The 110,189-nt window shown below is 42.7% G+C and overlaps 1 protein-coding gene and 1 non-coding gene across 2 annotated transcripts; both read left to right on the top strand.

The window, feature by feature from the left end:
• Window positions 1–31,382: 31,382 nt before the first annotated feature.
• LOC126412479 (uncharacterized) lies at window positions 31,383–94,125 on the top strand. Its single transcript, XM_050082096.1, has 2 exons — window positions 31,383–31,435; window positions 92,892–94,125. The coding sequence occupies exon 2, from the start codon at window positions 92,899–92,901 to the stop codon at window positions 94,117–94,119; it is 1,221 nt and encodes a 406-aa protein (XP_049938053.1). The 5' UTR covers window positions 31,383–31,435; window positions 92,892–92,898; the 3' UTR covers window positions 94,120–94,125.
• Window positions 94,126–97,710: 3,585 nt separating this feature from the next.
• Trnas-cga (transfer RNA serine (anticodon CGA)) lies at window positions 97,711–97,784 on the top strand. The gene has a single exon. It is a non-coding gene; the product is annotated as a tRNA-Ser (tRNA).
• Window positions 97,785–110,189: the final 12,405 nt, after the last annotated feature.

The raw sequence follows: 110,189 nt of genomic DNA, 5'->3' as shown, positions 1-110,189 counted from the left end.
ACCTCGGGGAAGATCAGTTTGGATTCCGTAGAAATGTTGGAACACGTGAGGCAATACTGACCCTACGACTTATCTTAGAAGCTAGATTAAGGAAAGGCAAACCTACGTTTCTAGCATTTGTAGACTTAGAGAAAGCTTTTGACAATGTTGATTGGAATACTCTCTTTCAAATTCTGAAGGTGACAGGGGTAAAATACAGGGAGCAAAAGGCTATTCATAATTTGTACAGAAAGCAGATGGCAGTTATAAGAGTCGAGATACATGAAAGGGAAGCAGTGGTTGGGAAGGGAGTGAGACAGGGTTGTAGCCTCTCCCCGATGTTATTCAATCTGTATATTGAGCAAGCAGTAAAGGAAACAAAAGAAAAGTTCGGAGTAGGTATTAAAATCCATGGAGAAGAAATAAAAACTTTGAGGTTCGCCGATGACATTGTAATTCTGTCAGAGATAGCAAAGGACTTGGAAGAGCAGCTGAACGAAATGGACAGTGTCTTGAAAGGAGGGTACAAGATGAACATCAACAAAAGCAAAACGAGAATAATGGAATGTAGTCGAATTAAGTCGGGTGATGCTGAGGGAACTAGGTTAGGAAATGAGACAAAGTAATAAAGGAGTTTTGCTATTTGGGGAGCAAAATAACTGACGATGGTCGAAGTAGAGAGGATATAAAATGTAGACTGGCAATGGCAAGGAAAACGTTTCTGAAGAAGAAAAATTTGCTAACATCGAGTATAGATATAAATGTCAGGAAGTCGTTTCTGAAAGTATTTGTATGGAGTGTAGCCATGTATGGAAGTGAAACATGACGATAAATAGTTTAGACAAGAAGAGAATAGAAGCTTTGGAAATGTGGTGCTACAGAAGCATGCTGAAGATTAGATGGGTAGATCACATAACTAATGAGGAGGTATTGAATAGGATTGGGGAGAAGAGAAGTTCGTGGCACAACTTGACTAGAAGAAGGGATCGGTTTGTAGGACATGTTCTGAGACATCGAGGGATCACCGATTTAGTATTGGAGGGCAGCGTGGAGGGTAAAAATCGTAGAGGGAGACCAAGAGATGAATACACTAAGCAGATTCAGAAGGATGTAGGCTGCAGTAGGTACTGGGAGATGAAGAAGCTTGCACAGGATAGAGTAGCATGGAAAGCTGCATCAAACCATTCTCAGGACTGAAGACCACAACAACAACAACAAAAACTATTAAAAATATTCTGACAGCTCTGAGTTACAAGTTATCCTTTTCTCCTCGAGTGAAATGTGAATGGTGTGTGCTAGCCATAAATATGTCTTACATACCCATTTAAATCGCTTAGGAGGCGAATTAGACATTACTACTTCGATGTTAATAATGTTCTTACAAAAAACAACTAATATCGAGTGTCTACCAGTAACAGTTGACATCGAACTGTCAGTGTGTAATTATGCCATTGGTTCAGAGTTGCAGTTAGTACTGTTTCGTTTACATGCAGTTACATGTTGTCACAACTATTTAAACTTCACAACAATTTTTAGAAACATGTCATCGCATGCATTATTTACATTACTTTGATAATTGGCTTACGGTACTATTTAAATAAGGTGAATTAATACTGTAATGCGTTTTCCAATAATAAAGGAGTAATTTGATGTAGAGGGGACTGTTGCACATTGAGACATTTTTCAGACTTTAGCTTCTAGTCAGCTCAGTTATACAAGTTCAGCATATTTTCTTACTCCATTTTTAAATGATGGCACTCATTTGTTATATGTTTCAGTCTTTTTCTGAAATTACAAAACTTACAGTGAAAGTTTAAGGTTTTTCCAAACGTAAGATCACATTCCAATGTACAACATGGTCATGTACCTGGGAACAAATACTTCTCTGAAATTTAAAGCAATTGCAATCGACAAAATTTTGCCAGTATTGTATTTAACCATGTGTCCGTTAAGTTAGTACTCTACTACACACCACCAACAGTAAGTGAAATCAAATTAAGCAGAAGTAGTACTAAAACCAGTTATAATTTAAATACATTTTGAAATTGAAGCTACTGGAAACTAAAACCGGTTACCACTTTCCAGACAGGTAAAATTATTGACATAGTAAAGAAATCCAGCGCATTTGCAAGTATCACATGTTAAACTGTAATAGACCTCCTTCTGTTTCGAGGCACAAGATGTTACGAGATCAACAAGGTATGGTTTAATAGTCTACATGTTCTATAGATAATTCTAAGAATTAATAGTACTTTATAGGCCTTAAAATTCAGTGCCTGAATAATTAACAATACACTTCACATAGCTTTATTAAATTATACTGCACTTATATGTGTATATTGTGAAATATTTACAAATGCTGCATAAAACACTACTTCATGTCTAACAACAACAAAAACCTGTAAAATGGCGGAAACCGATAATATGAAATGTAATATGGCAGTCAGAAAGACTGAAATGTTCATAGCAGCCAAATCTGATGTTTACATTGTCCACTGCAGAGCACGCTCTGTGCATTCATTCATTGACCTTGTCCTCCATATAAAAACAGATAAGATGTAACTGTGCCCGTTTATACTGGAAACACAGGAAATGTGAGGGGCCTATTTGTACTTTATCACGGTATCTTGTAAAGATCTCCCTGTGCATATAGCACTTGACTATGAATGAGTTGTTCTTGAGACGAGACTGTAAGACATTATCTAGCTAGTAGACTAGATCTCAATGCTACTAAAAGGAAGTCCAGAGCTAACTGGGATGCCAATAGCTTTTCGTTTATCCGTAACTCATGACGCAGGTAGAGATATAAACTGATAATATGATATAATCATCTTGTGGTGTTGCAGTTCTTCTTATGTCTGTGCTTGCTACGCAAATAGGACGAGGAATTCCGCCTTATACAAGACACTTTTTCAGTTTCGTTTTACCCAGACATGTTTCAGCAATTTTTGTGCTATCTTCAGTGGTTTTTATTATTTTATTACTGTAAAATTGTTGTTGCATATTAACATTTAGAGAAAATTTTGATACAAAATATTTACAATTGTTAATTAATAATTGGTGTAAATTTTATACATCATTTGCTCTGCAGTTCACAGTTGAGATATGTATTAACGACCTGATGCACTGTTTGTTGTCTATTACATTATGTCTAAAATTCTAGTTACAGTTTAATTGGCAAAAGAATGGATGTAAGCATTTGTATACATACCTTACATGAAGCTGCTTAGAATTTATGTTGGTAGCTAGTCTGCTACACAATCTACGACTTGTCATCCGCAAAAGGCAAAAAGTAATTTTTATTTTTCTGTTTATTATGCATTTACGAACGGAAACGAGTATATATATCACTTTTCTGTGTGTTACTTAGGGCTTTGATGTTGTAATGTTTTCTCATATGTTTTGGCGAGGTGAATACGCTGGATTCTGTGACTTATGGTTGTTTGACAACGCACTTCCTACGAATTTTCAAACATGAACAGAGTTTTCGCCGCCATTACGTGTTGTTGTAGTTGTGTACTATTCATTTGTTTCGTGGTTTGCTTGTCTGGGTGAGGTGCGCATGTTTGAAGTGTATTTGGCGCTTGTGGTGTTTGATTAGTGTGTTGTAGATTGTGCAGGAGACTAGCTACCAACATAAATACCCAATAGCTTCATGTAAGGTATACATACCTTTTCTGCAAATTAAGCTATAACTGGAACTTTAGATATAATCTAATAAACAACATAGAGTGCATCAGACCGTTAATACATATCTGAACTGTGAACTGTAAAACAGATGATGTATAATATTTTACGACAATTATTCATTCACAACTGCAAATATTTTGTACCAAAAGTTTCTCTAATTGTTAACATGTAAGAACAGTTTTACAGTAAGAACATTAAAAAACCCACTGTAGATAGGAAAAAAGTGCTGAAACATGTCTGGGTAAAACGAAACAGAAAAAGTGTCTTGCGTAAGGCGGAATTCCTCGTCCTACTGCTAATAACATATTTTATAGCAGTTTTATCACACTGGTATTCTGTCTCCACCTGACCCCTAAAATTAATTTGTACAATCCTTGAGTTCCACGAAGAATTTCAGAAGACATTAATGAGTAGTTAATTAACATGGAATGAAAAATCAGAACTCTATCATTTTTATTAGTTAATAAAGGATAAATGTATATTGCTTAAAAGTTCCTTAAACTAAGTTTTTAAGCGTTTTACCACTTCTGGATCAAGTCTTTTTGTGATATCACTATTTCTATAATTAAACACTAGTTTTAAATCAGTGAACTTTCAAGGCTGTATTACATCAACAACCACTTCACTTACAACAACTTCCTGGCGGATTAAAACTGTGTGCCAGACTGAGACTCGAACTCGGGACCTTTGCCTTCCGCGGGCAAGTGCTCTACCGACTGAGCTACCCAAACACGACTCACAGCATGTCCTCACAGCTTTAATTCCGCCAGTACCTCGTCTCCTACCTTCCAAACCTTTCATTCACTTACACTTCAATATCCTAAAACTAAGATTTTGTTTAATAATTTTCAACTGGACTAGTGCATGATCAGTCCTGAAACTACATTGAAAACTGGAACACTAACGCATGCAGTTATTATGACAAACTGAATGATCGACAAAGTAGTGTCCTATCACAATATCACAAATTAATTTCTCCGTTTGGCGTTCCCTTTTAATAAAATACTACACTTTAACAATTTTGTAAGGACTTTAGACATGTGCCTTTGATGTTCTTTGTTTAATAACTAGATCAATTTTCATAGGCTTAGACAAGATAGATTCTGTAAAGTCACAGAGCTACTGGGAATTGGTGTAGATGTTCTAGCGACATCTGGATGCGACTCAGTCATCGTAGCATTATGTAGGTTTATGTGACGTCAGACTGCTACATGCTGCAACCAGAGTGGTTATTTTCTCTCCCTCCTCTCGTCTCCAGCGTGAGGACACAGTGTCGTCATATCTACATACAATACACAAAAACAGCATCAATTACTAATTTAATTTACGTGATCGAAAAATGAAATAAATCCTAACAGCATCTCCATGAACATGTAAATGTCATATAAATCATTATAATGTCTTTCAGATTTTTATTTCAGAGGTACAATGTGCAATCGTTGTGTTTAACTGTTTATACTACTACAACTCTGAAGCATGTAGCTTCATCTGAGATTGTCAGTATGTCAGCAAAAAGCTGACACTAATGGCCTGCATCTTTTGAGTCATACAAGCAAACTGTTTTGCCTTCTCATCGTGTGTGCATTAAATTCACCTTACTTCCTGCCACCATATGTCTTGCTTTACATTACATGTCACTTGGCTGTTCAGTCATTTCATATGTCAAAATGCGATGTGAATATTTTTTCTGTTTATACAAACCTTATATACATACTTATAAAATGTTGCATTTAGGTGTGTCTTCCAGTTTTACAGAATTTTTACACATAGTCTGTACATAATTTGCTTCGACTATATCAGTTTATCTTACAAAATACATGGACATACATATATGATTCGTAACTATTCTATGTCAAATAATTTCTGACGGTATGCTTTTATAAAATGGTAAAATGAAAAGTCAGTTATCAGTACATGTTTTTGCACTCACACGACCGTTAGAGAAACATTCCTTTTTCTGTAGTGTTACTTTTGATCTCTGATCATTTTCGCAAACCTCTAAAGTATTTATTGCACTATCTTTATTACAAAAATTTTGAAGATGTTTGTCAATCCTGTGTATTCACAGGTGCATGTAGATCAATTCCTCGGTGTCTCCTCCTTTCTGTGTTATTGTCTCAGCTGCAATAAAATATTCTTATACTAAAAGTGTGATGATCTCTCATGAGGCTAAGTAAATATGTTTAATGTAAATCTTGTTAAATGCATGACGTTCCTGTTTGTTCCCTGCATACTGTGGCATTAATACCAATATACATTAACCATTGCTGGAAACCGCATTGCTTTTCATCTTTTAATACCTTCGTCTCTGTCAAATATTTGGCCGACTTACATGTCACCATAAACAAAATTCTCTTTGGTCGACTTACATCTCACCTAATGATAATCACTAATGCCCCATGAACCTCAGTGGCAGGAGCTTTTCCCGAAATCTTCAAACTTTCTTCAGGGTGCGTCTCACAGGCTGTCTGTTATGGTGATCAGTTATTCCCAGTTTTCTAATGTCCTTTTCAGCTTCTGTTACCCAAGTGGTGCAAACCTTGTTTTGCCAGAAGGTGGACAGACGGTTCGTCAATCTGTTTGGAGGCAGTCTTGCAAAATGGCTATAGAAAGCTATCCTTCTTTTTCTTGCGCAGTCAGGGAACCTCTCGATATGTTTGGAGAGTTTCGAGTTATATCACCTTCTGAATTCCCCATCTTCTAACGGGCCTAGGATCTTCCTGAGAAATCTCCTCTCTCCAACTTCCAATTTCTCCTTGAGGCCTCTCTGGTTCATGGAAAGACATTGCATGTCATACACAGCTTCTGGTCGTGTGAGTGATGTGTAGTGCTTAAGTTTCAGGTTGCGTGACAGGCATTTTTTGTAGTAGGTGTTCATAATCAGTCGATAGGCTAGTTCCAACTTGTTGACTCTCATGTATAATGACGTTTTTTTCTGATAAGTTGGGTTCAATCCATTTGCCAAAATACTTAAGCTTCTCTGTCCTTTTGATGTTTCCCTAGTCTACTAACATCTCTCAGTTAGCTTCTTTGATGTTGGTGAAGAACTCTGTTAACTCCAGCGACACTTGAAGATCCACTTTGGCTCCCCGTTTTCTAAGATAGTTTACCTGCATTGTTGCAATTTCAAGAGAATCAGCAATTAGTGCCATGTCATCTGCAACAGCTAGGCAATCTACTATCAGTCCTTCATACTTATGGCCCAGGAAGACACCACTCTCAACACCCAAATTGGTCAACTCCTTGCGACAAACGTTTCAAGGACACAGTTGAAGAGAAGTAGGGAGAGTCCATCCCCTTGTCTCACTCCAGTTTTTATCTCGAAGTTTTCTGAGATCTCACCTCCAAACTTGACCTTGGAATGGGTGTTGGTCAAGGTTTCTAGAATGAGTCTGCAGGTTTTGTTGTCTAGCCCTAGTTCTTGGAGTATTTTGTTAAGTATTTCTCTATCAACGGAGTCATAGCCCTTCCTGAAATCAACAAAGATGATGACCACCTTGTGGTTTCTCAGCTTGGAGTATACCAGTACAGTTTTAAGGTTGAGGATCTGTTCAGCACAGGATCAGGTCTTGCTGAAGCCTCCCTGATATTCTCCCAGGTGACCATGCAGTTGATCTTCTGCCCTTGTTAGTAACGCCTTGGAGAGAATCATGTATGTTACTGGGACAAGTGATATTACACAGTAGTTGTTTAGATCAGTAAAATCTCCCTTTTTGTGAAGTGGATGGATTGGAGCCATGTTCAAATCAGGTGGTAATTTCTCTGTTTCCCAGATGTCCTGGATGATCTTGGTGAGCTTCCCCATGGCATTGCTCCACCACATTTCCAGAGTTCAGCCAGCTGCCTTATTATTTTATAGAAGTTGAATGATTTGCCCAACTTCTTCCAATGACTGAAGCAGTGATTCCAGCTTTGGTGTGATTTGTTTGTACTCAAAATTTTCGCTGGGTGGATCACAGTTGAGTGGGTTTTTAAAGTACTGAGCTAATAGGTTGCAGTTGTCCTTGTCGTTAAAAAACAGTTTGCCCTGCAAGTCTCTGAAGTGGAGACTTGGCGGATTGTATTTTCTGCATGTCTGCTTGAAGGTTCTGTAGAAATCTCTGGAGTTATTCTTAGCGAAGCCCTCTTCGATTTGGGTTACTTTGTTTTGGGAGAAGGTCCATTTGGCTCCTCGAATTATCTTAGCTGTAAGTTTTCTTCGTTCCAAAAAGTTCCCCCAATCTTTCTTGGTTTTCTTACAATTCCACTTCCCCCATGGTGTCTATCTTTGGGTTGTTGCATTTTCATAGTCTACTTTGCACCATGGATGCTTCCTGCTTCTCGTGAGGGGCCAAGTTCATAGGTCATCTTCACAAGAGTCTCCTTCAGTTGGTCCCAGCTGTTGAAATCTGTACTTTTCAGTCTCTGGCTTACTTCTTCTCTGTTCTTAAGTTGCTCTACGTCAAATCTCACCACTTCGAGGTTCTGTATACTCTAGTGTTTCTAGGCTGGAGTCCCATTTTGATTTTTGAGAGGTAGTGGTCTGAGTCCAGATTGGCACTTCTTAATACCTTAACGTTTTGTATTTCTTTTTGAGATTTTCTTGAAATGGCCACATGATCTTCTGGAAATCACCCAAGTTGGTGTTAGGTAAAATCCAAGTCTTCTGCTTCCTTGACAGGTTTTTGAAGGCTGTAGACTTCATAACCAACCCAAAAGTCCTACACAGATCCACCAATCGGTCCCCACTGCAGTTGGTTCTCGTGTGTTCCAGATAGTTGCCCACTATATTTCTGTACTTTTTCTCTCTTTTCAGATGGACACTGAAGTCACAAGCAGTATGACGGTGTGTCTCTCTGGAACTTTAGAGAGAATGTCTTCTAAGTCGTTCCAGAATTTGTCAGTTCTGTCTGGATTGCGTCTGTTGTCCTGGTTGATTGGGGCATGTACATTGACTACATTGTAGCCCCTGTTAGCACATTTGAGGGAGAGGATGGATACACGACTGATTGGGGAGGTGAAGTCAATCACTGAATCCAGTAAGTTGTGACTGATTATAAATCCTATACCTTAGTGGGGTACGTTCTTTATCACCCACTGACCCACTTTTCCTTTGAGGATTCTGTATCCTTGTGACTCAAAGCTACGTTCATCCATGAATCTGGTTTTCTCTAACGCTATCAGTACTATGTTGTGTTGTGTCAGTGAATTGGTTAGATGTTTCAATTTACCCACTTGGAGCAGTGAATTAGCATTAAATGCTGCGAAGCAGCTTTGCCGTCTTGGTCTGAGTTTACGTTCAGTTATTTCAGGATGCTCCGACTCATCCTCAAAGCATGTTGGTGTGGACTTCCCAGAATCCGAAGGTCTGCTAATGTCACCTTGGGTGATGGTGGATTGGTCACAACCTGGGGTAGTCCATTCAGCGAAATTTCCCACCATGTTCAGTTGAAGATTATTCCACTGTCCAAGATATTGCCCAAGTTGTTAGCTTGAGAGGCTTATTATTCGGGGTTGCCAGCCCTAGATAGGTTGCCTTCACTATGGCTAAGGAGCCCTGTTCACCTCACTCTTTACGTATGACAAGTGATGGTAGGAAAAAGGACAAGGCAGGGGCAGGATGAGGATGGGAAAATGGAGATAGGTAGGCCGTTGTGGGACATACTTTGTCTGATTCCTCCACTTCGGTCTGTCCAGCTTGGGTGACCCTTCTGGTAGCAAAACTACAGCTGGCATAGCCCTCCAGATCCAGAGCACGCAAACCTCCTCGCCCACATGGACAGTGCTTCGTTAAGGCACTGTACCCTGAGGAGGAACTTCATTATTTCGTTATACTATATTGTACTGGTTAAGCCACTTCTTATGCTGCAGTGAACTTATTCAGTGTCATACAATACCATGAGTCTTCGGTGTAATTTGTTTCCTAAGAGCATTCGTGATTATGCATTATACCTGTCACTGTTTCATTTTTAAAAAAATGTTATACTCATATTTTACTTTAGCCAAATACAGAGCGCAGGGCTCTTTCTGTCCTGTGTCGTTAAATTCAACATTATTCATAACCACCAGCAGTTTGGATAGTGAGTCTGCTATTGCATTACTCTTTCTTTGAAAATAATCAGTTGTGAAGACACATTCCTGAAGAGCCCACGCTCATCACGTCAGTCTGCTGTAGGTTAATCTGCAATACATTAGAAACACCAGCACCTTACGATGTGTAAGTACTTTTCTTCCCATGAAATAGTACCTATACTTCTTAAGTGGCCATCCTATCGCCAGTGCCACCTTTCCCAACACTGAATATTTTCTTTCCCATTTATTCAGCACACGACGTGAAAAACTGATAGTGTTTCTTTCCACTGTTTCGCCATTTTCAACAAACTGATAGATATGTACTGCCAAGCCATATTATGAACTGCCAGAAAAGATATAAGAAGGAAAATTTACATCAGGATGTACCAAAACAATATTTCTTCATAGTTCTTTCATTTTCTGTAATTCCTGCTCACATAATATGGTCCACATCCAAGTGACATTTTTGTCAGTTAACTCTAGTGAAGACATTGCATTAAGTTTCTGATTATTCAAAAATTTAAGACAGAAACCACTTAAAACGAAAAAGGCTTTAACTTCCTTTTTATTATTGAAACGTGGAAAATATCAGATAGCTTCTAACAAACAGTAATAAATATTAGTCTGGGTGTGGTCTGACGCCATCAGCTGTTATAATGTGTCTAAGAAATTTGATTTCTCTCTTTACAAACTGTGATCTGTAGAGGTTTGCCCTAATGTTTTTCTCTTCAAAGGCAAGTAGTACCTGTTCCAATAATTTCAGTTTTTTGCAGCAGTTAATATGTCATCTATGTAAAACGAAAATCTGTTTAACAATTCCTCTCCCAGCACCTATTACAATAAATAAATAAGTGCCAATGTAGAAATTTTTAAGCCAAATTACAGGACTCTAAATTGATAACTTCTTTCTCCAAAAACGAATGCAGTGTAATTTCTGCAAATTTCGGCTAGAGGAACTTGCCAGAAACTCATGTTGAGGTTAATATTTATTAATATTTTAACGCCATTAATCTTCTACACAAGCTTCTGGCCAATCCATCTGCATCATTATTATTTTGTTGACGGTTCTTGTGTCTAATGTAATATGCACCAATTCATCTTTCTTAGGGACTGTGATGATGGGATTCTAGTGATCGCTTTGTGAATGCTCAATAGTGCTCCACTCCAACATTCTTTTTATTTCTTTACCCATTGCTTCGCTGTTTGCCAGTGGCATTGTATGAGGTTTAACTTTGAATATACCATGTGGTTTAACTTGAAAATAATGCTCATAGTCCATCATAAACCCTGGTTTCTTGAAAAATGCGTTTTGATGCTGAAGCAGTGTCTCCTCTCCATATTTGTGACGTCTTCTTTGATGTTTACATGTACTCCAGTTTCTTCAGATTGTGTCACTCCTGTACCTGTATGAATATTTTCTTCCAGACCAGTGATCTAGTACTTTAATTGTTCCCTGATTATCCTTATCCTAGCATTATCACTGCAGCATTGTGTAGCCTAATTTCCTCCAAATCTGATCACCTTTTCTTCACCACCTTCTATTATCCCCATTACATGCTTAGCAAATGTGGTATCACACTGTTTGCTATCTGCTAGTCCAATCCTAATATTAAACTGGCACAAAGCCCTGGCACTACCACAGCATTTACAGAAAGCACGTTATTTTGCAATTAGTTTTTTTTATGAGCTTACATTTGGTCTCATACATAATAACAACTTTAACCCCTTGTACTGATAAGTCTGGAGTCTTCAAATACTTCTTTGTTTCTTCATGTAAATTACTGGAGAGGAACTAATCTCACTGCCCAAATTATCAATTACAGACATTCTCATGTTTTGTAAGCTTACTTAAATTTTTTGGCTGGTATGTGTCTTTCACTAACATGTATCCTCTTCCACGAGTGGATCTTTAATACCATCACTTATGTCATAACTACACCTTGGATTTATGCGCACTTTAAAGCATCCATGCATATGTCCACTAAAAATCTGGTAAATATGCTACAAAAACCTTAAAATATGCAGAAAAATAAAAGAAATTATTTCAAATTTCTCACATTTATTAATCTCAATGAAGAAATCAAATGTAAATTAAAACTCAGTAATTAACTACTATTTATTACTGTTTCTCTCTCTCTCTCTCTCTTTCTCTCTCTTTGTCTCAATGTATTTTAGTATTAGCTGTTTTTACTGCAGTCAACGATGAAATACTTTTCACAGTTTTCTGGAAGAAACAATTTTCTTTTGTCACATAAAATGTTTTTTTAGGAAGAGAAAGATCTTTCTACTTCATGCAAAGTCATAGCACAGTACCGAAAACAGGCACTGTCGCTTAACATCGAACTGGCTGTATAGTTGGGTGGCGTTTGCAAGCTGGGACCTAGCCTGCATGGATCCCCTGCTCTACCTATCCTCTGACTTACAACCTCGACGTAAAATAGTTCACACATAGTTATAGAGAAATGAAACAGAAAAATTTGAAAAATAGTTGACTCTTGAGCTCAGAAAATAATAATGGTGCTTTTGAAAAACAATATTTACCAAGCAATTAACTGAATTGTGGCATTGAGTTCTTTTCTTGTAGTATAAGAAATAGTATCTCTTCAAAAATATTGCTCCATCAAGACATTTGAAAGTTATTTTGAAAAGGCACTTGTTTGAAAACTCCTTGTAGCAATATGTTCTAAACGAATTAACCGATTTTGACGGCATTCAACGAGGCGTTTTAAGTACTAAAAATTGTATTCTTACAAAAGAGTCAGTTGGTTAGGAAATCTCAAATTTATTTAGAAAAAATACTTTAGGAAATTTTTGAAAGGCGATAACTTTTGACCAAATCAGCCGATTTTGATCTAATACATGGTATTTGACGTTGTTTGTTGAGGAAAAGTTCTGACTAGATTCTAGAGTCCACCAGTTATACCGTTTTCAAAATTTTCTAGAAATCTAAGTTTACTGAATACACACACACACACACACACACACAGTAATTATTGTAAAAATGGTCAGAATAGTTTCTGTTGTCATGTTTATTAAAAAATAGCATAATAGGAAATTGGCAACCACATTTATAAATTAACAGATATGGAACATAACAAATTTATTGATTTTCATACTAATGGAGAAATAGAACACATCTCTGGCGTTATGTAGTTGGTTTTTATTCTCGTCATATATGTCAAGTAGATAGAAAACTTAAATAGACCATTAAAATGAAAAAGATAAATTACATTTTATTTTAATTGACTTCTGAAATGGAACTGAAGTCCCATGCTTCTTGACAGAGCATAGGGGAACGATGTGGGAGACCCACACCGCCGCCCTAGGCAAGATTCTAATGGAGGTGGTCTGCCGTTGCCTTCCTCCGACCGTAATGGGGGTAAATGATGATGATAAAGACAACCCAACAACACCCAGTCATCTCGGGGCAGGTGAAAATTCCTGACCCCACCGGGAATCGAACCCGGGGCGCCATGCTCGAGAATCGAGAACGCTACCGCAAGACACGAGCTGCGGACGACTTCTGAAGAACCATTGGTAAGTAATAATTACTCAAATTAATACGTTTTAGTCACATTTAGCTGCATACAAACAGAAATCTGGCTCCAAAACAACGGAAAAATAAAAGAAAGATCGAAGTACAAACAGCAGCTCCGTATCCAAAGCAATCCAGGCTGTCTATATCACAAGAGCATGAAGATCCTCAAAATCGGAACGAAGCGTAACCACGTTAATAAATTAGATTTCTAATACAGTTTTTTTAATCTAACACGTCCAATTTATAGGTTTCTAGGAAGAAGTTTTACCTGTAGTTTAACATTTTGACTATTTTTATTTCCAAAATTAAAGCAATTGAAATCTGTTAAAATTATCTATTTTAGACCAGGGTTACATGCATCGAAAAGTAAGCTATTAAAGAATGGGAATTTATGTTATATTATGTCCGACAAATGGTATGTGGCAGTCACAAGAGCCGAGGGGCATGAAAGGGAAGCAGTGGTTGAGAAGGGAGTGAGACAGCGTTGTAGCCTGTCTGCGATTTTATTCAATCTGTATACTGAGCAGGCAGTAAAAGAAACAAAAGAAAAATTTGGAGTAGGAATTAAAATCCACGGAGAAGAAATAAAAACTTCGAGATTTGCCGGCGACATTGTAATTCTGTTAGAGACAGCAAGGGACCTGGAAGAGCAGCTGAACGGAATGGGCAGTGTCTTGAAAGGAGACTATAAGATGAACGCCAACAAAAGCAAAACGAGGATAATGGAATTTAGTAGAATTAAATCACGTGATGCTGAGGGTATTAGATTAGGAAATGAGACACTTATAGTACTGTTATTTGGGGAGCAAAATAACTGACAATGGTTGGAGTAGAGAGGATATAAAATGTAGACTGGCTGTGGTAAGGAAAACGTTACTGACGAAGAGAAATTTGTTAACATCGAGTAGAGATTTAAGTGTCAGGAAGTCTTTTCTGAAAGTATTTCTATGGAGTGAAGCCATGTATGCAAGTGAAGCATGGACGATAACTAGTTTGGACAAGAAATGAGAGTCCGCAATTCGTGGTCTCGCGGTCGCGTTCTCGCTTACCGCGCACGGTGTCCCAGGTTCGAGTCCCGGCGGGGCCAGGGATTTTCACCTGCCTCCAGATGATTGGATGTTTGTGCTGATCATTCACGAAAGGGGCGAGATTGGACTGAGGAGAGGCTGGGAATTCGTATGGGCGCTGATAACCGCGCAGTTGAGCGCCCCACAAACCAGACATCATCATCATCAAGAAGAGAGTAGAAGGTTTCGAAATGTGATGCTACACTTCAATGCTGAAGATTAGATGGGTAGATCATGTAACTAATGAGGAGGTACTGAGGAATTTGTGGCACAACTTCACAAAAAAATAAGGAATCGGTTGGTAGGACACGTTCTGAGGCATCAAGGGATCATCAATTTAGTACTGGAGGGAAGTGTGGAGGGTAAAAATCGTAAAGCGAGACTAAGAGATGAATACGCTAATCAGATTCAAAAGGATGTAAGTTGCAGTAGTTATTCGGATATGAAGAGGCTTGCACAGGATAGAGCAGTGTGGAAAGCTGCGTCAAACCAGTCCCTGGACTGAAGACCACAACAACAAATTGTATATAAACAACAAATACTGAAAATGCCGATTTATATTGCTTTTCGTAAGCTGGTAAAATTAATATGAAAATAATATGTTTCATATTAATTCTAAAATTAATATGAAAATAATTTGTTTCATATTAATTCTACCAGCGCACTAAAACAATATACATCGGCATATTCAGTGTTTGTTCCTCCTCAAAGTAGCACTGTCCATGTGGGCGAGGAGGTTTGCAAGCTCTGGACCAGGAGGGCTATGCCGGAGGAGACAGATGGAGTGTGTCCCATAACGTCCTATCGACAGACTGTTTCCTGTCCTATCCTATCCTAAGCCCATCCTTTCTCCTTATCATTTTCGATTTCCTACAACATTGGGCAGGGAGGGCTCTAGAGGCATGGTGAAGCCAGTCTTCCTAAAGGAGTAAACCTGATACAAACCAGGACCTCCAGGTTGGAGGTTGATCATGGGGCTCACAACCCCACATTGGAAAAAACATATTGTTACTAAACTCAAAGATAGGAACAGCCGGACGAATGATCCTGATGAACAACTCATGCAAGGAGAAGGTCACCGTAAACGGAGAAATGATATATACTTTGCTACTTGGAATGTAAGAACATTGAACAAACCAGGAGCTCTACATGGACTCAAACAAGAGATGGAGAAATACCATATAGGAGTAGCACCAGTTCACGAGATCAGATGGAAAGCAGATGGTATCACGTTGTTGTTGTTGTGGTCTTCAGTCCTGAGACTGGTTTGATGCAGCTCTCCATGCTACTCTATCCTGTGCAAGCTTCTTCATCTCCCAGTACGTAGTGCAGCCTACATCCATCTGAATCTGCTTACTGAATTCATCTCTTGGTCTCCCTCTACGCCGGCCGGAGTGGCCGTGCGGTTCTAGGCGCTGCAGTCTGGAACCGAGCGACCGCTACGGTCGCAAGTTCGAATCCTGCCTCGGGCATGGATGTGTGTGATGTCCTTAGGTTAGTTAGGTTTAATTAGTTCTGTTCTAGGCGACTGATGACCTCAGAAGTTAAGTCGCATAGTGCTCAGAGCCATTTGAACCATTTGTCTCCCTCTACGATTAAACCCTCCACGTTGCCCTCCAATACTAAATTGGTGATCCCTTGATGCCTCAGAACATGTCCTACCAACCTATCCCTTCTTCTAGTCAAGTTCTGCCACAAACTTCTCTTCTTCCCAATCCTATTCAATACTTCCTCATAAGTTATGTGATCTACCCATCTAATCTTCAGCATTCTTCTGTAGCACCACATTTCGAAAGCTTCTATTCTCTTCTTGTCCGAACTATTTATTGTCCATGTTTCACTTCCCTACATGGCTACACTCCATACAAATACGCTCAGAAATGACTTCCTGACACTTGCATCTATACTCGATGTTAACTAATTTCTCTTCTTCAGAAAACCTTTCCTTGCCATTGCCAGTCTACATTTTAAATCGTCTCTACTTCGACGATCATCTGTTATTTTGCTCCCCAAATAGCAAAACTCCTTTACTACTTTAAGTGTCTCATTCCCTAATGTAATTCTCTCAGCATCACCCGAGGTAACTCGACTACATTCCATTATCCTCGTTTTGCTTTTGTTGAGGTTCATGTTATATCCTCCTTTCAAGACACTGTCCATTCCATTCAACTGCTCTTCCAAGTCCTTTGCTGTCTCTGACAGAATTACAATGGCATCGGCCAACCTTAAAGTTTTTATTTCTTCTCCATGGATTCTAATACCTACTCAGAATTTTTCTTTTGTTTCCTTTATTGCTTGCTCAATATACAGATTGAATAACATCGGGGATAGGCTACAACCTTGTCTCACTCCCTTCCCAACCACTGCTTCCCTTTCATACCCCTCGACTCTTATAACTGCCATCTGGTTTCTGTACAAATTGTAAATAGCCTTTCAATTCCTGTATTTTACCCCTGTCACCTTCAGAATTTGAAAGAGAGTACTCCAGTCAACATTGTCAAAAGCTTTCTCTAAATCTACAAATGCTAGAAACGTAGGTTTGCCTTTTCTTAATCTAGCTTCTAAGATAAGCCGTAGGGTCGGTATTGCCTCACGTGTTCCAGTATTTCTACAGAATCCAAACTGATCTTTCCCGAGGTCCGCTTCTACCAGTTTTTCCATTCGTCTGTAAAGAATTCGCGTTAGTATTTTGTAGCCGTGACTTATTAAACTGATAGTTCGGTAATTTTCACATTTGTCAACACCTGCTTTCTTTGGGATTGGAATTATTATATTCTTCTTGAAGTCTGAGCGTATTTCGCCTGTCTCATACATCTTGCTCACCAGATGGTAGAATTTCGTCAGGACTGGCTCTCCCAAGGCTGTCAGTAGTTCTAATGGAATGTTGTCTACTCCCGGGGCTTTGTTTTGACTCAGGTCTTTTAGTGCTCTGTCAAACTCGTCACGCAGTATTATATCTCCCATTTCATCTTCATCTACATCCTCTTCCATTTCCATAATATTGTCCTCAAGTACATCGCCCTTGTATAGACCCTCTATATACTCCTTCCACCTTTCTGCTTTCCCTTCTGTGCTTGGAACTGGGTTTCCATCTGAGCTTTTGAAGTTCACACAAGTGGTTCTCTTTTCTCCAAAGGTCTCTGTAATTTTCCTGTAGGCTGTATCTATCTTACCCCTAGTGAGATAAACCTCTACATCCTTAAATTTGTCCTCTAGCCATCCCAGCTTAGCCATTTTTCACTTCCTGTCGATCTCAATTTTGAGACGTTTGTATCCCTTTTTGCCTGCTTCATTTACTGCATGTTTATATTTTCTCCTTTCATCAATTAAATTCAGTATTTCTTCTGTCACCCGAGGATTTCTACTAGCCCTCGCCTTTTTACCTACTTGATCCTCTGCTGCCTTCACTCCTTCATCCCTCAAAGCTACCCATTCTTCTTCTACTGTATTTCTTTCCCCCATTCCTGTCAATTGTTCCCTCATACTCTCCCTGAAACTCTGTACAGTCTCTGGTTTAGTCAGTTTATCCAGGTCCCATCTCCTTAAATTCCCACCTTTTTGCAGTTTCTTCAGTTTTAATCTACAGGTCATAACCAACAGATTGTGGTCAGAATCCACATCTGCCCCTGGAAATGTCTTACAATTTAAAACCTGGTTCCTAAATCTCTGTCTTACCATTAGATAATCTATCTGAAACCTGTCAGTATCTCCAGGCTTCTTCCATGTATACAACCTTCTTTCATGATTCTTGAACCAAGTGTTAGCTATGATTAAGTTGTGCTCTGTGCAAAATTCTACCAGGCGGCTTCCTCTTTCATTTCTTACCCCCAATCCATATTCAGCTACTACGTTTCCTTCTCTCCTTTCTCCTACTGACGAATTGCAGTCACCCATGACTATTAAATTATCGTCTCCCTTCACAATCTGAATAATTTCTTTTATTTCATCATTCATTTCTTCAATTTCTTCGTCATCTGCAGAGCTAGTTGGCATATAAACTTGTACTACTGTAGTAGGTGTGGGCTTTGTATCTATCTTGGCCACAATAATGCATTCACTATGCTGTTTGTAGTAGCTTACCCACATTCCTATTTTCCTATTCATTATTAAACCTACTCCTGCATTATCCCTATTTGATTTTGTGTTTATAACCCTGTAGTCACCTGACCAGAAGTGTTGTTCCTCCTTCCACCGAACTTCACTAATTGCCTCTATATCTAACTTTAACCTATCCATTTCCCTTTTTAAATTTTCTAACCTACCTGCCCGATTAAGGGATTTGACATTCCACACTCCGATCCGTAGAACGCCAGTTTTCTTTCTCCTGATAACAACATCCTCTTGAGTAGTCCCCACCTGGAGATCCGAATGGGGGACTATTTTACCTCCGGAATAATTTACCCAAGAGGACGCCATCATCGTTTAACCATACAGTAAAGCTGCATGCCCTCGGGAAAAATTACTGCCGTAGTTTCCCCTTGCTTTCAGCTGTTCGCAGTACCAGCACAGCAAGGCCGTTTTGGTTAGTGTTACAAGGCCAGATCAGTCAATCATCCAGACTGTTGCCCTTGCAACTACTGAAAAGGCTGCTGCCCCTCTTCAGGAACCACACGTTCATCTGGCCTCTCAACAGATACCCCTCCGTTGTGGCTGCACCTACGGTACGGCTATCTGTATCGCTGAGGCACGCAAGCCTCCCCACCAACGGCAAGGTCCATGGGTCATGGGGGGTTGCATGCATTATGCTGTTGGAATTCAAACTTCCCGCCATTTTTTCTTCTGGAGGCTTAGGTTAATGGACATAGCCTAACTGGTCTATTTTCCCGCCAAAATTCAAAATTCCCGCCATTTTTTCTCGAGGGTTAGGTTAGTACACATAGCACAATTTGCCTATTTTCCAGCCAAAAGCCGCCATCTAGGATGACGTCATGTGCTGCTGCCAAGTCTACATGCCGCCATCTTGGATGACGTCATCACCGCCATCTTGAATAAATTTGGCAACAATGCAGCATGATGTAGCACATAGGTTGCCCCGCTACTAACAAGTTTCTTGATCAAGCTAAGTAAAAACAACAATCACTAATTCGAAAATCGAATTGATTTTTAAAATATTCTGAAGATACAAAAATAAAACTTAAATGGTTTTCAAGCACTTGGCAGAGTACTATATTTCCCTCTCTTGTTAGAACAGGACTTTCATCAATCCACTGTAAAAGTAAATAAGCTTTACTGCTTTTCTCCTCCTGCCCTAAATATTCTGTCTCCTCCTGCTGACACTCCAGAAACTGAAAGTAATAGTACTCTAGTCACAAATTTAAAAAGCAACTGAAAATGGCAGTTTCTAATTCTTGGGAATGTTATTGTTACAGCTGGTGACTCAGTCCACAACATAATACAGACCATATCGAGTTCTACAATGCACTGGCAGCGTTGAACTTTAATTATTTGCCATACGACTGTTGAATACTATTCAGTTGATGCTAATCTAATGAGCAGCGTATTTTTTATAGTACAGTTGTTGTTGGTGGCTATGTTGTCATTTTTTGTTGCCCTGCCATGGATTTAGAAACATGATAGGTAAGTCCTTCTACACAAACAGGGCAGTAAGAGAGAAATTTACTCTGGTGTTTCTCTTCTTGCTGAGGTATCCTAGTGAAATATTTGTATTGGTTGGTTGGTTGATTCGTCGGAGGGCATCGAACAGCGAGGTCCTGGGTCCCATCGGGTCAGGGGAGGGTGGGGAAGGAAATCGGCCGTGCCCTTTCACAGGAACGGTCCCGGCACTTACCTCAAACGATTTAGCGAAACCACAGGAAACTAAATCAGGTTGGCCGGATGCGGGTTTGAACCGTCGTTCTCCCGAACGCGAACCACTGTGCCACCTCGCGAGATGCAGTGTTTGTATTTCAAGAACTATTGTTGAAAAAGCAAAATATATGCATAAATATGCACAAATTAGTTAAATGTGCCCTCACCTCTTATATGTCCTTTTATATGTTCTAAGGTGCTAATATGCTCCAGTCATAACCCAGAATTTTTTCGCTTCCGATTGGCCCAAGTCCAAGCTGCCCCCTAATTTTCCTGTTCCTCATTTTCAATCTCTCTCATGTACGCGCTCACTAATTTGACCGTTCTGGCATTCTCTGTTGCTTCCTGATAATCTGCTGTATTCAAACCTCGCTGAAGAGCGTCTAGTCCAGTCAAACTGTCAGAAAAAAAGCCTTACCTTGCAAAAGGTGGGGTGGAAAATTTTATTTTTTTAACTCGTTCATATTGTTGGAAAGGTTAGAAAACCAAGTGTTGCCAACAAAATTTCTCTTGGGAAAACTTTCTGCAGTCAAAAAACTTCGAAAATTTCGGACTTTTTCAGTTTTTTCAAAATATCTCAGTTTCATTTGCTCCTATCGCTTTGACGTCTATTTTCTTTTTTTAAAGAGCACAAAATTCTCTACAAATTTGATTCTTACCATTTTTTTCTACTCCCAGTACCTAAGGCGCTACAGCGCGTCAAAAAATACCAATTTTTCAAATTTCGAGCAAAGTGACAAATTACCTAATTTTTGAACACTTATTTCAGTTTCTATTTGTGTAGTATATACATATTACACATCATGTTATTCGTTGGAGTTTACCATCTCACTCTGCTGCAGGGCCAGGACAAACAGCATCATATTCAGTTACTACGAACACATTCACGTCGGACTGCGTGAAGTTTATTTGTGTTACAATATGTAATACGATTGCATGCAGGTGCCGTACATTTTCTACAGTTGATTGAAACAAGATGCGTTTGATCACACTTCTTAAAAAGGAATTTCTGGAGTGTAGCATTGAAGTGCACCAGACACAAGAAGATGCTGACGTTATGATTGTAACATCTGCCATTTCAAGAACCAAAGATTTTGGAAGTGTTGTCATTGTAGGAGAAGATGTTGAGCTGCTTGTGCTCATGACCGGCTTGGGGCAAGGCATTGAAAACTTATTTTTCTTAAAGCCAGGAAGAGGAAATGCAGAAGACAGGTGGTTTTCCACTCCATCTTACAAGTTTGACAGTGAACATATTCTGTTCACTCACGCCTTTAGCGGATGTGATACAACATCCGCTTTTTTTGGTCAAGGAAAAATTAAGTGCTGCAATATTGTTGCGAAAAATGAACACCTAACCTCAGCGCTTTGCACGTTCAATAAACCACATGCTACCCGTGTAGAAATAATAACAGCAGGAGAACAGGTTACTATCGCATTGTATAGTGGAGGTGTCAGCAGTTCCCACACACTAGACCATTTGCGGTACCAGCTATTCGCCAAGTCTGCCACAAAAAGCAAACTGAATCTTGCACGGTTGCCACCTACACTAGATGCTGCACAACATCATTCGTTGCGGACTTACCAACAAGTCCAAAGTTGGATGGGAAACGAAACCTCCTGAGAAATGGGGCTGGAATCACAGTGACCACGGTCCAATACCCGTTATAATGAGCCAAGATCCAGCACCTGAAGCACTTCTTCACATTGTTTCATGCCCATGCAAGCTGAACTGTGGCGGAGCGTGCTCCTGCAGAAAAGCGGGTTTGAAATGTTCTTCAATTTGCAAGAAATGTATTGGGGTCAACTGTGAAAACGTGCCAAAATTTTTATATGAAGACAGTAAAGAAGATGTTACGGAGGATGTTGAGAAAACCGCTGGCGAAATTAACGAACTTGCTGAGGCTGACTCGCTGGTTAAAGAAGAGGTCAATCAGGGATCAACTCTAGGTACAGGCCCTGAATCCGTAACTCAAGGTATTTCTGGTGACGCTGAGGAACCTGTCCCATCAAAACGTTGGAAGTGATGCTCATATCTGTCTCAAGTGCGCTAATGTGCGATATTACAAGTATTACACACCCAGAACTGTCAACATTTTTTAGCAACTGACAATGCATTTTAATTGTAATAAAGCTACTTATTTTTAATGTCAACTGTGTGGCTTTTATACACAAGAATAATTACCTACCTAATTAGGTTGCCTATTGCAGCTAATAATAGTGCAGTTTCCTGAGACAATTTATTTTGTGCTCGCGTGTATGTGTGTGTGTGTGTGTGTGTGTGTGTGTGTGTGTGTGTGTGTGTGTGTGTCTTAATGATGTATTTTTATATTTATAGTTTTACAAATACCAGGGCTGAGGTGGCCCATAGTGAACTTTAGGTAGTGATGTAAGATGTAAGAATCACAATAGTTGGATGCCCAGCAATCCTCATGTTGCATACAGAGAAATTGAATACCTGAAAGTGAGGTGGTAAATTCCAACATATAACATGATGTATAATGTACACTCCTGGAAATGGAAAAAAGAACACATTGACACCGGTGTGTCAGACCCACCATACTTGCTCCGGACACTGCGAGAGGGCTGTACAAGCAATGATCACACGCGCGGCACAGCGGACACACCAGGAACCGCGGTGTTGGCCGTCGAATGGCGCTAGCTGCGCAGCATTTGTGCACCGCCGCCGTCAGTGTCAGCCAGTTTGCCGTGGCATACGGAGCTCCATCGCAGTCTTTAACACTGGTAGCATGCCGCGACAGCGTGGACGTGAACCGTATGTGCAGTTGACGGACTTTGAGCGAGGGCGTATAGTGGGCATGCGGGAGGCCGGGTGGACGTACCGCCGAATTGCTCAACACGTGGGGCGTGAGGTCTCCACAGTACATCGATGTTGTCGCCAGTGGTCGGCGGAAGGTGCACGTGCCCGTCGACCTGGGACCGGACCGCAGCGACGCACGGATGCACGCCAAGACCGTAGGATCCTACGCAGTGCCGTGGGGGACCGCACCGTCACTTCCCAGCAAATTAGGGACACTGTTGCTCCTGGGGTATCGGCGAGGACCATTCGCAACCGTCTCCATGAAGCTGGGCTACGGTCCCGCACACCGTTAGGCCGTCTTCCGCTCACGCCCCAACATCGTGCAGCCCGCCTCCAGTGGTGTCGCGACAGGCGTGAATGGAGGGACGAATGGAGACGTGTCGTCTTCAGCGATGAGAGTCGCTTCTGCCTTGGTGCCAATGATGGTCGTATGCGTGTTTGGCGCTGTGCAGGTGAGCGCCACAATCAGGACTGCATACGACCGAGGCACACAGAGCCAACACCCGGCATCATGGTGTGGGGAGCGATCTCCTACACTGGCCGTACACCACTGGTGATCGTCGAGGGGACACTGAATGGTGCACGGTACATCCAAACCGTCATCGAACCCATCGTTCTACCATTCCTAGACCGGCAAGGGAACTTGCTGTTCCAACAGGACAATGCACGTCCGCATGTATCCCGTGCCACCTAACGTGCTCTAGAAGGTGTAAGTTAACTACCCTGGCCAGCAAGATCTCCGGATCTGTCCCCCATTGAGCATGTTTGGGACTGGATGAAGCGTTGTCTCACGCGGTCTGCACGTGCAGCACGAACGCTGATCCAACTGAGGCGCCAGGTGGAAATGGCATGGCAAGCCGTTCCACAGGACTACATCCAGCATCTCTACGATCGTCTCCATGGGAGAATAGCAGCCTGCATTGCTGCGAAAGGTGGATATACACTGTACTAGTGCCGACATTGTGCATGCTCTGTTGCCTGTGTCTATGTGCCTGTGGTTCTGTCAGTGTGATCATGTGATGTATCTGACCCAAGGAATGTGTCAATAAAGTTTCCCCTTCCTGGGACAATGAATTCACGGTGTTCTTATTTCAATTTCCAGGAGTGTATTTATACTACACAAACATAAACTGAAAAAATAGTGTTCAAAAGTAAGGTATCTTGCCACTATGCTCAAAATTTGAAAAATTGGTATTTTTTGAGGCGCTGTAGCGCCTAAGATATTGGGAGTAGAAAAAATTGGCAAGAATCAAATTTGTAGAGAATTTTGCGCTCTTTAAAAAAGAAAATAGACGTCAAAGCGATAGGAGCAAATGAAACTGAGATATTTTGAAAAAAAAACTGAAAAAGGCCGAAATTTTCCAAGTTTTTTGACTGCAGAAAGCTTTCCCAGGCGAAATTTTGTTGGCAAAACTCAGTTTTCTAATCTTTCCAACCATATGAACGAGTTGAAAAAATAAACTCTTCTACCCCACCTTTTGCAAGGTATATTTGCTATTTGACTGGACTAGTCCTTTCCCCTTCCAGATCAGCCGCCGATTCATCGCGGTCGTCAATTTTCTTCCCAGCTACGATGCGTACCATTCTCCCTCCAGGCCGGTGACTCTACTGTGCTGATTGTCATTACGCTTCTCAGTCCGCTTTTCCTCCAGGCTTCCTGCCCTTGTCTGTTGTAGACACCGAATGCTCGAGGCCATGCACTAAATTGCTGACGTCACATTTATTAATGCTAACAAGCTTCTCTTGCACCGATACTGGTAATTTCGGTATAAAAATTGCAACAAGGTCACATTCTTTTAAGAAGGTGGGAAAAATACATATTTTTCTCCCAGTAGCGCTGGAAAATTTCCTTGTAACTGCCACACCAGCTACTGGCATAGCTTCTGTCTTCAAATATTTCGATGGTGGCACAGTTCTGTGATTCAGAAACACTTATACAAAATCATCATATGTTTTCTCCGTGTCGGCCTATGTGGCCGAGCGGTTATAGGCGCTACAGTCTGGAACCGCGCGACCGCTACAGTCGCAGGTTCGAATCCTGCCTCGGGCATGGGTGTGTGTGATGTCCTTAGGTTAGTAAGGTTTAAGTAGTTCTACGTTCTAGGGGACTGATGACCTCAGAAGTTAAGTCCCATAGTGCTCAGAGCCATTTTGTTTCCCCCGTTTTATTACTCATGTTCCCCATCATGTGACGTCCACTTCAAAACTACCGGTAACCCTGTTGTTCTGACCAGTGTTCAGGACAAATACTGTCAAACTGTCCAATGAACGCTATGGGACGTATGTTACCTTTCATTGAGAAATGGTGGAACTTGTATGCACTAAGAAAATCAGCGAATCACCTACACCAGGGGGCAACAAACTGGCAATTTTAAATTATTGTATCTAGGTTTTCTCGTTTATTGTACTATTTGCTTATTTCGCGCTATCCTCAGATTTTAATTATGTTTATAATTAAAAGCCGCTAAAAGTGGATGCCGAGGTCGTGTTTTCATTAGAGGATGGGGATTAAAGTACTTCTTTGTGGAAACAAAGGGCCAGAAAAGTATTTGCGAAATACGCAGCGAAAATGTTGCCGTTTTGGTGACACTATGAAACAAAACATATTGGGTGTCTCACACCTTTTGGGTCAAATTGAAGCAGGTGATCGTAAATCCACAATGGATTATTTTGAGACAGGGAACCAATGATTGGAAATCCATATTTGTTATGTTATGGACACATAGCGTGCACCACATAACAGCAACGTATCTCACAGTAATTGTTAAAAGTGGCGACCGTCAGCCTCAGTGGATGTACTGCAATGGCTCATGTAGTTCTGCCACACTCCCGCCCCGGAGGCTGTTGTACACTGGAAAAGGAGTGGGTGATAAACAGAATTGGGAGAACTTTATCTCTATGTCTACCAACGTATGAGAGCCAGGGTCGTTCACGTCACAGAGAAGCGGCCAAGGTTCCCGCCAGAGACATGTCCGAACACCAGAATTGAAGAGATGTTGTTGGATCATGCGGCTGACCACCCAGCAACAAGCAGCTTGCGCGCGAAATGCACACTTCAAAGCATACAGTGGGCAGAGTACTGGTCGAACAAGTATTACGCCCCTATCACAAACAATGTGTCCAAACACAGGGACCAACGGATTTTGAGCCACGCATTCACTTTGAGAGAGGTCAAATTTCTCTCTCATTTTTTTTCCATAAATATTTTGTTTGAAATGAATATTGTTCCAACTTTTCGCAACCGGAGCGAGACTCCAGAGGTTAACAGCATGAGCGGATGTTGATGGAGGTAGAAGCATGAGGAATGTTCCAGAAAGAAGGTAGGAGACGAGATACTGGCAGAAGTAAAGCTGTGAGTACCGGGCATGAGCCGTGCTTCGGTAGCTCAGATGGTAGAGCACTTGCCCACGAAAGGCAAAGGTCCCGAGTTCGAGTCTCGGTTGGGCACACAGTTTTAATCTGCCAGGAAGTTTCATGAGGAATTTTTATGGTTATTGGTTCTTAGCAACGGCATGTTTGAAGCTGAACGCAAGTGGCGGCGAGCCATCTCTTAGTTGACCTTGCCGGACTGTCCCACAGTCGCAAAGGTGCCGACAAAGCATCCCCTAGTTGAGATGGGTTTCCAGCAGGACAATGTCCACTTACCTGCATTGGCGCCAGCCGAATGCTGGTCTGGGGGAGATGGACTGAAGGAACGCGTCTACACACTGGGGCTGTAAACAGGGAATTGTGGACTGCACTACGCCTAATACAAATTTACAAGTTTTCGTGTTCGCCGAAAACTGCAAATGGGTCGGTTACCCACTTCCATCGGCCGCCTTGGTCGCAAAGGAAACGCCGGCGTCTGGGAAACGTTTAGAGATAGAATCTTTATTGTACCTCATAGCGAGGACTAACTTGCTCCAAGGCACAGGCAGTTATGATAAAGGTCTGTGAGATTGTACCTGTTCGCTTGCTGCAGTGGGAAGCGACGCAACTTCGGGGAAAAACATCTGCTCCCACCGCAAATCTTAAAAATGGCTGTAATTGGCGGTTTCTTTTTTTTCCAGAGACGCAGGTCTCTTAACTCTTGCGCCGGTTCGTCGTGAGTTTGTGTTGGCGTTTAGGAGGGGAAATTTAGCGCCTCTAAAGCTCTGTGATTGGCTCAAGTCGAAATGGAAGGCGTTGTTGTTCGTATACTGTGCCGATAAACGGGAATTGTTTCTTGTGCGAGGCTCTCTGGCTGGGGACCTCGGTCTGCGAGGCACTCTGGCTCTGGCTTTCGATCTGGAAGCAGTTTCTGGTCGAAGCTCTGGCATGTGTGGTTGGTACTCGGGAGAAGTTAGACTGGAGAGCCTGTGGTGAAGTTTTCACTTTACCGACAGTCTGACTTCAAACGTCTCTGACTAATCGTTTGCCGAGGGCACACTTATTCGATTTTGTTTACCGTTTACCGATCGACTCACAGGTGCCGCGTTACGTCTCGCCACTGCCGCACACGAGTCGCCATCTGCAAGTTACATCGCTGCACGAAGCAGACAGGGTGAAGTACTGTTGCTGCGGCCTTGTCTAGGCGTACAAACCCCAATCGCCAATTGCTCTCAGCTGCACCCACATAGCCTAAGGTAGACTGAACAAGTCAAAGTCTGCTCAGCCTCATATTAACACCGAGAGCGTTATCCACATTTTTAGGGCCAGTGTATTTGACTCACCGTTGCCACCCAGGACCCTTGTCCATTGTGGTCTTAAACCACCTGTAAGTTGTTTACGATATTCGAAAATAATCTGTTTAGGTTTAATTGGACCTGACTTTGTTTCATTTGTTTCTAGTGTGTTTGGAAATTTAAATGTTGTCAGTAAACTAAATATTGTTTGCCTTCTCAATTAAATCATCACTTTAATATAGTAACCCCAAGTGTTAATTTTCATTGCATACAACGTTAACAGGTAGCCTTTCATTGTGTACGACATTACCAAGATCTCCTACTTTTTATCGTCAAGTTTCAACTTCTGTCACTGGATTATCCACCACACTGCTGTAATGTCAAACTTCGTACAGTTCACGGGTGGCCGGCCGGTGTGGCCGAGAGGTTCTAGGCGCTTGAGTCTGGAACCGCACGACCGCTACCGTCGCAGGTTCGAATCCTGCCTCGGGCATGGATGTGTGTGATGTCCTTACGTTAGTTAGGTTTAAGTAGTTCTAAGTTCTAGGGGACTGATGACCTCAGATGTTAAGTCCCATAGCGCTCAGAACCATTTGAACCAGTTCACGGATGAGGCCGCATTCACTCGTGATGGTGTTTTTAACAGTTGCAACAGCCACATCTGGAACGAGGACAATCCCCACACCACCCACATCAGTGGACATCAGCAACGATTCTCTGTCCTTGCTTTGTACGAGATATCCTAATGGGATCTTATCTGCTGCTTCCCCATTTGACTGATCCAAGTTATCTGGTGTTCCTGCGAGAGATACCGCCGTAGTTCTTGGAGACTGTACTCCTCGTTGTCCGTGAAACGATGTGGTTTCAACACGGCAGTCCACCAGCCCACTTTGATGATAATGTCCACGACCATCTGAACAACACTTGGCCTCATCGTTGTATTGGAAGGGGCGGACCTGTCCCATGGCCAGCGCGATCGCGCGATGTAACAAATGGTTCAAATGGCTCTGAGCACTATGGGACTTAACATCTGAGGTCATCAGTCCCCTAGAACTTAGAACTACTTAAACCTAACTAACCTAATGACATCACAAAGATCCATGTCCAAGGCATGCGACTAGAACCGCTCGGCCACACCGGCCGGTCCCGATGTAACACCTCTGGACTTTCTATACCAGAACTACGTCAAGGTGAATACCAGCTTCCTAGGGTCCAAGCTGCCTGTGTCCTGGTACGACAGCCACCAGGGTTCCTTTCTCAATACCATCGGTTGTGAACCCATTATTACCTGTTGCAGTATGACCAAAATGTCACTGTGCGAAATATAAGTCTGTCAAAGGTCATTTAGAAATCCAAAGAAATCTGTTCCAGAGAAAGTTTGCTGTAAATAAATCTGTCACTCGTACCAGTTATAAAGCAGTGCATGTGACTGGAGAACTAAGATGGCAACTTCATCGAAGAGTGTATGATGAAAGCAGAAAGTGACTTGCGTCCTAAGAAAGCAGATTTGTTTGGAAGTACGTGCCTATCAGCAAGTTCAGTTGCGCAGAGAACAGAAGAAATTGGAGAGAATATAAGGCTAAGCTGGGAATTTCTCGCTGTTTCTCTGGCGCTGGATGGCCGTCGGATCTCTCGAGTACGTCACAACTTCTCCTGTTCATTCGTGGCGTCAGTTTCGACGGAAGATTTGGTATCCGTTTAAGCACGCATGGAACAACAAGTGGAAAGACATTTTCATTAAAGTGGGACAAAAGGAAGAAAATAAAAAGGTAGCGTATGTCACAGGAACGATATCGGTATTTGCCTTGAGAGATTTAGGGAAAAAACGGAAAACCTAAATGTGGATGGCTGGACGTGGATTTGAACCTTGGTTCTCCCAAACGCGAATCGAGAATGTTACCACTGCGCCACCTCGCTCGGTTTTATATGAAAGAGAGCCACGTGCGAGACGGGCAAGTGACACCAGTTTCAAAACCTTCCCCATGGCCCTGACCCACAATGCAATACAGCTGCCAAGAAAAAGAAAGTACATTGCTCCACTGCATTCTTCACAGAACCGTCCTGTGGTCTACATCCATATCTACATCTACATTTATACTCCACAAGGCACCCAACGGTGTGTGGCAGAGGGCACTTTACGTGCCACTGTCATTATCTCCCTTTCCTGTTCCAGTCCTGTATGGTTCGCGGGAAGAACGACTGCCGGAATGCCTCCGTGCGCGCTCGAATCTCTCTAATCTTACATTCATGATCTCCCCAGGAGGTATAAGTAGGGAGAAGCAATATATCGACACCTCATCCAGGAACGCACCCCCTCGAAACCTGCAAGCTACACCGCGATGCAGAGCGCCTCTCTTGCAGAGTCTGCCACTTGAGTTTGCTAAACATCTCCGTAACGCTATTACGGTTACCAAATAACCCTGTGACGAAACGCGCCGCTCTTCTTTGGATCTTCTCTATCTCCTCCGTCAACCCGACCTGGTACGGATCCCACACTGATGAGCAATACTCAAGTATAGGTCGAACGAGTGTTTTGTAAGCCACCTCCTATGTTGATGGACTACATTTTCTAAGGACTCTCCCAATGAATCTCAACCTGGTACCCGCCTTACCAACAATTAATTTTATATGACCATTCCACTTCAAATCGTTCCGCACGCATACTCCCAGATATTTTACAGAAGTAACTGCTACCAATGTTTGTTCCGCTATCATATAATCATACAATAAAGGATCCTTCTTTCTATGTATTCGCAATACATTACATTTGTCTGTGTTAAGAGTCAGTTTCCACTCCCTCCACCAAGTGCCTATCCGCTGCAGATCTTCCCGCATTTCGCTGCAATTTTCTATTGCTGCAACTTTTCTGTATACTACAGAATCATTCGCGAAAAGCCGCATGGAACTTCCGACACTATCTACTAGGTCATTTATATATAATGTGAAAAGCAATGGTCCCATAACACTCCCCTGTGGCACGCCAGAGGTTACTTTAACGTCTTTAGAAGTCTCTCCATTGAGAACAACATGCTGTGTTCCGTTTGCTAAAAACTCTTCAATCCAGCCACATAGCTGGTCTGATATTCCGTAGGCTCCTACTTTGTTTATCAGGCGACAGTGCGGAACTGTATCGAACGCCTTCCGGAAGTCAAGGAAAATAGCATCTACCTGGGAGCCTGTATCTAATATTTTCTGGGTCTCATGAACAAATAAAGCGAGTTGGGTCTCACACGATCGCTGTTTCCGGAATCCATGTTGATCCCTACAGAGTAGATTCTGGGTTTCCAGAAACGACATGATACGCGAGCAAAAAACATGTTCTAAACTTCTACAACAGATCGACGTCAGAGATATAGGTCTACAGTTTTGCGCATCTGCTCGACGGCCCTTTTAGAAGAGTGGGACTACCTGTGCTCTTTTCCAATCATTTGGAACCTTCTGTTCCTCTAGAGACTTGCGGTACACGGCTGTTAGAAGGGGCGCAAGCTCTTTCGCGTACTCTGTGTAGAGTCGAATGGGTATCCCGTAAGGTCCAGTGGACTTGCCTCTGTTGAGTGATGTGTCTCAGTGCCAAGACGACTGTATCATCCTCTTTATTTAGTGCTGCCGTGCAAACTGTGTGATTCTCCTGCCGAGGCTTGTGACGTAAGCTGCCACTGTTTCAGGAGAGGTTTATGTCAGGTTACGCCACAATAGGCTCCGGATGTCAGCGCGTATCTTCGTCAGAGGGAGATAGCGGCCCGGCCCGGCGTGACTGAGGTTGCCCGGTGAAAGACTTCAGTCACACGCAGCAACTGGCGCCGACTGCATCGCTCGCCCAACGCATTTCAAAAGGATAAAGGTACGTCTGTAGCTGAACGGAAAGAGATGCTGTTGGCGTTACTGTTAACTAGAGAGCTTACTTCTGAGTGTACGTCTAAGTTTATCCTCCATAAGCGACCTGTCGGTGTCTGCGGGGGGGGGGGGGGGGGGGGGGTGTACTTCCGGTATCGCTTACATTTGCCGGCTTTCGTGCTCCTTGCACGAATGTCAAATGGGGCCCAGGTGTTGCGGGTAAATTACGTGGAAGTACTGGACCGGGTTTTGGGCAAACATCATTTACCATAATGAGATTTTCACTCTGTAGCGGAGTGTGCGCTAATATGAAACTTACTGGCAGATTAAAACTGTGTACCGGACCGAGACTCGAACTCGGGACCTTAACCTTTCGCGGGGAAGTGCACTTGCCCGCGAAAGGCAAAGGTCCCGAGTTCGAGTCTCGGTCCGGCACACAGTTTTAATCTGCCAGCAACTTTTATCATTTACCATTTGTAACACATTTATTACAAAATATTGTAGGGTGCCAATTTCCTGTTTCTCGTTAAGCAGACTTTCAGCATATACCCAAGGGCTACTGTCGCTCAATAAATTTAAGATGAGTGATTCCAAAAAAATTCTTTAACAATTCGAAAGCAAGTCCACAGGGCCTTTAAATAAGCCGGCCGGAGTGGCCGAGCGGTTCTAGGCGCTACAGTCTGGAACCGCGCGACCGCTACGGTCGCAGGTTCGAATCCGGCGTCGGTCATGGGTGTGCGTGACGTCCTTAGGTTAGTTAGGTTTAAGTAGTTCTAAGTTCCAGGGGACTGATGACCTCAGAAGTTAAGTCCCATAGTGCTCAGAGCCATTTGAACATTAACAAAACGTCAACAATAAATAAGAGAATATAGTCTAATTTTGAATTTTACACTTTTATAAAAAGGAAAACCGAGTATCAATGCCAAAATGCGTCATAATCATCCTGATAAAGGCAACTAGTTGGTGTTCTAGAATCTTATACCACAGTTCCAATTTACAAACGGGAGCCCGACTAATACTAAGCCAAGAACATGATGGGTAATCAAGACGATTAGTTATAAATGCATCCGCATTAACATACTGCCTCTACACCTAAAAGACTCGTTCACTGCCCTGCAAAATATTAAGCGAGCTGAGTGAAACTTTTAAGCTCACATTAATTACACTACTGACCATTAAAATTGCTACACCACGTAGATGACGTGCTACAGACGCGAAATTTAACCAACAGCAAGAAGATGCTGTGATATACAAATGATCAGCTTTTCAGAGCATTCACACAAGGTTGGCGCCGGTGGCGACACCTACAACGTGCTGACATGAGGAAAGTTTCCAACCGATTTCTCATATACAAACAGCAGTTGACCGGCGTTGCCCGGTGAAATGTTGTTGTGATGCCTCGTGTAAGGAGGAGAAATGCGTACCATCACGTTTCCAACTTTGATAAACGTCGGATTGTAGCCTATCGCGATTGCAGTTTATCGTATCGCGACATTGCTGATCGCGTTGGTCGAGATCCAATGACTGTTAGCAGAATATGGAATCGGTGGGTTCAGGACCGTAATACGGAACGCCGTGCTGGATTCCAACGGCCTCGTATCACTAGCAGTCGAAATGACAGGCATCTTATCCGCATGGCTGTAACGGATCGTGCAGCCACGTCTCGACCCCCGAGTCAACAGATGGGGACGTTTGCAAGACAACAACCATCTGCACGAACAGTTCAACGACGTTTGCAGCAGCATGGGCTATCAGCTCGAAGACCATGGCTGCGGTTACCGTTGACGCTGCATCACAGACAGGAGCGCCTGCGATGGTGTACTCAACGACGAACCTGGGTGCACGAATGGCAAAACGTCATTTTTTCGGATGAATCCAGGTTATGTTTACAGCATCATGATGATTGCATCCGTGTTTGACGACATCACAGTGAACGCACATTGGAAGCGTGTATTCGTCGTCGCCGTACTGGCGTATCACCCGGCGTGATGGTATGGGGTGCCATTGGTTACACGTCTCGATCACCTCTTGTTCGCATTGACGGCACTTTGAACCGTGGACGTTACATTCCAGATGTGTTACGACCCGTGGCTCTAACCTTCGTTCGATCCCTGCGAAACCCTATATTTCAGCAGGATAATGCACGATCGCATGTTGCAGGTCCTGTATGGGCCTTTCTGGATACAAAAAATGTTCGACTGCTGCCCTGGCCAGCACATTCTCCAGATCTCTCACCAGCTGAAAACGTCTGGTCAATGGTGGCCGAGCAACTGGCTCGTCACAAAACGCCAGTCACTACTCTTGATGAACTGTGGTATCGTGTTGAAGCTGCATGGGCAGCTGTACCTGTACACGGCATCCAAGTTATGTTTCACTCAATGCCCAGGCGTATCAAGGCCGTTATTACGGCCAGAGTTGGTTATTCTGGGTACTGATTTCTCAGGATCTATGCACCAAAACTGCGTGAAAATGTTATCACATGTCACTTCTAGTATAATATATTTGTCCAATGAATACCCGTTTATCATCTGCATTTCTTCTTGGTGTAGCAATTTTAATGGCCAGTAGCGTAAAATGTGAGATAGAATGAGATATCTTAAAAAAAAAGAGAATAGGACAAATATTACGATCATTGCGGCAGAAGCCCGTAACAAAGTTACGTAAGTTAATTCCTTGCGGCGTGAGGCGATGCAGGATGCGGCAGGCTGGCGAAGGTGATGTCGGCAGTCGGTGCACACAGGCAGCAGCCCACAAGAGAACTGTGGGGTCAGCAGGCTGCATGTCCGCTGCGTGTGTCACAACAGTCATAAGACTGGAATACACTAAGGGAGGGTCTAACAGGGGAAACTCCCCATCTACCTCCCCCCCCCCCCCCCTCCCAGGTTCAGGTGTAGTGGTAAAACGGCCCAGTGGATAAGCCCGTCAAAAACTGTACATAGATCAAGAATGAAAACAGGAAGAAGATGTACTGAACTGTGAAAAAAGAAGCGGAACGGAAACAATGAATGCTCCTAGCTCAGGATGTGTAACATTGAGAGGGTTAGAACAGTCACGGCGTCGTGGTCCAGGGGTTACGGCGTTGACCTAGAAAGCAGGATACCCGTGTTCAAATATCCTTTGTGCTCTTTTTCTTCACAATATCATGAGCTGTCCGTCCACTCATTGACGAGTTTGTTATGTTTCTATAGTTTTCGCCGTTTTCATACTATACATTGGTTACAGAATATGAATCATGTGATAAAATATATTGCCGCTGCAAGTTAATGTAATGAACAGCGAGAGCAAATCAGATGCCACTTAGACCTTTCACAGAAATGAAAACAAGAAATTAACGGGTGTGAACTATGTTACAATGAAGAAATTCAAAAATAAAAACATCAAAAACGTATGTTTTGATAGAGCACAAGGAAAACTGTGTCATTTTGAAACTGTTGAGTTTATTTATTGCAGCTTATGTGACGAACTATTACATTTTCATCATTACTTTGGGAGTGATCACAGTCACAATCATAGGATCACCTAAATAAAGCTAGGAGGCACCCCTCACTCGCACACCAGCCGTGCAACTTGGATGGGCCCGTAACAGATTCCTATTAAATGGCACACATACTGCCACCAGTGACATTTATGACACCCCAGATGTGTTTCCTGGTGGAGGATTCGGTTGAGTTCTCGTCTTGTCGTCAAATGTTTACGGTTCTTATTGCAGACCCACTTCCTCTCGGCTGCTAACAGAGTAGTTATGAGACTTAACTTCTGAGGTCATCAGTCCCCTGAAACTTAGAACTACTTAAACCTAACTAACCTAAGGACATCACACACACCCATGCCCGAGACAGGATTCGAACCTGCGAATTGGTGTGGGTGGAGGTTATACTTAACAGCCGAACTAAATTAATAGTTGGCTCCTTCTACCGACCTCCAGACTCCGATGATATAGTTCCTGAACAGTTCAGAGAAAATTTGAGTCTCGTAACAAATAAATACCCTACCCATGCGGTTATAGTTGGTGGGGACTTCAACCTTCCCTCGATATGTTGTAAAAATACTTGTTCAAAACCGGTGGTAGGCAGAAAACATCTTCCGAGATTGTCCTAAATGCTTTCTCCGAAAATTATTTCGAGCAGTTAGTCCACGAACCCACGCGAATTGTAAATGGTTGCGAAAACACACTTGACCTCTTAGCCACAAACAATCCAGAGCTAATAGAGAGCATCATGACTGATACAGGGATTAGTGATCACAAGGTCGTTGTAGCTAGGCTCAATACCGTTTCTCCCAAATCCACCAGAAACAAACGCAAAATAATTTTATTTAAAAAAGCGGATAAAGTGTCACTAGAAGCCTTCCTAAGAAACAATCTCCATTCCTTCCGAACTGACTATGCAAATGTAGACGAGATGTGGCTCAAATTCAAAGATATAGTGGCAACAGCAATTGAGAGATTCATACCTCATTAATTGGTAAGAGATGGAACTTGATCCCCCATGGTACACAAAACAGGTCCGAACGCTGTTGCAGAGGCAACGGAAAAAGTTCAGAAGAACGCGAAACCCGAAGATTGGCTAAAATTTACAGACGCGCGAAATTTGGCACGGACTTCAATGCGAGATGCCTTTAATAGGTTCCACAACGAAACATTGTCTCGAAATTTGGTAGAAAATCCGAAGAAATTCTGGTCGTATGTAAAGTACATAAGCGGCAAGACGCAGTCAATACCTTCGCTGCGCAGTGCCGGTGGTACTGTTACCGACGACTGTGCCGCTAAAGCGGAGTTATTTAACGCTGTTTTCCGAAATTCCTTCACCAGGGAAGACGAATGGAATATTCCAGAATTTGAAACACGAACAGCTGCTAGCATGAGTTTCTTAGAAGCAGATACCTTAGGGGTTGCGAAGCAACTCAAAACGCTTGATACGGGCAAGTCTTCAGGTCCAGATTGTATACCGATTAGGTTCCTTTCAGATTACGCTGATACAATAGCTCCCTACTTAGCAATCGCATACAACCGCTCGCTCACCGATAGATCTGTACCTACAGATTGGAAAATTGCGCACGTCGCACCAGTGTTTAAGAAGGGTAGTAGGAGTAATCCATCGAACTACAGACCTATATCATTGACGTCGGCTTGCTGTAGGGTTTTGGAGCATATACTGTATTCAAATATTATGAATCACCTCGAAGGGAACGATCTATTGATACGCAATCAGCATGGTTTCAGAAAACATCGTTCTTGCGCAACGCAGCTAGTTCATTATTCGCAAGAAGTAATGTCCGCTATCGACAGGGGATCTCAAGTTGATTCCTTATCTCTAGATTTCCGGAAAGCTTTTGACACCGTTCCTCACAAGCGACTTCTAATCAAGCTGCGGGCCTATGGGGTATCGTATCAGTTGTGCGACTGGATTCGTGATTTCCTGTCAGGAAGGTCGCAGTTCGTAGTAATAGATGGCAAATCATCGAGTAAAACTGAAGTGATATCAGGTGTTCCCCAGGGAAGCGTCCTGGGACCTCTGCTGTTCCTGATCTATATAAATGACCTGGGTGACAATCTGAGCAGTTCTCTTAGGTTGTTCGCAGATGACGCTGTAATTTACCGTCTAGTAAGGTCATCCGAAGACCAGTATCAGTTGCAAAGCGATTTAGAAAAGATTGCTGTATTGTGTGGCAGGTGGCAGTTGACGCTAAATAACGAAAAGTGTGAGGTGATCCACATGAGTTTCAAAAGAAATCCGTTGGAATTCGATTACTCGATAAATTGTACAATTCTCAAGGCTGTCAATTCAACTAAGTACTTGGGTGTTAAAATTACGAACAACTCCAGTTGGAAAGACCACATAGACAATATTGAGGGGAAGGCGAGCTAAAGGTTGCGTTTCATTGGCAGGACACTTAGAAGATGCACCAAGTCCACTAAAGAGACAGCTTACACTACACTCGTTCGTCCTCTGTTAGAATACTGCTGCGCGGTGTGGATCCTTACCAGGTGGGATTGACGGAGGACATCGAAAGGGTGCAAAACAGGGCAGCTCGTTTTGTATTATCACGTAACAGGGGAGAGAGTGTGGCAGATATGATACGCCAGTTGGGATGGAAGTCATTAAAGCAAAGACGTTTTTCGTCGCGGCGAGATCTATTTACGAAATAGCAATGATCATCAAAATAAAATAAGAGAAATCAGAGCTCGAACAGAAAGGTTTATGTGTTCGTTTTTCCCGCGCGCTGTCCGGGAGTGGAATGGTAGAGAGATAGTATGATTGTGGTTCGATGAACCCTCTGCCAAGCACTTAAATGTGAATTGCAGAGTAATCATGTAGATGTAGATGTAGATGTAGATATAAGTCCCTTCCTTAAACCTCGCTGTTGCAAACGGACGTTACACCACTACACAGACACAAATTTGAATATAGCGAGCATGGACATTAATGACTGAACGGACAGTTCATAATTTTCTGAAAAAAATTGAAAAATAAAATAGGGCATAAGGGAGATCTTCCGACACTTGGACTGCATAACCACATCGCCGAGTCTCTGGACTCTGTCACTGTTGCTCATGTTGAGCTTGGATCGTTTATTGTTTCTGTTTTGCTTCTTTCTCTTTTCACGCTTGATCTGTCTTAGTTTTTGACGGGCTATCCGCTGGTCATATTGCCATTAAATATGAGGGGGGGGGGGGGGAGCGCGATGGGGATTTCTACATGTAAGTTGGGGCACCACTACCCCATTTAACCATCTCCCGTAATCTGATGTTCAGTCAGGAGAGGGTTCACCTAGGAGGCGCGAACTCCACCAGGATCAACAGTTCTCCACACTCGAGACCAATAATCATTCGCACAATTTTAAATATTTTTACCCTGTCAAATTTACCGCCCAGCATACACTTACTAGAACCACATCTCAGGCATTGCAGCCCCTTGATTGTGCTCAGCACAGGGAGGCAAGATACCGGGACAGGAAACAAACCTAGACACCACCAGTATCGCCTTATCTCGACTTAGCCCGTCTAACGTGCTTAACCAGCTGCTAGTTCACTCGGCCGACAGACAACACAGTGATCCCATAATCCAAAGAGCAAAGCACGTAATGAAAGAGACTCTCCAAAACACCACACTCTCCAAAACATCAGATTACTTCATACAAACTGAATCCCCAAATGAGAGGAAAACGACTTAAACATACAAAGGAAATAAATTTTGTCGCCGAAGCAAAACATGGGGCCAAGATCGCTACCCGAGCTGTTCTAGGCGCTTCAGTCTAGAACCGCGCGACCGCTACGGTCGCAGGTTCGAATCCTGCTTCAGGCATGTATACGTGTGATGACCTTAAGTTAGTTAGGTTTAAGCAGTTCTAAGTTCTAAGAAACTGATGACCTCAGGTGTTAAGTCCCATAGTGCTCAGAGCCATTTGAACCAAGATCGCTACAGTAATGCGCAGTTGGCAATAACGTCGGAGAACCGACGTTGCAGAGACGTGATCCACTGGATGCCACAAACCACACTGCTGTTGAGAGCAACGGCCCGGCTGCTCCCTGGTTGGAAGGCGCTCTCCGTGGCGAGGAACGGCTGTTGCTCTAGTTCGCACGACGGGAGGTTTGAAAGGAGCAAGACGCAGCGGATCAGAATGCTGCGTGACGAGAACTATTGTCGCTGTATCTACAAATGACCTCTCATTCCCTGATTTTCCTATCCCGGTCGTTTCGCGAGTTATTTGTGAGGAAGCAATGTGTTGCCTAGCCCTTCTAGGAACGTACGCTCTCGGAATTTTAACAGTGAAGCCTTCTGTGACGCACAACGACCCCTCTATAAACTCTGCTGTTGGAGTTTGATAACCTGTCGCTCCTGTAGAATGGATCACTAAGGAAATGTGCAGCTATTCGTTACTTCTTCTCCATTTTTTCTCTATTAGTCCTACGTAGTTAGGGTCTCACACTGATGATCGATACTCAAAAATCGATCGAGTGAATTGTAAGCCGTGTCTTTCATAGGTAATTATTTTTTCATAGGGTTCTTTCAACGATTTTCATCATGGCACTGACTGTTTCTAGAAGTAGATTGCTGGGACCGTTGCTGTTCGCAATATACATAAATGACGTTGTGGATGACATCGGAAGTTCACTGAGGCTTTTTGCGGATGATGCTGTGGTATATCGAGAGGTTGTAACAATGGAAAATTGTACTGAAAAGCAGGAGGATCTGCAGCGAATTGACGCATGGTGCAGGGAATGGCAATTGAATTTCAATGTAGACAAGTGTAATGTGCTGCGAATACATAGAAAGAAAGATCCCTTATCATTTTGCTACAATATAGCAGGTCAGCAACTGGAAGCAGTTAATTCCATAAATTATCTGGGAGTAGGCATTAAGGAGTGATTGAAGATGGAATGATCATATGAAGTTGATCGTCGGTAAATCAGATGTCAGACTGAGATTCATTGGAAGAATCCTAAGGAAATGCAATCCGAAAACAAAGGAAGTAGGTTACAGCACGCTTGTTCGCCCACTGCTTGAATACTGCTCAGCAGTGTGGGATCCGTACCAGATAGGGTTGATAGGAGAGATAGAGAAGATCAAACGGAGAGCAGCGCGCTTCGTTACAGGATCATTTGGTAATCGCGATAGCGTTACGGAGATGATAGATAAACTCCAGTGAAAGACTCTGCAGGAGAGACGCTCAGTAGCTCGGTACGGGCTTTTGTTGAAGTTTCGAGAACATACCTTCACCGAGGAGTCAAGCAGTATATTGCTCTCTCCTACGTATATCTCGCGACAGACCATGAGGATAAAATCAGAGAGATTTGAGCCCACACACAGGCATACCGACAATCCTTCTTTCCACGAACAATACAAGACTGGAATAGAAGGGAGAACCGATAGAGGTACTCAAGGTACCCTCCGCCACACACCGTCAGGTGGCTTGCGGAGTATGGATGTAGATGTAGAATTGTAAGCCGTGTCTTTCATAGATAATTATTTCTTCATAGGCTTCATCCAACGATTTTCAGCCTGGCACTGACTGTTTCTAGAAGTAGACTGCTGAAGAATGCAGCACCTCCAAGCACGGTGTTCAGTGGCATCAGCGTACAGTAACGCACATACTGAGAAGTTATTGGGTTAGTGATTCATTTGTCTCGATCATCGGCAGTCAGATGGCGCTCAAAAGGCCCATCTGGGCGCCCTCTCTTTTTTTGCCTCTGCAGGCGGCAACTGTACTGAGTTTAGAGCTGAACAGTGTTTGCAACATTCGTTCTAGGATGCAACTGTTCCCCGCCGAGAACACCATCAGCCGTCTGAACGGCGTAGCAGTGTGGGCCTACGGGCAGCTGGATGGATGTATCGACGAACTGCTGCGCATGCTGGGCACAGTGAATCGGTGCGGTGATGTGCCGCTCCTTTCAGTAGTGGCCTGACCAGCTTCTGGACGTCCGCGTAGCTCAGACGCAGGTGAAGACTGACGCACTTTGCGAGCAGCGGCGGTCGACCGTACGTTATCCAGGGACGAAATCGGGGCACGTGTTCCATCTGCTGTGTCGTCAGGGACCATTGAAATCCATCTGCTTTCGCCAGAGCTAAGATCACTTGCGTTTCTGGCCACGCTACCAGTGACACCACGACACCACTGAACATGGCCACCGTGGTGTCGTGGAAGAGTTGGTTAGAGAGAGAAACGACGCTTCTCGTCTTCAGTGATGGGAGCTGATTCTGTCTGTATGTTAGTGGTCGGCACAAATGATGTGTACGGCGTAGCCCTCGTCAGCTGCCGATTCCAGAGTCCGTTCACCTACGCCCTGCCCCCGCCCAGGTTCCATACCAGCCTTCATGGTGTGTGGGGGAGAGGGGGGCGCTGCATCATTTGCAGTCGCGGCCACATTTGGTGTTTTTGCAGGGTACAGCAACCAGTGCTCGCTACATTGCACAGGCGCCACTGCTATTTCTTCGACAGGAACGTGATGTCTCTGTATGTCCATGTTTTTAGAGATGGTTGCAGGACTCGGCTTTTCGGTGCAGGATTTCAAATTAAACACCTTTCAGCCGTCTAGTTTCCAACCTTCCTTTATTTGGCAACCAGTTTCAGCGCTTTACTACGCCATATTTAGGCCCGTAACCGACGTGTCGGGAGATCCTACCTCGGTTGTGATTAAATACTGATATTCGTAGATTTCTGTTTGCTATAGCGATCACTTCAACCATCATCTGCCGACAGTTGGCAGATAATGTGATCGCTATAGCAAGTATAAATCTACGAATACCAGTAGTTAATCACAACTGAGGAAGAATCTCCCCACACGTCGGTCACGGGCCTAAATATGGCGTAGTAAAGCTCTGAAACTGGTTGCCAAACAAAATAAGGATGGTACGTAGACGGCTGAAAGGCCTGGAAGGTGATGGGCTTTTTCAGCAGCACAATGCACGCCCGTACGTCTGCTGCGGCACAATGTGCACAACTGTCCTGGCGAGCAAGAGCACCAGACCTCTCGCCAATTGAACACGTATGGGAAAAGTTGGAAAGGGGACTTATTCATTGTCCAGAGCCCGCAAGAAAAATTGCCGAACTGCCACAAAAGGTGCAATACGCTCGGGTCTGTCTATCGCAGAATGGCATTCGACGCTTTTGTGATTGTTTGCAATCGAGAATACACTACTGCGTTGCTGCCAGAAGGGGTACAGTGTGTGTTGATGCGACTGTCTCGACACCCATCACTGTGACGTGTGTACTACATTTTGTCTGAATCCGTCGTGTACTTGTACAATGATGAACTACCTACCATCTCACTTGTCAATCAAATGACTTTGACCTTGAGGGTGTTCCATTCTTTTTTTCGGCAGTGTAGTTTCATAAGGTTGCTCCGAACGGTTACTCCAAGGTGTTTTACGGTTACTACAGTTTCCAGTGAATTTTTGCCATTATTGTAAACGAACAGCAAGCTATTTCTCGACTAATTTAAACGCAGTACGTTACATTTATTTACGTAGAGAGACAACCGTCAGTCTCTCTACCAACCGTCGTTCCTCAGCGAGCTTTCGGTGCGGTCTTCCGACTTTGCAGTGTTTCTGAGGACAACGCCGTCCTCTGCCAAGAGCCTAACGGAATATCCGTCATTACCCGCTAGATCATGAGTCCCAAATGTTTCTACAGGGCGCTGTGAAAATGTCCAGGTATTAGATACGATCTGCAGAACTAACTGAAACGGATAGGTCGAATAAAAAGAATCTGCTGACTTATCTTCATGGCACGTAGTAAAGTACGTGTCATGCTGCTCCGATCGTTATAATGACGAATATATGAAAAGAGATTTATTGAATAAACTACGATAATAATGTGATGTCTTTGAAATTTTAAATGTGCTGGATCTCTCCCTGAAAGAAAGCAACATCAAAGATTTAAAATTAACAGAGAATATTTCTGATTTCGGAAAAAGTTACAACTTTGATACAGATAAATTAATGTAGACGAAACGGTATAACTGTCCGTCTTCGCATCTTGATCCAGTTTCTAATCCCCAACGGCAACGGGTCGAGGCGCCACCATTGAGCATTTATTGGCACAGCTCGATCTTTCGCTTTTAAATGATGGTGCCTTCACACACTTCAGTGTGGCGCATGGTACGTACTCCGCCATCGACCTTTCGATCTGCAGCCCTAGCCACTGGAGTGTGCATGATGACCAGTGTGGTAGTGACCACTTTCCGATCTTTCTGTCGCTGCCACAGCGTCACTCTTCTGGGCGCCCTAGCAGATGGGCTATGAATAAGGCTGACTGCGACTTGTTCTCCTCCACTGCCGCTATTGGCCCTGTTTCTCATGAAGCCATTGATACGGTGGTTCATTCAGTCACCACCAGCATCGTTAATGCCGCAGAATCTGCCATTCCCCGTTCTTCTGGGTCCTCTCGGCGGAGGACTGTGCCTTGGTGGTCGCATAAGATCGCTGAAGCGATTAAAGATCGCTGGCGGGCGCTCCATCGTCACAAGCGACATCCCTCCATAGAACATCTCATCGCCTTCAAACGGCTGCGTGCGCGGGCCCGCCTCCTTACCCGCCAAGGCAAGCAGGAGTGCTGGGAGCGGTATGTGTCCACCATTGGCCTCCATGTCACTCCATCGCAGGTCTGGGCCAAGATTCGACGCCTCTATGCCCATCGGACCCCTGTCAGCGTCCCTGCGCTCTCACTGAATGGAGCAGTTTGTACTGACTCCGACGTAATTGCCGACCGCTTGGCAGAGCATTTTGCTCTGAGTTCCGCTTCTTCGAATTACCCACTGGCCTTCCGCTCCGTTAAAGAGCGGATGGAACGTCGGAGCCTTTCATTTCGCACCCACCATCCTGAATCCTACAATGTTCCATTCAGTGAGTGGGAATTTCACAGTGCCGTCGCCGCTTGCCCTGATACCGCTCCTGGGCCAGATTGCATCCACTGTCAGATGCTGAAACACCTTTCAGTGGACTGCCGGCGACGCCTCCTCGACCTTTACAACCGTATTTGGGTCGAGGGTGAGTTTCCGTCGCAATGGCGGGAAAGTATTGTTATCCCCATTTTGAAACCTGGCAAGAAGCCTTTGGAAGTGGACAGCTACCGTCCAATTAGCCTCACCAACATTCTTTGCAAGTTGCTTGAACGGATGGTGAGCCGGCGCTTGCATTGGGTACTGGAGTCTCGGGGCCTTCTGGCTCCGTCTCAGGGTGGGTTCCGTAAAGGCCGCTCCGCCGCTGACAATCTGGTGAGCCTGAAGTCGGCCATCCGTACTGCCTTTGCGTGCCGTCAGCACCTGGTCGCTGTCTTTTTCGACATGCGGAAGGCGTACGATACGACATGGCGTCATCACATCCTCTCTACGCTTCATGGTGGGGTCTTCGCGGTTCACTGCCAATTTTCATCCGAAATTTTCTGTCGCATCGAACCTTCCGCGTGCAAGTCGCAGCCTCACATAGCTCCTCCCGAGTTCAGGAGAACGGGGTGCCACAGGGATCTGTTTTAAGTGTCTGCACGTTTTTAATAGCAATTAACGGGCTCGCTGCGGCGGTGGGAACGTCTGTCTCAGTGTCCTTGTATGCTCTATTGGCATTGCAGCTGCTGAACGTCAGCTGCAGGGCGTTATCCGCAAGGCGCAGTCTTGGACTGTAGCGCATGGTTTTCAGTTTTCGGCTGCCAAGACCTGCGTTATGCATTTCTGCCGGCGACGCACTGTTCACCCGGAGCCGCGGCTTTATCTTGATGGCGAACTTCTTGCTGCGGTGGAGACACACAGGTGTAATTTTTGATGCCCGGTTGACTTGGCTGCCCCATATTCGGCAGCTTAAACAGATGTGTTGGCGGCATCTAAATGCTCTGCGATGCCTGAGCCACACCAGCTGGGGCGCCGACCGATCTACCCTCTTACGGCTCTACCAGGCGTTAATCCAGTCCCGTCTGGATTATGGGAGCCTGGCTTATGGTTCGGCATCCCCTTCTGCGTTGCGGGTGCTGGACCCAATCCTACACAGCGGGATATGACTTGCCACTGGTGCCTTCCGGACCAGCCCTGTGGACAGCATACTCGTGGCGGCAGGTGTCCCTCCACTGCGGTTACGGCGCCAACGTTTGCTGGCCGCTTATGCTGCCCATGTTTTTAGCTTGCCCGAGCATCCAAATTATCGTCTTCTGTTCCCGCAATCGGGCGTCCATTTTCCAGAACGTCGGCCCCGGTCAGGTTCTCTTTGGGCTAGGGGTTTTCCTTGTTCCACCTCCTTTCCGGGCCCCTTTGCGTACACCCCCATGGTGTGTTCCTCGCCCTTGCCATCGGCTCGACTTGGCACAGGGCCCGAAGGACTCAGTCCCTCCGGAGGCCTTCCGCCGCCGCTTTTATTCCATCCTGGCCATGTGTCAGGGCTTTGGCGTTGTTTACACTGATGGCTCGATGGTTGCTGGTCGTGTCGGTTATGCTCTGACTGTAGGGGACAACTACGAACAACATTCATTGCCAGCTGGCTGCAGCGGTTTTACTGCTGAGCTGGTCGCCATCTTTCGTGCCCTAGAGTATATCCGCTCCTGCTCAGGTGAGTCCTTCGTTATCTGTAGCGACTCCCTGAGCAGTTTACGAGCTCTCGACCAGTGTTTCCCTCGCTCTCGTCTGGTGATGGCTATCCAGGAGTCCCTGCATACTCTTGCCCGTTGCGGCCGTTCTGTGGTCTTTGTGTGGACCACAGGCCATGTTGGGATACCCGGCAATGAATATGTAGACCGCCTGGCGAAAGAGGCCACCAGTAAACCATCTCTGGACATTGGCCTCCCGGAGACTGATTTGCGAGGGATCGTACGCCGCAAAATTTTGGAACTTTGGGACACTGAAAGGCGCGCCCTGCCTTCACGAAACAAACTTCGGGCCATGAAGGAGGCTACCGGTGTGTGGCGCTCCTCCTTGCGGGTCTCTCGCAAGGAGTCTGTTGTCCTCTGCCAGCTGCGCATTGGGCACACATGGATGACGCACGGCCACCTATTGCGGCGTGAGGACCCACCTTTATGTCGCTGCGGCTCCGTTTTCACGGTAGTCCTCATTTTATTGGAGTGTCGCCTTTTCGCTGTACCCAGGCAGACGTTCGCACTGCCTGACACGCTCCCTGCACTTTTAACAGATGACTGTGCCATGGTGGACTTAGTTTTGCGTTTTATTCGGGCAGGGGGTTTTTATCACTTAATCTGGGTCTTTTTATGTCCTTTTTGTTTTGATTCTGGCCTTTGGCCTGCGATTTTAGACTGAGTTTTTAATGTGTTCTCGGTGGTTGGCTTTTCCTTTTTTATCTCTATGGTCGACCAACCACCGTCACACTCTGTGTGTTTTTAATTTGTTTTGTCTGATCTCTGTCTGAGTCTTTCTTGTCCTGTGTCGTCTGCCGTCTTTTCTGTTGTTCGTTTTTTATTCTCTGTGGGTGATTTTAGTTTTTTTTGTTTTTGTTTTTGTTCTTTTTTTTGTGGAAAAAGGGACCGATGACCTTAGCAGTCTGGTCCCATTAACCCTCACAAACCAACCAACCATCTAATCCCCAACGAAGTTGGCTCAAATGGCTCTGAGCACTATGGGACTTAACAGCTGATGTCATCAGTCCCCTAGACTTAGAACTACTTAAACCCAGCTAACCTAAGGACATCACACACATCCATGCCCGAGGCAAGATTCGAACCTGCGGCCGAAGCGGTCGCGCGGTTCCAGACTGAAGCTCCTAGAACCGCTCGGCCACTCCGGCCGGCCCCAACAAAGTTGCTTGGCGTTACAATGTACAACCTGTTTTTGAAGATCAGCTATCACAGCTTATCAGTTGCTTTTCTAGCGTATAATACTGGAAAATTTGCTTAGATTCGAGACCCGTTTAGAGCGAATTTTCTGTCTGAATTTAGTTGTTTAGAAAAAGGAAGTCTTATTGAGCTTGAAAACGTAGTATGACAGCATAAAACTTAATGAACTTTCGACAACGGTAAGAGATGAATGTTCGCTGATGGCAAAGAACAACGAACATTCATTCCATTTGCAACATCCTTTTTCGCGGCACTGGGTTTTCGGTGGTGCGTTAATTAACGCGGAACAGTTTGATTATGAGATCTCAGAAATTGTGTAGCGAGCAATAACCTTAACAATTCCATTCGTTATATTAATGAAAAATATATTCACAATATATTCAGTTGACAGTTTGTCAATTTAACATGCGATCATCTACTGGGCCCTTGAATTTTGTTAGGTGGACGATTGTTTCGGCTTAGGGCGTTGCGGAAAAATTCGGATATAACAAGGACGTTCGGAAGGGAGAAATTTTGGAAACCACAGTACTTTGTGAGATATGTATACCGTAAAACGTGACAGACCTGTAACACTCTCACTGTTGCATTTATATCTGAAGATTTCGTCTGTTTTAGAAACCAGTGTTCTACATCTACAGACACACTCCCACATCACCACTATGGTGTATGATGCAGGATATGTTATACCACTACTAGTCACTGCCTTTCCTGTTCCAGTCGCGAACGGAGCGAGGAAAAAAAAAAGCCATCTATATATCTCTGTACGAGTCCTAATTTCTCTTGTCTTCCCTGTCCTTAAGCGGAATGTACGTCGGCGACAGTAGAACCGTTCTGTAGTCAGTTGCAAATGCCGGTTCTCTAAATTTTATGAAGAGTGTTTCGCGAGAACAGAGTCGTTTTCTCTACAGGGCTTCCCATCTGAGTTCACGAAGCATCTCCCTAACACTCGTATGTTGATTGAACCTACTATTAAACAAAATTAGCAGCACGCCTCTGAACTGCTTCGACATGGTATGGACCCCAAATACTCGAGCAGTTCTCGAGGAAGAGCCACATTTTACGCTGTCTCTTTTACGGATGAGCTACACCTTACCAAAATTCTCCCAATAAAACGAAATCGACCGCTCACATTCCCTATTATCGACATTACGTGCTCGTTCCATTTCATATCGCCTTGCAACAATACTCTTACATATTTATCCCACGTGACTGTGTCAAGCACCGCACGTCTATGTAATGCTGTATTCGAACATTGCAGAATTGTTTTCCCTACTCGTCTGCATTGATTTCCATTTTTGCAAATTTAGAGCAAGGTGTCATTCGTCACACTAAGTAGAAATTCTGTCGAAGTCATTCTACATCTTCCTACAGGCAATGAACGACGATACTTTCCCATATATTACAGTGTCATCTGCAAACAGTCGCAGGCTACTCCACCCTGTCCACTACGCCACTTCTATGTATTGAAAATAACAGCAGAATAACAACAGATGTCCTGTCACACTTTCCTGGGGCACTGCTGACGACAACCTTGTCTCTGATAAACGCGCGCCGTCCACAACAACGTACTGGCTTCATTTATTTAAGAAGTCTTCGTCCCACTTGATACGTGGTATTTACTGGTATTAAGGAAAACGCGGAACGGAGGACTCACCAATGTAACTTTCTTTTCGCACGACCTGTTTAATTAACACTATATAACCACAGATTTATTTTCTTTACAAATTAACAAATTAGTGAAATGAATACGCTTTTGCAAGAGAAATCAAAACGGGGACAACATGACAATAATTACGAGGGCACGGACCTGCAGCCCGCCCGCTATCTGGAGAAACAGCGGTGTTTACTACCGAGCTGGACAGTTTCTCTTATTAAATGCCCTTCTGCAACACATGAAAACATAAGTAATATTGATGACAAGAGTGTTTCAATTACTCAAACAAATGACGTAAAAATTTTGTTTTATTTGGAAACTGTACGTCGAAAGGTTAAGATGCGCACCTATGCTTAAAGGTTAAGAAAATTAGGAAACAATTATGACAATGATAAGGCTTTCTTAAAAGAGAGAAACCTTGTCATTTCAATCATAGCAACAAGGTGCGACTGGATCCCAACCCGTCCCTTTTGACAATCTTATTCTGACTAAAGCCCTGGTGACAGTTTGATGTAAAATTGCTTCTCAGTTATGAAGGCCGCCTTGAAGGAACGTATGAGCACTTCTTACAAGAGAACTCACTCGCCGGAACCACAAGAGCCAGATAAAAATACACCAATAATGACTCGTCTTTCAAGGACAGGAACGCACAGCTTAGAACAACAGGCAGTTCAGATTATCTCAAATACAATAACTATCAAGGAATTGAACCGATTCCTCGTGATGACTGGGTGTTGTGTGATGTCCTTAGGTTAGTTAGGTTTAAGTAGTTCTAAGTTCTAGGGGACTGATGATCATAGATGTTAAGTCCCATAGTACTCAGACCCATTCGAACCATTTGAATAGAACCGATTAATATCTAAATCTAACCAAAAGACTCCTGTTTGTTAAATGGCAACATGTGCCTTGGTACAATTGTTCCGACTGTATTTCCGATGATCGGGTATGAACTAGAAAGAACGGGCAATATAATACCAGAAGAAATTTTCGAACGACAATTAATGTCTAGTATAATACTACGGTCTATATTTACGGCCAAAGAGCCGACCGAGTAAAACTCTGAGCGGGGTTCAAACCAGAAATTAATTAGGAGGTCGGGTAGACAATGACACCAATCAAAACGAGGATTGCAGAACGTTGCTCCCCTTTATCGGCAAGCAGCTCTACGGATCGACGGTGCGTCGCGGCGGTTACTGAGCGGTGCCGATGACAACCAGGAAGAAGGGGACAGCCGGGCCACGAGCGGTCGAGCGACACAAATGTTGTCAGGCAACTGACGGGATATCGGCCTGCTGCTTCTAGTCGACGCTGACCGCGGTGAAGTAAGGCCGTCATTGCGCAGCTCGTGGCTTCGGCCGCTCGGACATCGTGACCGCCTCTTGTCGCGACGCTACCGCCAATCCCCAAACTTGGTGCCTCTTTTCTCGGGCGAGCGAACCCGTATGTACATCGGCAAGCAAAGAGTTTCTGAAGACACAGCCCACAGATACCAACTCTTCCTCATAGATATTGGCAACGGGGCCGCACGGGGGATAGTCGATACTACCCCTGAGCTAGTGGCGCCAGACAGAACAGTCTACTAGCTTAAAGGCGCCACAGCTCACCACTCACATATCTGGGAACCTGTTCCATGTGCTCGTATCTTCGTTGTCTGCAATGAAGTGCTGTCTCAAATGCTTTTCGGAAATTTGAAAATATGGAGTCTGCCTGATGGCCTTCATCCGTGGTTCGCAGGGTACAGTTGCATGGGGGCTTAATTAAATATGATTGAAAATAATTTTTTTTGTAGCTGTATGTCCGATTACGCAAGTCTCGTAAACGGTTGGCCCTGACTAGTATTATTACGCTATCTGACTGCAAAGAACAACAACAAAGAATGAAATGAAATTTTTCGTAAACACAGTTAATTAATTAAGTCCCCAGCAACTATAAGACCTACGAAACCAAAGCACAAGTATAACTGTTCTGTATGTGGAAGTATGACTCAACGCACATCTGGCACGGTTCTTCTTCAACAAGATAAGAATTTTTAAATACCAATTTTACTGACGTGATAAAAGAAAATTACAAATACTATAATTGCGTAAGGAAAGCAGAATTAAACTCTAATACAAGAACACACGCCAGATGCTTAGTTGACTGAACCTGTAATGACGCATTATTTAGGATACTGAAATAAAAGGAAACGGAGTTAGTTACCTCATTTATATTGATGAAAATCACTCTAATCCTTACAATATATCTCACACCGTCTCTCTACTATCACATCTCAACCAGAACTCTCCAATATCACATCTCAGCAAGCACTGCCTACAAACACTCTCGGCTACGAGTTCTTAACAAGTACTGACTGCTACGAGTTCTCGACAGGCACTGACTACTACGAGCTCTCTCCAAGCACTGTGGAGGCGGCAGAATAATACTCTTTGGCGCAATCTCTGGCGCAGTGGCTCAGTGTAGCCACCTTTCACAGTATGAGAAAAGGGAATCTCAGTTTCGCACAGGCTGTGGTCTCTGAATAGCTGCTCATCTACTCATTTGTGAACAGAAGTTTTTCTGTCTCGAGGAAATTTATTATATTCGAACGCAGGATATTTTCAGGAATTTTGTATCAAACCGATGTTGAGAATACGGGACTGTAATTTTGCGGGTCCGTTCTTATATACAGGAGGCAACTGCACTTTTTTCCAGTCCATACCTGCTATAGGGAGCTACGGAGTCCTGAATCAAGAAGTAAATCTGGTCCGAATTTTAAGATCGTATTTTCTTCCCTTCAAGAGTGCAGATCTGCGCTGAAAGCCTTTCGGAAGTAAAGCCGAGGGAGGTGGCGCAATGGTTAGCACAGGACTCACATTCGGGAGGACGACGCTTCAAACACGCTTCCGGTCGCCTGATTTAGTTTTTCCGCGATGTCCCTAAATCGTTTAAGGCAAATGCCGGGATGATTCCTTTGAAAAGGGAACGGTCTTTTCCTTCTCCACCCTTCCCTAATCCGAACTGGGGCTCCGTCTCTTGTAATCTCGTTGTCAACAGGACGTCAAACACTAATCTCCTCCTCCGGAAGTGAAGGCACATCGCAAACACAGATTTTTGATCTGAAAAAAGGTTGTTTTGCAGGAGCATAAAATGCGTTCCATAATTCTGCAACATATTGATGTCACCGTTTTAGACAAATTAGTTGTTATATGTAGCCGGCCGAAGTGGCCGTGCGGTTAAAGGCGCTGCAGTCTGGAACCGCAAAACCGCTACGGTCGCAGGTTCGAATCCTGCCTCGGGCATGGATGTTTGTGATGTCCTTAGGTTAGTTAGGTTTAACTAGTTCTAAGTTCTAGGGTTATAATGACCTCAGCAGTTGAGTCCCATAGTGCTCAGAGCCTTTTGAACCATTTGTTGTATGTATTTCTCCGACGTTCCTTCTTGATAACGGGAATGGCAAGTGTGTGTCGTTGCAACCTCCCCCCCCCCCCCCCCGCCTCCTCTGAAATGGTATGAAAGACTGATCTCTAGTGTACATTAGGTTGAAAGGTGGCCATTTGACAAAGCCACCGAATGAGAATGCCGGTTACCACTTATTTTAACAGACTGATCTGTAGCGTAACCTAATGTTTACGTCCGTGCCATGTTTGACGAACATTTCGTCGTAATAGTTAAAACTGCAAGACAAATTCAGAAGACATATGTTACATAATTGACGAGTATCTCGATGATATTATTGTACATTGGTGGGGAATTCAATAAGTAATGCAACATTCTCGGGCAATTTCGATTGAAAAAAATGCGGAATCTTTTGTGAGATGTCGTGGAATATTCCCGCTTCAGTCCCCATAGTTTCATGAAGTTCCAACAGGTGGCAGAGCTATACGTAGCGTCAAAATGGCGTTTGTGACGAAGGTGCGTTCCAAGCAGACAGCTGTCATTGTGTTTTTTTTCCATTGCAGAAGATCAGGACACAGCAGACAATCGTAGGCGCTTGCAGAATGTCTATGGAGACTAGGCAGTGAACAAAAGCACAGTGAGTCGTTGGTAGAGGCGTCTGTCATCATCGCAACAAGGTCGCACGCACCTGTCCGATCTCCCGCGAGCTACCCTCAGGAAATCGAAGAAACTAGTTCAGCGTGCCCGTCGCCACAAATATGCAAACGAACTTCTCCTTCTCCCTGACAACGCAAGAACTCACACACGTCTGCTCACCCGAGAGGATCTCACGAGATTTCATTGGACTGCTTTTCCTCATCCACCCTGCAGTCCGGATCTCCCACCTCCATCAGTTTGGTCCTACGAAGGGAGCAGTACATTGACGATGGGGAAGTTATTGACGAAGTAAGACGTTGGCTCCGATGTTGACCAGTAGAGTGGCGCCCTGCGGGCGTGCAGGCTGTGACGTAAGGCCGACTCATTTAAATTGGGTTTTGTAGCCAAAGAGTGGGAAACAATAGGGTGTATTGGAATCCTGAATAAAACCAACCTGATTTCAGAAAAAAATGGTTTGCATTACTTATTGAACACCCCTTGTATATCGTGTGTAAACTACGAAACAAGCAAGGAATGTCCATGCGTAAATTTTACAACGGGAATTGCGTGTCCTTTCTTCTATTCCCTTTGTTGCTCCAGCGACTCACGATGAACTGCTAGAGTGTGATGTTTAGTTGCAGGCAAGGAATAAACGAAGACCACGGTTTACATCGCTCTGATAACGATGTCACTGGAGACCGTGCCAAGTTCCAGTATTTGTAGTCCTTATCAAGCAGACACGACAGCAGGCGTCCAACGAATTCAAAGGTCGCTCTAGGCTATACAAAAGTGTTACAGAAATTCTCGGGGAAATCAGAAACCTTGGAAGAAGCACGAAACAGCTGTCGTGAAACACTGCTGGGTGACTTTAGACAACCTGTGTTGGAACGAGACTGTGCGACTGCGCGTTTCGCGTAGGAATCGTGAGGATAACGTGAGTGAGATCAGCAGCGTACAGAGGCATATATGGGCAACCTACTTACCCCCGCTCTGTTCGTGAATGAAATAAGGACGATGTATCTTCCGCCATACACTCTGCAGCAACTTGCGGAGTCGTAGATCGTGTAGATGTAGATGTAAAAACAAAGTTGATTGAAATAACACAAACCAGACACAAAATGTTGAGTGATTTTCTTTTCGTTAAACTGCGAAGAGATTTTGGCATTTTATGTTCATTTTCTCGCTCTTTACATTCCATTTGATTTACGGCTGGTCATTTAAGTACGAGCTACGTACCATTGACGTCGAAGGATACTCTACTCACTATACTGCAGTAACAACAAACCGTGTCGCCTAGGTCTGTCGCTAGACTGTCACTGAAGAAGCAGCATTTCTAACTCTGCAAAGTTGCTAAATACGTGGAACAGTTATAGGGAAATAATTCGAGCTAGTTATCTATAAAATACTAACAATGCCTTAAAAGTAGCTCATACCCAGAAGGAGCTCTATCTGGCTGTCCCTGGATCCCCTACATCACAGGAGAGAAACAGAACATCTGATAATAGAAAATCGTAGATGTGATTCCCGTCGCTAGTACTTACAATTGTACGACTTTGAAATAAGCTGTTCTGGATAACATTGAAGATCGAATACTTTCTCTGTCATAATGGCTTTTATCCTGTATTCATCACGAAGCTCACTTTTTACATGAGCCACTTGAGACCTTTGCATTACATTATGAAAATTTGCTGAACGCCTTTTACACTTAATTTTTTCATAGTTAGATGTAACGCTGTAAGATAAACACTTCCTATTAAAACGCACTATCATGAAGGCCTCCGTCGCCTTCAACCTAGAAAGATACCACCACTTCATCTCATTCATAGCCCGACGAGGCATAATTTTCATCGCCTGACATACATCTTTACTGGGTGTTTAGCCCAGTCATTCCCTTAATTTTCTCTCATTTGCCATCTAATAGATTCTCGGAATAGATGCCGCGCAGAGCTTTCCTCGCAAAATGTTTGTTTATATAGTACTGCTTCCGACAAAAGGGCCTGGAAGAGCAGATACATTGAATGGACAGTGGCCTTAAGTGAGGTTACACAGTGAACACGAAAGGCAAAGGTCCCGAGTTCGAGTCTCGGTCCGGCACACAGTTTTGATCTGCCAGGAAGTTTCATATCAGCGCAGAGTGAAACTCTCATTCTGGAAACATTCCCTAGGCTGTGGCTAAGCCATGTCTCCGCAATATCCTTTCTTACAGGAGTGCTAGTTCTGTAAGGTTCGCAGGAGAGCTTCTGTAAAGTTTGGAAGGTAGGAGACGAGACACTGGCGGAATTAAAGCTGTGAGGACGGGGCGTGAGTCGTGCTTGGGTAGCTCAGACGGTAGAGCACTTGCCCGCGAAAGGCAAAGGTCCCGAGTTCGAGTCTCGGTCCGGCACACAGTTTTGATCTGCCAGGAAGTTTCATATCAGCGCGCACTCCGCGGCAGAGTGAAAATCTCATTCTTCAACACGAATAACAGCTAAACACGGGGACTGGAGTGGAGCCGAATTACGTCAGGTGATGCTGGGGGAATTACATTAGGAAACGAGACAGTAAAAGGAGTAGATTAGTTGTGGCATTTGGACAGAAAAATACCTAATGACCACAAAAGTAAAGAGGATATGAAATGTAGACTTCCAGCAGCAACAAAATAACTGCTGAAAAGGAATAATACTCTCGAAGACAAGAAAAGATGCACGACGAAGGAATAATCCGAATGGGACGGAAATCCGTAGATGTGATGGACATGTGTAGACAAACAAAGGATTACAATTTCAGAAAAATTGGTTCAAGAGGAACAGCTTCAGAGACAGAGCAAGCCAATAACCTGTTGGTCAACCTATGGCCCTTATGCAAGCATTTATTCGGCTTGATACTCATTAATAGAGTTGTTGGATGTCCTCCTGAGTGATGTTGTTGTTGTGGTCTTCAGTCCTGAGACTGGTTTGATGCAGCTCTCCATGCTACTCTATCCTGTGCAAGCTTCTTCATCTCCCAGTACCTACTGCAACCTAGATTCTTCGCCTCGTGATGACTGGGTGTTGTGTGATGTCCTTTGGTTACTTAGGTTTAAGTAGTTCTAAGTTCTAGGGGACTGATGACCATAGATGTTAAGTCCCATAGTACTCAGAGCCATTTGAACCATTTTTTTTGCAACCTACATCCCTCTGAATCTGCTTAGTGTATTCATCTCTTGCTCGTCCTCTACGATTTCTACCCTCCATGCTGCCCTCCAGTACTAAATTGGTGATCCCTTGATGCCTCAGAACATGTCCTACCAACCAATCCCTTCTTCTAGTCAAGTTGTGCCACAAACTCCTCCCCAGTTCTGTTCAATATCTCCTCATTAGTTATGTGATCTATCCATCTAATCTTCAGCATTCTTCTGTAGCACCACATTTCGAAAGCTTCTATTCCCTTTTTGTCCAAACTATTTATCGTCCATGTTTCACTTCCATACATGGCTACACTCCATACAAATACTTTCAGAAACAACTTCCTGACACTTAAATCTATACTCGATGTTAACAAATTTTTCTTCTTCAGAAACGCTTTCCTTGCCATTGCCAGTCTACATTTTATATCCTCTCTACTTCGACCATCATCAGTTATTTTGCTCCCCAAATAGCAAAACTCCTTTACTACTTTAAGTGTCTCATTTCCTAATCTAATTCCCTCAGCATCACCTGACCTAATTCGACTACATTCCATTATCCTCTTTTTGCTTTTGTTGATGTTCATCTTATACCCACCGTCTGTAAAGAATTCACGTTAGTATTTTATTAAACTGATAGTTCGGTAATTTTCACATCCGTCAACACCTGCTTTCTTTGGGATTGGAATTATTATATTCTTCTTGAAGTCTGAAGGTATTTCACCTGTCTCATACATCTTGCTCACCAGATGGTAGAGTTTCGTCGGGACTGGCTCTCCCAAGGCTGTCAGCAGTTCTAATGGAATGTTGTCTACTCCCGGGGCCTTGTTTCGACTCAGGTGATATCGTGCCACATTCTGTCGAGCTGGCACGTTATATTGTCAAAAGCCCGAGATGGTTAGAGGGCCCTGCCCATAATGTTCCAAACGTTCTGAGTTCCGGAGATATCCGGCGACCTTGCTCGCCAAGGCAGCCTTTGACAAAGACAAGCAGTTGAAACTCTCACCATGTGCGGGCGGGTATTATCTTGCTGAAATGTAAGCCCAGGAAGTCTTGCCATGAAGAACGAATAAACGGGGCGTACAGTATCGTCGACGTTCCGCTGTGCTGTAAAGGTGCCGCATGTCACAGCCAAAAGGGTCCTGCTGTGAAATGAAACGATACCCCAGACCATCAGTCCTGGTTGTCCGGCCGTACGGTAGGCGACAGACTGGCTGATAGCCCAACACTGTCCGGGGCGTCTTCAGAAGCAACTTCGCCGGTCACTGGGGCTCGGTTCGAAGGAGGAGCCAACGCTGAAGACAATTCTAATCCAGTCAACGAGATTCCAGGCCGAAGACGTGACTGGAGACTCGCTGGACAGCGGGGGTATACCAAGCTGACTGTTGCCGCCATACGGCTCAACAACTAGGAGTGTTAGTCTGAGGTGCCATTCTTTACATAACAGGACTCCTTTGGTTGTAATTCGAGGCTCGTCGACGATATTCTACGCCCTGTTTTGTCGCCCTTCATGACAAGCCATCCTGGGCTTATATTTCAGCAAGATAGTGCTCGCGCGCACACGCCGAGAGTTTCTACTGCTAAGTCCGCCCCATTAGCTGAAGGGTCAGCGCGTTGGAATGCCACGCACGGGCGCCCGGGTTCGATTCCCGGCTGGGGTGGGAGATTTTCCCCCCTCGGGGACTGGGTGTTGTGCTGTCCTCATTGTCAACGCGCAGGTCGTCCATTGTGGCGTCGCACTCAATGTGACTTGCAGTTGGTGGCCGAACTTCCCGCCTGGGAACTCCCGGCCACTGACACCATACGAACATTTCCATTTCTACTGCTTATTTTAGTGCTTGCCAAACTCTGCCTTGGCTAGCAAGGTCGCTGGACCTCACCCCAGTTGAGAATTTTTGGAGCATTATGGGCACGCCCTTCCAACCATCTCGGGATTTTGACGATTTGACGTGTCTCTTGGATTGAATGTGGTGCGATATAACTTAGGGGGAAATCCGACAACTTTGTCAATCAGTGTCAAGACGAATAACTGCTTGCATAAGAGGCAGGGGATGGCCAACCAGGGTTATTGACTTGCTCTATTTGGGAAGCTGTTTGTGTTGAATAAATCACTCAGTTTTTCCGAAATTGAAATCATTTGTCTGTCTGCACCTGCACATGCTGATCACATCTACCGATTTCCGCCTCGTTCAGGTAATTCCTTTCTGGCGTGTCTCTTTTTTTTTCTTCATCTTCTTAGAGTGTATCTAATCATCAAATGTAAATAGTCTTTCAGAAAATGTTGGTTTAGCTTAGATTGTAGAGTTAGATGTACGAGAAAGTTGGGAGATAAGCGGTATGGACAAGAAGAGAACAAAAGCTTTTGAAATGTGGTGTCACAGAAGAATAATGAAGATTGGATGGGTAGATTATAACCAAATTTCACTCAATACTATATGTCACCGCCCTTAACTGAGCTATCTGACTAGTAATTAAATTGAACCTCGGACCATTTTGCTCGACAAACTCTCCCATAATCGACAAGGAAACTATCTTAAACTCTCGAGACCGATCCGTGTCGTCCAATCATTTACTACGACCCCCTGGCAACTCTTCTACCGATTGACCAGTAATGCCAGCGGCGCTAAGCACAGCGCAAAACCCACTCGTTGGTGCGGACGGAGATGTAGGTTTACTTTGCATGGGGGCTTAATTATATAATGAATGCAAATACTTTTATAATTTTCGGTAGCTGTATGTACGATTACGAAGTCTCGTAACCGGTTGGCCCTGACCAGTATTTGTACGCATTCTGACTGCATAGAACAACAACAAAGAATGAAAGAAAACTTCCGTTAACACAATTAATTAATTAAGTCCACAGCAACTATAAAACCTACGAAACAACAAAAGACAAGTGTAGCTGTTCTGTGTGTGGAAGTGTGATTCAACGTACACATCTGGCATGGTTCTTCCTCAATAAGACCAGATATTTTAAACACCATTTATACTGAAGTAATTAAAAAAAAACAGAAATACTATAATTGCACATAGAAACCAGAAATACAGTCTAATACAAGAACACGAGCCAGATGCTTTGTTGACTGAACCTGTGACCAAGAGGCATTATTGTTTAAGACATTGAAATAATGAAAAAAAAGGAATTTTTTACTTCATGTATATTGCCGAAAAGCACACTCTGATCGTTACAGCATCCCCAATCCAACAACATCTGGTGTCTAGCCCATCAAAACAATACTACAAGTTCTGAACAAGCACTCTCCATGGGAACTTCTCAACAACGACTCACCACTGCTACATCTCAACAAGTACTCTCCACCACGACTTCTCGATAAGCACTCTCCACTACCACATCTCAACAAGCACTGCCTCCTGCTACTTCTCAATAAGCACTGCCAGTGGAGGCGGCTGAATAATACTCTTTGGCGCAATCTCTGGCGCTGTGGCTCAGTGTAGCCACCTTTCATATGCCCCTCCTCCACGGGCCAGAATTTGATGGTATTTTTGCCAGCATTGGTGGTGAAAATACCACCAAATTTGTCCAAAAAATACAGACAAAAATAAAAGATAATATTAATAAGTAAATATCACATAACTAAATAAATTTTGGCTTTGCACTGACCCTTCAATAACCTAATATATAAAATACAGTAAGGAATACAAATACTTGCATACATATGATTTTACATAATAGTTTACACAAGTATCATCCAATCGATGGCACCAGCAATGACGAATAAGTATAGGTAAGAGTTTCATAACATTTCATAAACAGTAAACACACAAAAAATCAGTTTATACAAATATTCACATAAAATCTTGTCAATATATCAATAAGCAAGTAGTTGACAGTTCCAGCAGTAGCACCCAGCAATGTTGAACAGGTGGAAATAGCAGTCTCATAATATTTCATCAGCATTAATTAAACAGCTCCAACAGTGGCACCCAGCAATGTTGAGCAGGTGCAGACACCAACAAGTGACATTATGCCAGTAGAAGCAGTTCCATCAGTGGCACCCAGCAATGTTGAACAGGTGCAGACAGCAAGAAGTGACATTATGTCAGTAGAAGCAGTTCCATCAGTGGCACCCAGCATTGTCGAACAGGTGCAGACACCAACAAGTGACATCATTTCAATAGAAGCAGTTCCATCAGTGGCACCCGGCATTGTTGAACAGGTGCTCGCACGTACAACAGTTTGAAGGCACACACAATTGCTTTTACAAAATTATTCTCAGTGCTCTTACACTAAACATACAAATTATAACAAACACACAAATGATATCAGATAATTGTCATATTAAATATTACAAACACACAAATATCAGTAAACCTATAATATTTATGGGTGTCAGTGAAAGCTACAACAAACAAGTAAAATAATATTTAGGAGATAGGTCGGTACCAATTATTTGGGATTAGGAAGGGGAAACACACAAAACACACTCACTCATCTTTCATCCACATTAAGTACTACTGTGTAATTGAATACTGTTAACTGTGTAAATGCAATTCTGTCCAAAACTTTATGTTCAACTTGTGTATCAAGTAGTAGTGGCAGCAATGTATAACAGTCAATAATAGTTAGTCAACGTCGTAGTCATCATGTCGAGACCAATGTTTGCCAAGCCAAATCAGAATGTACAGTTGCTGAACAACTGTCAGTGTGCCAAGATATGCAATTACTTCCTCTCTCCAAAAAAAATATATCCTGCTTATTGATTTAACAAAGTGTGTGTGTAGACAATCTTCTTTCCACTTGAGTGTTCTAGTCTGCTATCTTCATCCTCCTTGTTCCATATAAACCAACAAAAAAAATATGCTCCTCACTTACTTTACCTCTTATCCACCAAAACTCCAATAATCATCAGCATCACATAATCTTAATACTTCAATAATACCTCTTACATCGATACATATAAACCTTATCATCAATATCATTTACCTTACCTCTTGTCCACCAAAACTCCAATAATCATCAACTTCACACAATCTCAATACCTCAATAATACCTCTTTAATACATCGATACATATAAACCTTATTACCAATATCATTTCCCTTCCATAACAACTCTTTCCTCTAGTCAGTCTCCTCGAACAAGTACAGATAAAATCCTAGTGCAAACTTCAATTCATCATCCCACGCAATCCGAAGTCACAATGTCGACACACAACCTCTGTGTAATCCATCTGACCCAAATCTTCTACTCATTATGAATTATAAAATACATTTTGGTTACCTTGTCCACCATTAAATAAAAGAAATGCATACATGACCTCTAACAGCCTGCAGTTTGAATAACTTTCAGTAAGTAAGTGCGAGTACGTAGTATGAAAGATCACATAAGACTTTGAATGAATAAATCGTAATATTTCACAGTGTGTACACCACTTCAAGAATCATGGCAAAACAGAAGCAAACATGTGGGGTATTTCTTGTGTCAAGTGTCACTTACTATTTCAATTGCTCACGAAGAATGCAGTGTAATAACTGTCAATGGTCTAAACCTAGTGTTGGCATTTCATGTCGTTAGCTTCCTTTCTATTAGCAAAAATTTATACAGCTTCCATAAAACCTCCAGCTCATGTGACTTCAAAAAAGAGGCTCTGAGCACTATGGGACTCAACTGCTGAGGTCACTAGTCCCCTAGAACTTAGAACTAGTTAAACCTAACTAACCTAAGGACATCACAAACATCCATGCCCGAGGCAGGATTCGAACCTGCGACCGTAGCGGTCTTGCGGTTCCAGACTCGTGTGACTTCGATGAAGTTTCTTGTACCAATGTCGTTTGTAGAATTATAGCAGTTCATTTTCTTATCTTAAAATACAAAGCATTGAGCGTAAGCAAAACATGCAATAGCGAGTAAATATACCGGCGGAGAACAGAATGTCAACAAATGGATGTAGCACAATCCCTACAACGAGGCTCTGCCAAGCAAACAATCTATAATTAATACCATACTGTGACCTAAACTCCATGTTCGTACACCGTATATCAGCATTTCTATATACCAAATTAAAGTGTAGTTATGACAACAAACAGAAATGTGTAAATGTGCAATCCATACGCAAAGCAGCAAATATGTTATCTTACATAATATACAGGTCATTAGCATCATATCAGCATAAGCAAATAAATGTTCATATGTAATCTTAATAAGTAAACATGAAGGCGCAAGCAGATAAATCACAAAGTGTAACCTACATACATAACCATATCAGCACAATTAATCATGTGACAATTATAATTTAAATAAATAAGCACAGCAGGCACATAAAAAAATATGACGTCAGTGAAAAAGCAGTGCAGCCAAGCGATGCATAATATACATAAGTAACAACCCTGTTCATTAATCAATCATTGTCAAAATCAGCAAATGCACACAAGCACGTCACTTCGCAAGTAAATTCATAGAACATGAAATTTAGCACAAAGTATAAATCACGTATTCGCGAGCAGAAAATTACGTCTAAAGTACGTACCTAAGTGGAAATATGTTACCTGAAAAATAAACTCAATTAATAGTTACCTTTTTAGTTTATTAGTTTCTTCTTCGAAATTACATTCTTCCTGAAAATTTCTCGATAGCAAGTCCTCTTAACGTCGGACACACACAGAATTTACCAGAAGGTCTTAAATATTTTATACAACCGTATCCTGAAAAATACTGAACGTTAATAACATAATTTATCAAGTCACTATAGCTTTATACTGAATTTAATCAGAGAAATTAGACTATGTATTTGTTTACGGCTGTCAGTGCATTCGCACTGAGCGCTCGATCAGCTGTAGGTACGCGTGACGTAGGAAGTAATTGTTTGCGGTCAACGACTGACTTGTGCGGCGCGCAGACTTGACTGTTGCTTTGAGTATGTGCCGCCGCCAGAAAACGGCGCGGTATCCTTGTATTCTCCGCATGTTTACGTATAACTGTTGGTTTCTCGAAAGTATGTCATTCTACAAAAATTTTAACGTTCGATATGTGATGTATTCCCTTAGAGCGCCGAGATTTAAGAGTTTCTACTTCGACAGTGTTATCATGAATAATTTTGCGAACTCTATATGGACCGTTATAAAGCAGAAAAAATTTGCGGCACAAGCCTTTTCCTTTGTGAGACAAACGGTGAGACTTAATTAACACCTTTTGACCAACTGACAAGATTTTTAAACGACCAGGACGTTTAGCTGATTTCTCTCTTCTAGCAGCCGCAGATGCAATATTTCGTAGGGCCAGGTTGACAACTTCAGAATGCCGCAGTTTCCGTGTATGTGGAAAAGGAACGATTTCAGAAATGCGATTTGTCGGTGCTTTGTTTTTTAATATCAGTATAAGCGGTAAAGAAGTTGAGTCATTAGGGAGTTCATTCAGAATGTTTTGAAAAATATGAAGATACTGATCCCAAGTTCTGTGATTCTGATGACAATAAAGTCGACACAATTTATTGATTTCCTTCATCCATCTCTCTGAAGCGTTAGATTGAGGGTGAAAAAGTGAAATGAAAATTGGTTTAATCTTACGACGCCGTAGAATATGAAGCCAAATTTTAGAGCAAAACTGTGATCCATTATCTGATATAACCTTATCAACATGACCCACTTCTTTAAGAAAATGTTTGATGAAAGCGTTAGATACTGAACGAGCTGTTGCTTTGCGTAAAGGTGTGAAGCACACATATTTTGATGTCAGTTCCACTGCTACCAAAATATATGCAAAACCATTAGTAGAACGAACCACTGGACCGAACAAATCGACTGCAGCCATCTCCTTTAATTTCGCTGGAATGATAGGAAACAACGGTGCTCTGTGAGAAATAGTTGGCGGCTTAGCTTTTGGGCATAATTTGCATTTGGCAAGAACAGATCGAATACGTTTTTCCATATTACTGAAGTAGCAATTTTCTCGTAATTTATGAAAGCATTTTCTGGGACCAAAGTGAGCATAACTGAAATGTGTATACCAAATCAATTTATTGACCCACTCATCAGGAATACAAACTAACCAAGCAGAGTTGTCGACCGATTTTCGTTTAAAAAGAATATCATTGCTAAGTAAATAATACTGTCTAATCGCTACACTTTCCTTTCTCCTCCACTTCTCCTTAATGTCCTTCCAGATTGGATCCTTATTTTGCTCCTTAGCGATGTCCTGGAGCGAAGACGAAATAAAATTCTCAAACGCAACACCTTGAATATACATCAAACAATAATTGTTTTCTTTGCAGTCCTCTTCAGCACTTTGTTTCAAACCCATAGGTGCACGTGATAAAGCATCAGCAATAATATTTGAAGAACTCTGTATGTAAACAATACTAAAGTCAAATTCCTGTAGATACAACGCCCATCGTGACAATCTTCCATGTGTTAATTTTGTTGACATAAGAAATTCCAGAGCTCGATGATCGGTGTAAACCTTAGTATGTCTGCCATACAAAAATATGCGAAATTTTGTGAAACCCCATACAACAGCCAAAGCTTCAAGTTCGAATAATTCTTTTCTGATTTAGAGAGAACACGACTTCCAAATGCAGTATTTTTCTGTACTACAACACCGTTTCCTTCTATCTCTTGAAATAAGTGTGAACCTAGCCTTTGTATGACGAGTCCGTCGCCAAACAAAAATCTTTAGATAAATCTGGATGTGAAAGAAGTGGAGCAGCAACTAAAGCATCACGAAGTTGTTCAAATTCTGATTGAGCTTCCTCATCCCAACACCAATTAGAATTCTTTCCAGATAGTTCACATAAACGAGGTGTGGTCAAATCGTCCAATTTAACAAAGCATCTAAGAAAATTACAGACACCAAGGAAACTACGAACATCACGTTTTGTGGTAGGAACAGCATAATTACGAATAGCGTCTAGTTTCTCTGGATCAGGAAGAATACCTTCTGTAGAAATAATATGACCAAGAAATTTCACCTGAGAACGACCAAATTCAGATTTTTCCAAGTTCACTGTAATGCCAACTCTTGCAAAAATACGTAATAATGAATCCAAAATTTTGTTATGCTCACTCCAAAACGTTTAGCAATAAGAATATCGTCAACATATGAAGTAATATTGTCACGAAGATAAACAGGTAAAATTTCGTTTAAACTACGAATGAATGCTGCTGAAGATACAGTAAGCCCAAATGGTAATTTCCGAAATTACTTTTGGGTAAAATAGTCATATCCGGTCATTCTTTACCGACTGTCTAGATAGATTGATAGTCAAAGAGTAATTTTGATAGATACAAAGAATAGTAAAAGAGTAGGCAGCGGTGCAGAAAACTAAAAGGGAAATAGCACCACTACAGCTCAGAGCCCTGTGCACGCTACGGCACATATTCACTTAGTGTAGCGAATCCCCCGAGGACTTTCACATCTTCCAGGTAAAGCAATGTGTCTTATCGATTGTGGCAGCTTAATTAAACAAATGCGAATTAATTCAGTCGGGCTATAAGGGCTGGAAAGGAACTGATTCCTTCGAATCATGTCTTCAAAGTATTCTGCCGGCGTGCGGAACTCAGACTGTTTAAAATTACACTGCATAATAAGACTATGTTTGACTCTGTCTTGCGTGTTTTCGGACCAATATGCCGATAGAAATGCATGATAAAAATCGTTTAGATTATTACAATCTCTAATAAGTGCACGCATGCGCGTCGCCGGTTCGTTTTCTAAATATCCACACATAAATTCCGGTTTGTGACTTAGTGGCCAATTTGGTGGAAGTGCGTACATAAATTGATCTAACCATGAACATGGATGTATGTCGTTCCTAGAATTGCGAAAGAACTTAAATTTCCGAACAGTTAAGAAGTGTTTATAGTCAAAGTTTTCTCCCCGTGGCGATAGAGACCTACCGCGTCTGTCCCAGTCCGAATGTCGATTATTGTCAAGTTCACGCGCCTGACGCTCTCTTGTTGCATCCCGTAAATGAAACAAATTATTTTCTTCAAAGCCCTCTGCTATCTGTGATTCTAAATTTCTTCTGCTGTCTTTTCCTACGATTTCGCCTTCAATTTGTTTGACTTGCTTTTGTAATGCCTCAAATTCCCTTTTAACGCGTTCATTAAATTTTCCCTGTTTTTCAACATGCTTATTTATGTTCTGGTACTCTTCGGTTTCTGCAAATGGTAATGGAGCTGTATCATCCGAATCTCTGTCCCCATTTAAACTAAGATTTGCCAATTTATCTGAAATCTCATCCACTCTTTCCGATAAGTCACCTATTTTTTCTTTCTGTTTATTTACGTCTTCCGTAAGTGTCGCGACTCGGGTTTCAGTATTGACACATTTAGTAGTTAATTGTTCATACTGTTGTGTTGGGTTATTTATTCTGCCATTTGGTACGGATTCCTCGATTCTTTCAAATATTTCTTCCTTATCGTGTGCACGTTGTAAATTTAACTCTGAAAATTTTTGTACTATCACGCGATCTCTTTCTTCCTGTTCTCTAACCTGTTCCTTTTGTCTGATTTCTATTGAAATTAATCTATTATTGTGAGCATTCAAAATCGGTTGTACTTCTTCTCTAATTTCTTTCTTTAATTCATCTTTCATGTTTTTGAAGCATGTCCCTATCCGTGAGTCTAACCGTGTTTCCATTGTTCCCATATCAGTTTCTAACCGTGTTGCCAAAGTTCCCATCTCTGTTTTAAATTCAGATCGTAACTGTGATCCCACTGTTTTTAATTCAGATACCAACTGTGATCCCAGTGAGTCTAACCGTGTTTCTATTGTTCCCATATCAGTTTTAATTGTTCCTATCTCTGTTTTAAATTCAGATCGTAACTGTGATCCCACTGTTTTTAATTCAGATCCCAACTGTGATCCCAGTGAGTCTAACCGTGTTTCCATTGTTCCCATATCAGTTTTAATTGTTCCTATCTCTGTTTTAAATTCAGATCGTAACTGTGATCCCACTGTTTTTAATTCAGATCCCAACTGTGATCCCAGATTTAATATTGCACCCATCACCTGCTCCACATTGACTGGTTCGAAATTCCTTTCGCCCCTAACATTTCCCGCAAAACCAGCTTCTTTCGTCATAGCTGTAAAGCTATCTTTGTTCGATACTATTCCAAAATCTTCTGTCGTTAATCTCGTATCCTGAAAATGTTTTGATTGTGAAAAATTTTGAACTGGTTCTAGACTATTTTCCCTGCTTATTAAATTGTTTTCTACTTCATTCTTCATGATACTGTTTTCCTCTGTTGGCGAGTTCGCCATGTTAACAGTTTTGTCATTCTCACTATTCATCAATTTTGCCTTTTTCATCGATCGTGTAATCATTTACAAAACATACAAAACTCGTCACTATATGAAAATTACACACAATGACACTTTATCACCAACAATATCATTTACACGAAATGCTTCCCTCAAACACGATTAACGAACAATTGAAATCTTCATAATTGCACAAAATTGTCAAACCCGTATACAAGACAACAAAAATTAAATTCTGCAAAAAATACCATTAGAAGAATGACAATTACCAAATCTACACATGCAATATAGACTACAATTACTAAACCACAAATTACTTCAACAATACTACTGTCTGCTATTTTTACTATCAGAAGAATTCCAAGGGACGATCCGAAGCAGCGGTCGCCACATGCATGGGGGCTTAATTAAATAGAATGCAAATATTTTTTAATTTTAGTCGCTGTATGTACGATTACGAAGTCTCGTAACCGGTTGGCCCTGACCAGTATTTGTACGCATTCTGACTGCATAGAACAACAACAAAGAATGAAAGAAAACTTCTGTTAACACAATTAATTAATTAAGTCCCCATCAACTATAAAACCTACGAAACAACAAAAGACAAGTGTAGCTGTTCTGTGTGTGGAAGTGTGATTCAACGTACACATCTGGCACGGTTCTTCCTCAATAAGACCAGATATTTTAAACACCATTTATACTGAAGTAATTAAAAAAAACCAGAAATACTATAATTGCACATAGAAACCAGAAATACAGTCTAATACAAGAACACGAGCCAGATGCTTTGTTGACTGAACCTGTGACCAAGAGGCATTATTGTTTAAGACATTGAAATAATGGAAAAAAAAGGAATTTTTTACCTTCATGTATATTGCCGAAAAGCACACTCTGATCGTTACAGCATCCCCAATCCAACAACATCTGGTGTCTAGCCCATCAAAACAATACTACAAGTTCTGAACAAGCACTCTCCATGGGAACTTCTCAACAACGACTCACCACTGCTACATCTCAACAAGCACTCTCCACCACGACTTCTCGATAAGCACTCTCCACTACCACATCTCAACAAGCACTGCCTCCTGCTACTTCTCAATAAGCACTGCCAGTGGAGGCGGCTGAATAATACTCTTTGGCGCAATCTCTGGCGCTGTGGCTCAGTGTAGCCACCTTTCAACTTATTCTCGCATATCACCGACGCTGTTCCTAGATGCGTACGCGCATATCGCTAATCGGACGAACTGTGAGAACAGTAACGTTACGATTTGCACATTACGTACATCGTGCAGTGTCTCACTAAAGTGTCTTTAACACCCTTACATCTACATCTACATCTACATCTACATGGATACTCTGCAAATCACATTTAAATGCCTGGCAGAGGGTTCATCGAACCACCTTCACAATCCTCTGTTATTCCAGCCTCGTATAGCGCGCGGAAGGAATGAACACCTATATCTTTCTGTACGAGCTCTGATTTCCCTTATTTTATGGTGGTGATTGTTCCGCCCTATGTAGGTCGGTGTCAACAAAATATTTTCGCATTCGGAGGAGATAGTTGGTGATTGGAATTTCGTGGGAAGATTCCGTCGCAACGAAAAACGCCTTTCTTTTAACGATTTCCAGCCCACATCCTGTATCATTTCTGTGACACTCTCTCCCATATCTCGCGACAATACAAAACGTGTTGCCTTTCTTTGAACTTTTTCGATGTTCTCCGTCAGTCCTACCTGGTCAGGATCCCACACCGAGCAGCAGTATTCTGAAAGAGGACGGACAAGCGTAGTGTAGGCAGTCTCCTTAGTAGGTCTGTTATATTTTCTAAGTGTTCTGGGAAAAAAACGCAGCCTTTGGTTAGCCTTCCCCACAACATTTTCTGTGTGTTCTTTCCAATTTAAGTTGTTCGTAATTGTAATACCTAGGTCTTTATTTGAATTTACGGCTTTTAGATTAGACTGATTTATCGTGAACCGAAGTTTAACGAGTTTCTTTTCGCACTCATGTGGATGACCTCACACTTTTCTTTATTTAGGGTCAACTGCCACTTTTCGCAGCATTCAGATAGCTTTTCCAAATCGTTTTGCAGTTTGTTTTGATCTCCGGATGACTTTATTAGTCGATGAACGACAGCGTCATCAACAAACAACCGAAGAATGCTGCTCAGATAGTCTCCCAAATCGTTTATATAGATAAGGAACAGCAAAGGGCCTATAACACTACCTGAACTCACTTCTGTTTTACTCGACGACTTTCCGTAAGTTACTACGAACTGTGACCTCTCTGACAGGAAATCACAAATCCAGTCACATAACTGAGACGATATTCCATAAGCACGCAATTTTACTACGAGCCGCTTGTGTGGTACAGTGTCAAAAGCCTTCCGGAAATCCAGGAATACGGAATCGATCTAAAATCTCTTGTCAATAGCACTCAGCACATCATGTGTATAAAGAGCTAGTTGTGTTTCACAGGAACGATGTTTTCTAAACCCATGTTGACTGTGTGTCAATAGACCGTTTCCTTCGAGGTAATTCATAATGTTCGAACACAGTATATGTTTTAAAATCCTGCAGCATATCGACGTTAACGATATGGGCCTGTAATTTAGTGGATTACTCCTACTACTCTTAGACGGAACAGTCACATTTCCTTTCTCATGTACACTAATTCTGAGCTTGTACCTCTCTGTAATTGCTTTGTCGTCAATGAGGCGTTGCACTCTAAGCTTCCTTCCTTCCTTCTTTGTTTGGCCGCTTGCCCAGATGGATATCCGGGACAGAGGTCCTGTATCCAGTGACGGGTGCTGCGCAAAGCGCCCTGTGGGACATACTAAATCTATCTAGAAACCTGCCATTGGTCTTAGTTTCTATAAGGTTTTCGTGGTTCTTTCACCTCGATTCGATCTCTACGGTTATTGCACAATGTGTGAATGATGCTCATGTTTTTGGTGAAGTGCCCAGTTCGACAGACGTCGTACAAACAATAACACCGTGCCGCCCGCGCAAGCTCGCCTGAGATTCAGTACAATTCGACACTTGACGAAGAATTCGACAGAGAGCGGTCAAAGAGCGCCTTATGCGTATGCTTCACCCCGTGAACTTAAAGGATAATAAAATAGCCTCGGGTACTGGTAATCAACAGCAAAAAATTCACTCGATGGCTGTTGGCGAAATATCGACTTGTTGGAAAGTATTCCACTGCTTTTCTGGTATCAGCCTGTCGTTACATTATCCTTTCTTCCAAAACAGCAAACAGCTACCAGACTACTTCTTTGCCTTATATCTTGAAGATTTGCTCGATTTACCAATGATCGAAACGTCATCTACTCCTTAGCGCCATACTGCTACTAACGTAAAAACACTACAGATCTGTTCTTACTTCCTGTCTGGAATATCTTCATTCCAGACCACAAACAGAATTAAAGTTGCCAATTACAGCGCCAGATATCAAAAGAGTAATATAAAAAAGACACACACACACACACACACACACACACACACACACACACACACATACGCACGCACAGAAACCTACCACTGAAACGTCCCCTTAGAAAAGTTTATGAATTACTGTGCTGATGAACCCCTTACGTTATTTGATTTTCAAACAGCTGAGCAAAACTGAACGTACTCAGACATTTCTCTCTCTACCTATTCTGATCATCACTAAACTGACATACAATATTTTTAGTGCAACGCAATCTGACTTTCAAAAATCCCTACAAAAGAATGGCCTTGACTAACAATAACCTATACCTTTCGTGAATCACTTATCTCACAAAAATCTTCGTTACTCGAACTATTGCAATACAGCGAGAGCCACTACTGTCAGCTAAATAAAAGATTCAAACTACTGAAGGCACTAACTACTGATAGACATAGTTAGCAAATGAAAGATTTTGGTAGAGAACAAACAATGTATTTACCTTAATAATGTTCCAGTGTCATCATATATATATCAGTTCATGATATCCAATATTACAAATTTACTCTTTCTGATGGACACACGTCCAGATCGTCCGCTCTCAAAATTCTGTCATTTCTGTCCTCACATCCACCACTGCTGGCGGCTCACCTCCAACTGCGCAACGCTACACGCTGTTCACATCCATCTGCCCAACACTACAATAGCAAATTCCAACCATGCAAACCAGCCACAGACTTCACACAGCACAGGCAGTGATTTTCATACAGAGCGCTACGAGACGTTACCAACATAAAAACCTAAACAGCCTACTTACACCACCACCACCACCACGAAGAAAGACTTAAGTTCTTCCTGCAAGCTCTTACCATACTCTACAACATCATCCTCTGCATATGTTTCCAACCAGTGCCGTGGAAGACTTCCAGAATTCCATAAACCCAAAAAAACTGGCTAAAAAAACTTCGTCTTATCGGCCCATGAGACTCAAATTCTTTTTCAGCAATATTTGCAGCAATTCTAACACAGCGCATCCATGAAAATATGGAACAACGATTTCGCTTTCCCACTTTTTCAAGCATTACATGGACGATTAGCTCCCATGCTTGGCCCACCTCTAGTCTTACAACTGAACAAAAGTCGATATGCGGTAATTTTCTCCATCAATCTCAATGAAGCCATTTATGATGTATTGCGTTCTGGCCTCCTGTCCAAACTACAAACTTCATCACTTCCAATTAATTACATTTGTCTTGTAGCTTCCTGGCACATCATCCTCTTTTGTCTTATTGACTGCACTCAATCCTTCAATCGTCATCAGTCTGCAGGCGTGCCCCAGTGATTGATTTTGTCACCATTCCTCTACACAGTTGATATGCCTACGACACTTGCTCGCAAAAGCCTGCTCCAATATGCCAGCGGTTCTACATTTCAACCGTCTGTACTCCTGAATGGTCTCTCCAGATACACCTCAACACCATCACCCTGGTTCAACCTGCGGAGTTTAAAATGAATCCCACGAAAAGCAAGGCAATAATATTAAGCATGCGTCACCTGCTGCTTCTGTCTTCTTGATTTCTACCTCATCATCCATAACTGTCCCGTCCGTGGGCAACTAATGCACAAAATCATTGTTGGACTGTGATATCTGGCGTTCTCTCACGTAGTGTTATAGGCCCTCTGCTGTTCCTTATCTATATAAACGATTTAGGAGACAATCTGAGCAGCCGTCTTAGATTGATTGTAGATGATGCTATCGTTCTTGTGTAGCAAAGTCATTAGAAGATCAAAACAATTGGAAAACGATTTAGTAAAGATATCTTTAGTGTGCGAAAATTGGCAGTTGGCGCTAAATAATGAAAAGGTCAAGTCATCCACATGAGTGCTAAAAGGAATCTGTTAAACATCGGTTACACGATAAACCAGTCAAAACTAAATGCCGTAAATTCGACTAAATACCTAGGAACTACAATTACGAACAACTTAAATTGGAAGGAACGCAGAGAAAATGTTGTGAGGAAAGCGAACCAAAGACTGCGTTTTATTGGTAGAACATTTAGAAGATGCAATAGTTCTACTAAAGGGATTGCCTACACTACGTTTGCCTGTCCTCTTTTGGTGTACTGCTACGAAGTCTGGGATCCTTACCAAGTAGGATCAGCGGAACATAGCGAGAAAGTTCAAAGAAGGGAAGCACGTTTTGTATTATCGCCAAACAGGAGAGAGAATGTCACTGAAAAGATACGGGATTTGGGGCTGACATCATTAAAACAAGTGCTTCTTCGTTGGGGAGGGTTCTTCTCACGAAATTTCAATAACCAACTTTCTCCTCCCAATGCGAAAATATTTTGTTGACGCCGACCTACGTAGGTAGAACCGATCAGCACAAAAAAAGGAAAATCGGAGCTCGCCCGGAAACATAGAGGTGTGCGGTTTTTCCGCGCGCTGTTCGAGATTAGAATAATAGAGAATTATTGTGAAGGTGGTTCTACGAACCCTCTGCCAGGCACGTAAGTGTAATTTGAAGAGTATCCATGTAGATTTGGATGGAGGTGTAGACCACAAGTGCTAAAATTACTTACAGGCTGCACATGAGAGTTACATATTACCACTCTCCTTCACGTACAAGTTCCTGACAGTTGCACGTTCTACCAGCTGACTGTATTACTGCACTCCTCAAATTCTTAAAACATTTCAGTGAATACCGCACCTCTTATAAGCTCGATAAAGAAAAAAACCCTGTCTCTTTAAACTTTTCGAGCCGGCCGGTGTGGTCGTGCTGTTCTAGGAGCTTCAGTCTGGAACCGCGTGACCGCTACGGTCGCAGGTTCGAATCCTGCCTTGGGCATGGATGTGTGTGCTGTCCTTAGGTTAGTTAGGTTTAAGTGGTTCTAAGTTCTAGAGGACTGACGACCAGAGATGTTAAGACCCATAGTGCTCAGAGAGCCTTAATCTTTTCCACCGGCGAGCCACAGGCACGTTAATACCAGGTCCCACCCCGCCATCTCCATCCTTCCACCTCCACCATTTTCGCAAGGAAACTTTAATAACCTCACCTTTGTGACCTAGAACTACGTCCTAACATCCATCACTTGCGTTGTGTACGACTTCGCACACAACATTAAGGAAAGGTGAGCTGCAGAGTGGTGCGACAACTGCCATGGCTCTGAGCACTATGGGACTTAACATCTATGCCCATCAGTCCCCTAGAACTTAGAACTACTTAAACCTACCTAACCTAAGGACATCACACAACACCCAGTCATCACGAGGCAGAGAAAATCGCTGACCCCGCCGGGAATCGGACCCGGGAACCCGGGCGCGGGGTGCGAGAACGCTAGGCAACTGCCATCATAGAAAAGATAGACAGGAGAAGAAATGATTACCGAACAAGCAAATACAGTAAAAAGAAGATTCACTTAACTTACACTTCCATAAGCGTACAGAGACTCATTACAAATAAATCAGCAAGAAATAGAGACCAGCTATTAACGTCCACGAGCAAGAAGTCCACTGAGCTAAAGCATGAATTATGGTGTCAGAGCTGCGATTAGTCAGGCCGGCACGGTAGCTCAGCGTGTTCGGTCAGTGGGTTAGCTACCCTCTGTAATAAAAAAAATGAGTGAACGGATCAACGAACAACCTGGACCGGTGTCGTGAGACATCCGCCCCGAACATATACAACAAACAAAATAGAACAAAATGAGATCAACAAAGAAATTAAAAAAATACCCTGTGGCAGCAGGGGGCGCTCGTGGTACGGAGCCACTGGGGGCGTGGCCATCGGGTGCGCAGAATTCAAAAAATGGCTCTGAGCACTATGGGACTTAACTACTGAGGTCATCAGTCCCCTAGAACTTAGAACTACTTAAACCTAACCAACCTAAGGACATCACACACATCCATGCCCGAGGCAGGATTCGAACCTGCGACCGTAGCGGTCGCGCGGTTCCAGACTGTAGTGCCTAGAACCGCTCGGCCACCCCGGCCGGCTATGCGCAGAATTGGTCCGCCAGATCCCGTGCGATTGCCGTCGGCGTCTGATGGAAACTTACAATTCCATTGCCAACTCAGAGACTCCCGTGGGGTGGTATGAGCACATCATATACAAACTGCACTCAGTTACACCAGTATTCCAGCCACCCTCTCACTACTGCAGTCCAACCCCTACACCTCCGCGTTCCGGCTCCCACCTCCTACCCACACAATTCCCAATACTGAATGACCATTTCCAATCCCCAGTCGCTGTGTTCCAACCACATCACTCCCCAGCCGTTCATCGTCCCCTCCCAGCCTCACTGGGAGTTCATCATACACAATAATATCCATCACCTGCTCGCTTGAGGCGAAAATCTCACTTATGCCTCAGCTCTAACCGAATACCATCATCTGCTGATCGCGGTGCTGCACTGTAAGATGCTGGATTGATATATGGAAAGACGACAGCTCAAATCCCTGTCCAGTCTTCCAGATTTTGGTTTTCCATGATTTCCCTAAATGTTCAAGACGAATTCGGGGATGGAGCCTTTGAAAGGAAACAGCCGACTTTTTCCTTATCCTTCACGATCTCCGGCAGGAGTGGCCGAGCGGTTCTAGGCGCTCTAGTCTGGAACCGATCGACCGCTACGGTCGCAGGTTCGAATTCTGCTTCGGGCATGGATGTGTGTGATGTCCTTAGGTTAGTTAGGTTTAAGTAGTTCTAAGTTCTAGGGGACTGATGACCTCAGAAGTTAAGTTCCATAGTGCTCAGAGGCGTTGAACCACTTTGAACCTTCACATTCTGATGTTGTGCTCCATGTCCAATGATCTCTTTGTTGTCAGGGTATTAAGCTGCAATGTTTGTTCCTTCCACCATCGTTGTGTTTCATATAGAAATTACATCTAAAGCCACTTTCTTTTATTGTTTTAATGCTAATTATCTTTTTCATTTACACTGTACTTTCATTTAAATTAGGTATAATAGTTTCAAAGATGGGACATGTTTTTGATAAGAATCTCCATCCTCGCTTTTAACCATGAGACAATGTTAGAGTAGCAGATCTCTGACACTACTGGTCAGTGCCCTGTAGCGATCAGACAGACTACAGAAAAATTCCGTCACGCCTCTGAACTGCAATTACAAAACGCTAGCAGTCTCCGTTGAGTCCGCAGCTGTCTCCTTGTGATGCCTTTGACAATCTCAGCAAACTAAAAGACACAAGATATCCGTTCCAAGATATGAACATCAGACTGCTACTTTAAGTATCAATCTGAAGATTGCTTTGATGCAATTCTTCACACAAGTCTATGTTACGCAACTCTTTCCGTACCTACATAGCTACTGCAACAACCTATACCAATTTGAACCAGATTATTGTATTTAGGCCTTTGTCTCTCTTTTTCTCACTCTTTCTCTCTCTCTACAATTTTTAACACCCTGTCTCCCTCCCTCCCCCCTACCACTTTCCTCTGTTACCAAATTATTTCTTGGGCCTCAACCTATCCCATCAATTACATCCATTATGCAGTAATAAAGGGTAGCATTTAACCGTATTTCTGTCGTACACTCAGACCAACAATGCGTTTAGGGAGCCAGTGCTCTCGTCATCAGACTGTAAAACATAGCTCATGAAGTGAAAACGCTAAAAAAATGTACCAACAGTAATAATTGAGGCGTTCAGAAGATAAAATAGAATAAAATAAATAGACTGTGGGTCTTTGTCTTGGAGCGAAGTCGTCGACATCTGCCGGCACTCACATCGCACACTACTCGACGCCGCGCCCGATTACTCTGCTGTGGACTCCAACACTGTCGAGTTGACGCCTCTGCAGAGGTCCAGGAGTCACTGTGAACCAACACATTCAAGGAACCATTGTGTAACTGCAGGTATTGGCTCAACCATAATGCGCCGGCCGGAGTGGCCTAGCGGTTCTAGGCGCTACAGTCTGGAGCCGCGGGATCGCTACGGTCGCAAGTTCGAATCCTACCTCGGGCATGGATGTGTGTGATGTCCTTAGGTTAGTTAGGTTTAAGTAGTTCTAAGCTCTAGGGAACTAATGACCTCAGAAGTTAAGTCCCATAGTGCTCAGAGCCATTTGAACCATTCAACCATAATGCCGTTTTGTTAGTCGCTTACTTTTCCTCATTTCCTAAGCCTACCATTGTTAGCCTCTATACAGGGTGAAGCGAAATTCGTGCACTCGGGCTTCGCAGTGCGATTCCTCACAGACCAACGATAAAAAAATGTCTCTCACAAAATTTCGTCTGGCGAGTACATCCGGCAGAAAAAGGACGTTAAAGAGTGGCAATCCGGCAACACTGTAACGACATGTATAGTAACTATCTGTGTCGGGAAATATTCGTCGTACTGTGCAGTTGGTACAGTGGACAGAGTTTTGCGTTAGCATGCAGGAGGTCGAGGGTTCGATCCTGCGTCGGGGCGCATATTTCCTTTTTTTCATTTGCAAATTTTATTCTGACATTTCCTGCTGTAATATACACCGCTTCTTATGTCACATGTATCCTAAATTTACGACATTTTGTACCGCTGAACATAACAAATACGTGGTTAGACACATAAGAAACAGACAATTGAAACAAATAACCTGTCATACGACAGAATAACTACAAAATCTGTATCAGTTTCGAGATGTTAAAGATGATAGCACAATACAGTAACACAACATCTACTTGTCATTTATACTACATGTAATATGAGCTGTCAGATGTCATACATTAGCAACCAGTGACAATAATAATGCCCACGTTAATGACCGCATGACCTTCACAACAGAATACTTTGTCCTCAGAACAACAGATGCTCAAGGCGACCCCCCAGCACGTCCAAACATTGAGCAACCTGCCGGATCACACAGCTCTGGACCCTTTGCAGCAAAGCTGCGTCCACAGTAACAAGAGCAGCATGAACACGCCCTACCAATTCTTCCACATTCGTAGGTGGAGTAGAGCACACGTGCTCGTTCAGGTGTCCCCAGAGGAAGAAACCCAGGAGGTTCAGGGCACGTGAACGTGATGCTCATACAACTGGACCTCCACGTCTGAGCCATTTCCCTGGAAATGTGCTGTCCAAATATTGTCGCATCTACATCTACATCTACATCTACCTATATACTCCGCAATTCACCATACGGTGCGTGGCGGAGGGTACCTCGTACCACAACTAGCATCTTCTCTCCCTGTTCCACTCCCAAACAGAACGAGGGAAAAATGACTGCCTATATGCCTCTGTACGAGCCCTAATCTCTCTTATCTTATCTTTGTGGTCTTTTCGCGAAATGTAAGTTGGCGGCAGTAAAACTGTACTGAGTCAGTTCTCTAAATTTCCTCAGTAGCGATTCACGAAAAGAACGCCTCCATTCCTCCAGAGACTCCCACCCGAGTTTCTGAAGTATTGCCGTAACACTCGCGTGATGATCAAACCTACCAGTAACAAATCTAACAGCCCGCCTCTGAATTGCTTGTATGTCCTCCCTCAATCCGACCTGATAGGGATCCCAAATGCTCGAGCAGTACTCAAGAATAGGTCGTATTAGTGTTTTTTAAGCGGACTCCTTTACAGATGAACAACATATTCCCAAAATTCTACCAATGAACCGAAGACGACTATCCGCCTTCCCCACAACTGCCATTACATGCTTGTCCAACTTCATATCGCTCTGCAATGTTACGCTAAAATATTTAATCGACGTGGCTGTGTCAAGTGCTACACTATTAATGGAGTATTCAGACATTACGGGATTCTTTGTCCTATTCATCTGCATTAATTTACATTTATCTATATTTATCATTCTTTACACCAATCACAAATCTTGTCCAAGTCATCTTGTATCATCCTACAGTCACTCAACGACGACACCTTCCCGTACACCACAGCATCATCAGCAAACAGCCGCACATTCTATCCACCCTATCCAAAAGATCATTTACGTAGTTAGAAAACGACAGCGGACCTACCACACTTTCCTAGGGCACTCCAGATGATACCCTCACCTCCGATGAACACTCACCGTCGAGGACAACGTACTGGGTTCTATTACTTAAGAAGTCTTCGAGCCACTCACATATTTGGGAACCAATCCCGTATGCTCGTACCTTAGTTAGGAGTCTGCAGTGTGGCACCGAGTCAAACGCTTTCCGGAAGTCAAGGAATATGGCATCCGTCTGATACCCTTCATCCATGGTTCGCAAGATATCATGTGAAAAAAGCGCGAATTGCGTTTCGCAGGAGCGTTGCTTTCTAAAGCCGTGCTGATGCATGGATAGCAACTTCTCTGTCTCAAGGAAATTCATTATATTCGAATATGTTCGAGAATCCTGCAACAAACCGATGTTAAGGGGCTCCGGAACGCCCTATACTTGCAATGTTAAAATAACGCTTATAAATTACATCTTTCCTCACAAAGTATTTGAGGTAGGAAGTTGAACTTTTTACAGATTATTTATTGGAATATGGGCTACATGAAAATTCACAACATTTTTTTGCAATTTTTTATTTATATATTCAAAAATATACAGTTTTTTGGAAAAAGGCTGTGTTAAATTATGCAGAAGGTACTGTGTAACATTTACTGAAAGTTTGAAACAAATATGTTTGGAAGATCCTTAAAAAACATGTAATTAGTATGAGAAAATAAAAGTTTTGGGAATCGAGCGACAAAGATTGGATTAACTTTTTAGTACATTTCAGGTCCATAGGATGGATTATCTTCATCCTCTGCAAACTCCTCCTCCAGCTTCCTCTTGTTCCTCCTCCTGTTTACTCTTGCTTGTATTTCTAGACTCTTTACAGCCCTGTCTGCAGCCCGAAGGCGTTCCTTGTCTAAAGCAAGCATCGCTCGTTGTTGTGTTCGTAGATTTTGCTACCATTTTCTTCAGTTGCAGTTACTGCAACACTGTTCCAAAAGGTGGTCATGTATAAACACTTATCACATTTCAGTTGTATTTCACTAGCAAGTCCTACGTGCTTTATTATGGAGAGTTCCAGACCAACTTCACTACAATGAATACATCTTACACAGTTTGAAAAAATTCCTTTGAGAACCGACATATCAAATATTTCATTCACATCCGATTCGCCCATAAAACATTCATAGTTTTCACTCATTGAACCAAGCTTCTTCTGTGAAGTATTTTCTTTCCCACTTTGACTGCTATGGGCAGGTGTACTTGAGAGGTTAGGTTCACTCACTTCGTTATCGTCTTTATTGTTTACAGTAATAACACATACCTTTGGCTTTCCAACATTTCTCCTTTTCTTAAAAGCCTTCAGAGGATTTCTAATAACTTTACTTTTACTCATTATTATACTTCAACAAAACAGAGACTCAAGAAACACAATTAATTACGAATATTTTCAATAAACATGAAACAATCGACAATCACGCCAGCGATATATATTGAACCATCACAGGTTAGCCGCAACACATACTTTATCTCACATCACTAAAATGTACCTGATGAACACGGACGTTAATAATAACACAATTTGACAGCAGTTTAACAACGCCACAGTGGGTCACGCCCATGTAGAACACATTTCAAAAAAAATTTAAAAATAGTTGTAGTTTTCGGAATTGAATAAATTATATATCTATTAAAAGGTAATAGTCTGCAGATTCAGAAAACGCAAAAAAGTAAAAATTGAACTTTTCATGATTTTGAGCCTTTCCGGACCCCCTTAAGGATATTGGTCAGTAATTTTAAGGATCCATCCTTCTACCCTTCTTATATGCAGGCGCCACCTGCACTTTTTTCCAGTCGCTCGGGACTTTATGTTGGACAAGAGATTCGCGATAAATGCAAGCTAAGTAAGGAGCCAATGCAGTAGAGTACTCTCTGTAAAACCGAATTGGAATCCCATCAGGACCTGGCGATGTATTTACTTTCAACCGATTCAGCTGCTTCACAACCGCAGATTAATTCCAAAGTGTGGACGTGCACCATTATGTTGGAACCATATCCTCTGGCGAACATGTAGTGTAACATCTTCCAGTGCATCAGACAGATAGTTTGAGACGAATGCATGATACCTTCGTGCAGTCAACCAGTCACGCAACGTGTAGGGGCCCAAACACCTATCGCCCAATATTTCGCCCAGATGTTTATACCAAATCGAACTTGATATCCACGGTCGCGGGTGACATGCAAGTTAACCTCACACCAATGGTGGGCATTGCGCGTATTGAAGACACCCTCACGAGTGAATGCTACTTCATCCGACCATATTACGGTGTTCACAAAGTCATCGTTGGCTTCCTGTTGTTGTTGGAACCATTCACAAAATTGCGTCCGCTGATGGCGATCTGCATAGTGCAGGTGTTGCGTTAAAGCATACTGATAGGGGTGCAGCCCATGCTCGAGCAGCACGTTAACGAGACAAGCAGCTGCCTTGCTATGCTAAGTGTACTTCGCTGAGGTTCTTGGTGTATGACCTCCAGAATAACTTCCTCAGTAGCTGGAGTATGCCGAGCCCGTGGATGACCTCTGTCGCACGCTGGTGGAAGGAGGGAACCTGACGCCCGAAGGCGCAGCTCCAAACGACGAAACACATATTTATCTGGATGGCGTCGACGAGGATATCTAGCAGCATATTCAAGAGTGGCAACAACAGCCCGGTTATCACATGCACCAACGATCAGAAGCATAGACACATCTTCATTTTTTGTGTATGCCATACGTCTGCCACACTAGTTTAGAGGTTTCCAATGAGAAAATTCGATAGTGTACACGTGTGCATTGGAGTCTAACACGGTCGCGTTACTCCGCTGGCAACCAGTCCCTGTCTGGAGGAAAGCGCAAGCAGTATAAACACGCTGTTAGTCCTGCAACACGCTGTCAGTTCCACCCAACGCGCCTTACCCCTCTGACAGATACGATTCTGCATGATTCATACCCATATCGCTAGTTGTGAAATGTTGGGTTTCGAACTACACTGTTTCCCTAATGGTAATAGACATGAGGTTTCCACAATCAAATGGTTCAAATGGCTCTGAGCACTATGCGACTTAACTTCTGAGGTCATCAGTCGCCTAGAACTTAGAACTAATTAAACCTAACTAACCTAAGGACATCACACACATCCATGCCCGAGGCAGGATTCGAACCTGCGACCGTAGCGGTCACGCGGTTCCAGACTGAAGCGCCTAGAACCGCACGGCCACAACGGCCGGCCGTTTCCACAATCCCATCGATAGAATAATAATAACTATAATAAGATTAATGCATTGAGATACGTACTAAACAGCATGCGGTTACCAAACTCGGTGTTGAAAGGCATAATTATTGGGACCATAGTGATAACACATACAAACAGTAATCGAGTTTGGACATTATTCGCAAAGCACGTTGCTAGTTCTACTGGTAACGTAAGGGCATAACGAAATGTAATGAATCTGAACGAGGCAAGAATAATAGTTGGTACTAATCCATGGGACCACTGGAGGAGGGTACAAAGAAAACAGGTTTCGGATCTAGTAGATGAAGTGGTGTGAATAAATTCACGCCCATGACGTGGAAAGAGGTTCTTTCAAAGCTGACCAGCCTTCCATTTCTACGGTTGTAGTATGTAAGAGTAAATGTTTTCTAGACGACCCGCTGCAATCGCTGTTGACGATTAAGATGACAGATACCATACCACCTGGACTAAATTTACCAAATAAAAAACGTATGCCTCGACCCAGGAACGAACTTTTCGACATCGTGCATGCTAATCCAAAACCCTATCCACTGCACCAACTGCAGTGCACAACTAAAGTGTGCTGTCAGAGATAGTTATCATACATGTGGTTACAGTGTTGCCAGATTACCACTCTTTAATGTCCTTTTTCTGCCGGATGTACTCGCCAGACGAAATTTTGTGAGAGATTTTTTCATCGCTGGCCTGTGAGGAGTCGCGCTGCGAAGCCCGAGTGGGCGAATTTCGCTTCACCCTGTATATTCTGTCAAAGTGTTGTTATAAATGTACGAACATGTACTGCCCTACAAAATAATTCTACAATTCCGCTAAGAAATCTCATTTCGTTATCTTTCACATGTGCATTCAGATTATTCCCATGTTTCTTTTCATGACTGACAATCTCCAGTTCTTCAAGCAAGTAGAGTTTCCTCCCTTTCATCTCTCTCTGCAAGATTTCCAAGTCTTCTATTTCCCTAAGCCCGAGGGGATAGCCTATTTCGTATATACGATTCCCAATAGTTGATTTATCGTACTTATTTAATCTGAATGCAACTTTGTCTTCCTTGTACCATAACGAAAATGTTCCAATATACACTCTAAGACAAAAAAAAAGACGCACCACGAAGGAATTATCACAGTGGGATAGAAATCGGTACATGTGATTTACGAGTACAGAACTGTTTACAATTTCAGAAAAATGGATGATTTATTTTTTAATAAATTGAACACGTAATTAATGCAAGCAGTTATTCGGCTTGACATTGATTGATAGAGTTGCTGGATGTTGTCTTGAGAGACATAGTGCCATCTTCTGTCCAACTGGCGCGTTAGATTGTCAAAGTCCCGAGCTGGTTGGAGGGCTCTGCCAATAATGGTCCAAAGCTCTCAACTGTGGAGAGCTGGTCAAGGTAGTTTTGGCAAGCACAAAGACAGGCACTACCTTGAGATGTAAGCCCAGGACGGCTTGACATGAAGGGAGTAGAATATCGTCGACGTACCGCTGTTCTGCGAAGGTGCCGCGGATAACAACCAAAGTAGTCCTGTGATGAAATGAAATGGCACCCGATACCAGCGCTCCTGGTGGTCGGGCCGTATTGTATCTCACCGATATACAGGGCGTCTTCAATGATGGGTCCCGCTTCAAAATGAGCCCCGATGACCAGGGAAGACCTGTCTACTTCGGCCAGTAAGGTCAGCGGCTCTGATCCCTTAGGGCAACATGCAGCAACTTTATCAATCAATGAAGAGCCGAATAGCTTCTTGCACAAGGGCCAGAGGTGAATCAATGTTTGAGTTTGGACGACCACTGACAGATGTAGGCGATTTTGACGCAAGACAGAGACCTACGGTCCAATGTGCTTTCATTTTGTTTTATCTCATGAATACCGTAATCATTATTCAAAAATGGTTCAAATGGCTCTAAGCACTATGGGACAACATCTGAGGTCATCAGTCCCCTGGACTTAGAACTACTTAAACCTAACTAACCTAAGGACATCACACACATCCACGCCCGAGGCAGGATTCGAACCTGGGACCGCAGCAGCAGCGGGGTTCCAGACTGAAGCGCCTAGAACCTCTCGGCCACAGCGGCCGGCTTGTATTCATTATTATTGTTAGATTTTTTGGCCTTTTAAGTTCTTCAGCTGTGTTTTACAACCTGACGATAACAGCGTTGACTCTTGAAACGCATTGTTGAGCTGTTTTTAGGACAGAAATATCGTTGAATGCTACCAATTATTACTGTGAAATCTTAACAATCATTACTTCACATCCGTAATGGATAATATTAAACATCCATTATGGATTATTCATACTTTAAGGGCTGTAACTGTGAATCAGAATGAAAAAACATATAATATTTTCAATACTGTGTAACAAAATTTTATTTTGGCCGCAACGCGTTTCGATGGTTAACCATCACGATCCGTGGGAGGCGTGTTTTGTGTGGTTGTTGTTACAGGAGAGTGTCGGTTATTTTGTTCAGCTTCATGTGTGACGGCCAAGGCGTTATGTTGTGTCATTGGTAGCCTCAGATGCTGCTGCACAAAATCACCAACGCTTTCCAGTAACAACGACCACGTGGAACCATCGAAAAACTTCGTGACTGCCGCAGAATTAAATATAAATTACAGTGCATTAATTTCTTTAACCCACAGTGCAACTCAGTACCTCTTCATTAGTTACTCTATCTACCCATCTACTCCATCGTCCTGTCGCACCACATTTCAGAAGTTACTACTCTTCTGTTGTCTGTTTCGTTTGGTAAATAACACCAAAGACTAACCCTTTAGTTTCAAAGGAAACACTGCAGTCAATTCCCACTTGAATAACTCTTGCCAAATCCACATCTTCGACCAGTACATTTTCAAGGTAAAGTTCAGATCTCTGGTTTAACACGTGCAAAGCTGTCAATGTGAAACTATGTGCGCCTCCACTAAATGTGTGGCTGGTGTCCTGCTGGCTGTCCTTTAAAAGAACTACTGCTTTCCCGCGTATCAACTCATGTGTAGAAACACCGGTTATATTTTCATCTTCATTAGTAACATCATTATCTATTAACAGTACTGGATATGCAGCCATTCTATGACTGAACGAAATGTTAAACCCATCGAAGACATCGTCTTCCTAAATCTCTTTTCCCTTGGAGATGTTTTATGGAGAATCCTATTCTCTGGAATTTTAGCAACATGCTCGTGTCATTCAGATTAGTACATTTGCAAATTGTAAAACATTTCTTCTACATATCATAGTTTTCTTATATTTTTACTTCTCAGTCTGTCCCTCAAAGTTACGCCAATTTCGAAATGTAACAATTTCAGTCCGCGCTTCCTTTATCTATTTGAGAAAGTGTCCAACTTTGATTACCATTTAGGGGAGCCACTTTCGATATTGCATTGTAAAATATGATCTGTATTTCTTATATCATTTATTTATCACGTTTTTTTTAATACCCAATTGATTTATTATACTTTTGTAAAGTCTTGGCTATGTCTGATTTGTTAACTGCAAAATATGGCTACCCAAACACATATCGTCTGTTATCTGATGTATTTTGTTACTGATTGAACTTCTTACACTTCGAAGATTTTTACAGACGTAGTCAATGCGTTTGTTTTAACTTCCAGGTGTTCATATTATATACTGCGTGAATAGTTTGAAAATTTTCATCCAGAAATTTAGCATTTGACATCTGTAAACCTTCAAACGCTAATGTTTGCAGAAACGCGTTTTTGTGTGTCTTCAAAACAGGAGAGAATGTTGTTTTAGATCTTTATAAGTATCTTCCTTGTGTAACCGATAGAGTCAAGCGCCATCTTTCACATGTGTTGAGATGTGACTTATTCTCCTTTGTCCATTCCAGTACTCATGTCACACCACCACACAAGAAAGACAGCACAATTTTGTGGCCTTCGCGTACTATATATTTTTTCTTTCTTTTATTTTAGGTTTCGCTCTATGGCTCCATAAACAATCTGATCTTTACTTAATTTGTTAGCTACGTCAGATTAGTCAGCTGTTTATTCCTCCACAGTTCGCTTTAAAACTGTATTAAAGGTTTCAGCTTATTGAAACGTAAAATATGATTAATACTGAGCTAATATACTTGCATATTATTGCTTACAGCTGTAGTTAATTTCAAAACTAATGTTAGACTTAATTCACTTCTCATCAAGAATTGAGAGACACACATTGCACTCACTACGCACACATCGAGGGGCATGAAAGGGAAGCAGTGGTTGGGAAGGGAGTGAGACAGGGTTGTAGCCTCTCCCCAATGTTATTCAATCTGTATATTGAGCAAGCAGTAAAGGAAACAAAAGAAAAAATCGGAGTAGGTATTAAAATCCATGGAGAAGAAATAAAAACTTTAAGGTTGGCCGATGCCATTGTAATTCTGTCAGAGACAGCAAAGGACTTGGTAGGGCAGTTGAATGAAATGGACAGTGTCTTGAAAGGAGGATATAAGATGAAAATCAACAAAAGCAAAACGAGGATAATGGAATGTAGTCGAATTAAGTCGGGTGATGCTGAGGGAATTAGATTAGGAAATGAGACACTTAAAGTAGTAAATGAGTTTTGCTATTTGGGGAGCAAAATAACTGATGATGGTCGAAATAGAGAAGATATAAAATGTAGACTGGTAATGGCGAGGAAAGCGTTTCTGAAGAAGAGAAATTTGTTAACATCGAGTATAGATTTAAGTGTCAGGAAGTCGTTTCTGAAAGTATTTGTATGGAGTGTAGCCATGTATGGAAGTGAAACATGGACGATAAATAGTTTGGACAAGAAGAGAATAGAAGCTTTTGAAATGTGGTGCTACAGAAGAATGCTGAAGATTAGATGGGTAGATCACATAACTAATGAGGAGGTATTGAATAGAATTGGGGAGAAGAGGAATTTGTGGCACAACTTGACGAGAAGAAGGGACTGGTTGGTAGGACATGTTCTGAGGCATCAAGGGATCACAAATTTAGCATTGGAGGGCAGCGTGGTGGGTAAAAATCGTAGAGGGAGACCAAGAGATGCATACACTAAGCAGATTCAGAAGGATGTAGGTTGCAGTAGGTACTGGGAGATGAAGAAACTTGCACAGGATAGGGTAGCATGGAGAGCTGCATCAAACCAGTCTCAGTACTGAAGACCACAACAACAACAACAACGCACACATCCTTCCACATAATATCAGGAGCATGATTACACCCCTGCCTCTTCCTTACATTATAATATGCGTTTCCATTTGTCCGTCTGAAGTGGTGCCGTTGCCTCTGAGAAATTGAGTTAATAACCCCCCTTCCCCCCCCCCCCCCCCTTCTCGCCCCCAGCGAAACAGGTATTGAGATCAGAAGGATGTAAGGAGTTAACTTTTTCCAGCAAAGATATCTGGCATAACATTTTTTCCAGTAACATGCATTACGCAGTGAAGGTAAATTGGCAAATGACATGTTCTATTTTTTAAAATGTAACTACGTCATTGTTCTTAAGATACGATAACTACACTTTATTGTCTGATGACACTGCTCAGAAAATTTTTGACCTCACTGAAAATTTTTCTTTTGCCGCCATAATTTTACTTCTTTTTAGGACTGCACGTAAATCGCATTGTCTACGCATTTTGTCGATATGAAGAGAATACTGGAGTTGACGAAACTGATTTCTCTAAATAGCTTCGTCTTAAGTAAACCCTTCTCCTTACTTTTACATCCGTGTTGTCATTAATTTATCGATGTCAAAGTTTAATTGCGACTTCTAGAGAAATGTCATGGTGTGATCCGATTTTAATCTTAGAGGCCCTGCACAGACTTGAGCTCCATGAATGAGGTGTCTGAATATCAATTTATTTCTATGATTTCTCTGTTACTGTTAACAACTTATTGCTCAGAATAAATACATATCGTATGCTGTAGCTGAGCAGCTTTCAACACACATTACAGCTACGTCCACAAAACACAGGAACCCGTTTCAAGATTGAAAGCTTTCACTCTCCTTCGGGTTGTCAGTATTTATATAATCTCATCGTAACCACTAAAAAACGCGAACGAGTCGTCATAATATCGAGATGCTGGTCACGGTGTCTTACATCCACATATGGATATTCTGCAACGCACTGTGCAAGTGTATGGCAGAGGGGTACCTGGCATCATAGCACGTGTTGGCTCTTGTTCTCCTTCCAATGACAGCGAGAATGACTGCTTGACTGCGTCCTGCACGCTACGGTTATTCCAGTGAAATGTGCCGCTCACAGGGCGGTTGCTGTGTGCTTGGCCTCTGCAGTGGAAAGTGCTGTCTGCCTGCCACACTTACGAGCTCATCACACGAACGATATGTAAACTGATGTAACCTTATATTGCCGTAACCCAGCACACTACTAACCACAGTAACTGAGAGTTCTCTGTGACTCCACAACTGTTAAATAGAAATGAGAGCATTTCTCATCTGTCGTTTGTCGTGTAAATGCTGCTCTACAACGGAAACCTGTCACGTTAAGAGCACAATTCAGTGATGCAGAATAAATCGGGCACGTTTCTTAATTTGCGTCGCCCGACCTAATTTGTTGTGCGTCGAAAGAAAAGGAGGAAAACAAATCATTTCTTTTAAATAGTGGATTTATTTTCTGTAAATTGGCATACAAGTAAAGTGAATATTTTCTCGAAATGGATCTTTGAACCGTTTCTTATTGAATGCTCAGATAAGAGAGAAACTGTCTCTCCGAAGAATCCAACGAATCAAATTCTGCAATGGAATGCACACTGATGTGTCCAAAAGTACTTGGGACACACTGTTCTGCTAACATGTGGTGGGTACCTCCAATTGAACAGAAGATTGCTATGGAACCGCGATGGGCTTTCCAAGCTCTGTGCAGCTCTGAAACGCAAGTTAAAACCGTATCCAAGATCTAAACAAGTAAAAACACTGAAAAAGCAACACAAGTTCGGGAATTTACCTCGCAAACTGTGAGCTTCCTGGGAGAAAAGCCGCGCTAGCGCTAAAAAGGCGACACTTACTCAACGATTCAGCGAAAACTGCACCAGACTGCGACAGTGACAATCAAGAGAGCTTCTCAACAGGCTGAAGCCTACTAAAACTTCTCCACTATCGCTTACTGAGTGCCGTTTAACTAATCAGAGATTGGCTCACTGTATACGCTGTGTCGCCACTCATTGGTTCAGACATTTACGCTACAATTCCTACGTCGATGACCCTTCTGATTGGCTGACGTCATCCGGACAGTTAGATTCTAGAACCACACCACACTGAACACGTCACAATGTCGGTGTCGCATATTTGCAGCTGCCGACAGGAAATGCAGATTTGTCACACCAGAAATGGTAAGGGCACCCATAGCCGCCCTGCTATCTTCCACTACCGTGGAGCCTCACGGACTCCGGAAATCGGCTAGCATGTGGTCACAACATTTCTGTGATCCAGCAGCCCAGCAGGAAAGAGATAAGCTATCGCCTATTCATAGGGCTGCGACCACCCAGGTCCATCACTATCCCCATCTGGGACTGCCTCACTGAAGGGAAATCTTACACCAGAAGCCACTAACGAAGTATTTTCCTCCAGCAACGTGAAGAACATTAAGCTGCCAATTTCTGCTATCGCAAAGCGCTATATATGATGGTACTGCCGCACCAGTCTTGTCTTCGCAGTCTCTCCGGGAAGGACACGAGGGATGGGAAATATCTGTAGACGTTTCGCTTAGTAGATTTTTCACTTAACTCTGCTTACTGAAATATTGTGAGTAGGCATACTGTGAAACGAAAGTATATGTCCTTATTATGGGCGTATGCAGAAATTTATCTAGGAGCGTAGACAGGAGTCTAAAACTGTCATTTGCGACATAACTGAACTGGTCGAGACTCTCATGCCACAAGATCTAAGTTTTGTAGACGAGACAAAAACCTTGTTATACACAAGCGATATGATATTTATGCACTCACTTGTAGAAGATTATGTAATGGACACCAACTCCGTTCTCCGGGTTGTGGGGAGGGGAGGTTGGGAGGTTGTAACGATCTTTTATAATATTTCTTCTTATGTTTTAATAGACTGGATGAATGCGTGTGCATACAAATATATATACTGTCTTACCTCTAAAGCAGCAACGGTGGAACGCGATATATTTTGGTCTCTCACAACAAAAATATAAATATCCTAGCTTCAGGCTCAGCGGTGTGCAATGCTGCCCGTAATACAATGAAATGCAAATGAAATACTTTTGGCTGATAGATGAAAACATTTAAGAAAAATCCAATATCTTTGAAAGACATATGACCTGGACAGGGAGACGGTATTGATTGTGGTGAATTACTAACACTGACTTTTTAGTATAATTATATTGCAATTTAAGTTTGGCTTTTCAAAACATCTGACATTTGAAATTATATTCCTCAGAAAAATTACATCCTTTTTCCTAACGTAACGTTAGCGACAGCCCCGGACGGTGCGCAAGTCCCACCCAATCACCCCCCTCCACACCAATCCATGTCCTAAGCTCCGCCCACGGTCTGCCGCATGTTCCAACATCAAAGTTGTTAGTATCACAGATATGCCAGTCATAACAAGGGAGAAAATCAGTAGTTGTGAAAAGAATTAGAAATATGTTCATTGAATATGCGAGACGAAAAATCATCAATAAGAATGAAAAATAAAAATGGTATCCACACTGTCTTTTTTATTTCATGAGCTTTCATTCACCTGCACTATATCAAAACATGTGATATTTGTTAACTGCAGTGAGCGCAAATTTCTGTCACCTCGCATAGTGTAAGATATTCTGTTGGGAAATATTAATTGGTAGTATCGCCAAGGATGCTGTCCATTATCTCGATTGTCTAAAGTCAATGTTGTGCATAAACAAGGCAAAGTCGCTGTCTTGGTTTGTTTCTGAATACCTCATTAAGACTAAAGAATATAAGAGTGGGATAATGTAGAAGTGCGTAATGCAAGCAGTCAGATATTTATACAGTGACATTCTTCATTAATATTTGCCTGTCTAATGGGTGAATTTTTACTTGTGAACTCTTATGACTGCTTGCTTATAGCAGACACGAGATTACTTTGAGTTCTTCTTCAGTGTTTGAGAGCTTTAGAGCTGACTATTGTTAAACATATGTACATAATTTCGTCAGTGTCATTCCAACACATCTTATCGTACTTTAATGTCTGTTAGATATCAGTTTTGACAGCAGTTGGCCACAACAGTCAAGGTTAGGTGCCTTGTGTATGATAATTTTATTGAGAATGCATAGCTATGTTTCATTTTGACAGTATTACACAAACTGCTAAGAAGTACTAACAGCACAACACTGCTAGTACGAACAACCGCGGTAAAACAAAAAACGACGAACAAAAACACGACAGCGACGAGGACTACCAAAGATCATATTGATGTGCTCTTGGTTGGTGTGGCAGGGGTAGGTATGGAGGGGGGTAAATGGGCGGGGCTTGTGCAAATGTCCGGGGCTGTCTCTAACGTTTCCTTTTTTCCTACTTGATTGACAAACAATGAGATTTTTGTAGCAATTATTATCTAACCTCTCTAAAAAACCAGCATAAATACAAATCATCAAATTACATATATCCGTGATAAAAAATCTTAGAAACATTACAAAATGGAAATATCTGACTATTCTTTTCATCAAATCAGTTTACGTGCATTTTGGGATTACTCAACAATTTCAAATCATCAGCCAACTCATCTATACCAACGCGCTGGCAAAACGAAAGTCATAATTATTTAGCATCTCTACCTTGCTTGCGTGAAGACTTTTGCTTCCGTGTCCTCGTAATTTCTAAATTAATCTAACACACGGTGGCTTCACAGATCACAGCACAAAAACTGCCTAATCGATCCTCTTTCGCTTACAGACAACTACCCACTACAGTGCGCCAAGTGCTCTCTTACTTCAACACTACGATCTCAGACCAAAAGCAGTATCTTTGGCTCTGCGGTCGTACACAGTCAGCGATCCGCTTTATAAAGTCTATCCGTTTATAATGTTATTGTTATATTCGGTACCACATACAAGTGTGCCGCAGTAGACTGTTTTCAATATCGTATATGGGCTTCATAAATGTTTATGTAATAAGTTATTATTTAATAACTACAATAGTCACATTACCGGTTTCAGCATTTTATTGCCATCTTAAGATGTGACTAATCCCTAACAAGTTCACCGTGATAAACTCAGTGGTCGAACAGCGGATGTAAACGCTACTCACAAGGGAACCTCTCCGTCCCACCCCGCTCAGATTTAGTTATAACTTGGCACAGTGGGTAGGCCTTGAAAAACTGAACACAGATCAATCGAGAAAACAGGAAGAACTTATATGGAACTATGAAAAAAATAAGCAAAATATACAAACTGAGTAGTCCACGCGCAAGATAGGTAACATCAAGGAGGGTGTAAGGTCAGGAGCGCCGTGGTCCCGTGGTTAGCGTGAGAAGCTGTGGAACCATAGGTCCTTAGTTCAAGTTTTCCCTCGAGTGAAAAGTTTAATTTTTTTGTTTTCAGACAATTATTATCTGTCCATCATCACTTTTTTGGGAGTGATTATCACATCCACAAGAAAACCTAAATCGGGCAAGGTAGAAGAATCTTTTTACCCATTCACCAAGTGTACAGGTTAGGTGGGTCGACAACATATTCCTGTCATGTGACGCACATGCCGTCACCAGTGTCGTATAGAATATATCAGACGTGTTTTCCTGTGGAGGAATCGGTTGACCTATGACCTTGCAATCAAATGTTTTCGGTTCCCATTGGAGAGGCACGTCCTTTCGTCTACTAATTGCACGGTTTTGCGGTGCGGTCGCAAAACACAGACACTGAGGTTATTGCAGTGAGCAGAGACGTGAATGAACGAAAGGACAGATCATAACTTTGCGAAAATAAAGAAATTAAACATTTCACTCGCGGGAAGACTTGAACCAAGGACCTTTCGTTCCGCAGCTGTTCGCGCTAACCACGTGACCACGGCGCTCCTGAGCTTACACTATCCTTGATGTTGCCTATCTTGCGCATGGACTACTCAGTTTGTATATTTTGCTTATTTTTTTCATAGTTCAAATGGTTCAAATGGCTCTGAGCACTATGGGACTTAACTGCTGTGGTCATCAGTCCTCTAGAACTTAGAACTAATTAAACCTAACTAACCTAAGGACATAACACACATCCATGCCCAAGGCAGGATTCGAACCTGCGACCGTAGCGGTCACGCGGCTCCAGACTGTAGCGCCTAGAACCGCACGGCCACTCCGGCCGGCTTTTTCATAGTTCCACATAACTTCTTCCTGTTTTCTCGATTGATCTGTGTTCAGTTTTTCAAGGCCTATCCACTGTGCCAACTTACAACTAAATCTGAGGGGGGTGCGATGGGGAGGTTCCCTTGTCAGTGAGTAGCTGACGGCCTGTTCCTGGCTAGTGTAGGCGACGGAAATGAAACAACCGTAAAGACAAAATAGACAAAAATGCTGAATATTTTATAACGTACGTCTAATAATGAATTTCCTGTGTAATTCTATCAAAATCATGAATATAAACATTTGCAAATATTATTTCAGGTTTCCGATGGAGGACATTCCGTGGACGGAGGCTGTGACCGCTGCGAAGTTTGACCACCTGCTCGGCCTGCCACAAGGCACCGTACGAACTTTATCTGTGAAACGTCTGACGAAGGTCGGCCAGAATTACGGAAGCACTCTATTGAGTATTCAGGCGCATCTGCGAGATGGTGAAACGCTGGACCTTGTCGGCAAATTCATGCCTCCAACAGAAATGCAGAAAAAAGTTTTCGGTAGCGCGACGACATTTTTAAAAGAAATAAACGCGTACCGCTCCATAAATGTCGAACTAATTAAGTTGCAGCGTGAGAGGGGCGTTCCGGCTGAGGAAGTGTGCGACCCTTTGCCGCGGTATTACGGATCGCAGGTAAACAGCGCCGGCGACGACTCGGCGGCGGCCGATGACAACGCGGTGCTCCTGCTGGAGAACCTGACCTCCAGCGGCTACCGGATGGTAGACCAGATGACCGGACTCGACCTTCCGCACGCCAGGATGCTGGTCAGGAAGATCGCCCAGTTCCATGCGTCAGCTGTCGCTCTCAGGATCCTCAAACCACAAGTATTTAAAGACGTTATCAAAGGCAAGTGTAAATTCGACAGCATGCCTCCTGAAGAGCAGAAGCGATTCAGCGACGTCATGGTGGAACACATGTGCCGACTTCCAGAGATCGCACCGTTCAACGATAAAGTAAAAGCTGCTTTCGAACGCCTCAGTGACTTGCCGTTCGCAAAACTTTGGGCGGAAGTTGTGGAACCATTTGCTTCGCTATCACACAATGATTTGTGGGTTAACAACATGGTTTTCCGATACGAGGACAGTGAGAAGCCAACGGACGTTAAATTTTTTGACTTCCAGACTCTGACCTACTCTTCACCTGTAAGAGACCTGGTATTTTTCCTGTATACCAGCCTACGACACGATCTGGTTAGAAACAGTGTCGATGAACTGACAGATGCTTACTATGAGAATTTCGTGGCTTGGCTGAAGAAACTGGGGTGCAAGACAGCAGTCTTCACAAAAGCAGAATTCATGAAGGAAATCGATAGGGTCGCCCCGACAGAGATTGTGCACATACTGATGATGCTGAATGTAATTTGCGCTGAGGAACATGAAAAGTTTTCTATAGATGATGTGAGTGATTCAGTTCCTCCGTTTTCGTCGGGCGAAATGTATCGAAAGAAAGTATTAATTACCCTCCAAGATTATGATGCAAGAAGTTGGCTATAAGATAAATGTATTAGCTAGTATAGTCTCTTATGCTTCATGAGACTGGGTGTTTAACGTTTGCCATAAACAAATAAAATGTCCTCCACATATTCTACATGAGAAGCGCATATTTTTTCCCTTTACCTTTCCTCTTACCTGAACATCATTCGTGACAGCATTCGCTCCTCCCCCTTTAATCGAAATTCTACAGTTCATTCAATTTGAAGGCAATCGGATCTGTCGGAGGCAGGCAACTTGCAAACAGATCACGCCAGGCAAAATATAAAACTGCGTGCCTATTGCCTGCAACGTATTTGAAATTAATTGCCACTCAAAAATAATAACTAGTGATTACAAGGATCTCCTGCAATAAAACATGATGTCCACTGGCTTATCTTGTTAATCTACAAACAACAGAAAACGTGTATCTCCTGCTCATTCACACTGGTGCAACGCACAAATAAAAGACCGTTCGTTCCAGAGGAGCCGCAGATTATTCATGTTGGTTCAGTGCGAATTTGTTCATAAATATTGCAAGGCAGTCTGTTTGTAAGGTGGTTATCTGTCACAGTAGTACAAGTTTATGTGCCAACCACCTCCGCAGCAGATGAGGAGATTGAAGAAATGTATGACGAGTTAAAATAAATTATTCAGATAGGTAAGTGAGTCGAAAATTTATATTGTGATGGGGGACTGGAATTCGACAGTAGGAAAAAGAAGAGAAGAAAAAATAGTAGGTGAATATGGACTGGGGAAAGGAATGAAAGAGGAAGCTGCCTAGTAGAATTCTGCTCAGAGCGTAATTTAATCATAGCTAACAGTTGGTTTAAGAATCATGAAGGAAGGTTGTATACGTGGGGGAGACCTGGAGACCCCGGGAGGTTTCAGATAGATTACGTAATGGTTAGATAGAGACTTTGGAACCAGATTTTAAATTAAAACACGTTTCTAGGGGCTGGTATGGGCTCTGACCACAATTTATTGGTTATGAGGTTAGATTTAAACTAAAGAATTTAGAAAACGGATAGGATATTAAGGAGATGGCACCTGGATAAGTTGAAAATACGAGAGACTGTTGAGAGTCTGAGACGGAGCATTAGCCAACGGTTCACTAGAACAGGGGAAAGGAATATAGTAGAGGTCGAATGCATAGCTGTAAGAGATGTAATAGTGAAGCCAGCAGAGGATCAAATAGGCAAACAGGCAAGGCCTAGTAGAAATCATTGGATAACACGGGCGATACTGAATTTAAATGAAAAGTAGAAAAAACAAAAATGCAGCAAATGAGGCAGGCGAAAGCAATACAAACATCTAAAAAATTTGATTGACAGGAAGTGCAAAAAGGCTAAGCAGGAATGGCTAGAGGACAAATGTAAAGATTTAGAAGCATATTTCACTACGGGAAAAACAGATATCACCTAAAAGAAAATTAAAGAGACTTTTGGAGTAAAGAGAAGCGGCTTTATGAATATCAAGAGCACAGATGAGAAAACAGTCCTGAGCAAATAAGAGAAAGCTGAAAGGTGGAAGGAGTATGTAGAAGCTATATGCAAGGGAGATGAACTTGGGAGCAGCATTAGAGAAATGGAGGTGGTTGTAGAAGAAGATGAGGGGTGAGATATGATACTACCAAAAATTTGACAGACTACTGGGAGACCTAAGGCAAAACAAGGCTCTCGGTGTTGATGACATTCCGTCAGAGTTACTGATAGCCTTGGGAGAGCCAGTCATGCAAAACTCTTCCACCTTGTGTGCAAGCCGTATGACACGAGAGAAATACCCTGGGATCTCAAGAAGAATGTTATAATTCCAATTCCAAAGGAAGCTGTTGCTGACAGGTGTGAAAATTACCGAACTATCAATTTAATGAGTCATGGTTGCAAAATACTAACACGAATTCTTTAGAGAAAAATAGAAAAAGTGCTAGAAGCCGACTTCGGCAAAGATCAGTTTGGATTTCAGAGACATGTAGGAACATGCGAGACAATACTGGCCATACGACTTATCTTAGAAAATAGGTCAATCTATGTTTATAGCATTTGTAGTCTTGGAGGAAGCTTTTGACAATGTTGAGTAGAATAAAACGCAGGACGCGAAAGCCTATTTACAACTTGTACAGATACCAGACGGCAGTGATAACAGTCAACGGGCATGAAAGGGAAGCAGTGGTTGAAAAGAGAGTGAGACAGCGTTGTAGCCTATCTCTGATATTATTCAATCTGGACACTGAGCAAGCAGTAAAGGAAAACCAACAAAAAATTAGAAGCAGAAATTAAAGTTCAGGAAGAAGAAATAAAAACCTTGAGGTTTGCCGATGGCACTGTAATTCTGTCAGAGACGGCAAAAGACTTGGAAGAGCAATTGAACGGGACTGTGGAAGTAGGATATAAGACGAACATCAACAAAATCAAGACACCGATAACGGAATGTAGTCGAATGAAAACAGTTGATGCTAAGGGAATTAGATTAGGAAACGAGACAAAGTAGTAGATAGGTTTTGCTATTTGGATAGCAAAATAACTAATGACGGCCGAAGTAGAGAGGATATAAAATGTAGGCTGGCAGTGCCAAGAAAAGCATTTCTGAAGAAGAGAAATTTGTTAACACCGAATATAGATTTAAGTGTTAGGAAGTCTCTTCTAAAGGCACTTGTCTGGATTATAGCCGTGTATCGTGGTGAAACATGGACGATAAACAGTTTAGACATCAAGAATAGAAGCTTTTGAAATGTGGTGCTACAGAAGAATATTGAAGATTAGATGGGTCGATTACGTAATTCACGAGGAGATATTGAATAGAATTGGGGAGAAAAGAAATTTGTGGCACAACTTGTCTAAACGAAGGGATCGGTTGATAGCACACATTCTGAGATATCAAGGGATCTCCAATTTAGTATTGGTGGGAAGTGTGAGAGGTAAAAATTGTAGAGGGAGACGAAGAGTTGAACACGGTGAGCAGATTCAGAGGGATGTAAGTTGCAGTAGTTATTCGGAGACGAAGAGGTTTAAATAGGATAGAGTGCCATGGAGAGCTGCATCAAACCAATCTTTGGACTGATAACCACAACATCCTAGAAATTATTTCCCTGTCGTTATTCACACTAACAATGGGTATTCATACGAACTGCGTAAGATGACATATTGTCCCATAAACTTACTTTTTCTCAACGTGAAAGATTCTCCAACTGACAGGTCTGAATTAATCTTCATGTATCAAATATATACCTTCTATCAATATAACTGCTAAAATTCTCCCCGCACTAACTTTCACGTGACCATTTCCTGCGACTCTATGCTCTATGGTCGCCACATTCGACAATATTTAAGTTTGAGTCGCCAATGAATCACCCGTTACTTTATTAGGGAAAGGACATGCGCAGGTAGTAAGCAGAAAAGTTATATTAATCGGTTCGCTGTAAAATACTATATTAACAGCTTTGAATGCAAATACTACAAAGCTTCCAGAATGAGATTTTCACTCTGCAGCGGAGTGTGCGCTGATACGAAACTTCCTGGCAGATTAAAACTGTGTGCCCGACCGAGACTCGAACTCGGGACCTTTGCCTTTCGCGGGCAAGTGCTCTACCAACTGAGCTACCGAAGCACGACTCACGCCCGGTAGCTCAGTTGGTAGAGCACTTGCCCGCGAAAGGCAAAGGTCCCGAGTTCGAGTCTCGGTCGGGCACACAGTTTTAATCTGCCAGGAAGTTTCACTACAAAGCTTGTTTAAACAGTTACAAAAAATTCAAAATGTCAAAAATTGAACGTTACCATACATCCTTCCATCATTAGGATAATCTTTGACAAAACCGTGTTCATCTGTTTCTAGTCAACAGTTAATTGTCATTCTTCACAACTAAAAAGATTTTGACAGCTATAACTGAGTTGCAACATACACATTTCTTGTTGAGTGAAATATCATTGATGTGTGCTAGCCATTAATGCCTTTTCTCATCTTTGTACATAAACACATACCTGTTTCAGTCGCCTAGGAAGCGAATTAGATGTTGGTATTCGTACAACAAAGAACTGATGTCTGGTGTCTAGCGTTGACAATTGAAATCTGTTGTCTGTGTGTAATCGTCGTTGGTTCAGTACCCCAGATAAGAATTGGTTCATATAAATAAAGCGCCATTCATTGTTGTCAAAACATTTTAAACTTCGTAGTATTGTTTAGTAACATGTGTAGATTGTATTATTTAAGTTACTTTGACAACTGACTTAGGCTATAGTTTAAATAAGGTAAATTCAAACTCATAAGCATTTTCTAATAATAAGTAAGTAGTGTGACGTACTGTGCCGTGATTATGACAGTGCGATAAGACAGATTCATAAGTTAGTATATTGCTCAACGACATACGGGTCTACCATTGATATAATTTTGACAAATGAGTTACAGGAATTGGGTAAATTAGCGGAAAAATATTAACATGGGATTTTAGCATGCTATACAAGGTCCATCTGGAGCTACTTCTTTATCCCTCAAACAAAGGAAATCCTTTACCGTATGGGACGGTTGGCAACCTCGGTCGTTCTCAGTATCGAACTCATACTACTACTGACTCCGCGTGTACTCGCTACTGCAGGCATTGCCGGCGAGTGACTGCAGCGACCCGGCCACCATGAAAGACGCTCAACAACAGAAAACACTTGAAGGTAAGGCTCAGCGGCTAACGCATGCTAAGCTGAGGAGTCCACGCAAGTCAGCTTGTGGCTAACCGGCACCATGATATTGATTCCACAGTCGCTGGTAGCAGTTGATATCTTTCATCAGTCCACTGGGCCGCCATCAGGTAAAGTACTCTTTCCACAGCTGCGCTGTGTGCGGAAATAGAAAACACATACTCGTATAATTTTAGCAGTTGGGATTTCCTTTCAGAGTTCGGTTTCCTTAAAAAAGGAAATCCACCCTTATTCCACGGAGTGTTTAGACTTCCATTCTTCCGAGTCACGATTAGTTTCTTAAAAGCTCTTCAGACACTACGTTCCTGAAAACAATTGTCGCTTGAAATCTTCAAACCATTTTTAGTCAGGTATATAATAGTGTTTTCAATCATCACCTAATCTAGGTTTTCAGATAATGTCATCCGGTCAAACACTTGATATTTATTAAAAGAAGTAGCCCATTTCTCTAAGTAATCAAATGCTATTGTATAGAAATCCATAGTCTCTTCCTCAAATTTCGAAATCAAATTAATTATGGTTCTCGTTCTTCAGTTTGTTCAAATTCATCTTGGTTTGCATACCAATAAAATTACCAGTCTTCCTTTCACTCAGACATCTTTGAGAGCTGATTAATATATTTCTTATTTCAGTTATCGAGACTTATTCTTCTCCACTATTTCTATACTTTATTGAAACAGAGCTAAGTTTGACTGCATAAACATGACGTAAATTTCACAGATCGGACTACTGAAAATCAGAAAATATTTTGGGTGGTCTGTCTTCGGCGTCAAAAATTGTTTTAATGGAATCCAAAGCTTAAGAATTCTTTCAGCTGCGAGCATTAACGAGTCATCTTGTTTTGAGTGAGATAGAAGAGTCTGATGATTCACATCACCATAAAAAAGAACTCATTCAGCCTCTCTGCCCTTACCGTGCATATTGAAAAAAATAATTAAATATTTTTATGACGATTATTTTAATGTCAACAGTTCAGAATCCAGCAGCGCTTGATATGCTGTTGTGGGGAATATGGGCAGGGCACCCTAAGAAAGAGAAAAAATTCCTAAAAGTGGAAAGTGTAGTCCATCAACGCGAATAGCAATTCACACGAAGCTGGGGGCATACTGATTAAAAAGTTCTGTTCGTTTCTGTAAGCACGAAAACCAACACACCAGCCACGGGAAAAGTCAACAATCAGCCCTGCCGCTCGATCGTTTAGTCTCGATAATCGACAACAGGCGTTTTGTAGCAAAGATATTATACAGATACACTGAAATATTTATGTTGTTAATGTACGTGTTGACATTTATTGCTAAATATTGTGATTAAAATAAAATAATAAAGAAAAAATATTTATATAACCTCTCTAGGGCTATACTTTTACAAATCTCCTTGTGTATTTAACATGATTCTGTGTAGGATTCCTTCGCAATGGAGAAATACAGTCTTCAGCTGGCGGGAGATTCGAGCGTATATATCTAGTACAGCTCTTGTCGGAAGGTAGTCCAGTTTTAAACCGTTCTGCTCACACATACACCTCCACTGACCGCTGACAGTCAACGAAATTCAGTGTTTTTTCAAACGTCTTGCCGTGAAAAGCGCTGAACGGCAATAACTGCCTCTTCTCCAAACCGCGACGTGGCCACACTACAGCGGCGATTCAGCTTTATTTAGTTGTTCAAATGTGTGTGAAATCTTGTGGGACTTACTGCAAAGGTCATCAGTCCCTAAGCTTACACACTACTTAACCTAAATTATCCTAAGGACAAACACACACACCCATGCCCGAGGGAGGACTCGAACCTCCGCCGGGATCAGCCGCGCAGTCCATGACAGCAGCGCCTAAGACCGCTCGGCTAATCCCGCGCGGCCTTTATTTAGTATTAACCACAACAATACTTTGTAATGCTTGGCAACATGGATCATCATTCCACATCTTCCAACCCAATCTGTACACGTCTTCTCCTCTACACGTTCTTACCTTCATCCCCTCGGCACAGAGGCTCTTTCCGACGTGACGCGCCCAAAAACAATAGCGTGGGGCAACTGCGTGCTGGATTTTGGCAGAGACCCAAAAGTGCCTAGGGCTAAAGGTACGTATACTACAAGAAACAGAGTCGGACAACAGCTTCGTAAGTCTTTCACAGTGTAATCTGGACCCTACTATGGGACTTGAACGAAGAAGGAAAGCATCCGCTTCAACTAACTCTACAGAAACTACTCAAATTCATGGAATATCGAAGAAAAAATTAGGAGAAAAAGGGAGGATTAGTGGAACGTAATAAGTATTATCTTCCAGCATCCATTCTCAACTTTAAAATAAAAAGTCTGTTTGGGGCACGAGGATGCGGCAGCCACGGATACAGTAGGACACGCTGACATATACTGCAGCGCTAAAGAAACTGGCATAGGCATGCGTATTCAAATACAGAGATATGTAAACCGGCAGAAAACGGCGCTGCGGTCGGCAACGCCTATACAGGGTGAGTCACCTAACGTTACCGCTGGATATATTTCGTAAACCACATGAAATACTGACGAACCGATTCCACAGACCGAACGTGAGGAGAGGGGCTAGTGTAATTGTTTAATACAAACCATACAAAAATGCACGGAAGTATGTTTTTTTAACACAAACCTACGTTTTTTGTAATGGAACCACGTTAGTTTTGTTAGCACATCTGAACATATAAACAAATACGTAATCAGTGCCGTTTGTTGCATTGTAAAATGTTAATTACATCGGGAGATATTGTAACCTAAAGTTGACGCTTGAGTACCACTCCTCCGCTGTTCGATCGTGTGTATCGGAGAGCACTGCAACATCCATCGCGTTTCTACAGAATGATCTTCACGTTGCTCGCAAATGTCCCACTGGAAACGCGTCGACGTATGTGGTATCAGCATGATGGTGCACCTGCACATTCCGCAATTACACTAGGCTGACCCTTGACAGGATGTTCGACGGGCGTTTCATAGGACGTGGAGGACGCATAAATTGGCCAGCCCGTTCTCCTGATCTTACTCCTCTGTACTTCTTTCTGTGGGGTACGTTAAAGGAGAATGTGTACCGTGATGTGCCTACAACCCCAGAGGATATGAAACAACGTATTGTGGCAGCCTGCGGGGACGTTACACCAGATGTACTGCGGCGTGTACGACATTCATTACGCCAGAGATCGCAATTGTGTGCAGCAAATGATGGCCACCACATTGAACATCTATTGGCCTGACACGTCGGGACACACTCTATTCCACTCCATAATTGAAAACGGAAACCACGTGTGTACGTGTACCTCACCCCTCATGGTAGTGTACATGTGTGTCAGTGAAGAAGACCAATAAAACGGTGTTGGCATGTGGACGTAATGTGCTGTTCCAGTCTCTTCTGTACATAAGATCCATCACTGTTCCCTTTGGATCCCTACGTAATTCGGTGCTCTCCGATACACACGATCGAACAGCGGAGGAGTGGTACTCAAGCGTCAAGTTTAGGTTTCAATATCTCCGGATGTAATTAACATTTTACAATGCAACAAACGGCACCGATTACGTATTTGTTTATATGTTCAGATGTGCTAACAAAACTAACGTGGTTCCATTAAAAAAAACGTAGGTTTGTGTTAAAAAACATACTTCCGTGCATTTTTGTATGGTTTGTATTAAACAATTACACTAGCCCCTCTCCTCACGTTCGGTCTGTGGAATCGGTTCGTCAGTATTTGATGTGGTTTACGAAATATATCCAGCGGTAACGTTAGGTGACTCACCCTGTATAGGACAACAAGTGTCTGGCGCAGTTGTTAGATCCATTACTGCTGCTACAATGACAGGTTATCAAGATCTAAGTTTGTTTGAACGCGGTATTATAGCCGGCGCACTAACGATGGGACACAGCATCTGCGAGCTAGCGTTGAAGCGGGGATTTTCAGGTACGACCATTTCACGAGTGTATCGTGAATATCAGGAGTCCCGTAAATCATCAAATCTCCGACATCGCTGCGGCCCGAAAAAGATCCTGCAAGAACCGGACCAACCACGACTGAAGAGACTCGTTCAGTGTGACAGAAGTGCAACCCTTCAGCAAATTGCTGCAGATTTCAATGCTGGGCCATCAACAACAGTCAGCGTGCGAACCATTCCACGAAACATCATCGATATGGGCTTTCGGAGCTGAAGGCCCACTCGTGTACCCTTGATGACTGTACGACACAAAGCTTTACGCCTCACCTGGGTTCGTCAACACCGACATTGGAGTGTTGATGACTGGAAACATGTCGCCTGGTCGGACGAGTCTCGTTTCAAATTGTATCGAGCGGATGGACGTGTACGGATATGGAGACAACCTCATGAATGCATGAACCCTGGATGTCAGCAGGGGACTGTTCAAGCTGATGGAGGCTCTATAATGGTATGGGGCGTGTGCAGTTAGAGCGATATGGGACCCATGATACGTCTAGATATGACTCTTGACAGGTATCACGTACGTAAGCATCCTGACTGATCACTTGGGTCCGTTCATGTCCATTGTGCAATTCCAGCAGGACAATGCGATACCCCAGATATCCAGAATTGCTTCAGAGTGGCTCCAGGAACGCTTCTGAGTTCAAACGCGTCCACTAGCCACCAAACTCCCCAGACATGAACATTATTGAGAGCATGTGAGATGGCTTGAGACGTGCTGTTTGGAAGAGATCTCTACCCCTCGTACTCTTACGGATTTATGGACAGCCCTGCAGGATTCATGGTGTCAGTTCCCTCCAGCAGTACTTCAGACATTAATCGAGTCCACGTCACGTCGTATTGAAGCACTTCTGCCTGCTCGCTAGGCCCTTCATGATATTAGGCAGCTGTACCAGTTTCTTTGGCTCTTCAGCGTAGTTGTCTCGCCAAAACAGCCATCTCATTCTCTCCCTACCCGTTTCGTGCAACGTTTTGATCTATGTAAATAAAGGGGCGCTACGAAAGTCGCACAGAACAGTCCCGAGTAACTGTACTGCGAGGCAGTAATCGCCGAGCGTATTGGGAGAACCATGCTTCCACAGTTGGCCCAGTCTCGTCTCCTTGCACACGTCTGTTAAAAACAAGAATAAAAAAAGAGAATATAACTCGACGATCAGACACAAAGAGTCCATAAAATGACGACTGGCCACAGTGTCATCGTCCGTTACATGGCTTTATTCGGACGTAGTATGGGGGCAGGGTGTCAACAAAGTGCTCTCTCGGCCGTTCGTCGGTTTTTTAAATCTTGGAGCCCCTACGTCTCATTCAATATTCTGACTGCAACCCCTTTACCCAGGGCCGACCAAACGCTGCACAGTGTGCAGACGTGCGGAAGTGCTGCACATGTGCGCACGTGTGCGACAGCGACATCTGTTACTAGACATGTGTCCTAAATGAACGGCGGCGGCTCCTCTTCCCTGTTTATGTGGTACAAGCAAGAGCGCAACATACCCAGTCTCGTTTACCCCTGGTAACCGTAACCTTAACAGAGAAGTACTGAGAAATGGCAAGTACTGTGAAAAAGCAAAGGACGGGAGATCTATGTTCTCAGTCATTTAAAAATGACTGGGAACTGCAGTTCTTTTTTGTAGCGGTTGGTGAAAACTCACAGTGTTTGCTATGCCGCCGAATAATAGGCGGCCAGCGTAAGTTTTCAATTGAAAGACACTACAATACGTATCACAAAGAGGAGTGTAGTGTACTCAAGAGTGAAGAACGGCAAGCAAAATTAAATGTCCTTAAGAAAATGGATGAGACACATCAACTCGATTATTCTTTCTCATGACCAGTGATAAACGTGTTTGGATTTATTCCTTTCATAATTAAAAATTATTGTTTACTAACTGTGCATTAGAACCTCATTCTGCTCCATGTTACATTATTATCAGGAAAGTTGGTCATTAAACCGATTGTTCCAATCTGTACTTACATTTAGGTTTTTTTTTAATGTGTGGAGGGCTACGCTCAGCTGAAGTCGATAAAACGTAACATTCATCTAATTGTCGGTTATTATGCAGATTTCAGACGGAGCTGATGAAAGATGTAGCAATGATGGTATTGAAATAACAGGTGATCATCGAGAGGTCTGCGGTTATCATTCTGTTCAGAGGTCAGTGAGACAGAAATTATGTGGGTGTAACTCAGGGCACCGAGAATTAGTTATAGGAGACCTTGCATTATGGTAATGTTATTTGAAATCACGAATAAGGTTCGTTGGAAGTCGCTAAGTGCTCTCTTTCTTAAATATTAGATCAAAAACACTACAAGTATTTACGTGGCGTCAGTCAATCTGCCTTAATAAAAACCCACGGTTGTTAACTGTATTGCTTGTCTTACTGGGTTAAACTGTTAACATAAAAGTAGACGTCTCAATGAGCAGACTGTGACAGTAATGTTTAATACGGGAAATACCTTCCCATGGTTGGATTGCAAGCTGTGGAAAGAGCACTAGAATTCGCCGGTACAGTGGATAAAGCGACATCTATGCGTAGAAATATGCACTACATGAACACTGACGGCTCCGGCGTGCACGCTGTGACCCGGAAGTTGCACATGTGCAGGAGCACAGCACGCGTGCAGAATTTCTGGCCGGCCCTGCCCTTGCCAATCCTCCTACCAAGGAAAAGTCCCTGGCAGTACCAGAAATTGTACCCTGGTCCCCTGCACGTCAGTGTAGCCCCCGCGGCATTACAGTGACAGAAGCGCAACAGTAAATAGCCATTACTGTTTGAGACCCACTATGAGGTTATTCTTCCTGTAAGTTTATGCCAAGGTCACAAACAGCACGTTCGTGTAAGTATTCTTTTGTCAGTACTCTCTGTAGTGATGTAGTAACTAACACTTCTCTCTTGGTAATCTTCTTACTGGTCTGACACTCCTGACGACAAGTACAGACTGCAGTGTCCGATGGACATGTGGAACACTTCCGGTACCATCATTTATACCATTTTTGCATCATGCAAAAGTTGTACTTCACAGCCGTCTCTTCTTCATCAGCTTGGTGGTTATCAGCCAATTTCACCTAATTTAGATCTTTTTTTCTGTGGCGCTGGACGTGTTCGGAGGGTGTACTAACGAGGATTTTGTCAGTAAACCACTACTTGATGCTGAATGCATCTCTTGCAGCCTCTACCCCTTCGTATGTGTGACACGCGCTCATTAAATGACCCTGTGACGAAACGCACTGCTCATCTTTGGATTTTCTTTCTTTCTTCTATCATTGTTATCTGTGACGAATCCCAGATTGACTACCAGTACTCAAGCATTGGACGAACGTGTGTTTTGTGAGGTACCTTCTTTGGTGGGTGGACTACAATTGCTGAGGCACCTGCCTTACTTCCAGTTAGTCGTATGTAGCCGTTCCACTTTAAACAGCTCTGTACGCTTACTCGTAGATATTTTATGGGAGTAATTGCTTCCATTGATTGTTCTGGAATGGAGTAATCTACATCTACATGGATACTCTGCAAATCACATTTAAGTGCCTGGCAGAGGGTTTATCGAACCACCTTCACAATTCTCTATTATTCCAATCTCGTATAGCATGCGGAAAGAATGAACACCTATATCTTTCCGTACGAGCTCTGATTTCCCTTATTTTATTGTGGTGATCGTTCCTCTCTATGTACGTCGGTGCCAACAAAATATTTTCGCATTCGGAGGAGAAAGTTGGTGATTGAAAATTCGTGAGAAGATTCCGTTGCAACGAAAACCGCCTTTCTTTTAATGATGTCCAGCCCAAATCCTGTATCATTTCTGTGACACTCTCTCCCATATCTCGCGACAATACAAAACGTGTTGCCTTTCTTTGAACTTTTTCGATGTACTCCGTCAGTCCTATCTGGTAAGGATCCCACACTGCGCAGTAGTATTCTCATAGAGGACGGACAAGCGTAGTGTAGGCAGTCTCCTTAGTAGGTCTGTTACATATTCTAAGTATCCTGCCAATAAAGCGCAGTTTTTGGTTAGCCTTCCCCACATCATTTAGTGTGTGTTCCTTCCAAGTTACGTTGTTCGTAATTGCAATACCTAGGTTGTTGTTGTTGTTGTGGTCTTCAGTCCTGAGACTGGTTTGATGCAGCTCTCCATGCTACTCTATCCTGTGCTAGCTTCTTCATCTCCCAGTACCTACTGCAGGCTACTACAAATACTTTCAGAAACGACTTCCTAACACTTAAATCAATACTCGATGTTAACAAATTTCTCTTCTTCAGAAACGCTTTCCTTGCCATTGTCAGTCTACATTTTATATCCTCTCTACTTCGACCATCATCAGTTATTTTGCTCCCCAAATAGCAAAACTCCTTTACTACTTTAAGTGTCTCATTTCCTAATCTAATTCCCTCAGCATCATCCGACTTAATTCGACTACATTCCATTATCCTTGTTTCGCTTTTGTTGACGTTCATCTTATACCCTCCTTTCAAGACACTGTCCATTCCGTTCAACTGCTCTTCCAAATCCTTTGCTGTTTCTGACAGAATTACAATGTCATCGGCGAACCTCAAAGTTTTTATTCCTTCTCCATGGATTTTAATACCTACTCCGAACTTTTCTTTTGTTTCCTGTACTGCTTGCTCAATATACAGATTGAATAGCATCGGGGAGAGGCTACAACCCTGTCGCACTCCCTTCCCAACCACTGCTTCCCTTTCATGTCCCTCGACATACCTAGGTATTTAGTTGAATTTACGCCTTTTAGATTAGACTGATTTATCGTGTAACCGAAGTTTAACGGATTCATTTTAGCACTCATGTGGATGACCTCACACTTTTCGTTATTTAGGGTCAACTGTCACTTTTCGCACCATTCAGATATCTTTTCCAAATCGTTTTGCAGTTTGTTTTGATCTTCTGATGACTTTATTAGTCGATAAACGACAGCATCATCTGCAAACAACCGAAGACGGCTGCTCAGATTGTCTCCCAAAACGTTTATATAGATAAGGAACAGCAAAGGGCCCATAACACTACCCTGGGAAACGCCAGAAACAACTTCTGTTTTACTCGATGACTTTCCGTCAATTACTATGAATTGTGACCTCTCTGACAGGAAATCACAAATACAGTCACATAACTAAAACGATATTCCATAAGCACGCAATTTCACTATGGGCCGCTTGTGTGGTACAGTGTCAAAAGCCTTCCGGAAATCCAGAAATACGGAATCGATCTGAAATCCCTTGTCAATAGCACTCTACACTTCATGTGAATAAAGAGCTAGTTGTGTTTCACAGGATCGATGTTTTCTAAACCCTCGTTGACTGTGTGTCAATAGACCGTTTTCTTCGAGGTAATTCATAATGTTCGAACACAATATATGTTCCAAAATCCTGCTGCATATCGACGTTAACGATATGGGCCGGTAGTTTAGTGGATTACTCCAACTACCTTTCTTGAATATTGGTGTGACGTGTGCAACCTTCCAGTCTTTGGGTACGGATCTTTCGTCGAGCGAACGGTTGTATATGATTGTTAAGTATGGAGGTAATGCATCAGCATACTCCGAAAGGATCCTAATTGGTATACGGTCTAGACCAGAAGACTTACTTTTATTAAGTGATTTAAGTTGCTTCACTACTCCGAGGATATTTACTTCTACGTTACTCATGTTGGCAGCTGTTCGCGATTCGAATTCTGGAATATTTACTTCGTCTTCTTTTGTGAAGGTATTTCGGAAGGCTGTGTGTAGTAACTCTGCTTAGGCAGCGCTGTCTTCGATAGTATCTCCATTGCTATCGTGCAACTATACAATGATGGGTCTTTCCCTCTAAGGACGTGCAATATGTGACATTTGCTTATGTTTGGGCGGTCAGTTGCCAGTTCCTGACATAAGTGTCGATACTCGGCAGGGGTTCCTGAATTCCGCTAAAATTTCCTGCATCCGCAAAAAGCCTGGTGGAACTTCCAACTTTGTCTACTACGTCATTTATACTTATTGCGAAAAGTATTGGTCCTATTACACTCCCAGGGAGTACGCCCGAAGTTACTTTTATGTCTGAGGACCTCTCCCCGTTCAGAATGATACGCGTCCTGTTTGCTAGAAATTCTTCAGACCAGTCATACAGTCATACAGCTGATCTGTGTGGAACTTTATGGAGTACCTTCCAGAACCCGAGATACGCGGCATCAACCTTACCGCCGCTATCTGCTGGTTTTTGTGTGTTTGGGGCAAGCAGAGAGAGCTGTTCCACCCAATCATTGTTCTCCCCTACAGAGGAGATCTTCGGCTCAAGAAATATCATAAGCGCGAGCGTAAAACGTGTTCCAAAATTCTGTAGCGTCAGACATACACACTGTATTTTCTAAGTCTGTTGGACGAACCTTCTTGAAAACGGGAGTGACCTGTGCCTTTCTCCAGTCTCTTCCGACGCTTCGCTCCTCCAGCGACTTACGGTATACTGCTGCTACAAGAGGAAGCTAATAGCCTTTCGACTATTGCCATAACCAGTTGTCAGTTCGACTTGTCCCGAACCAGGTGCTGCAGCGGCTGAGAGGAATATCAGCGTCCCACCGTCCGTTACGTGACGGCAGTCTGCAGGTGTCTTCGTCAAGGTCAGATAGCGGCCGGCAGAAAACCGTTGGTCACGATACGGAGCGCTCCCGCCATCAGTCGCTCGCTGACAAGTCAGCAGTCAGTAACGCATCACACAGCACACAGCAGCTCTTGTTCCAGCAGTCGCAACAGGTACGTCCTTGAGGCACGAACTCCAGCCTAGTGAGAGACTTCTCGCCTGTCAAACTTCGGCTTCTCACATTACTGATGGGTTCCACATCGTCTGAACAAATCGACCCACCCGCTGTAGGATTTCAGGGCTGCAGTAAAGTTCTTTTTTTCTTTTTGCGACTGGATATCTTTATACCGCTGTTCATACACCTAAAAACTATTACATTTAACACGCCTCCATGTCAGTTGCATTAAATGCCTTTCACGGAAAAAAATGATGTGCAGTTCCCATCACAAGAAAGGAAAGCCACTTAAAATAACTGCATCATAAGAACATTAAAATACCAACACATTAATAGTAACAATAATAATAACAATAATACAATATTTTAACATCTTGTGCTCATTTTGTACAAAGATGACGCATCAGATATGAAGTTAAGCCTTTGTTTAAGAAAGGAAATGAAGAAATATCGTCACATTCGCGGCCAATTTCACTTTTCCAGCAAATTTTCGAAACGGTAATGCACAACCGACTCGTTAACCGTCTAAAAGCAAATAATATATTGTCAAAGACACTATTCGGATTTCTAGAGGGTTCTGACATTGATGATGCTATAGTCACATACAGTGGGAATGTACTTAATTCCTTAACCAATACATAGCAGGCAACTGGTATATATTGTGATATGTTAAAAGCATTTGACTATGTAAATTAGGATATTACTGTGCAACAGGAAATGCAGCAAAGTGATTCA

Source organism: Schistocerca serialis, chromosome 7 (genome assembly GCF_023864345.2).
Source record: "Schistocerca serialis cubense isolate TAMUIC-IGC-003099 chromosome 7, iqSchSeri2.2, whole genome shotgun sequence".
Taxonomy (NCBI): Eukaryota; Metazoa; Arthropoda; class Insecta; order Orthoptera; family Acrididae; genus Schistocerca; species Schistocerca serialis.
This window is presented reverse-complemented; position numbering and strand designations above follow the sequence as displayed.

What these genes read in the sequence shown, in the direction of transcription:
- LOC126412479 (XM_050082096.1), top strand. Translation starts at nt 92,899, where the DNA reads ATGGAGGACATTCCGTGGACGGAGGCTGTGACCGCTGCGAAGTTTGAC.